Raw genomic sequence first — 144,179 nt, 5'->3', positions numbered from 1 at the left:
GTTCAAGCCCCAGCCGAGGCAGTGTATTGTGTCCTTGAGCAAGGCACTTAACCACACATTGCTCTGCGACAACACCAGTGCCAAGCTGTATCGGCCCTTGCCCTTCCCTTGGACAACATCGGTGTTGTAGAGAGGGGAGACTTGCAACATGGGCAACTTGCCAGTCTTCCATACAACCTTGCCCAGGCCTGCGCCCTGGCGAGTGAAGACTTTCCAGGCGCAGATCCATGGTCTCGCAAGACTAACGAATGCTTTAAAATCACAGGACAATTTACAATTTACGATGACCAATTAACCTACACGGTACATCATTGGAGGAAACCGGAGGACCCAGAGAAAAGCCATGCATTCCATGGGGAGGATGGATGGAGACTCTTTAAAGAACAGCACCAGAACTGAACTCCAATCTCCAGACCACCCTGAGCTGCAATTGCATTGTGCTAACCACTGCACTACCATGTCTCTGGAATGATTACTGGTGTCAGATAGGGTGGTTTGAGTATCTCAGAAACTACTGAATCCTGGGATTTTCACGCACAATCGCCTCTAGAGTTTACAGAGAACGCTGAGTAAAAGGGAAAAAACATCCAATGAGCAGCAGTTCTGTGTGCAAAAACATCTTGTTAATGGGAGAGATCAGAGGAGAATGGCCAGGCTGGTTCAAGCTGACAAGAAGGTGACAGTAACTCTAGTAACCTCACATTGCTACAGTGGTGTGCAGAAATTCTCTGTATGCACAACACATAAAACCTTGAAGTGGATGCATTACAGCAGCAAAAAGCCACACAAGGTCCTACTCATGTACCCTAATAAAATGGCCACCAAGTGTCTAGCTGGACAGGAATGCAGGAGGATCAGATTCTTCCTCCTGAAGGTGGGTAACTTGGTACATGAAAAAGACGATTTAACAGATCATCCTAAACTATAATGGAAGATTTGTTACAAAATGTTTAATTAAAAATGTTGCACCAAATCTACATGTAAACAAGAAAGGGAAGTTAAAGCTATTGTTATAGTCTGCTTCTCCGGGCATCAGTTACTTAAGGTTAAGCTGATGGAAAATCTCCCTCTGTGGATAGAATGTGGGATGGGATGTACAGTATATACTCTAATAGATCTGGTATCTGAGGACAGATGAATTTATTCATCTTCCTGCTGCTGTCTGTAAGGATTTTGTACATTCTCCCCGTGACCGTGTCAGCTTCCTCTGGGTCTCACATCCCAAAGGCATCTGGGTTGGTAGGTTAACTGGACACGTGGGTATATTGGGTGTTGTGGGCTCATTGGGCCAGAAGGGCCCATTACTGTGCTGCATCTCTGAATAAATAAAAATTTAAAAACAACGAATACTAGGAATTCTCAGCACACTGGGCAACATCTGCAGAAAGAGAAAAACAATCAACATTTGATGTCCAAGGCATTTTATCAGAACTGTTCTGACATAGCGTCTCAGACCTTTATATTTCTCACTGCCTCAGTAAAGCAGCCAGCGTAATTCAAAGACCCCACTCACTCCAGACATTCTGCACTCTCCCACTGGGCAGAAGATACAAAAGTACCTACCAGGCACTGTTACCACCCTCTTGGACAGACCTCTTGTATGGTAAAATGGACTCTTGGCCTCACAGTCTACCTTGCTATGATCATGCACTTTATCATTCACCTGCACTGAACTTTTTCAATAGCTCTTACGCTTTATTCTGCATTATTCTAATCTTACCTTTTCTAGCTCAATGCACTGTGTAAATGATTTGATCTGTATGAACAGTGTGCAAGACAGGCATTTCACTCTATCTTGCTATATGTGATAATAATAAACCCATTCCAACATCAAAAACGAAACCAAACGTTGCAGTGTAACAGAAATATGTGGTGAATGGGGCTACCATGGACCAGCTGAGCTCCACTGTAAAAAGTGGTACATAAAATTAAATCAATTGTTCACGTCCTATGAATCCGGGCCTCTTCATACCACATCCATGTGCACATCTCTTTCTCTTCAGTCCATCATTAGCTGAACAGCTCACAGGCAAAGATGAACATTTGCCAAAATTCACTCCTCCCATTTCCCTCTTCTCTGCCAAAACTGCTTAGCATTACATTCGTCTGTCTTCACTCACTTATTGACTCTTTTTGATCTTTGAAATAATTGAAACCCCCTGCTTCCTCAATACTCTACAGGACAATCTAATCTTTTCTTATCCAAAGAAGGGCAGTCACTTTGGTAGAACAGAAGTTCGCTTTTTATACTACATACTGTACTCCTGGGTGGCAGGGTGCAGATAAGTCTCTACCCAAGAGACTTAAGGCACTCCTTCCCTCTGCTCGCCTGCAGGTCACCCTTGGGCAAAGTGTAGCACCTATTTAGCCCCCTCCCACCCCCGATAATGGCTGGGGTCACTCGTTTTGTAAAGACACTGCCCAGAAGAAGGCAATGGCAAAGCACTTCTGTGGAAAAATTTTGCCAAGAACAAAGACCATGATTGCTCACGCCATTTCACACGACTCATAACGACGATGATGATGACTCCTATAAGAAGCAACCTAGGAAATGGCCAAGTATCTTTTAAGGACAGACGCTGAAATCCAGAGTAACAGACACAAGATGCTGAAGGAGATGACCAGGTCAGGCAACATCGATGAAAAGGAATAAAGAGTCAACATTTCAGACTGAGAACCTTTGTCAGACCTTTCATCCTTTAAAGGCAGTCCTTACGTAATTCAATTCTTGCTCTTCATTAAATATCAGCTTATCCCCTGAATGTGTCCTGGACAGAATAATTCTACAAGGTTTCTGGGGGCTGGGGGTGATTTGTCCTCTGAACCTTGAGACTAAAAAGTCTTCGATCAATGGAAGACACAAATTAACAGCGATGATAAATCTGCCTAAGGAACTCAGTGGGTCAAACAGCAGCGGTGAGCTGATATGAATTATGGGCATGCCCTTTCCCAACTCCACCTCCCTCCCACAGATGCTGCCTGACCCAGTGAGTTCCTCCAGGAAATAATTTGTTACTCTAGACACCAGTATCTGCAGTCTCTTGTGTCTACAATTTAAATGCCTGTTTTTCTTAATCAGAGGTACTGAACAAATGGCAGTGCTGTGTGCTGTGTTCTGTGTTGGTGGTTATGAGCTACCTGGACACTTTTAATTCTGGTCTCTTGTATGAACCTGATCTTAGCTGTTCCACTGTTGGTGGTCGTGCGTTCCCTGAATTCTCTGGAACCCTCTCTTCCCTATCTCCTGTTCCTTTTGTAAGCTCTACCTATCAACGCCTTTTTTTAACTGGTTTGTTTCCAGATTCCGGTTGATAACATTCCTGTGAGTCATCTTATGATTTATTACTACATCAAATGCACTACATCAGTGCCACACTGGGATGCAGCAGTATAAGGGTTGAAGTAATCAGTGATCAAGAGTTCAAGTCCTACCATGGAAGGAGGGAATTTAAGTTCGGATATCTAAAAGAAGACCTTTCTTTAAAATCTCTACCATTTGTTACAGAAACCATGAAAATATTGGATTATCATTATGACCCTTACTTACTTACTTACTGCCCCTCATGCGGCTGACATTTAGGGCAGCAATGAAGGTCCTCCATCACTGGCAGTGTTCAGGGCTTCCTTCATCATGTCAGTAACTTACTCTCAGTTTTCACTGCTGTCAGTCACGCAGGTCCTGGGTGGACACTCAGGAATACCATCGCACTCAGATGTAGAAGGATTCTTCTTTGCTGTTTCCATAACAATTTTGTTTTACCAGTCAGGGTTGTTAGCCCTGAGCTGAACCCTTGAACCTGGAGGATCGGTAGACCACTCTTACTCTGGCCCCTGCCCTTTGACCTGTTTGGCATGGGTGACCCTTCCAAGAGCCAAAGATAAAGACCAGGCAACTTAGCTTGCCGGGTCATTGAGGCATGACAAACCACAACAGGGTTGTGGCCCTCTTGGACGATCATTATGACCCATCTGTTCACTTATGTAGATACGTATGCTGGAATCCAGAACAAAAAAAAACAAAATGCTGGAGGAGCTCAGTGGCGGGAAATGGATTGACAATCTTTCAAGTTGAGAACTTTCATCTGGGCTGACAATCCGTCTGGTGTAAGCTTCACTGAAGTGTTTCAACGAACGAAGTCTGCCATCCTTACCCACCCTGGCCTCTCTGTGACTCCAGACCACCAAGTGTGTGACCCTTAAGATCCTGCAAGTTCATGGGAAACAAATGATAGGCAATAATGGTGTTGTCACTGACTACAGCAATCCGTGATGAATAATTCAAGACCTTTTTCTTAAAACCATAAGACATAGGAGCAGAATTAAGTCATTTGGCCCATCAAGTCGGATTCCCTATTACATCACAGTTGATTTATTAACCCTCTCAAACCCTGTCTCCTACCTTCTCCCACAGCCTTTGACACCTTTACAAATCAAAAACCTATCAACCTCCAATTTAAATATACACAATGACTTGGCCTCCACAGCCATCTGCGGTAATGAATTCCACAGATTCCACTCTCCGGTTAAAGAAATTCCTCCTCATCTCTGTTATAAAGGGACATCTTTCTATTCTGAGGTTCGGCTCTCCGGTCCTAGACATTCCATGTCCACCCTATCTAGGCCTTTCAATATTCCACATGTTTCAATGAGATCCTCCTTTGTTCTTCTAAACTCCAGCAAGTACAGGCCCAGGGCCATCAAACACCCCTCATACATTAAACCTTTCAATCCCAGAATCAATCTCGTGAAACTGCTCTAGACCCTTTCCAATCTTAGATCCTTTCTTAGATAAGAGGCCCAAAACTGCTCACAATGCTCCAAGGGTGGTCTGACCAATGCCTTATAAAGCCACAGCATTACATCCTTGCTTTTATATTCTAGATCTTTTGAAATCAATGCCAACATTGCATTTGCCTTCCTCACCACCAATTCAACCTGTAAGATAACCTTCAGGGAATCCTGCACAAGGATTTGCACATCTGATTTCTGAATTTGCTCCCCATTTATAAAATAGTCTTTGCCTTTATTCTTTCTATCAAAGTGCATGAGTTCTTATTATAAATGAAAGTTTCAAGATATTGTTTGAACAGAGTGCACAGGTCATGTAAGTGATTGCACGTAAGATTAATTGAAGACAGAAATGAGCAGAGGTTGATTCAACCAAAGGGCAGTGAATCTTTAGAATCCTTGACCAAGAGGCCTTTGAAGGTTGTCATGGGGAATATTTATTGACACAAGTCAATAGCTTTTAGAATCAAGTGTGACAGGAGCATTATGTTCCACACCACCAGGTTCAGGAACAATTATTACCCTTTAACCACCAGGCCCCTGAACCAGCTTGTACAACTTCACTCATCTCAATGCTGAACACAACCTGTAGACTCACTTTCAAGGACTCTACAACTTTTGTTCTCATATATTATTAATTAATTAATTAATTAATTAATTATTACATTATTATTATGCATTTGCAGTTTGTGTTCTTTTGCTCATTGGTTGGTTGTTTGCCTTTGTTTATGTGCAGTTTTTCATTGATTCTGTTGTCTTTCTTTGCTCTACCGTGAATGCCCGCAAGAAAATGAATCTCAGGGTAGTATATGGTGACATATACATACTTCAATAATGAATTTAACTTTGAAAGGAACACTAAGGTAAACAAGAAACAGCTATAATCTCAACAAATCATAAATTAATAACCAGCTCCTGTTCCTATTTCATGTTCTGAATATTGAGGCATCTAGGGGCTCCTCAGGTTATGGAAGAGTTGATAAATGGAAATCTGACAATGCAAATCCTCCTATAAATGGGTAGCTACAGAAAATGGATGACAGTGTGATGCAGCCCTGAGTGAAAACAGAGCAGAAGATCAGGAAGGGAGGCTCAAAATATTTTGGGCAATGGGTCTTTACTTTGGTTTGGGCAATTTGTTTCTGACTTATGGAGAAATTGGTTCCAAGAGAGCTCTCGGGAACGGAATGCTTACATAATGTGGGGACCTCTTGTACTGCTGGTTTAATGGGAACATGGCTTCTTCCCTTATTACCACACCCAAGACACTGACCATACTGAGGGTTTATGCCATGTTCTTAAAAAGGAACTATAGCCAGGACTCATATGAAATAACACAGCAAATCAACAACAGTTTGACAAAGCAAGTGAAGATTTGGTACATAAGCAATTCTAGTCACGTACACATGCAATTGCTCCACTTCCTTTCTCCAGATGTGAGTGGAGAATTGAGTTCAAGAGCCACGAGTTACATGAGTTGCATCTCTACAGAACCCTGGTTAGACCTCACTTGGAATATTATTTTCATTTCTGCTCACTTCATTAGAGGAAGGATGTGGAAGCTTTAGAGAGGGTGCAGAGGAGGTTTACCAGGATGCTGCCTGGATAAAAAGTATATTTTATGAGGTTAGGTTGAGCGAGCTAGGGTTTTTGTCTTTGTAGTGAAGGAGGATGAGAGGTGAATTGATAGAGGTGTACCAGACAAGAGGAGTATATAGCCAGAGACTTTTTTCCCAGGGTGAAGATGGCGAAAAGAGGGTGTATAATCTTCAGGTGACTGGAGGAAAGCATAGGTGGGATGCCGGAGATAAGTTTTATGCTCAGACAGTGCCTAGTGCATGAAACGTGATAGAGGCAGATACATTAGAGACATTTAAGGCACTGTTAGATAGGCACATGGATGAAAGAAAAGTGGAGGGCTATTGGGCAGGGAAGTGTTAGATTCATCTTGGAGCAGGTTAAAAGATCAGCACAACATTGTGGGTCAAAGAACTGTACTGTACTGCAATATTCTATGTTCTACATTCTCTGAAATTTCAGATTTGTTTTATATTTCTGTACATTAGCAGTAACATGTTGTACTGGGAAACTGGTTGGCCAGAAAAAGCTCTGTTTTGCAACTCAGGAAGCAAGCAGATGGCTTCAGTGTATTGAAGGTGCATAGTGGGAAGTTCAGCTTGATGCAAGGGCCATAACAAAGACAGGGTACAGCACACAACGTCTTATGAAACATTACTGCTGTGTGAAAATTCTTTCCCTGTGTAAAAAGTCCCTATTAAACCTTTCATTCTATGCACAGCCCAGAAAGAATCCACATTATCAACCCACTTCCAAAATAAGTCCATGGGGGAGGAGGTGAATCTTTCCATTGGAAACTACATAAAAAGCTGAGAAATTAGTAAAGATGGCTCATTGTTGGTATTTGGCCGAGTTTTCAGAGTGAGCCCTCCCTAATCTCTCCAAGGATTAAAGCACGTTCAACCTTGTTTTGCAGTGGGGTAAATAAGAGAAATTATCAAACAGTACCTAAGTAAATAATCAAATGTTTCTCACCTTACAGGAACGTAATATAGAAAGTGAAACTAGCGCAGTGAGTATACTAGGTCAGGGCAGCAAAGAGTTGTATGATCCAAATGATTATCGTTTAATTAGCAAAGTGTCCCACTCCTCTTAAACAATAAGCCGTCTGTACTACGCAGCAATGGAACAGGGCCAAGTTTGTCAGACACAACACCATATAGCATGAAATAATTCGCACTGTCCAAAATAGGCCTTGGCTGCCAATTAGAATGGAAGCAGACAGCAACTCACCTCTTGAGAAACAATGGGAATGTCTTATCGTTCTGTAGAGTACTGCTCGAAACCTCTTGCATCCTAGTTTTCTAATTATTGCTGCATTTTACAATGACTAGTAGCATGACACTAAAACAAAACACACTCTGTATTGGCCCACATTTCGATTGTCACAAGCAACGAATTAATTTTGTTTAATAAAATAGCCTTATTCTGGGATTTATTTTTTGGAGGAGGCAGTGGTGCGTTCACTGGCTGAAGGGCGAGTGACCAGAGGACGCGGGTTTAAGGTAATTGGGTCGAAAGAGCCAGCCTTTGTAGTGGGGTTTGGAGGAGAGGATGGAAGCAGGACTTTTATGAACACAAGTACAGTGAGTTCATTCTACCCTGGGCCTAACATACCGATAAACACAAGAGATTCTGCAGTTGCTGGAAATCCAGGGCAACGCTCAGGCACAAAATGCCGGAGGGACACAGCAGTTCCAGTGTCGTCTACGGAGAGGAATAAACAGTCAATGGTTTGGCCCGAGACCCGCCATCAGGACTGGAAAAGAAGGGGAGAAGTACTAATGTATTCATGAAGAAGGCACACCAGCATCCGTGCCTCATTAGGAGTTTGAGGAGATTTTTGGCACATCACCAAAGACTTCAGCAAATTTCTACAGATACACCGCGAGACAGCATTCCGACTGGTTGCAACACCACCTGGCATGCTCGGAAAAGCTACAGTGCTTTGTAGACTCAGCCATCTCCATCACGGGCACAAGCTGCTCCACAAACGAGGACATCTTCAAAAGGCAGTTCCTCAGGAAGACTGCATCCATCATTAAAGACCCTCATCATCTGAGTCATGCCCTCTTCTCACTGTTATCTTCAGGGAGGAGGTTCAGGAGCCTGAAGATGCACACTCAATGTTTTAGGAATAGCTTCTTCCCCTCCACTATCCGATATCTGAATGGTCCATGAACCCATGAACACTACCTCACTATTTTGGTCCCTTTTTACATTATTTATTTATTCCTGTAATTTATAGTAATTCTTAATATATGGCACTGTACTGCTGCCACAAAACAACAAATTTCAGAACACTTCTGAGGGTAATAAGCCTGATTCTGATTCGGATTCAGATTATTGAGATTGAAGACAAGTGAAAAAGTTTCTGCGAGTCGCTAGGATCCGGAATGGATCATTGGAAAGGGCAGTGGAAGCTGATCCAATGGTACATTTCAGATGAAAAGACGTAAATCCTGAGGAAGCACCATTTGTATGTCTGCATATGAATATAGGAACACATGAACTGGGAGCAAAAATTAGCAATTCAAAATTAAAGATTAGCTTGATTTGTCGCATGTACATTGAAACATACAGGGAAATGCATTGATTGCGTCAAATCAAGTTAGAGAGGTTGTGCTGGGGACAGCCCACAAATATCGCCATGTTTACGGTGCCAACATAGCGTGACCACAACTCACTAACCCTAGCCATACATCTTTGGAATGCAGGAGGAAACCAGGATGAGATAGAAATTCCTTACTGAGAACAAACCACAATTGGTGATCACAGGCGCTGCAAAGTGATAGCACTAACTCCTACACGATCGTGCTGCCTTTTCAGCCGATAATTCCTCCTCCGTCATTTGCGGCTGTTCTGACTGCAAGGTCAGCGCTACATTCCCACGTGGCCAAAGCCCGGAGACAGGCAGCCGGAGGACTGTCCATGTGCGGGTGGGTGGGAGGGAGAAAGAAGGCTTGTCTTGATGCTGTTGTCTTGTTGCTTGCCGTGTTCCATGTTGCTCTGCCAAGCATTGTGGGTACGCCATATTGGCGTCAGAATGTGTAGCGACACTTGTGTGGCATCCCTAGGTGGGTTGGTTGTCAACATAAACGACACATTTGTAACAAAACATAAATCTAATCAGAAGGAAAACACAGGGTGAGGAGATGTGTGTGTATTTCATTTCTTACCTTAGTGAGGTGCGCACATTATGATTTGGTGGTGTGATAATAATATGCTATTGATGTACTTTTACATATAAGACCATAAGACCATCAGACAAAGGAGCAGAAGTCGGCCATTCGGCCCATTGAGTCTGCTCCACCATTTTATCATGAGCTGATCCATTCTCCCATTTAGTCCCACTCCCCCGCCTTATCACCATAACCTTTGATGCCCTGGCTACTCAGATACCTATCAATCTCTGCCTTAAATACACCCAATGACTTGGCTTCCACTGCTGCCCGTGGCAACAAATTCCATAGATTCACCACCCTCTGACTAAAAAAATTTCTTCGCACTTCTGTTCTGAATGGGTGCCCTTCAATCCTTAAGTCATGCCCTCTCGTACTAGACTCCCCCATCATGGGAAACAACTTTGCCACATCCACTCTGTCCATGCCTTTCAACATTCGAAATGTTTCTATGAGGACTCCCCTCATTCTTCTAAACTCCAAGGAATATAGTCCAAGAGCAGACAAACGTTCCTCATATGTTAATCCTCTCATTCCCAGATATATAACCCATAATGGATTAAGTAAATGACAAAGAATGTTTAATTAAATAATATATTTACAATATTCCTCAAATATTGCTGAAATATTAAATTGACAACACCCTACCTACTTAGCTATAAACTCCGACTCAATATAAAATGCATCTCAACTTCTATAGATACACATATACATATAGAGTATACTATATAATACAATAGAGACATGCTCAGCATAGCAAATTTTAAATTGTCCCATTCAGGCCGTAAGATTTAATCACTATGGAGGATTTCCTACTGTTGTGGGAAAACATCTTCCCTGACCAGGGTGGGTAGAGGGCATGGTCACTCCGTTTGGCAGGTGAGATTTGTAGCTGTGAAACAATCTCAGGTTCTGGGACCTCCTCAGTGGTAGCTGTGGGAATCTGGGACTTGCAGGAGGAGGAGGAGAAGATGGCGGCGTGACGCAGCGCGCGCAGCCTCTCTGGTAAATGATATCTGTAATCTGTCAAGTAGGGTACCGTGCACAATTCTGATTTGATGGAGACAGACGTGAGAGTATGGAGGAACATCTGGAGAAACTTCTGAAATGCCCGCTTCGCTGCCGCTGTTACTGTGTGGTCTGGAATCTCTGGAGAGGAAGGTCTCGAATCCTCGGCTTTGCTTGTTTTGGCGGCCGGGGCAAGTTCGAAGGTGGTCGGCAGAGGATGACGCTCGGGAGGCAGTATCGGAGGGGCTGGTCGGAGGCTCGAAGTTTTCAGATGGACGGGCTCAGTGTCGGCTGTAGTCGGGTGCTTCCAATGCATCAGCAGTTGTTGGTGCCTGGAAGTTTATGGCAGGGAGTTTCTCCCTTTTGCCCCCTGCTATCGGGGACTCAGAGTCGATCGGGACTTGAGACTTTTTTTTACTGTGCCCATGGTCTGCTCTTCATCAAATTATGGTATTGTTTTGCACTGCTGTAATTATATGCTATAATTATGTGGTTCTGTCAGTGTTAGTCTTTGTTTTGTCCTGTTTTCTGTGATATCACTCTGGAGGAACATTGTATCATTTCTGAATGCATGTATGCATTTCTAAATGACAATGAACGAGGACTGAGTGTTCTCACAATCTAATCTAATCTAATGTTCTGACGTTTCTGGACATGCTGGCATCCCAAACAGTGCGTGGCAAGCTGTTCGATCTGCTGATCTTTCCCTGGTCACTAGCTAATGCTTTCATTTCGACCACACCTAGATGACTGACATGTAGCTCCTCCAACACTTCAGCTCTCAGCTTGGATGGTACAACAACTCTCAATCTCTACATAAGGCAACTCCCGTTAAGGGAAGGTTCATTCCAGCACCGGTGAAGAATGAGGAAACTGAAGTTTCTGCTGCACATTCCGGCCATTTTGGTTGGGCATGTAGACCTGAGTCAGAGTGGGCTCTTTTCTGCTTTCCCTTCGATCATCTCTGCTGTAATAGCGAGACTTTTGATTTGCATTGGGGAGAATGCTTCAAGAAGAGCGTCCTCTTCTGTAAACATTTCAAGTATTTCCTTTTCCAAGGATAAACATGACAATCTACCAGCACTTCCATGATTAGTTGTCTTCTTAAGTTCAATCCTTTAACTGTGTCCTTCAAGAAACAAAACCCACCTCCGCATTTGTGCTGTTGCTGTTGGTGGAACAGCCTTCCATCTGTGGATTGAAAATGGACACCAGTGGCTGAGGATTAGTAGCAAGGGTAAACTCTCTCCCATACTGGTTAACACATTTTGCACCCCACACCATACTCAAGGCCTTTATCAATCTGTGCATAATTTTTCTCTGCAGCGGTCAGGGAACATGATGAAAAGGCAATGGGACATTCACGTCCATCACTCAAAACATGTGACAGTGGCCAGGTTTGGAAGAAACCTGTTATTGTAATTGACAGATCCTAAAAAGGACCACAACTGTGACTTTCCTTTGGCCCTGTGGCATCCACCACTGCTTGAATTTTCTCAGCACACTTGTCTTATAATTAAAGTGCAGGTGCAGATGCTACTGCAAAAATAAGCCTATTATAGTGATAAAGCCCTTGTGTATGATGAGAAACACTTTGGACTCTTCTTCCATCTCCATCCGTAGGTAGGCCTCAGTTAAGTCCACTTTGCTGAAGTGTTTCTCTCCAGAAAGGTTTGTAAAGATATCCTCTATCCTGGGCAGAGAGTATTGATCTACTTCCAGTTCTTGGTTGATTGGAACCTTAAAATCATCACAGTTTCTGATGGACCCATTCTTCTTGGCTACTGGGACCACCAGCATTGTTCATGGGCTCCGCTCAACCTTGGAAAGAATTCCTTCAGCCTCCATGCAATCTAGCTCATGGGCTAATTTAACATGGATGGTATAAGTAAGCAGACAAATTTTATAAAACTTGGGTGTGACCTTTCCATTTAACAATATTTTACACTTTATATGTTTGAGATTTCCAGTGCCATGCTTGAACACTGCTGTGGCATCATCCAGTACCTTTCTTAATTGACTTTCAATTGACTCTATTTCAGGAGATGTGGCATGCAAATGGCAGATAGATCTCTAATTAAATTGTAGCTGTCTCAGCCACTCACACCCCCACAATGCTGGCCGTCCTGTTTTTACCACAAACAAGCTCAATGTGGCTTATTGTTTGTTGTATTTCACTGCTACAAATGTCATTCCCACAGGAGCTAACTTTTCTCCAGTTTAAGTTGGATATCTGCAGGTTCAGTTCAGTATCTTTTAAATGCAATTCAAATTCATTCTATGGAATGACTGAAACAGCCAAGCCAGTGTCCAATTCCATTTTAATTAATTTGCCATTCACTTCTGGTGTAAGCCATATTGCTTGTCTGTTAGTTTTCACATTGTAAATCTCAAAGCTACTCAGTCCTGAGTCACCCATCATTATCAGATTTTTCATCAACAGCATGCAGATTAGTGCTCTTTTAGAAACTGCAACTTGACTTTTATCATTTTCTCTTCCCTGTGCGGTCCATTTATTTCTACCTGCCTGACATGTTCTTTGTATATGTCCTACTTTGTTGCATTTTTGCAAGATTTGCCTTTAAACCTGCATTGGTCTGGTGTATGTGAGCTTCTGCCACAATGGTAACACAATTTGTTTCGCTAGGCGGGTTTTGGTTTAGAACTTGATGTTGCAATTTTGCTCATGCTCACTTTCATCCCTGACTTTCAACTCAATTTTATTCCTGTTTCTATTGATACAGTGATTTCAACTGTTCTTTTAAATGTGAGTTGTGCTTCAGTTTGGAGTTGTTTTTGAATACTTTCTCGTAAGATTCCACAAACTAAATGATCTCTCAGTGCACCATTAAGCCCATCACTGAACTCACAATGTTCAGATAATTTCTTCAATTCAGCCATGTATACTGAAATAGACTCCCCTTCCTTTTGATTCTACTTACAAAGCCTAACATGTTCTATAATCAACAATAGTTTCAATACTAAATGTTCCTGCATTACTTTCATGATATCAGCAAAGCTCATTTCAGCTGGTTTGGTTGGAGCAGCCAAACTTCTCCAAAGCAAACTGCATTACTTTCCACCCAATGCGCTCAGCAAAATTGGCAATCACTTTTCATTGACTATTTCATTTGCTTCAAAATACTGCTTAATTCACTGAGTATAGAATATCCAGTTATCTCTTGTGCAATCGAGCGTTTCTATCTTTCCAATGTAGCCAGCCATTTCTGTTTTTTTTAATTCATGATTATTATCACCCAGTGTTCACTGTTTACGAACCCGTGAATTTCATCCATTTTTTGCCTTTTTTTAAACTCTACCATCTTGATGCGCTTCAACAGATAGGCAGTCATCTCAGGTTCATTTTAAAGCTTACTCATTGCCGCTGTTATATTTATAACTACAGAAATTAATCAAAAGAAAAACATGGGAGAGCCAGGAATAATTCATGTCTAGTTTCATTTTTACTTTAGTGAGACACATACATAGTAATGTGATGACATGATGACATGTGCCATTCACCTACTTTTACATATAACTCATAATGAATTATGTAAGCAACAAAGAATGCTAATCAAACAATATATTTACAGTATTACTCAAACATTATTGAAGTGATAAATACATAACACCTATCCCTACTAATATTTCTTCTCCTTGGTTATCATGAATCTGTCTATCTCCATCTTAAATATATTGAAAACCTCTTCTTCCACCAGCCTTTGAAGAAGAGAATTCCAAAGTCTCATAACTCGCTGGCATAAAAATTCTCTCCTCTCTGCGTTCAATGGACAATGATAAGGAAAATCAGTCAGGTGAAACAACTATATACACAACACACACAAAATGCTGGAGAAAGTCAGCAGGTTAGGCAGCCTTTATGGAGGAGAATAAACAGTCAGCATTTCAGACCAAAACACTATATCATTGCTGGAAAAGAAGGGGGAGGAAGCCAAACAAAGAAGGTGGGGAGAGGTGATAGGAGAAACCACATGAGGAGAATGTGGGTAGGTGGGTGGATGGGGGAGGGGGATGATTTGAGAAGCTGGGATGGGATATGTGGAAGAGGTAAAGGGCTGAAGAAGGAATCTGTTAGGAGAGAATGGTGGACAATGGGAGAAAGGGAAGGAAAAAAGAAATCAAAGGGAGATGATGGTCAGGTGAGGAGAAAAGTAGACGTAAGAGGGGAGCCAGAATGGGGAATGGAAAAAGAGAGAAGGGGGAAGAAACCAATGTTCATGCCATCAGGTTGGAGGCTACCCATCAGATGGAATATAAGGTTTGCTTCTCCAACCTAAGCGCGACCTCGCTGTGGCAGTAGAGGAGGCCACGTCAGAATTTGAATGGAAGGTAGAATTATAATGGGCAGCCATTGGGAAAACATAACTCCTGTGGTGGACAGGGACATACAGACAAATAATTTTAAGCGGTGTACTACATTGAGGCTTGGGTTAAAAGTCTGTTATCCTGGGGTCATTAGCGGAAGTCAAGGCTCTACAGTTGAAGCTTCTGAGTCAGTGTGTCCCTAAGCTTGAGGTCCACATGTGCGAATTTGTGAGTCAACTGGAGACTAAAGGCCCAGAGTCATCCTGTCCTGGGGTGGGAGATCATCTGCCCAGAAGTGAATGTCGTTGCTATTACTAAGGAGAAGGTGCTTGGGAAGCTGAAAGGCCTGAAGGTAGATAAGTCACCCGGACCAGATTTCTGAAAGATACAGCTGAAGAGATTGTGGTGGAATTAGTAATGATCTTTCAAGAATCACTAGATTCTGGAAGTCTGGAAAATTGCAACTGACATCCCACTCTTTAAGAAGGAAGGGAGACAGAAGAAAGGAAATTCCTGCCAAAGTGTTTCGGCCTGAAGTGTCGACTATACTCTTTTCCATAGCCTGACCTGCTGAGTTCCAACAACATTTTGGGTGTGTTGCTTGGATTTCCAGTATCTGCAGATTTTCCCTCGTTTGAAATTGTAGGCCAGTAAGCTTGACCTCAGTAGTTGGAGCCTATTATTAAGAATGACGTTTCGGAGTACTTGGAGACACGTAATAAAGTAGGCCAAAGTCAACATGGTTTCCTTAAGGGGAAATCTTGCCTGACAATTCTGTTGGAATTGTCCTGCCTGTTGGAACTAACAGGCAGGATAGATAGACAAAGGAGAATCAGTGGATGTTGTTTACTTGGATTTTCGGAAAGCTTTTGACAAGGTGCCACACATGAGGCTGCTTAACAAGGTAAGAGCCCATGGTATTACAGGAAAGATACTATCATGGACAGATTAGCAGACTGATTGGGAATAAAGGGGACCTATTCCGTTAGGCTGCAGTGGACGAGTTGTGTTCCAAAGGGGTGGGTGTTGGGACTGATTCTCTTCATGTTGCATGGCGGAATTGATGGTTTACAGATGATACAGTGATAGGTTGAGGGGCACCAATCAGGTAAAGTTGAGGAAGCAGAGAGTCTTCAGAGGACTTGGACAGATAGGGAGAATGGGCAAAGAAGTGGCAGATGGAATATATTGCAGGGAAGTGTTGGCCATGCACTTTAAAATGCACTTCAGAAGCGGGAGGAGAAGACGGTGGCGCGACGCAGTGCACGCGGCCGTTCCGAATGATATCGTATGTGTTAACTAGGGGGCCGTGCACAATCCAGATTTGATGGAGACAGCCGTGAGAAGCACAGAGGAACACCTGGAGAAACTTCTGAAATGCCTGCTTCGCTGCCACTGCTACTGTGCGATTGAGAATCTCCAGAGGGGAAGGCCCCAAATGCTTGGCTTTGCCTATTGCCTGTTGCAGGGGTTGGGGTTGAAGCGCTTGGCAGAGATGGTGCTCGGTGTCGGAGAGCTGGTCGGAGGCTCGGAGTTTTTGGACGGACTTGGATTCAGACTGTGGTCGGATGCTTCCGGGATGCTGCATCGGCAAGTTTGCGGCGCTGGAGGTTCACCGTCTGCGTGAGATGATGGGACTTTGAGACTTTTTACCGTGCCCATGGTCTGTTCTTATCAAATTATGGTATTGCTTTGCACTGTTGTAACTATATGTTATAATTATGTGGTTTTTATCAGTTTTTCAGTCGGTTTGTCATGTGTTTCTGTGATATCATTCTGGAAAATCATTGTATCATTTCTTAATGCATGCATTACTAAATGACAATAAAAGGGGACTGCGTGTCCTCATAATCTAATCTAATCTAATTTAATAGAAGGAATAAAGCATAGTCTATGTTCTAAATAGGGAGAATATTCAAAAGTCAGAGGTGCAAAGGGACTTTGGAGCCCTTGTGCTGGATTTCCTAATGGTTAACTTGTAGGTTGAATCAGTGGTGAGGAAGACAAATGCAATGTTAGCATTCATTTTGAAAAGACTAGAATATAAGAACAAGTATGTAATGCTGAATGTTTATAAGGGATTGGTCAGATCACACATGGAGCATTGAGAGCAGTTTTGGGGCCCTTATCTTAGAAAAGATGTGCTGGTATTGGAGAGGGTCCAGAGGAGATTCACAACAAATAATTCCAGGAATTAAAGGGTTAATATATGAAGTGCATTTGATGGTTTAGAAGAATGAGGGTAGATTTCATTTTAGAAGTTATTTAATATTGAGGACATAGATAGAGTGGATGTGGAGAGGTTGATTCCAATTGTAAGTAAGTTTAGGACCGGAGGGCACTGCCTCAGAATAGAGGGACGTCTACTTAGAAGAGGAGGAATTTCTTCAGCCAAGGGGTGAATCTCTGGAGTTCATTGCCATGGATGGTTGTGGAGGCCAAGTCATTGAGTATGTTTAATGCAGAGGTTGACTTGTTCTTGATTAGTAAGGGCGTCAAAGGTTACGGGGGAAGGCAGGAGAATGGTGTTGAGAGGGATAATAAATCAGCTATGATGGAATGGCAAGGCAGACTTGATGGACTGAATGGCCTAATTCTGCTTCTATGTCGAAGGTCCTGCTGAACCCTGTAGGTACGCTATGTTGTGGCAGCACCTACAGGCTGCCCCCAACACATCCTGAGGTTATGTTTGTCGTTAATGCAAATGATGCACTTCACTGTATGTTTCAATGTACATGTGACAAATAAATTAATCTGATCTGAATCTCAAGCAACACACAAAATGCTGGAGGATCTCAGCAGGTCAGGCAGCATCTATGGAGGGGAATAAATAGTTGATGTTTCAGACTGAGATGCTATACCTATCTTGTCTTCCTGTGGGGTACCATTCCACATTGTTCCTCGTGCACTTGAGGCCAAGAAAGCGCAAAGACCAGTGATCCATCCCACACAGGAGTGGGGGGGGGGCGGGGGGGAGCATGCCAACATGATTCCCAGTGTGGCCGGCTCTGTATTCCACGTGGCCAGGGGCACAAAGAAGTAAGCACAGAAAGCAAAGCCATGCTTACCCACACCCTGTCAATCAGCAACGCAGTTAAAAATTCCAGATAGAATCTCAAACGGCCAGAAATCTAAAACAGAAAACGCTCGGATTCCACAGTTCGGGCTGCAACTGTAAAGATAAAAGTGGCGAAGCTGAATACTTTCTCAGGGCTTAGGATTCAGTTACAGAACTGCTTCAATAAAAGAATAAGAAAAAAGGCATCTAATCTGCAAATCCGTAATAACCGATAGGAAACGAATCTGTAAGAATGCAGGAGCTGGGAAGCGGGGAGGTGGGGGGGGTGGTTGCAAGAGGAGAGGTAATAGAGAAGGTAAAGTTGATAACTAACCAACTCCAATGACCGCTGCTTTATTTAAAAGCCCCTCAAAAAAATGGTCTCAGTGTATTTGCTCTCATTGAGAAACATGAGCTCTACAGCTAGAATGGTGTAGTAAAACTTCAAAAGGCCAATATACTTGTTATACATTTTAATTGAGGTTTACAAGAAGCCAAGGATAAGGAATAGAGCGCCTCATTACCATTAGTGAGACTGGCAGTTACTTTTATTTGCAAGAATGCTGAATTGTGGCATTATGTAATGAATAATAATGTAACCGGAGCACTTGCTATACCCTCTGGTAATCTGACATTAAGGTCTGTCCTCTGATTCCTCTGGTGTGTTCCTGCTGTCACCTAGTGGGATCTTTTAGTACTGCAGGTCTCTCTTTTGTCCTGCACTCAGCTGGTCCACAAAGACCCACCTTCATCAGGTAGATTACAGGATACTTTCAGCTGCTCTACTAAAAGCAGCTGAAAGTGTTTGGCATGCCTGCAGTGACCTGAACTTAACTGCATGCCGCACCTCCCTCACCTGTATGCAAATACAACCTTGATTGCTTTTATCTGCCTGCCAAGTCTGAGTAAAAATTGCAGCACCTTATCATTATTCGGGTAACAAAACACTGATTGTGCTTGCTCTGGGTTAATTTTTAGTGGAAATCTTCTAGCTAAGCTCTGTGAAAGGAATCATTTTTCCCTGGGCTTTGGCATGATCACTGCTTTGAAGAAAAGAAAGACAACTGCCAGCATATGCCTGCCAGGAAGAGAAGGAAAAAGACACACCTTTCAGAACATTTACTATAAAACATTCCATCAGGATGAGCATCCATGAGCTGTAATCAATTGGGCAATGTCTCCCTAATCAACGTGAAGATCCAGTTTCAAATCATGATTCAAATCAGAGGCCCAAAATGGTATAATACAATACAAATTTAGAATAGAAGTTTATTGTCATTACTCAAGGCAACAAGATCAAGTCAAGTCAAGTCACTTTTTATTGTCATTTTGACGATAACTGCTGGTACAGTACACAGTAAAAACGAGACAACGTTTTTCAGGACCATGGTGCTACATGAACAATACAAAAACTACACTGAACTACGTAAAACAACACAAAACTACACTAGACTACAGACCTACCCAGGACTGCATAAAGTGCACAAAACAGTGCAGGCACAACAATAAATAATAAACAAGACAATAGGCACAGTAGAGGTCAGTAGGTTGGTGTCAGTCCAGGCTCTGGGTATTGAGGAGTCTGATGGCTTGGGGAAAGAAACTGTTACATTATCTGGTCGTGAGAGCCCGAATGCTTCGGTGCCTTTTGCCAGATGGCAGGAGGGAGAAGAGTTTGTATGAGGGGTGCATGGAGTCCTTCATAATGCTGTCTGCTTTACGGATGCAGCGTGTGGTGTAAATGTCTGTAATGGCGGGAAGAGAGACCCCAATGATCTTCTCAGCTGACCTCACTATCCACTGCAGGGTCTTGCGATCCGAGATGGTGCAATTTCCGAACCAGGCAGTGATGCAGCTGCTCAGGATACTCTCAATACAACCTCTGCAGAATGTGGTGAGGATGGGGGATGGGAGATGGACTTTTCTCAGCCTTTGCAGAAAGTAGAGACGCTGCTGGGCTTTCTTTGCTATGGAGCTGGTGTTGAGGGACCAGGTGAGATTCTCCGCCAGGTGAACACCAAGAAATTTGGTGCTCTTAACGATCTCAATGGAGGAGTCGTCGATATTCAGCAGAGAGTGGTTGTTCCGTGTCCTCCTGAAGTCAACAACCATCTCTTTTGTTTTGTTCACGTTCAGAGACAGGTTGTTGGCTCTGCACCAGTCCGTTAGCTGCTGCACCTCCTCTCTGTATGCTAACTCATCGTTCTTGCTGATGAGACCCACCACGGTCGTGTCATTGGCGAACTTGATGATGTGGTTCCAGCTGTGTGTTGCAGCACAGCCGTGGGTCAGCAGAGTGAACAGCAGTGGACTGAGCACACAGCCCTGGGGGGGCCCCGTGCTCAGTGTGATGGTGTTGGAGGTGCTGCTTCCAATCCGGACTGACTGAGGTCTCCCAGTCAGGAAGTCTAGAATCCAGTTGCAGAGGGAGGTGTTCAGGCCCAGTAGGCTCAGCTTTCCAATCAGTTTCTGAGGGATGATTGTGTTGAATGCTGAACTGAAGTCTATGAACAGCATTCGAACATACATGTCTTTTTTGTCCAGGTGGGTTAGGGCCAGGTGGAGGGTGATGGCGATGGTGTCGTCTGTTGAACGGTTGGGATGGTACACGAACTGCAGGGGGTCCAGTGAGGGGGCAGCAGGGTCTTGATGTGCCTCATGACCAGCCTCTCGAAACACTTCATGATGATGGATTTGAGTGCTACGGGACGGTAGTCGTCGAGGCAGGACACTAAAGACTTCTTCAGCACAGGGACGATGGTGGCGGCCTTGAAGCACGTAGGAACGACGGCGCTGCTCAGGGAGATGTTGAAGATGTCAGTGAGAATATCCGCTAGCTGGTTTGCACATCCTCTAAGCACTCTGCCAGGAATATTGTCTAATCCAGCAGCCTTCCATGGGTGGTGCTACTCCAGTCCATGCAAAAACACGTATTAGCAATGCATGGGGTACAGCTTAATTTTTTTTTAATTCTCATATTTACATGCAACAATTGACTTTGATAGCCCATAACACTCAAAGGCTGAGGTGTAGCGTTATTCACTCGCATAAGAGCCCCCAGGAAGAAGGTGATTTTCAGTCTTACTGTCTTGGCTATGGTGTTTCTATATCTCCTACCAGCAAGCAGGAGATTGAACAGACAGTGTCTGGGGGGAATGGGTCCTTACTGATGTTACGAGCCAATTGTAGGCAACGAGAGCTGTAGATTGTCTTGAGGTCCCGTAGTCGAGTCCCAGTGATGTGCTGATATCGTTTTGTCCAGGAAATTCATTTTCTTTTACTTCAATAATCTTCATGCCAGCAATAAATACTCACTTCACAACAACAGGAGCTTCGATTCATTCTGCTTTCAGAATGCAATATACGGTTTCAAAATGCTCCCAAAGAGCATGGACCAATTCCATTGTATGCCAGGCGTGTCGATCAGAGGTGTGACAACGGGGCACAAGTCTACAAGGTAAAAGCCTAGGCCATTCCATAGAATCACACAAAACTGCAGAGGGTTTTAATCTCACCCACCTCCATCATGGCATTTAGCCTCCCGAGACTGAGGACATCCTCAAAAGGCTGTGCCTCAAAATGGCAGCATTCATCATTAAGAATCCCTACCACCCAGGACATGCCCTTTTGTCATTACTAGCATGAACACTACCTCACCTTTGCCCTCCCTTTGCACTACTTATATTCCTTCATGTAACTTAATGTAATTTTTTGTATTGCACTGTACTGCTGCCACAAAGCAACACATTCCATGACAAATGTCAGTGATAAACTTGATTCCAAGTATTCTGATGAAGCTCCTTTAGATTGAAGAGTTCACCCTGTTCCTTTTCTCAGATGCCATCTTACCTGCGGAGACACAGGTCCCTGCAGCACAGAAGCAGGTCCATCAGACCAGCTTGTGTGTACCGACAAAGCTTTCAGTCCGAAATAGTCCTATTTGCCTGTGCTTAACTCGTCTCCCTCTAAACCAGGGGTTCCTGACCTTTTTTATGCCATGGACCCCTACCATTAAATGAGGGGGCTTAGACCCCAGATTCGGAACCGCTCCTCTAAACTTTTCCTATCCATATACCTATCCAGATGCCTCATAAATGCTGTTAATGTGTTGTACCTGCCTCAACAACTTTCCCTAGTGGCTCATACTGACCATCTACTGGGGGAAAAAGTTGCCTCTTGGGTTCCTATTAAATCTCTCCCTTTTGTACCTTAAATTTATGCCCTGCAATTCTTGATTCCCCAAGCCTGGGAAAAAGACTGTGCACATTGACCCTATCTATGCCCCTCCCAAATTTATAAACCTCTATAGCATCACCTCTCATTCTCCAATGAAATAGTCCCAACCTGCACAAATGCCCTCTATAACCCAATCTCTCAGATCCCAGCAACATCCTTGTCAATTTCCTCTGCACTCTTTCCAGCTGAATGACATCTTTCCTGCAGCAAGGTGACCAAAACTGAACAGAATATTCCAAATGCCTATTTCCAGTATTTTCGATTTCACTTCAGCTTTGCAGCATCTGCTTGAAGTTTTTTTTAATTTTTAGGATAAACGGGTAACAAGAATGGGGTGAAAAAAAGTTGCTTGTGATTATATCCAAGAGAATGAAGATTTTAATCAAATAAATAACTATGATAAACCTTAAATAAGTCCGTAATTATTATTGCCAATTTCAATTCAGTTGAGCTTCACAGACACTGAAAATCATTACATCCTTCAAGTAATTTTTTTAATCCTCCAAAATTTTATAGTTCTGCTAAATGCTCAGATAAAACTGATGGAGCAATAGACAATAGACAATAGGTGCAGGAGTAGGCCATTCAGCCCTTCGAACCAGCACCGCCATTCTCTGTGATCATGGCTGATCATCCACAATCAGTATCCAGTTCCTGCCTTAACCCCATAACCTTTGATTCCGCTATCTTTAAGAGCTCTATCCATCTCTTTTTTGAAAGCATCCAGAGACTTGGCCTCCACAGCCTTCTGGGGCAGAGCATTCCATATATCCACCACTCTCTGGGTGAAAAAGTTTTTCCTCAACTCCGTTCTAAATGGCCTACCCCTTATTCTTAAACTGTGGCCTCTGGTTCTGGACTCACCCATCAGCAGGAACATGCTTCCTGCCTCCAGCATGTCCAATCCCTTAATAATCTTATGTGTTTCAATAAGATCCCCTCTCAGCCTTCTAAATTCCAGAGTATACAAGCCCAGTCTCTCCAATCTTTCGACATACGACAGTCCTGCCATCCCGGAAATTAACCTTGTGAACCTACGCTGCACTCCCTCAATAGCAAGAATGCTCTTCCTCAAATTTGGAGACCAAAACTGCACACAGTTCTCCAGGTGTGGTCTCACCAGGGCCCTGTACAGCTGCAGAAGGACCTCTTTGCTCTTATACTCAATTCCCCTTGTTAAGCACCCCCAAACTAACACCAATTTTGGATCTAAAAGATTCCATGTCCTAGCACTAAACAATTGTGAGCAATGGATTTATTCTCCTACAGGTGGAGAAAAAGAAAGTTAGTCAGGAGAGGAATTTTTATGAAGATTGCAAAGTACTGGGGTTGAAATAACAGAACTGCACTTCGTCTACAAAGACGGACATGCAAGTTACCATCGTTACGTGTTGCATCAGCCATCATTTTCAATATTGGGTCATTGCTTCCTGTATAGTCACAGAGAGTTCAAAGGGCCATGGGATTTGGAGAACTACTCATATTTTTATTCAGGATCAGTCCACTCCAACTGTTCCATGCTTCCTGTAAATCATTCTCATCGCCCAGTTTCTCAATGCTATTCACTGCCACCTGTACATGCAACGAACTTCTGCCCAACAAGGAAGATGAGGTGCAGAGCTCGAGTCCTGATTTATTAACCCCCTCAACCCCATTCTCCCGCCTTCTTCTCACAATCTTTGGCCCCCTTATCAATCAAGAATCTATCATCCTCCAGTTTAAATGTTCCCAAAGACTTGACCTCCACAGCCATCTGTGGCAATGAATTCCACAGATTTACCACCCCCAGCTAAAGAAATTCCTCCTCATTTCAGTTCTTAAGCAACACCTTTCTATTCTCAGGCTGCGCCTTCTGGTCATAGACATTTGCAGACAAGGTATTGGGTGGCATTGTTCTGCAGAGAAGACACAACATGAAGTCAAAACTATGCCGAAGATGCTGGAAATTCTGAGCAGTACACACAAAATGCTGGAGGAATTATTGCTGTTTGACCTGTTGAGTTCCTTCAGCATGTTGCGTGTGTGTCTGTGTGTGTGTGTGTTGCTCAATACTATGCAGAGTGTATACTTTATAATCTGCAATATACTTTACTTCATTGCCTAAAGTCTTCACCACCAACTGATGACTCATAAAATGCCTACTAATGATAGCCCTCAGCAAACCAAAGGATTGGTAATTAGCAAATGGCCTATTATCATCAAGATGCGGTGAAAAGCTGTTTGCGTGCCATCCAGAACACATTATTGTATACATAAGTATGTCAAAGTAGTACAGAAGTGAAAAAAAGATTCCATTTCCCCCCTGCTGGTTGTCCAGAACCAGGGATCACTCTGTTACAATGAGAACTTGATCATTCAGTCAAATTTAAGAAGGAATTTATTTACTGAGGGGGAGAGAAGACTTTGTATTTTATCACAATGATACTCTTCTATGTGGCATAGTAGTGTAACGGTCAACGTAACACTATTACAGTGCCAGCAATCAGCAAACGGGGTTCAGCTCTCGCCACTGCCTGGAAGGAGCTGGTACGTTCTCCTGGTGCCCGTCTGGGCTTCCTCTGGGTGCTCCAGTTTCCTCCCACATTTCAAAGACGTAGAGTTAGGGCATGCGATGTTAGCACTTAAACGTGGCGACACTTGTGGGCTGCCCAGCACAGTCCTCACTGATTTGATTTGACACAAAATGATGCATTTCCCAGTATGTTTCAATGCACGTGACAAACAAAGCTAATCTCGCTCTCTTTAAAAACAAAGTAGAAATTTAATTACCAAAAGGGTGATAAATCTTTGCAATTCTTTACACCAGAAGTCTTAGTCACTCAGTATATTCAAGAAATTGATAGATAGTCTTTCAGACGTTTATGGGAATCAAGGGGTCAGGGAATAGTGCAAGGAGCTGGCAAGGAGATAAATAAAAAGTTGTGTGTGCTCTCCTAAGCTATGTTTCTCACTCCAAACATGACACTCTTCTGAATCAGTAGACCATAAGACATATGAGCAGAATTATCCATTCGGCCCATCGAATTCTATTTAACCATATAACCATATAACAATTACAGCATAGAAACAGGCCATCTCAGCCTTTCTAGTCCGTGCCGAACTCTTACTCTCGCCTAGTCCCACCGACCTGCACTCAGCCCATAACCCTCCATTCCTTTCCTGTCCATATATCTATCCAATTTCACTTTAAACGACAACATCGAACCTGCCTCAACTACTTCTGCTGGAAGCTCGTTCTGCACAGCTACCACTCTCTGAGTAAAGAAGTTCCCCCTCATGTTACCCCTAAACTTTTGCCCTTTAACTCTTAACTCATGTCTTCTTGTTTGAATCTCCCCCACTCTCAATGGAAAAAGCCTATCCACATCATGGTTGATCCATTCCCCTCTCAACCCCCATTCTCTGTCCTTCTCCCCATGACCTTTCATGGCCTAACTAGTCAAGAACCTCTCAATATCCTCCTTAAAAGCACCCATTGGCCTGGCCTCCAGAGCCACCCTTGACAATGAATTCTACAGACTCGCCACCCTCTGGCTGAAGAATTTCCTCACCTCAGTTCTAAATGGAAGCTCTGATAAAACGATGGTGACCCGCACCATTGAATTTCTGCCATGCTTTTGGTGAAGGTGCTCCCACTCTGCTATGTGGCATGATGATCCTGGATTTTGAGCCAGCAGTTCCGCCATGTCCATCCAAAAGGGAACAGTGTGTGACTTAATCCAGATCTTAGAGTTAATAACGAACACGAGAGGTTCTGCAGACACTGGAAATCCAGAGCAACACACACAAAATGCTGAAGGAACTCAGCAGGTCAGACAGCATCTTTGGAAATGAATAAGTCCTGAAGAAGGATCCCGGCCTGAAACGTCGACTGTTTATTCATATCCGTAGATGCCGCCTGATCTGCTGAATTCCTCCAGCATTTTGTGTGTGTTGTCTTGGAGATAATAGGCGTTCTAATGTACTGCTGGCACAGAGCCCACAGGCAAAGGGATATTGAGCAGCCTTTCCTTGATCCTACCTGTATTTTCTTATCACTTTAACCACCATATTCGTAATGTAGGCATGCTACGTTGATACCAGAGTGTTTGCTGACATTTGCAGGCTGCCCCAGCATGTGTTGTTTGTTAATAAAATGACACATTTCACAGTATGCTTCAATGTACACTCAAATAAATCTGAATGTATTTGTGTAGAGGATCATCAAAGTTTACACTGAACCTATCCTAATGTCTTAATGGCTAGGTAAACCACACTCGGAGTATTATGTTCAATTCTGCTCACCTCATTATAAGAAGGATGTGGAAGCTTTAGAGAGGGCGCAGAGGAGATTTACCAGGATGCTGCCTGGATTAGAGAGCATGTCTTATTACGATAGGTTGAGCGAGCTAGGGCTTTTCTCTTTGGAGCGAAGGAGGATGAGAAGAGGCTTGATGGATGTGTATAAGATGATGAGGCATAGATAGAGTGGACAGCCAGAACCTTTATCCCAGGGTGAAAAAAGCTAATAGAGGACATAATTTTAAAGTATAGGGGCAGAGGGATGGGATTGTCAGAAATAGATTTTTTATATACAATGAGCGGTAGGCACTTGGAATGTGTTACTAGGGGTGGTGGCACAAGCAGATACGTTAGGGACATTTAAGAGGTACATGGATGAATGGAAAGTAAAGGGCTATGTGGGAGAGACAGGTTAGATTGATTTTGAAGTAGGTTAAAAAGTCGGCACAATATCACGGGGTGAGGAGCCTGCACTGTGCTGCACTGTTCTATTTTGTACTCCTATTAGAGCTTTCAGAGGCGGTCTCATGTGATACAGCCTGATTACTCAAACAGCAATTGAATAACGACTAGGAAGTCAATAGGTTTAGTGATGACTTCCCGGGCTGCTCAAACTTCCTAGGTCATCAGAGATAACATCCCTTGTCTTTCTTGGGAATATTTTTTAAATTAGCTTCATTTGTCACATGTACATCAAAGCACAAGGTAAAATGCATCTTTTTTTTGGTGATTGCTCGTCGTTGACAAGAGACCTGTGCGGTAGAGTTTTTAAAGTGGGAAAACCATTGCACTGGGGCAGTTCCACACTGTGCGGCTCCAGTGGTATGAACAAGCATCACAAACTGGGGTAATTTATGTCAAATCAAATCCGTGAGGTTTGTGAAGGGCAGCCCGCAAGTGTCAACATACTTCCAGCACAAGCATAGCATGCCTACAACTCACTAAGCCTAACTGTATGTCTCTGGAATATGGCGGAAAATGGAGTACCCAGGGGAAACCCATGCAGTCACAGGTAGAACATACGAACTCCTTGTAAACAGGAGGGAGGAGAAGATGGCGGCGCGACGCAGCGCACGCAGCCATTCCAAGTGAATATTGATTATGTGTAACTAGGGGCCGTGCACAATCCGGATTTGATGGAGACAGCCGTGAGAAGTGCAGAGGAACATCTGGAGTAATTTCTGAAATGCCTGCTTTGCTGCCACTGCTACTGTGCGATCGAGAATCTCCGGAGACGAAGGCCCCAAATCCTCGGCTTTGCGTATCGCCTGTTGCCGGGGCCGGGGTCAAAATGCTCGGCAGAGATGGTGCTCAGTGCATCGGTGTCAAATAGGTGGTCGGAGGCTCAGAGTTTTTCGGATAGACTCGGAGTCGAACTGTGGTCGGATGCTTCCAGGATGCTGCATCGGCAAGTTGGCGGCGCTGGAGGTTTACTGTCTGCATGAGATGATGGGACTTTCGAGAGACTTTGAGACTTTTACTGTGCCATGGTCTGTTCTTATCAAATTACGATATTGCTTTGCGCTGTTGTAACTATATGTTATAATTATGTGGTTTTTGTTAGTTTTTAAGTCGGTTTGTCATGTGTTTTTCGTGATATCATTCTGGAAAAACATTTTATCATTTCTTAATGCATGCATTACTAAATGCAATAAAAGTGGACTGTGTGTCCTCATAATCATCATCATAAACAGCGTTGGGAATTAAACCCCGATCAGTGATCGCTGGCGCTGGCACTGTAAGGCAATTGCACTAAGCGCTGTGCTACCGTATCGCCCCTGAATAGGCCTGAACCCACAACCTTCTGACTCAGAGGTAACAATGCCACTGGACCACACTGAATAGCTGACTAATATCCAAAAATTCTGCCAATCTGGGTGATAGGGCCAAAGCACTAACCTTTGTTCATTAATAAAGCTGACGATCTTCCATTTGAAATATTACACATAATGGAATTATAACATTTCAATGAAACACATATTTGTGAGATATAAAGAACAGCCAGTTCACAAGCAGCTGAGGATCATAGCAGTAACCCACAAGGACAAAGTGAAATTCAAAGTCACAGGAATCTTCACTATTTCAATAATTCACCAAGAAATAGTGTTTTGGGGCAAATCCAAAACGTTTTATCTTTTAGGTAACTGGCTTGGAACACAAAAGACTACTGACAAATCACACTAAATATATTGCTTTAAAACAAAAAATATTCAAGTAGAACCTTGGTGAGAGCTCTTCAATTTGCAATCGGGTGTTAAAAAGTTAAACACACAAAGTTGCCTTCCGAAAAGATGTGTATCCATAACAAGAGTCAGGTCTTTGAGTTTTAAACTAATTTAAGCATTCAGTTTAAAAACAACTGTTTTCAATGAGCATTCATTTACTGTTAGTCAAATTCTGTGTTGAAGACTGAATCTTAACAGTTTACTCAAACAGGAATGTTCCAAGTTTGATCTCTTTTCCGATTTCAATTTTCTGATGAATGAACTTCCCCTGTATAAACTTGTCTCCCCTGTAGTTTGAACTTCTGCCAATCAATCAATCAATGTAATATTCAGATTATTTTTCCACTCCTGGCTGTGAAGAGAAATTTTCATCTGTAGAATTTGTATCGAAATGGCCACACCAGCTAGCTTTGCACATCAAATCCACCAAATGCATGAGATTGCATGAATCCAGGAGAACTAACTAATAATTTTGGAAAGATGAATTTGAAGGCAGAATACAAGGTTCATGGCAGAATTCTTAGCGGTATAGAAGAACAGAAGTTCCACATTGGTTCCACGGTGGGGTCCACACATCCATAGTTGCCACACAAGTTGGTAGTGTTGCTAAGAAGGCATATGATATGTTGGCCTTCATTAGTTGGGGAATTGAGCTCAAGGTAATGTTGCAGCTCTATAAAATCCTGATTAGACTTAGACCACACTTGGAATATTGTGCTCAGTTCTGGTTGCCTCATTATAGGAAGGATTTGGAAGCTTTAGAGAGTGTGCAGAGGAGATTTCACAGGATTCAGCAGCCTGGGCTATAGGACATGTCCTGTAAAAATACTGTGGGTTGAGAAAGCTAGGGCTTTTCTCTTTGGAGCAAAGGAGGATGAGAGGCGGCTTGACAGAGGTGTACAAGATGATAAGAGGCACAGACACAGTGAATAGGGCATAACTTTAAGATGATTGGAGGAAAGTATGGAGGGGTGTAAGAGCTAACTTCTTTACACAGAGAGTGGTGGGTGCATGGAACATCGTACCGGGGTGGTGATAGAGGCAAAAACATTAGGGCATTTAAAAATCTCTTAGATAGGCAAATGGATGATAGAAGAATGGGGGTCTGTGTAGGACGGAAGGATTCAACTGATCTTACAGTTAAAAGGGGAGTCAAAGGGCCTGTATTGTGCTGTAATACTCCGTGTAATTGGATATACATTTGGTTTAATAACAAGAAGCAGAGAGTGATGATAGAAGTTTGTTTCTCAGACTGGAAGCCTGTGACCGGTGGTCTGCCCCGAGAGTCGATGCTAGGCCTTACTTGTCATCTGTATCAATGATTTGGATGAGAATATACAAGGTATGGTTAATAAGGTTACAGATGACACTAAAATTGGTTCTCAGGATCTTGATCAGCTGGATATGAGGGCTGAGGAAAGGCAATTGGAATTTAATCTGGTTAGGAGGTGTTGCACTTTGCGGGGGCAATTAAGTGTTGGACATTCATTGTGAATGGTAGAGGCCTGGGCAATGCTGTAGATCAGAGGGACACAGGAGTACAAGTACATGGTTCTCTGAAGGTTGTGCCACAGCTAAACTGGGTGCTGAAGAAGGCCTTTAGCACACTAGCTTTCATGAGTATAGAAGCAGGATTGGTATTTTTGCAGCTGGACAAGACAATTGAATATTGTGTTCAGTTTTGGTCATCCTGCTTTAGGAAAGGTGTCTTTAAGCTGTGATGAATGCAGGGGAGATTTCTGAGGATGTTGCCAGGTCTCAAAGGACTGAGCATAGACAGAGATTGAGCAGGTTGAGACCTTATTCACTGGAACTTTGGAGAATGAGGGGTGATCTTACAAAGTTGTATAACATCATGTGGGGCGTACAGGGGATCAATGCACACAGTTTTTTTTTTCCAAAGGTTGTGGAATCAAGGACTAGAGGACAAAGTTTTAGAGTGAGAGAGGAAAAATTTGATAGGAACCCGAGAGGGCAACTTTTTCACCCAGAGGGTGGTCAGTATACAGAATGAGCTGCCAGAGGAAGTGGTTGAGGCAGGTGCATTAACAACATTTTTTAAAAACTTGGACCGTTAAATGGATGGGTAAGGTTATGATCTAAACACAGTCAAACTGACCTAGCTTAGAAGGGTGTTCTAGTTGACATGGACCATTTGGGCCAACGGGCTGTCTACCTCCTTAACATTAATTCAGTCACGTGGGTTCTTCCTCAGAGGCCATTGTGTAGAAAAAGGAGATTACCATCAAAAAATGTTTCAAGGAACAGAGGAAAACAGAAGTAAGACATTAGGCAAAAGATACAAGAGAACTGTGCTAAAAAAGATACACCAAGAGGTAACCCACTCCCTCGTGGGTACGGCCCTCCCCACCATTAAGCACATCTACAAGGAGCATTGTTGCAGGAAAGCAGCATCCATCATCAAGGACCTCCACCATCCATGCCATGCTCCCTTCTTGCTGCTGCCAACAGGAAAGAGGTAGATGTTCAGGAAGGACAACTGTTCAGAAGGTTAAACAGGTTCAGGAACAGTTATTACCCCTCAACCATCAGGCTCTTGAAGCAGAGGGATAACTTCACTCACCCCAAAACTGAACTGATTCCAGAACCCATGGGCTCACTTTCAAGGACTCTACAATCTCATGTTCTCGATGTCTATTGTTTATTTATTTATCATTGCTATTTTTTCTTTTTTCTATTTGTACAGTTGTCTTTTGCACATTGGTTGTTTGTCTTTGTGCAGTTTTTCATTGATTCTATTGTGTGTCTTTGTATTTACTGTGAATGCCATCAAGAAAATAAATATCAGGGCTGTATACGATGACATATATGTAAAGGCATCCGTTAGTCTTGCGAGACCATGGATCTGTGCCTGGAAAGTCTTCACTCTCCAGGGCACAGGCCTGGGCAAGGTTGTATGGAAGACCAGCAGTTGCCCATGCTGCAAGTCTCCCCTCTCCACGACACCGATGTTGTCCAAGGGAAGGGCATTAGGACCCATACAGCTTGGCACCAGTGTCGCCGCAGAGCACTGTGTGATTAAGTGCCTTGCTCAAGGACACAACACACATAGCCTCGGCTGGGGCTTGAACTCACGACCTTCAGATCACTAGTCGAATGCCTTAACCACTTGGCCACGTGCCCACTGACGTATATGTACTTTGATAATAAATTTACTTTGAACCTTGAACTCTATGTTATGATGTTCACTGCAAGTGAGATGGCAGAAATAGAATCAACCAGAGCTTTCAAAGTGAAGTGGACAGACACTTGAGAGAGAATAATTTACAATACAACAGGGAAAAAAATGGGCAGGCAAAACAAACGGGATTGTTCTTCTACAAGCTAACCGACTCAGTGGGCCATCCTAGATAGAGTGGACGTGGAGAGGATGTTTTTTATGGTGGGGGAGTCAAAGACCAGAGGGCACAGCCACAGAATACAAGGATGTCCCATAAGAACAGAGCTGAGGAAGAATTTCCTTAGCCAGTAGGTGGTGAATTTGTGGAATTCATTGCCACAGATGGCTGTGAAGGCCAAGTCAATGGGTATATTTAAAGTGGGGGTCAGCAGGTTCTTGATTAGTAAGGGCAAAGGTTAAAGAGGAAAAGGAAAGACAATGGAGTTTAAAGGACAATGAATCAGCTAAGATGGAATGGCTGAGCAGACTGGATGGGCTGAATGGCCATCTACTCCTGTGTCAAAAAAAATCAAGTCCATGGTCTTACATTTGAAATAAGATCAATACTTCAAATGATCTGATTTTTGAAGTTTGAGAACAGAAGTGGAAAAGTTGTGTTGAGACCAAGATTAATTCAGCCCTGAGCTTCTGATGCTGCCTGTGTGAAGTTTGCATGCTCTCCTTATGAACACATAGGCTTCCTCCATATGCTTCTGTTTCCACATGCTGGTTGGTAGGTGACCTGGACACTGTAAATATGCCTTTGCATAGGAGAATCAGGCTGGATTTGATGAAAATCCAAAAGAGTGGATTATAGGGAAATAGGGTTGCACTGAGGGACAGCACATTATCCTGGTGGGCTGAACAGCCTCCTTCTAGGTTATAAGAATTTGTGAAATACATTCCCTTAAACCTCAGTACTGTACTTGAAGTCTCAATGGCCTATGGTCCTAATGTCTCCCACCACCCACCCCAGCACCTAGGATATTTTCTAATACAAACCATGATTCTCTTGTAAGAATGAGGAAGCACACAATGCTTTAGAGGCGATATGGTAGTGTAGCAGCTAGCATAACGCTTTTATAGCACTAATGACCCAGGTTCAATTCCTGCCACCATCTTTAAAGAGTTTATATGTTCTCCCTTGGACTGCATGGGCTTCCTCTCGATGTTCTAATTGGGCAAAGAGGGTTTGTTAGCTGGAAGGGCTTGCTACCATGCTGTTTCTCTAAATAAGGCCTGATCTTCAGACAATGTCACCTTGGAACTTTGCAGCATCAAGCCCTCGCACTGAACATACGCTGCCCTATCACAATCAACACAAGTAACATATCCTTCCTCTGTAACAGAGCTTCTGGACATGGACTATTTTAGTAAGACCAGAGTTTGTGAAATTGATATTCCAATGCAGAGCTGAAGAGCATCTCACCCTAACTGTAGAATTTCAAGCCCATGTGCCTGCAAAAAAGACCTGCCTGCATTTTAATAGTGCCTTTCAGGATGTCCCAAATGGACTCACAGCCAATGGAGTAGTTTCACCATGCAGTCATTGTTTGAAAGTCGGCGACCCAATAACTAACTTACACAGAAATAATAACAGCATTTAAAAGATATTTGGCTGGGTAAGTGGATTAGAGACTCTATGAGAAGCACCAGCCATTACGATAATAATCACGTAATCCATTTTTTAGTGATAATACTTGAGGAACGAATATCAGGCAATGGATTTAACCCCACTTCTTGTCAAAGTTGTGCACAGAATCTTTTACAAAAACATAGAACATTGAACAAAGCAGCACAATAGAGGCCCTTTAGCCCACAATGTTGTGCTGACATTCTATCCTCCTTTAAGATCAATCTAACCTTTTCCTTCCACAAAGCCCTCCAATTTTCTATCATCTATGTGCCTAACTAAGAGTGTCTTAAATGTCCCTTATGTATCTGCCTCTACCAGCACCCCTGGCAATGCGATCCACACACTCACCTCTCTTAGTGGAAAAAAAATTACCTCTAAGATCCACCTTATAGTTTCCTCCAATTACTTTAAAATTATGCCCCTTCTAATTACCTGCTTGCTCACCATGCCCCTTCTTCACTCCCAAGGGTCCTATAACTCATGTTCTCAGTATTTATTTAGTTAGTTAGTTGTCTATTTTGCATAGTTTGTCTTCCTGTACGTATTGGTTGTTTATCGCTCTTTGTGTGTAATTTTTTTATTGCTCCGTTGTATTTCTTTGTCCTGCTGTGAACAGTTGCAGGAAAATGAATCTCAGGGTGGGTGGGAAAACGTACCATTTGTGGTAAAGAGCATGGTGATATGTACGTATTTTGATAATGAATTTACTTCGAAGTTTTCTGCCCTGGGTAGGAAAGTCTCCAGCTGTCCACTCGATCTCCGCTTCTGAACGTGAACCGGCAGAGAGCCAAGGGCGAACGCCTCAGCCAGACTGCAGACCCTCCAGCATTCCTGTGCTCCCTCTCCGCTGCACTGCAATGCCACACTGGATTTTTTTTTGTGCGCTGGGGAGGAGTGGAACTTGAACCCGAAGCTTGCCACCTCAGAGGCAAAAAAATACCGCCGAGGATAACATCCCCCCCCCCGCCTTTACAGTTTAACAGCTTTAGTCCCGCCAATGCTCAGATCAGCTAAAAGCCCAGATCTCTATTAAGCTGCAAACACACCTGCACAGCAGGTGTACAAAAGTCACCTGACTGAGTTATGGATTAACAGCCGGGTCTCAAGGCAGTGATAACCTGCTTCAAAAAAAACACTGGGGCAGGTGCTCCCTCTCCAGAAGAAGCCAGAAGCATTGAATGAAGTTCCGATGACAAAAAGAGTTTTCATTAAGTGAAACCTGATTAGAGCAGGGCAAGATCGCTTCCTGTGCAAGGTGGCACTGTCTAAAGCGCGGCTCATCTGGTTTATTATGCCCTTCTGTTAGTCACTTTGATCTAACTTCCATTGTTTGCCATCGGCACCTTTGCTCAAAGAAGCTGAGAACCTCGCTCCGCCAAGCAGAAAGATTTAGAAGGGTTTTTGATACGAGCTCCGCAGACCAAGGGTGCCAATTAGCCAGGGCACATTACAAAGTGTGTTCAAATGCTCATTTTAATTCTCACATGAAAAAGCAGCGTGGGGTTCCTGTGGTGCACTGAATACCTCATTCACTTATCAAATTCATACACGGCCTTTGTCTTAATGATCAGATGAGCAGGGTCCATATGGTATAGAAATTACTAGTTAAGAACCTCAGGTTACTTTTTGTATTCAGGTCACTTTCGCTCAGTCAGAGTATATTCTCTTTACCACTTCTGTTTTTCCACCCAGCTCGAAAGTGCGCAGCGGCTCCAGGAATCGTCGGCTGCGTTCTTTGTCTGGCTCTGCATTCGAAAATGCGCTCTTTGTGTGAGGAGCGAGCGGGGGTGGACAAAGCCGGCACCAGGGTGGGGGGAAGTGGCACTGGTTTGCCAGGGTCGGACACGGCGGCTGTGAGGTGGCGTGGGTCACGTGGCCGGGACTCGGGCGCAGACAGCGCAGTGTGCACAGCTGCACCCTCGGACAGCCCCATCAGTAAGCAACAGGTGAAGAGATAGGGAGGACGCTGATAACCAGGCAACAACCCCGCTGTAGGAAACGAGTCCACTAAATGTTTTTGCTTAGACTGGCACAAAGTCATCAAAAGGCTGCCTTCAGTACGCTTGTAAATTCTTTAATGCGCTATTAACTCCCAATGCTGAATACACCTTTTTTTTAAAAAAATGGGTTAATTAGTTTATGCTTATTTTTTAAGAAAAAAGTTTGTTCCAAAACACATTAGTTTCACCTTTACCATTCACCAGGTTACAAATTAACCAGTCTTTGAATAACGAGCTGTATTAAGCAAACATTGCATTCCCTTGAGTAGCTGGCTGGCTAATTCAGATTGGAAGCCATCTTGGATAATAAAAAATGGCCGGGTAAAATCTAAACAGGCTGGCCAAAGATGGTAGTAAAAGGTTAATCATTTTATCTTGTACTGTAAATAGTTAATATTGCAAAAAAAATATTAATTTTATGGGTCAGCAACATGTTAACTACAAAGTAAAAGTGACCCATCTGGAACACTGCAGAATGACGAGTTCACATGGATCTTAACTGAGGCTTACAGATGGCCTCCCCCAAGTGAAAATCTCATTAATTAACAGAGTAAGTGCAAGCAATAACCCTGGGGTTATCCATTGATAATTAGTGTTGGAAATCTTCATTCAGACGAGTGTCTTGGGTGTGCATGTGAATTATAGAGTCAAAGATAGCACATTCACCTCATCAGGTCCACACTGGTCAATAAAAGATTTACTCAGTCTTTTCCCATGCTGTGGACTAAGATTTAAATATAGCAAGCACTTATACATTTACCACCCTTTCAGGCAGAGAGTCCCAGATCCCGACCGCCCTAGGATGAAGGAAATTTTCCTCCTCTACCTTTCTTCCTTCTGTCACTGTTTCAGTTCCCTTCACCACCAGCTCCTTGATCCTATCGCCAAGGGAGATGACCCCTGAAAATTGTATACACTTCAATCTTGACTCCCCTCATTTCCAAATTTCCAACATGCTACTCTAATTCACAGAGTCACCATGTGAGAGAGAACTACAGCACGGAAACAGCCATCTAGTCCATGCTGCCTAGTCCCAGCCACCTGCTCCCTGACCATACCCCTCTCATCCATGTGCCTATTAAAACTTTTCTTAAATGCTGCAATTAAACCCACATCCAGCACTTCCATAGGCAGCTCATTCCACACTCACACCTCTGAATGAAGAAAATCCCCCTCAGATTCCTTCTAAATATCTCACCTTTCATCAGAAACCCATGACCTCTAGCTCCAACCTCAAGGGGAAAAGCATGCATATATTTACCTATCTATACCCTTCATAATTTTGTATATCTCCATAAGACCTCCCTTCTTTCTCCTGAATTCCATGGAGTAAAGCCCTCACCTATTCACCCTTTCCTATACCAATCTTCCTTCCTTGGACTCACTTTACACCGCACGCTGTCGGAGCAGTGCTGCCAGGATAATCAAGAGCACGACCCACCCAGCCAACAGACTTTTCGTCCCTCTTCCCTCCGGGAGAAGGCTCAGGAGCTTGAAAACTCATATGGCCAGATTTGGGAACAGCTTCTTTCCGACTGTGATAAGACTGCTAAACGGATCCTGGCACGGACCTGGGCCGTACCCTCCAAATATCCGGACCTGCCTCTCGGGTTTTTCTCTGCAGTACCTTACTTTCCCTTTTCTATTTTCTTTTTATGATTTATAATTTAAATTTTTAATATTTACTATCGATTTGTACTCCAGGGAGCGTGAAGCACAGAATCAAATATCACTATGCTGATTGTATGTTCTAGTATCAATTGTTGGGCGACAATAAAGTACAAAGTAGAACTCAGGTCCTCAAGCCCCAGTAACGTTCTTCATAACTAACATGTTTTAGTCTTAGCAACATCGTTGTAAACCTTTGCTCTCTCTCTCACTGGCCTTTCCACCCTTCCTATAGTGCATGCGATATTCAGTGGAACAATTAGTGTTAGAACTGTACAGCACAGAATCAGACCCTTCAGCCTACAATATCCGCAGTAAACATGATGTCAAATGAAATTAAATTGCTTCTGGAAGGAAGGCAGGAGGTACAAGAGGTACAGGACTAGAACTACTAGACTGGGTTACAGCTTCTTCCCTCAGGGCGTGAGTCTAATGAATTCCCTGCACTCACCGGGTTTTTGTCACTAGGACAATGAGCTGTTTACGGTTTATGTATGCTGCATAACACATGCAATTTTGAATTATATTTTTATTAACTTCCAGTACTGTGCATAAATCTTAGGCATGTATATAGATAAAGTGTCTTTGCCATCCAATTTCTGAATGGACGTTGAACCCATGATCACTACCTCACTACCATTTTTATTTCTATTTTTGCACTACTTATTTAACATATATACACACACACTTACTGCAATTCATTTTTTGCTATTATTATGTATTTTATTGTGCTGCGGCTGCAACGACAACAAATTTTACAATGTATGCCGGTGATAGTAAACCTGATTCTGATTCTGTATTCGTCAACATGGAGCGGAGAGCGAGTTTGTAAATCCGGCAGGAACAAAGGATGTTGGGAATGGTGAGGGCGGAGCACCGTGCGAAGGATTTGGGACAAGAGGCAGAGGAGTGCCAGGGGTGGTGATTGGCACGGTGCAGACACATGCATCCCTGAGACACCAGATTCCAAATAATTGGTTTGTTGATCATTACAGAATGTCTTTCTCGCTCTGGTGTTTCCCACTCCCTCCCTCCCTTCCCCTTTTCCCAACCATGATTCCCCTCTCCCTGCCCCCTTCCCACTCCCTATTCACAATAGAGACCCATATCAGAATCAGGTTTATCATCGTTCATATGTCATCAAATTAAGTTTTTTTGTAGCAGCAAAGTTCAATACACAAAATTAATACAGCAGAGCGCAAAAGTCTTAAGCTCCCTAGCTATATATATGTGCCTAAGACCTTTGCACAGTACTGTTTTAATGGTAATATTTTGTTTTATGTGGCATGTGTGCTATATGTTTTGTAGGTGCACCATGACCTAGAGGAACATTGTTCCATTAGTCTGTATATATGTACAGTCAGGTGGCAATAAACTTGAAATTGAACATCTGCCTGCACATGATCTTTATCCCTCCATTCCATTCATATAGAAGGGGCATAATTTTAATGAGTTGAGAGGAAACTGTAGGGGTGATGTCAGAGTTAAGATTTTTACATAGCGAGCTGTAGGTGCATAGAACGCACTTCTAGAGTTGGTGATAGAGGCAGAAACATTATGGGCATTTAAGAGACTCTTAGATAGGTACATGGATGAAGGAAAAATCGGGGGCTATGTGAGAAGGAAGGCTTGGGTCAATTGTTGAATAGGTTATAGGGTCAGCACAACATCATGAGTTGAAGGGCCGGTACTGTGCTGCACTCTTCTATGTTCTGCCATTAGGTTCTGAACTCCCTACCGTATCGCATTCAAAGTGTCACCGGTTAATCTGATCTGCACCTTACATTATTTAATTTATACGCTTTACTTTGTTAATTTATGCATAATTCATCTGTAGATTTTATCCTTACTTTCCTAAGTTATTGTGTGCTATATGTGTATTTATGTGTCCTTAAGGTTGTCATAGCCCGGGGGTTGGTAATGGGAACAAGCTCCCAATACCTATTAAATACTCCCAAAGGCATGTGCCCCAAATGGCCTCACAACCAAGTCCAGCCCCTGGCCTTCACACGTGGCTTAGCTACTATGTCCAGCGGAACTGTCTCTACTGAGGGGCAAAAGTGGGTTACTGGCACCTTAAAACCATTTGTTTCAGGCAGATAGGGCTCATCAGCTGTGGTTGGCAGTTCGTCTAGGAGAAGGAAAACTCTGATCTCAAACCTCTGCTGCCCTGCGGCTATACCCACTCATGGGGAAGGCTTCAGGAGTAAACCCCAAGGGAAAACTCTAGAGCTGGAGTCCCTGAGGCAGTCCTGCACTGAGGTCAATGCTGACTGGCAGCTCCTGCAACACTGCTGGTACCTAACCGTATCAGTCTCTGCCGTTCCTTTGGGTTCCTCATGGAGAGGGGGAGCTTCCTACATGGGCAACAGCTTGCCCTCCATATCGTACTGCCCCAGGCTTGTTTACCTGGACAGCAAGGACGTGACATTCATGGTTAACTCTGACCGACGGAGGCCTCACACTCACACGTGTACTAATGTGCTTTACAGCCTGCCTCCAGGGAGATGTTGTCTTGTATGACAATATACATGTATTTAGTTAAATGACAATAAACGACTTGACGTCTACATTAGTGGGTCTATCAAAAAGTCTCTTAAATGCCACCATCATATCTTGTTCCACCACTATTCTTTGCAGCCTATTCCAGGCACCTACCTCTCTCTGTATAAAACACTTGCCCTGTACATCTCCGTTTAACTTTCTCCCTGCCAACTTCAATGCATGATCTCCGGTATTTGACATTTCTGCCCTAGTTTGCACTTGACCAGATTACAGTTCTAGGACAAACTATTCCCTATGTAGCGTCTTGGCTGATAAAGGATAGCTTTCCATGTGACTTTTTAACCACCTACTCTCTTTTCCTTAAGTATCTGTGGACATAAATCCATTAGGTGGGGGGGGGGGCGGTAGAGGATCCCATTTAAACCTATGGAATATTGAAAGGCCTAGATAGTGTGGAGGTGCAGAAGATGTTTCCAATAGTTGGGGAGTCTAGTACCAGAGGGCATAGCCTCAGAGTAGAACAGAGATGAGAAGGAATATTTTTCAGCCAGAGTATAGTGAAACTATGGAATTCATTGCCACAGTTGACTGTAGAGGCCAAGCAGAAATAGACAATAGATGCAGGAGTAGGCTATTCAGCCCTTCGAGCCAGCACCACCATTCACTGTGATCATGGCTGATCATCCACAATCAGTACCCCGTTCCTACCTTCTCCCCATATCCCTTGACTCCACTATCTTTAAGAGCTCTATCTAACAATTGGATGTATTTAAAGTGGAGGTTGATAGGTACTTAATTAGCAAGGGTAACAAAGGTTACAGGGTGAAGACAGAAGAATGGGATTGAGAGGGCATTACGGGTTCAGTTCCCACTGTTGTCTGTAAGGAGTTTATACATTCTCTCCGTGGCCATGTGGTCTTCCTCCGCATGCTTGTGTGAAGTCAGGTTTGTGAGTTCAGTGAGTGGGGACAGAAGACACTCACTACCGGTAAGTAGGTTAATTGTTGATTTACAGGACAAGACAGACACTAAGTATTCAGACAGTGGCAAATACTTAACTAAAGTGTGCACCCGTGCCCCTTCTACTGCAGCACACTGCCACTGTTTACCATTTCCGTGACAGCAGCTGCTACCTTGTCCATAGTGACCCAGAAGGCAAAAGCAGTCATGTGATACTGTGCGATAGATTTAAACTCCGCTGATGGCATGACATTATCATGTAGGCTTTCAAAAGTAAAACAGTGGAGGCGTTTTATGTTCAGGAAAATCCATAGCAACTCATTTATTGAAAACCAAAAAACCGAGCCCAAAGCATGGTAAAACTCTTTATGTAATTACCTCAACACGTCAGACCAGCCTCTTAAAGTGAATCCCAACCCCTTGTTGGTGGTTGCGAATTCTGAACGTTTCCGCCAATTCATTAGTCTTTAAAAATTAAAGGCATCCGTTAGTCTTGCGAGACCATGGAAAGTCTTCACTCTCCAGGGTGCAGGCCTGGGCAAGGTTGTATGGAAGACCAGCAGTTGCCTATGCTGCAAGTCTCTCCTCTCCACAACACCAATGTTGTCTAAGGGAAGGGCATTAGGACCCATACAGCTTGGCACCAGTGCCGTCACAGAGCAATGTGTGGTTAAGCGCCTTGCTCAAGGACACAACACATTCCCTCGGCTGGGGCTCGAACTCAAGACCTTCAGGTAGCTAGTCCAATGCCTTAACCACTTGGCCACGTGCCCACACAATTAGTCTACAAGCAGCTATATGACAGGTAGTGGCAGGGACTGCCACTTACATGGACTACTTACATGGACTACTCCTACAAGGCAGTGGTTTCAATGAGCGGGTAAGTTTGACACTTACTGCTACAGTGCTCCTGTTTCCTCCCAACTTCCAAAGACGTGGATTAACAGGTTATTCGGTCACATAGGCGTAAATAGGTAGCACTGGCTTGTTGGACCAGAAGGGCCTGTTACCATGCTGTTTTTCTAAATAAACAAATGTTGGATCATTCTGAAGAGTGCTGTGCCTCTCATCCCCATTCCAGAACAAAATGTTTGTATTGTATTGAAACATTCCAATTTAAGCTGCCATCCACCTACACCGCACTACTACAATGGTGCGTAATGATCCAATCTGGAAGATGATTCACAAGCTGCTATTCAGCCTGAAAGGGGGAATCGTGGAGCTGGGAACATATGAACTAGGAGTTCCTTTGGGAAAAGAGATGTTCCATTTTCAGGTTCCTGAAGCAGAGGGGATAACTTCACTCACCTCAACCCTGCACACAACCTATGGACTCACTTTCAAGGAATCATGTTCTCAATATTATTTATTACTTACTATAAATTTTTGTATTTGCACACTTGGCCTTCTTTTGCACATTGTTTGTCCATCATTTGTGTGCAGTCTTTCATTGATTCTATTGTGTTTCTTTATATTTGCTGTGAATGTTAGGCTCCCAAAAGAGCAACAGCCGGACTAATTTACCTAGAAAGTCTCCTTTCATCTTAAATCACTTCAACAGCACTAACGTTATCTCTTCATATTCCATATGGATTACAGACGTTGCGAGACTATAAGACAAAAGAGTAGTTTGAAGCCATTCAGCCCATCGAGTCTGATCCATCATTCCATCATGGCTGATTTATTCTCAACCCCATTCTCCTGCCTTCTCCCCAAAACATTTGATGCCTTCCTAGTCAAGAACCTATCAACTTCTGCTTTAAATGTAGCCAGTGAATTGGCCTCCACACACATCTGTGGCAATGAGTTCCACAGATTACCACCCGCTGGCTGAAGAAATTCCTCCTCATCCCTGTTCTAAAGAGATATCCTGGTATTCAGAAGTTATGCCCTCTGGTCCTAGACTCCCCCACTATGGGAAACATACTCTCAATCTAGGTCTTTCAATATTCCATAGGTTTCAATGTGATTCCCCCACTGCCCCCCTCATTCTTCTAAACTCCAACAAGTGCAGGCACAGAGCCATCAAACACAAGCTTAAGCGCAGACAGAAAACGAACCAACTGAAAATTAAACCATTTCAAGTAAAGTTTCCATAAACCCGAAGGACATTCATTAATCAAAACAACCCACAAATGAGCACAAATATGAACTTAAATCCACAAAACCCACTGTAAATCTAACCCAGTTGGTTCCCACAGTGCATATTTTGAAATAATTGCAATCATTCAGACTTTTGTGCTTGATGCATATTGAAACAAGAAAGCCCCAGTGAGAAGAGCAAATGTCGTTGCTTGTTTTTCCCCGACAATATTTACAAATGTAATATTTTGAAGTAGGTGCTTTGCTAAAAGCTCACCTCCCTCTGCCCCAGTCTTGCAATGAAATGTACAGGAATAATGCCATCTAGTGCTAACCTGGTGTATGTGCAGAAACAAATCTATATTACTGTACTGAAATAAGAACATTACGGGTATGACAATAGGCTGTTCAACTACTTCCTACTGCTCAGCCTTTCAAAAAATTTCATGTCTGATCATTCAGCTCAGCATCATTTCCCTCATGACTACCAAACTCAAGCTCCAACTCTTACAATCAGTACCTCTGCTGATAAGGGCCAGCACACCAAAAGCCTTCCTCACTACCACTGAGAGGATAGTGGAGGTGGCACTTGCCTTCGTATGCTGAGGCACTTTTTGGGTACAAAATATTGGTCAGGCTGCACTTGGAGTATTGTTTATGAGAGAGACATTGGATAGTCTGGGTCTGTCTTCCAATGGAGTGAAGGAGGCAGAGAGGTGATATGAATGAGGTACTGCCTGTTTCCCTCAATAGCGGTGTCTAAAACAAGAGGGGATAGGGTTAAGGTGAAAGGGTGAAGGTTTAAAAGGGAATTTGAGGGGTTTTTCCATTGATTCTATTGTATTTCACTCAGAAGGTCGTGAGTGTGGAATGAGCTGCCAGAGCAGTGGTGCGGGCAAGCTCGATTTCAACATTTAAGAGAAGTTTGGGTAGGCACGTGGAGAGTAAGGGTATGGGGGACTATGGGTTTGGAGGCTTGCGTGCCTCAGTGATCTGGAGAGCTGTGTTGGCTGGAGTAAGGGCTTTATGTTTTGGCTCTTGGTCAGGTCACCTATGCTAAACAGGTAAAAGGGTGGAGGCCAGACTAAGAGTGGTCTACCAGTCCTCCTGGTTCAGCAGTTCAGCTCAAGGCCAACAACCCTGCATGGTAAGAAAAAATTGTTACGGAAACAGCAATGAAGAATCCTTCTACGTCTGAGTAAGACGGTATTCCTGAGTCTCAATCCAGGGCTTGCATGACTGGCAGCAGTGAGACCCGAGAGGAAGCGACTAACACAATGAAGAAAGCCCTGACCACCTGAGATGGATGACCTTCATTACTGCCTTAGACACCAGCAGTGTAATGGGCAGGAAGTAGTAAGTAGGAGGGCTATGGTCCCAGTGCAGGTCAATGAGAGTAGGCAGTTTAAATGGGTCAGCACAGAATGGATGGCCTGAAGGGCCTGTTTCTGTGCTGTACTTTTCTACAACTCCATTTCTTTGTTCTACTGTGAATGCCCACAGAAAGGTGAATCGCAGGGTAGAATATGATTATATACGTACTTGGATAATAAATTTACTTTGAACTTTGTTCTGGTCCAAATACTGTAGGAAATTTAATAACATTCAAGAGTGCAGGAAAAGATTCACAAGTCTGTTACCGAGACTCAAGTTATAGAGAGACATTGGATAGTCTGAGTCTGTCTTCCATTGGAGTGAAGGAGGCAGAGAGGTGATATGAATGAGGTACTGCCTGTTTCCCTCAATAGCGGAGTCTAAAACAAGAGGGGATAGGGTTAAGATGAAAGGGAGGAGGTTTAAAAGGGAATCTGAGGGGTAAATATTTCACCCAAAGATTAGTTAGTATCTGGAATGAGCTGTCAGCAGAGGTGGTGAAGACAGGATCAGCATCATTTAAGGAGCACCAAGACAAGCAGTCAAATAAGGTACAGAATGAAGGCATATAGAATTGGTACAGAAAAGCATAATGGTTGGCATCAAAGTGGTGGGCCATGCATTATAGGTGTGACTTTAATATACTTTGATTGTGGAGGAACAGAGGGACTATGGATCCTGAAAAGTGACAGAACAGGGAGATAAAGTGATTCAGGTATACAGCCAAGGAACACGAAGGAGGTCAATGCTGGAATTGCATAAAGCCTTGGATGGAAAGACATCCAAGGGAGCGAAGGATATTTACAAGGATGATGCCTTGACTTGTCAACGATAGCAATCAGAACCAGACTTGTGTTCACATGAACAGGCAGCTCATGGAAGTTAATGTTACATATACAAAATTTTGTGGGTGGCAGGGTGGAGATGCGTCTCCACCAAAGGAGGTGAAAGGCACTCCTCCCTATGCTACCCCAAACAGGGTCACATGAAGCCATGGGACAGGTGGTGGATGGCCAAGTGAGCAGCTAATATGGATAAAGCAGTGGCTAATTGGCAGGAGGCAAAGAGAGGGAATAAAGAGAGCCTTTTCTGGTTGGCCTCTGGTGACTAGTGGTCTTCCACAGGGGTTTGCGTTGGAACCAATTTTTTTTACATTTAATGTCAATGACTTGGATGAGGGAATTGATGGCTTTGTTGCAGTTTGTGGATGATACGAAGATAGGTGGAGGGGCACGTAGTTTTGAGGAAGTAGAGAGGCTACAGAAGGACTTCAATTAGGTTATGGGCAAAGAAGTGGCAGATGGAATATAGTCTTGGGAAGAGTATGGTCATGCACTTGGTGGACGAAATAATGGGGTAGACTATTTTCTAAATGGGGAGAAAATTCAAAAATCTAAGGAGCAAAGAAACTTGTAAGTCCTTGTACAGAATTCCTTAAGGTTAATTTGCAGGTTGAGTCTGTGGTGAGGAAGGCAAATGCAACGTTAGCATTCATTTCAAGGATGTAACGTTGAGACTTTATAAAGAACTAGTGAGGCCTCAGTTGGAGTATTGTAAGCAGGTTTGGGCTCCATATCTTATGACACTGGAGAGGGTTCAAAGGAAATTCACAAAAATAGTTCCAAGATTGAACAGCTTGTCATATGAAGACCATTTGATGGCTCTGGGCCTGTATTCATTAGAATTCAGAAGAATGGGGGGCATCCTAATTGAAACCTATCAAATGTTGAAAGGTTTTGATAGAGTGGATGTGGAGAGGATGTTTCCTATAGTGGGAGAGTCTAAGACCAGAGGACACAGCCTGAGAATAGAGGGGTGTCCTTTTAGAACAACGATGAGGAGGAATTTCTTTAGTCAGGGTGTGGTGATTCTGTGGAATTCATTGCCTAAGGCAGCTGTGGAGAAGTCTTTAGGTATATATAAAGGCAGAGGTAGATAGATTCTTGATTGGTCAGGGCATGAAACAATACAGGAAGGTGGTAGCAGAGTGGGGCTGAGGGGAAAATTGGATCAGCCATGATGAAATGGCAGAACAGACTCAATGAGCCAAATGGCCTAATTCTAGTCCAATTTCTTATGTCTCAGTCTTTTATCATAAGTCCTAGTTGTGCATCCACTGACACCAAGCAGACAATCTCTGGAGTATTGATAATGGCTGGTGTGACCAGTCTTGTAAAGACACTGCCCAGAAAGTGGCAATGGCAAAGCACATCTGTAGAAAAATTGGCCAAGAATAATCATTGTCGTCGACCCTGATCACTCACGTCATACACCACCAATGATAAAATTCATGCAGGCCAATACCCACTTTCTTTCCAGCAATTTCAAAAGGCAAGTGGTTGTGATTTAAAGTGGTTGGCAAAAGAGCTGGAGGAAAAGATAGAGGATGGTGCAGGTCTGGAACGCGGCCCAAAATGGTGGTCAGCGGAGAAGCCCTCATCACATTGAAAAGCTATGACCTGAAGGACTGTAGGCCTGGTGTTGGGAAGAAGAAACTACACAGAACAGCTTTTTATTGACTGATCTGGATAAAATAGATTCAAGAGATCAGCTACGAATTAAATGGAGTTTTAGAACAGAACATTAACGTGGAAATTATCTGCAAGGAATTGTCTTCAGCTAAACACCAGACTAATTTATCACAAACCCATGTTGCCTGAGGAAATTTGGGCAATTTGAAGCTGCTCATTTAAGTCTCAATAGGAATGACGTAACACACAAAGTAGCCATTTGCACTGCATGCATGCTGGGTCTTTGAAGGTTCAGGTTTTGCAATGATCTTGTACCTGCCCAAGTACTTATCCAGTTCAGATCTCAGATATTTAACTAAAGCTTTTACTGAAGCAAAGCACAATGGTGTTTAGGAGCTGACATCTCATTGGGCACCACAGTAGCATAACTGACAGCATGGTGCTATCACAGCTCAGGTTGTCAGAGTTCAGAGTTCAATTCCAGCATCCTCTATAAGCAGATTTGTACATTCCTTCTCGTGTGCACGTGCGTTTCCTCTAGGTGCTCCAGTTTCTTCCCACAGTCCAAAAATGTACTAGTTGGCAAGTTAAGGGAGGAGAGAGAAGCAGCGCGCCGCGCATGGGCAGCCCGCCGGTGAAAAATGATATCGTATCTGTTAAATAGGGGCCGTGGAAAATTCTGATTTGATGGAGATGGACGTGAAAGCACAGAGGAACATCTGGAAAAATTTCTGAAATGTTCGTTCGCTGCTTTCGTTACTGCGCATCAGGAATCTTTCAGAGAGAAGGCCTCAAAATCCCTGGCTTTGCATGCTGTTGGTGACCGAGATGGAGGTCGAATCCTTCGGATAGAGATGGCGCTCAGTACTCGGTGTTGGAGAGCTGATCAGAGCTCGAAGTTTTCGGATGACTCAGAGTCGGACCGTGGTCGGGTATGGCAGGGAGAGTTTTTCTTCCTTCTACCATCTGCGTGAGATGTGGGACATTTGAAAGACCTCGAACTTTTAGTGTGCTCATGGACTTCTTCAAGTTATGGTATTGTTGCACTGTTGTAACTATATGTTATAATTATGTGGTTTTGTTAGTTTTTTCAGTCTTGGTCTGTCCTGTGTTTTGTGATATCACACCGGAGGAAATATTGTATCATTTCTTAATGCATGCATTACTAAATGACAATAAAAGAGGACTGCATGTCTTCATAATCTAATTGGTTATTGCAAAACTAATTCAATAGATCCTCTGTCCTCAAAAGTGCTGCATCACACTCCCAATGTGCCCTGAACATGTGGAAATTTTTGGGGAGTAACTTCCCACAGGATATCCTGCCTGCAGGTGCCATGTATCTACTTTCTGTCTGTATTGTACTTTGTGTTACACATTTATGATGGGTAATTTGTCACATGGGTTGGGGTGTAGTAGAAGCAAATGAGTATAGTTACAAATTCATACTTTGTCTTTAACTCAATTTATTCTGAACTAGAACCAGAGAGGCAGCCGGAATGATTTTTTTTGTTGATTGCTCTTGGAATGCTAAGCTTGTTTATTTCCCACTAGATTGCTATTATATCATTATTACGCCGCTTATTTCATTATAGCACTAGTTTTAGTTCCATTTGTTTTTTATTGCTACAAGATTGTTCGTCTTTGCTGATTTCTTAACAAAGAATTAAATGTACTCTTTCAAGCTTTATTGTTGTGTCATAGTGCTGTCCTCATGCTTAGTCTCCGAGCGGTTTTTGGGGGCGGGGCGGGGGTTGACATCGTAAAGTAGCAATTGGCACTAACACACAAACTCGAGATCAAATAAGAAAAATAGTTGCCTTTAATTCATATCATACAAAACAGGTTATTTGTCCTCTGACCAAGTTTAACTAGCAGTCATTTCAAGTATTGTGTACAAGCGTTATCCATATTTTGCAAGTCCTAAAGAACATTTCCAAAATGACAGAATATCTCCATTATAAACAACTTCCCCACTGCAGCGCTTTAGTTCAGATGAAGCCACAAATAGTGAAAAATACCAAGACCTATGAAACAAGTAACAAGTATGGAGAGGACAAGGTAGATTTATGCACTGAAGATTTATCAGCTGCATTTGGTTCCCCCAACGTTTTCCCATTGTTTTACAGTCATTCTTTTCTGAAACCGCTGAACAAAGTATTGACAGCATTTAAAATGGACTGGAAAAAAGTGTTTAAAAATCTCAAATATTTGATAAAAAGAATTATGTGCATTTACAAACCATATGCAATACTATGGGAAATTGAGGGTCATCGTTAATAGTTGAAACAACTTTGTTTGCTCGTTTAGTTCTAGAGACAATTGTTAAAGGTCAGCAATTCGTACAACACCCAAACCAGGTGAGAGCGAGGCACTTGCACAAAGCCCAGAAACAAAGTCACATTCCAAAAAGTGTTCTTGTGCTGCAGAGAGAAGACTACATGGGTCCCTTGGGTAAATGGAGGTGTGGGTGCTGTCGCAGTCTCTCCAACAACGCTTCCTCAGTTGGCTCCTCCAAATCATCCCTAATATTTTTTAAAAATTTGGAATTAGATGAGATTACCAGAAGTCACAAAAACATTGGTGACATTTGTGATACAAAAAACATAGGAACATTTAAACTCTTAGTCCAATGGCTGAGAGAAAAATGGAGGGCAATGTAGGTAGGAACTGTTAGATTGATCATAGAGCAGGCTATAAGATCAGCACAATATTGTGGACCATAGAGCCTGTACTGTGTTGTATTATGTTCTAAATAAAACCAAGGTGAATACTGGTGCTTTCCAAAAGCAATCCATCTCTTTTTCTTGTTACAAATGACAAATACCATCTCCCAACTCTTTGAGAAAAATCGAGATCTCAATGAATTATCCAGAGGAGAACCTAAACAAGTGTCCTTAATTGAGGGATGGGAAAGAACATTAGGATGTTCGCCTCTGAAGCACAATCTCCATATCTTCATTTTCAATTCTACTTGCTGGAAATAACAATACTGTTATCCTCTGTATTTACTCGCAACACCCAAATTCAGGCCTTTAGAAAATCTGAGGATGCTATCCAAAAATTATGACCTCCAGATCGCCTTGCATCTCCATTTTGCAAATCAGTTATAAATTAAATAATAATTTGTTTTGAGTTGTTGTGCTAAAGTGGACAAATTGACATTATGCTTGCATTTGCCAACTCGCTTCATCTTTCTACATTTCCCTGAGGCCTACTCACGTATTCTTTACAATTTACTTTCCTATCTATTAATGCGCTGTGGAAAAAAATAGCAAATACACTTCTGGCTTTCACCCAAGTCATTGATTTAAGTAGTAAAAGATTTTGGGCCTCAGTACCGGTACAGCACTGATTACATATTATCAAACCCATCTTAAAATAAAGCCCAGGTGAGTGAAACTGGCAGTCAGGCTGAGTTACATGCATGCAATCAACAGCTAAAGCCATCTCATAGGTAATAGATCAAAGTGTGCAGTCTGACCACATTTGGCTGAAAATGGTAAACAGAAACTGGGAGGAAACATCTCCAAGGCCATCCCTGTCCTTCAAGTGACCACGAAATTCAAGGTGGAAGCATTCACAATTATATTCAAGCAGAAATGCTCCAGATTTCACCCGAGATCTCAAACTTAACAGAAGCCAGTCTTCACCAAATTCATTTCAGTCCACGTAAAAATCAGAACTGGCCAGGAGAATGGTTCCCTTGTTGGATTTATTGGAGGCCATAGTTTCATGAAAAGGGGTCAGCCATTCGGGACCAAAATAACTCTGATGGTAAATGTTTGGAGCTCCCTGTCCCAGAGAGCTGCAGGAGCTGAGACCAACAGACATTTTAGCTACAACAGAATCAAAAGGGATTGGGCAGGGAATTGGTTGTGAGCCCAAAGATTGGGTCGGCCTCCACCTTACTGAAGGAGGACGACAAAAATTCTAAAAGATCCACAGGAAATGGGAAGGTACTCACCTGAACATATCCTGCACACTCATCTGATACTCAGATTCCTGATCTGAGACAGACAGATGATAGCTCCGATCCCATTTATGAATGAAGTTCTGTGTCAAGCAGAAGGGTATGTCATGTGATACATTCCATTAAAAAATACCATGTTAAAAATCTTCATAAAGATATAGAATGTACTGTAGTTCAAACATTCTAATATAGAGTTAATGCCACGTTCAGTTAAAATCGGACCTCCTTGTCAGTGCAAACTAGCAGCAGAGTCGCCACCAACTGTGTTCAATTCCTGCTTACAGAAAGTTCACATCAAGGCTAACTAAGTGCTTTGCATTCTGATGGTCTTCCAGTCATGGAGCATGTACTTGGACAAGGATGCAGGGTCACTGAAGAACCTGCACATCAAGTGAAAGGGCAAATCAACACAGATTTAACTAAGGTTTAATTGTATACAATCGCAAAGACAATTCTTCATTCCCAGACGTGCTTGCATTTTCAATTCCTACTTTGGGTCAGGAAATCAGCTTTTAATCCAAAGCCTTAATTTTAAAAAATGATCCCCTTCAAGTGGAACTTTGTCAACAGACAGGAGTTATTGCAGTAAGTAGTTTTGCTTTTTTTTTTTGAATTATACTTACCTCAAGAATCAAAGCCACAAAGAGGTTAACCCAAATAACAGAGGAAACCAGCCACCAAGCTACAAAATAGAGCTTGGACCACCTGCAAGATGAAAAGGCAAAGACCTTAGAAATTAAACAAGATGCCATCCATTATTAAAGTGTTCTTGCTGAATGGAATAAATCGCTAACCCAAAGACACACAGAAAAATGTACACAAAATTTAAACAAATAGCTGCTGCTTTACATTGCTTGGTTTTTGTCAATGATACTAAGTCACAAAATTACACAGTCAAATACAATCAAGACAAAATCTCCACTTCATTTCACATTCAATTTTAACTACAGTGGAGTCCTGTCAATTGGGCCATCGGTGAAGTGGGATAGCCATTATTTGGGATAACTCTTGGAGAACTAAAACTAATTCAGAAAATAGCCAGGATACCCTTCCTTTATCTGGGACACTATGCCTCTTAATTGGGACAGAAGACTGTTGCTGAACAGTTTCTAACTAGCGTCAGTCACTGGCATTTGTGTGGCTCTTACACACTACACAGTGCTCAGAGTGAACAATTTTAAATAGCATCAGTTGCTTGTGTTTGCCTTCAAAAATCAGTGATTTTCATCAATGATATTGGCCAGAAATAAGCAGGAAAACAAAACAAATTCAGAACTGTTTTGCTCACCGCAGTTTCAAGCATTCAGACTTGGAGATGCCAGAAACAGCCAGGAGTGAATATGAAATGACTTCACTACTACAAGGTAATCATCTTGAATGTTAACAATGAAAATGAAGATCTGAAGGATGCAATCATCTAAATCATTGTATGAAGACAGTCCATTACCTGCACTAGGTGTCTGTGCTGATTTTGCTCATTTACAGTTAAAAGTAGTATACACTGGATGAATTTCTCTCTGGGTAACTATTAAGAACGAATAAGCAGTTTTATAGTACTATAGTAGTTTTGCTAGTGTTCCAATTTGTTCTGTATTTCATTTAAATACTTAATTGTTACTCAGTTAAATGGTAGTTTGTCTATTTTATACCTTTTTAGCCATTTTGATGAAATTTCAGCTAATTGGGGTAGCTACATAATTGGGCCAAAATGTACCCAGTGTACCAAGATGTGTCCCAATTAACCAGAATCCACTGTTTCACAAGGAACTCGGCTACAGTTCTCGTGGCAAAAGGTTCATACAGTTCCCGTTCCACTACATGAACTCAGCACCACCCTGAACAATGTTAACTTAAACTCATTCTTCACAACAGTAATTGGATGGTAAACTAACTACAAAACTTCCAGAATTGCAACTGATTATCCAAAATAACACAATGGCAAATGAGAAAGGGGGAGTCCACGGACGATAATTTAAAAAAAATTCCAGAGCAACGCTCACAAAACACTGGAGGAACTCAGCAGGTCAGGCAGCTTCTATGGAGGGGAATAAACAGTCAACATTTTGGGCATCTACTGTATCCAGTGCTGCCAGTGTGGCCTCCTGTAAATCGGTGAGACCCAACGTAGACTGGGAGACCGCTTCACTGAGCACCTATGCTATGTCTGCCAGAAAAAGCAGGATCTCCCCGTGGCTACTTATTTTAATTCCACTTCCCATCCCCTTGTCAGTCTGTGGCCTCAATGAAGGCACACTCAGGATGGAGGAGCAACAGCTTATATTCCGTCTGGGTAGCCCTCAACCTGATGGGATGAACATCAACTTCTTTAACTTCTAGTAATGCCCCCTCCCCCTTCACCATTCCCTCTCTTACCTCATCTCCCTACCTGCCTATCACCTCCCTCTGGTGCTCCTCCCCAATTTTCTTCCTTCCAAGGCCTTCTCCTATCCGATACTCCTTCTCCAGCCCTGTATCTCTTTCACTGATCAACTTCCTAGCTCTGTACTTCACCTCTCCCATCCACACCATCACCACCACGCCCACCTCCGATTTCACCTTCTTTCTTCCTCTCCTCCCACCACCTTCTAATTCTGACTGATATTTTTCTCCAGTCCCGATGAAGGATCTCAGCTCGAAACATCGATTATACTCTTTTGCAAAAATGCTGCCTGGCCTGCTGAGTTCCTCAGCATTTTGTGTGTTTTGCAAATGAGTTATCCTAAGTTACGTGAAAAGGCTAAAATTAGGCTATTCAAAAATCAAATTGACATAATTTTATGAAAGGAAAGTGCCAGAATAAAATGTTTTTTTTGTAGATGCAATCAGCAAAATGGATTACAGCGGGAACTGTAGCAATGGGATTCCTAAAGGCATTTGATAAAAAGGTGGAAAATATTAAACTTATTCCACAAATCAAGAGCTTATGACATTCAGGGTTATGACACTGGGGTGGCATGATAGCACAGTGGTTAGCACAACGTTTTTTTAAGTACAGGTGACCCAGGTTCAATTCCCACCACTACCTCTAAGGCACATTCTCCCCGTGATCTCGTGGGTTTCCACCCACATCCAAAGATGTACTGGTTGATAGGTTAATTGGTCATTGCAAATTGTCCCTAGATTAGGCTATCGTTAAACCAGGGGTTGCTGCGCGGCGGGGCTAAAAAGGGCCAGAAGGGCCTATTCCACGCTGTATCAAGAAATAAATTAAAATAACTAGCAAAGATTGTCTAATTACTAAAACAGTCAGGATTAATGGGTCATTTTGCAGGTTGCCAACTTCAGACTAATAGGATGCCACAGGGATCAGAGCTGGAATGTCAACTGTTTACAAGGTGCATTCAGTGACAGGGTTGAAGAGAGAGGGAATTGTGGCCAAACCTGCCACTAACAGGTGTGAAAGCAACCAAAACAGAATGCTGGAAACACTCAGCACGTTGGGCAGCATCTGTGGGAGTAATATCAGTTAATCTTTCAAGTCCAGGACTTAGTTAGAATTAGAAAGAGAAACACAAGTTAGCTTTCAGCAGATAGGGAAAAGTTTAAAAAACAAAAGGCAGTATCTCTAGTTATTATAGGAAAGTTGCTGGTAAACGCAGCAGGCCAGGCAGCATCTCTAGGAAGAGGTACAGTCAACGTTTCGGGCCGAGACCCTTCATCAGGACTAACTGAAAGAAGAGATAGTAAGAGATTTGAAAGTGGGAGGGGGAGGGGGAGATCTGAAATGATTGGAGAAGACAGAAGGGGGAGGGATGGAGCCAAGAACTGGACAGTTGATTGGCAAAAGGGATATGAGAGGATCATGGAACGGGAGGCCTAGGGAGAAAGAAAGGGGGTGGGGGGGGTCGACTGTACCCCTTCCTAGAGATGCTGCCTGACCTGCTGCATTCACCAGCAACTTTTTTGTGTGTTGCTTGAAATTCCAGCATCTGCAGATTTCCTCGTGTTTGCATCTCCAATTATTGATCATCTCCACACCTTGCGCCACATAGGTCGGCAACCTCGCCATCTCTTTAGCATTTAATCTGTTTTTTTTTTTTACGGTGGTGAGTTACTAGCTCAACATTTAACCGAGCACGGATGGAAAACTTGCAAGGAGCTGGCCGGAATCGATGCATTTAAGTGGCTAGCATGTAGCACATGACAGACTATATAAAAACGCAAGAAAGCAAGAAGGAGGGCAATTTGCAAGGGATATAACTAGGTTAAGCGAAAGGCCAAAAGAATAATTGTCAGAGTAATGTATGCAGAATTACAGGATGAAAGGAAAGAATAAAGAGCCATCATATATAAAACACAAATTTAGTATACAAGTTCAACACTGAGGCAATTTTACATTACATTACGGGACCAGTTCAAATCGCATAGATAGTCAGTAAATTGACCAGGAATAAAGAGCTGGTATCAGTACAGAGGGCATTAAAAGTACCTAATATTCATTATTCATCTCTTCGGCTTGTCTCTTGTGACCGCAAAAGAAACATGGTAAATTTTCAACCGGGACAAAACATGCCAAACCCAATCGCCCATACCAAGGCAAATTTAGAGGTCCTGTGCCTGAATAGGAACCACTTTTATAGTCAAGTCTAGCACTAAACTGTCAACCATCTGCACAGAAGTATCTTCAATTGAACTCCCAAACTTTCGTGGCTGAGGACCTGCCCCACTATGAGACAGGTACCTCAAGTGCTGAAATAACACACAAGTGCTCAGCTACCAACTATAAATTCCCCAGGTCATACATTGTGACAGAGAGCGCTTGGTAAATGCACTCCTTGCGCACGCACACACAACCTTGTCATTCTGCTGTCATTGCGCTAAGTGCGCACACTTCAATGTCTTATCCCAATATATTCTCATAATGGGTCCTAATGGGATGAATTGATGGTGCATTTCCCCCGTACACGGCAGAGTATTCTACTTCTTTGGTAATGGGATATGCAAATGTGTATATGTTGTTTGCATGCTGTATTTAAGGAGGATACATCTGTTTAATTTGTAATATGGCTGTAACTACATTGTGGGGTGCATCAGATTCTAATTCATGTGTAGTCTTAAATTCACTTTGCAGGTAATTGAAGATGATATGTCCTGTCGCCCTAATAAACAGGGATCATCACTCAGTAGCAGAGAGATTGGAGCTGCTAGGAGTTCACACCGGACAAAAATAGTATACAGCTATAATAGTGGCCAAAGGACCTAGGGTAATGGATGAACTGAAGGAAATTTATATTAGGCAGGAAATGGTGTTGGATAGACTGTTGGGTCTGAAGGCTGATAGGTCCCCAGGACCTGATGGTCTGCATCCCAGGGTACTTAAGGAGGTGGCTTTAGAAATCGTGGACACATTGGTAATCATTTTCCAATGTTCTATAGATTCAGGATCAGTTCCTGTGGATTGGAGGGTGGCTAATGTTGTCCCTCTCTTCAAGAAGGGAGGAAGAGAGAAAACAGGGAATTATAGACCGGTTAGTCTGATGTCGGTGGTGGGAAAGATGCTGGAGTCAATTATAAAAGATGAAATTACGACACATCTGGATAGCAGTAACAGGATCGGTCTGAGTCAGCATGGATTTACGAAGGGGAAATCATGCTCGACTAATCTTCTGGAATTTTTTGAGGATGTAACTGTGAAAATGGACAAGGGAAAGCCAGTGGATGTAGTGTACCTGGACTTTCAGAAAGCCTTTGATAAAGTCCCACATAGGAGATCAGTGGGCAAAATTAGAGCACATGGTATTGGGGGCAGAGTACTGACATGGATTGAAAATTGGCTGGCTGACAGAAAACAAAGAGTAGCGATTAATGAGTTCCTTTCGGAATGGCAGGCAGTGACCAGTGGGGTACCGCAGGGTTCAGTGCTGGGACTGCAGCTGTTTACAATATGTATTAATGATTTAGATGAGGGAATTAAAAGTAACATTAGCAAATTTGCCAATGACACAAAGCTGGGTGGCCGTGTGACATGTGAGGAGGATGTTATGAGAATGCAGGGTGACTTGGACTGGCTGGGTGAGTGGGCAGATGCAGTTTAATGTGGATAAATGTGAGGTTATCCACTTTGGTGGTAAGATCGGGAAGGCAGATTATTATCTAAATGGAGTCAAGTTAGGAAAAGGGGAAGTACAACGAGATCTAGGTGTTTTTGTACATCAGTCACTGAAAGCAAGCATGCAAGTACAGCAGGCAGTGAAGAAAGCTAACGGCATGCTGGCCTTCATAACAAGGGGAATTGAGTATAAGAGCAAAGAGGTCCTTCTGCAGCTGTACAGGGCCCTGGTGAGACCACACCTGGAGTACTGTGTGTAGTTTTGGTCTCCAAATTTGAGGAAGAGCATTCTTGCTATTGAGGGAGTGCAGCCTAGGTTCACAAGGTTAATTCCTGGGATAGCAGGACTGTCATATGTCAAAAGATTGGAGCGACTGGGCTTGTATATTTAGAAGGCTGAGAGGGGATCTTATTGAAACATTTAAGATTATTAAGGGATTGGACACGCTGGAGGCAGGAAGCATGTTCCCGCTGATGGGTGAATCCAGAACCAGAGGCCACAGTTTAAGAATAAGGGGTAGGCTATTTAGAACGGAGTTGAGGAAAAACTTTTTCACCCAGAGAGTGGTGGATGTATGGAATGCTCTGCCCCAGAAGGCTGTGGAGGCCAAGTCTCTGGATGCTTTCAAGAAAGAGATAGAACCATAGAACAGTACAGCACAATACAGGCCCTTCAGCCCACAATGTTGTGCCGACCCTCAAACCCTGCCTCCCATATAAGCCCCCACCTTAAATTCCTCCATGTACCTGTCTAGTAGTCTCTTAAACTTCACTAGTGTATCTGCCTCCACCACTGACTCAGGCAATGCATTCCACGCACCAACCACTCTCTGAGTAAAAAACGTTCCTCTAATATCCCCCTTGAACTTCTTACCCCTTACCTTAAAGCCATGTCCTCTTGTATTGAGCAGTGGTGCCCTGGGGAAGAGGCTCTGGCTATCCACGCTATCTATTCCTCTTATTATCTTGTACACCTCTATCATGTCTCCTCTCATCCTCCTCCTCTCCAAAGAGTAAAGCCCTAGCTCCCCTAATCTCTGATCAAAATCTATACTCTCTAAACCAGGCAGCATCCTGGTAAATCTCCTCTGTACCCTTTCCAATGCTTCCACATCCTTCCTATAGTGAGGCGACCAGAACTGGACACAGTACTTCAAGTACTGATGGATAGAGCTCTTAAAGATAGCAGAATCAAAGGTTATGGGGATAAGGCAGGAACTAGGTACTGATTGTGGATGATCAGCCATGATCACAGTGAATGGCGGTGTTGGCTCAAAGGGCCGAATGGCCTACTCCTGCACCTACTGTCTATTGTCTACTATTGTGTTCTCTGGTATATATCTTCTAGTAAATATTGGCAGCTTTCTTTTTGCTATTTTCACAAATTTTTGTAAGTTTGATTTTTGACGCACTTAATAAACATCCTTCTGCAATAGTGCTAAGCGAATCCACCCGGTCATAACCCACATATCTAACACACACCATCCTAAACAAACAGAGGCAGTGTCACAGCATGGAAGTAGATCATTAATACTACCATATCCACAGTTTCATTGCCAAATTCTTTGTCTAAATTCTAACAGTACATTAGATACATATTCCCCACAAGGTTGGGAGGTTCAATACTTAGTCTATATCCCAAGAAAGAATAAAAGTTAAGCTACAAAGTCTGCCCTATCTGACACAAGTTCATAAGTCATTGCAATCGTTTGCTATTCAAAAGCCATTCATCCTCTGTATTTCCTGTCATTGCTTAATTTGGCCACATGGTGGCGCTTCATGACAACATGCAAATATAGTTCAGCAAGAAATACAGCAAGCCTTGCCAATACCAATGGTGCCAGTCAATAATACAAAGAAAAAAATATAAGCAAAATAGAGACAAAAAAAACTGATTGGAAGTCATTAGCCAAACAACCCAGATATTAGTCGTGTTTTAACGCTGACAACTCGAGAAAAATACATAATTCAAGGGACAATCAAATCCAATGAGTTTCCCCTACATGCAGAAAATAAAATACACAAAGTTTGGTTAAACACTTCCTTGAAAGCCTGGAGACAGAAGGGGCAACCATCAGTTGAAAACATGCCATTTTTACCTCAATAGGCAAAATGGCCTAATTCTGAACACAAAATACTCTGCAGATGCTGGGGTTAAAGCAACACTCACAACACGCTGGAGGAACTCAGCAGGTCGGGCAGCATCCATGGAAACAATCAGTCAACGTTTCGGGCCGGAACCCTTCATCAGGACTGAAGAGGGAAGGGGCAGAGGTGGGGGGAGGGTGGGAAGGAGATTTCTCAAGCTTATTGGAGGTATTCAAAAACTTTAGATTTTGACACATTAAGAAGCCTTTGCCTCTCAAAGTCCAACCCAACATCCCCATCGTGAGAGATGGAAACGGGCAAAGCTAGCTTACAGAGCTATGGTGAAGCTGTATAGGTCAATCCGCTATACAGTGGATACAAGGAATTACAGAAATACTGATGAACTTCAACCATATCATTGACTTTGAATGAAGGTCATTAATGGCCTAAGGCCCCAAGGAGGAAACATTTAATCATGTGCATGGGCCTATTAACAAAAGGTAGCAAGCTGCTTTGATATATGTTATGAGAAAGAAAAGGTGAAGTAACCATTCATGATCAATTTCATCAGAATCTTGAAAACCAACACAGTCAAAGGAACACACACACACACACACACACATAATGCTGGAGGAACTCAGCAGGTCAGGTTGCATCTCTGCAGAATAAACAGAAAACATTTTGGAAATCAAAGTCACTTTTTTTTTAAAACCATACAATATAGTTCCACTTTCCACACATGATAACGCAGTAACAACTTCTGTACCATACCCCACACACGGGTTAAACTCCACTCTCTCACCGTTGGCAATAAGAACAGGCCAAAATCAATATTTTAATATAAACAGCAGCAACAAACAAAAACCTGGAGCAACCCAGTGGGTCAGGGAATGTACTCACGGGTTTACATATCTTGAAAAGACATCGAGGAAAACCTGCCAGTTGTTCACCACCATTACATCCCATAAGGTAACCAAAGCAGCCTGTTGTAAACAGAAACCAATTACAGCCATTCATTCCTGAAAGCATCTAATACATACAGTTGGCGGTTATTATCAGGAGCCAAGCTTCATGGCAGAAACTTCAGCCATTTTTGACACAGAATGTGACAACTTACAGCAAAGTCATTGAAATTGTTGGGCCAATAATTCAGTTGTTCATAGGTGCCACACTGACGTGTTAGGTTCTCTGGGGTGTCTTCATTAAAACTAAAAGCAAAGAGCACAAATAGCACCAGCCTCAATTTCTGACATTAAAAAGCAATATTTTCACATCCGATTAAAAGAGTTGTTTGTGATATACAAAGTTAGTGAATGAGAGTCCAAGCAAAATACAGAGCAGAAAGGAACAATGCTTTCTCAATGCAATACAAAATCATTTTCATTTGTATATTTGAGGGCCCTGTAACCTCGTCATTCACTCATACCAATCTTAGCTGCATTTCCCTTTCCAAATCACTCTGTTAAGAGTAGCTGAACTATACAAACTGGGATGAATAGACAGAGGTAACAGGCCTCAGACTTATGACTGAGGGATACGTTCCCATCCTGATCACCAGTTGCTGTTCTCAACTGGAAGTAGCTGTGCGTGGCCATTACCTGAACATAGTAACACAAGAAAATAGCAGGAGCTGGTCACTAGGATCCACAAGCCAGACCCTCCATTCAACATCACAAACTGTGACTGGATATACAAGACCACAAGACATTGTCCTAATTCTGCTCCTTTGGCCCAATGCATCTACTCTGGCACTTGATCATGGCTGATCCATTTCCCTCTCAACCTCATTCTCCTGCCTTTTCCCCATAACCTTTCATACCTTGACATCCAGATTCTATCAACCTCCACTTTAAATATACCCAATGACTTGGCCTCCAAAGCTGCCTGTGGCAATAAATTCAACAGATTCACCACGTTCTAGCTAAAGAAATTCCTCCCCATCTCTGTTTTATCTGGATGTTCCTCTGTTCTGAGGTTGTACCCTCTGGTCCTAGACTCCCCCACTACAGGAAACATCCTCTCCACATACACTATCTCAGCCTTTCGACATTCAGTAGGATTCAATGAGATATCCCCAACTCCTGCCCCATTCTTTGAAATTCCACTGAGTACAGTCCCAGAGCCATCAAACGCTCCTCAAATGAGGAGTTTTTCATTCCTGGAATCATTTTCATGAACCTTCTTTGAACTCTCTCCAATGTCAGCAACATGAACCAACATGTCGAGGAACCGACTAGAGAGCAGGCTATTCCGGACTGGGTTTTGAGCAATGAGGAAGGGTTAATTAGCAATCTTGTCGTGAGAGGTCCCTTGGGTAAGAGTGACCATAATATGGTGGAATTCTTCATTAAGATGGAGAGTGACATAGTTAATTCAGAAACAAAGGTTCTGAACTTAAAGAGGGGTAACTTTGAAGGTATGAGATGTGAATTAGCTAAGATAGACTGGCAAATGACACTTAAAGGATTGACGGTGGATATGCAATGGCAAGCATTTAAAGGTTGCATGGATGAACTGCAACAAATGTTCATCCCTGTTTGGCAAAAGAATAAATCAAGGAAGGTAGTGGACCCGTGGCTGACAAGAGAAATTAGGGATAGTATCAATTCCAAAGAAGCAGCATACAAATTAGCCAGAGAAAGTGGCTCACCTGAGGACTGGGAGAAATTCAGAGTTCAGCAGAGGAGGACAAAGGGCTTAATTAGGAAGGGGAAAAAAGATTATGAGAGAAAACTGGCAGGCAACATAAAAACGGACTGTAAAAGCTTTTATAGATATGTAAAAAGGAAAAGACTGGTAAAGACAAATGTAGGTCCCCTGCAGGCAGAAACAGGTGAGTTGATTATGGGGAGCAAGGACATGGCAGACCAATTGAATAATTACTTTGGTTCTGTCTTCACTAAGGAGGACATAAATAATCTTCCAGAAATAGTAGGGGACAGAGGGTCCAGTGAGATGGAGGAACTGAGCGAAATACATGTTAGTAGGGAAGTGGTGTTAGGTAAATTGAAGGGATTGAAGGCAGATAAATCCCCAGGGCCAAATGGTCTGCATCCCAGAGTGCTTAAGGAAGTAGCCCAAGAAATAGTGGATGCATTAGTGATAATTTTTCAAAACTCGTTAGATTCTGGACTAGTTCCTGAGGATTGGAGAGTGGCTAATGTAACTCCACTTTTTAAAAAAGGAGGGAGAGAGAAACCGGGGAATTATAGACCGGTTAGCCTAACTTCGGTGGTGGGGAAACTGCTGGAGTCAGTTATCAAGGATGTGATAACAGCACATTTGGAAAGTGGTGAAATGATCGGACAAAGTCAGCATGGTTTTGTGAAAGGAAAATCATGTCTGACGAATCTCATAGAATTTTTTGAGGATGTAACTAGTAAAGTGGATAGGGGAGAACCAGTGGATGTGGTATATTTGGATTTTCAGAAGGCTTTTGCCAAGGTACCACACAGGAGATTAGTGTGCAAACTTAAAGCACACGGTATTGGGGGTAAGGTATTGGTGTGGGTGGAGAGTTGGTTAGCAGACAGGAAGCAAAGAGTGGGAATAAACAGGACCTTTTCAGAATGGCAGGCAGTGACTAGTGGGGTACCGCAAGGCTCAGTGCTGGGACCCCAGTTGTTTACAATATATATTAATGACTTGGATGAGGGAATTAAATGCAGCATCTCCAAGTTTGCGGATGACACGAAGCTGGGTGGCAGTGTTAGCTGTGAGGAGGATGCTAAGAGGATGCAGGGTGACTTGGATAGGTTGGGTGAGTGGGCAAATTCATGGCAGATGCAATTTAATGTGGATAAATGTGAAGTTATCCACTTTGGTGGCAAAAATAGGGAAACAGATTATTATCTGAATGGTGGCCGATTAGGAAAAGGGGAGGTGCAACGTGACCTGGGTGTCATTATACACCAGTCATTGAAAGTGGGCATGCAGGTACAGCAGGCGGTGAAAAAGGCGAATGGTATGCTGGCATTTATAGCGAGAGGATTTGAGTACAGGAGCAGGGAGGTACTACTGCAGTTGTACAAGGCCTTGGTGAGACCGCACCTGGAGTATTGTGTGCAGTTTTGGTCCCCTAATCTGAGGAAAGACATCCTTGCCATAGACAGAGTACAGAGAAGGTTCACCAGATTGATTCCTGGGATGGCAGGACTTTCATATGAAGAAAGACTGGATGAACTGGGCTTGTACTCGTTGGAATTTAGAAGATTGAGGGGGGATCTGATTGAAACGTATAAGATCCTAAAGGGATTGGACAGGCTAGATGCAGGAAGATTGTTCCCGATGTTGGGGAAGTCCAGAATGAGGGGTCACAGTTTGAGGATAGAGGGGAAGCCTTTTAGGACCGAGATTAGGAAAAACTTCTTCACACAGAGAGTGGTGAATCTGTGGAATTCTCTGCCACAGGAAACAGTTGAGGCCAGTTCATTGGCTATATTTAAGAGGGAGTTAGATATGGCCCTTGTGGCTACGGGGATCAGGGGGTATGAAGGGAAGGCTGGGGCGGTGTTCTGAGTTGGATGATCAGCCATGATCATAATAAATGGTGGTGCAGGCTCGAAGGGCCGAATGGCCTACTCCTGCACCTATTTTCTATGTTTCTATGTTTCTATGTAAACAAGGGGCCCAAAACTGCTCATAATACTCCATGTGAGGCCTCACCAGTGCCTCGGCATTACATCTTTGTTTTTATACTCTAGTCCTCTCAAAATGTATGCTCACAGTGCATTTGCCTTCCTCAACACCAACTCAACCTGCAAACTAACCTTTACGGAAACCTGCACAAGGCCTCCCAAGCCCCTTTTAGACCTCGGATTTTTGAATTTTCTCACCACTTAGAAAACTGACCACACATTTATTCCTTCTACCAAAGCGCATGACCATGCACTTCCCAACACTGCGCTCACTTCTGTAACAGCTTGTCGACCCACTTGCTAACTTTTTATGCACTATAACGCCTAGATCCCTCTCAACTCCATTGATTTGCAGATAATTTGCCTTTTGGTTACCAAGGTACAGGACTTCATACTTCCCCATGCTGAACTCCTTTTGCCAGGTTTTCACAACTCATATCCCAACTGCACTACAAGCTCACTCAAGAGTCAAGTTTATTGGTCGTGCATACATCAAAACAGAGAAGTGCATCACTTGTGTTCACAGCCAACACCCCAAGAGTGTGCTGGGAGTAGCCTGTAAGTGTCCCTCACATCTTGGTCCCCAACATAATATGCCCACAATGCTCAGAACAACAACACAGATCACAGTAAAACAAGCTGCATACTTCTCTCCAACTCAGAAACATACACAATCCTCTAACCCCGAGACAGGCAGTCTTCTTCAGCCTCCATCAGCTTCAAACATGCAGGCAGTGGGCCTTTGAGTACCCCAGCAGACTCGCAGAGATTTACAGACCCAGGCTCCGGCCAAACAACTTCAGGACTTCCAATCTGATCCTCTGCAACGAGCACAGGACCCATCGATCACCAGGCCTTGATCTCTGGATTTGCCGATGACGGAGCCCTGGACACCAGGCATCAAACGCCGATCTCACCAGTTTGTGAACCCGGGGCGGGGTCCATTGAACCTTGTTCTTCCTGCCCAGATGGAACTCCCACTCCAGAACCCACAGACTTCTCACTGAGCCCCCAACCTTCATCCACACTGGCTTGTCAGCCAACTTCTGGACGAACATCCCACCCATCTGCAGACAACCCAAGTCCCACGTAACCACCCTTTGAATACAGACTGGAGACTTAACACACCTATCTGTCCTTTAGTTCCCTGACGTTCCTGTGCCCAGGTCATTCACAGTAAACTTGCTTAGGCTATGAAGAGGACAAATCAGACCCAAAGTGCATTGTCCACTTCCAAAATAGTGGACACATGACAAAAGTAATTTATTATTTATTTCGGGCTTTGGGGTTCTGCTATTTCTATCATTCATTCTCTGAGGTTTCTAATTTTGTGGCTATCTCTGTGAAGAGCAAGAATTTCAGGTTGTATTTTGTATACACTCTCTGATATTAAGTTGAACCATTTGAATATATACTTTCACCAACAGTTTAAGACCCACTAAAAAACATAAGGATTTGTACTCAGAATCAAACTTACCTTGAATTTGTAAAGTTATGGGGAACTGGTATTTTGTCTTTAAAAATTACGACACCAACAATTGCAAACACATAATATGCAACCTGCAACAGAAAGACAATAGCACTTGGAACAATGAGTGTTAAGCCTTGTAGAAATTAGAGAACATAAAAAGGGAAATGCTGTATTCCGTGAAGTGACAGCTGTATTTGGCAACATACACAAAATGCTGGAGGAACTCAGCAGGCCAGGCAGCATTTATGGAAAAGAGTAAACAGTTGATGTTTTGGGCCGAGACCCTTCATCAGGACTGGAAAAAAAAGATGAAAAGTCAGAGCAAGAAGGTGGGGGAAGGGGAGGAAGTAGTACAGGGTGGTAGGTGATGGGTGAAACCAGGAGAGGGGGAGGGGTGAAGTAAAGAGCTGGGAAGTTGATTAGTGAAAGAGATAAAGGGTTTGAGAAGGGGGAATCTGATAGGAGAGGGTAGAAGACCATGGAAGGGAAGGGGGAGGAGCACACCACAAGCATCTGTATTGACAGTCACTTCCCATGACAAAGCACAGATGCCTAGCTCCATAAAGATGCATTGCACCAGCTCTCCAAAATATCTTCAGCCCCAACCCTATGACCCACACTTCCCCCAAATTGGTTGTGAAAATAGAGAATCCCACATATTACTCAGTAGTTTCATAATGCGATGGGAAGTATAATTATTGGAAATTTGCATGCTCCAGCCCAATAGGCATCTGGGCTCCAAAACAGGGGTTCCTAACCTTTCATATGCCGTGGACCAATAGCATTAAGTAAAGGCTCCATGGAACCCCTGCTCTAGAGCTTGAAGCAAGCCTACACAATTTATTGATTCAAAAAGATCGCACTGATTGCTTGAACCACAAGGCTGGGAGAAATACCTCAGAAATGTGGATGTTTAAAAATGCGTCTCCACAGCTGAGATATTATTGCAGAGAAAAGGAGAAATGAGAAAACTTACAAATTGTAATTGTCAAAAATAATGCAAGCAAAATTACCCAAGATAAAACAAACACTTCAATAAAGATTTCGCTGAGCAGAGGTTTCCCAACCCTGGGGTCTACGGAGCCCTCGGTTATTGGTAAGAGTCCAGAACATAAAAATGGTTGGGAACCCCTTCCCAGTCCAGAGCAAGGGAGGCAGAATAAGAAATGTTTTCGCATTAGCCTGAAAACGGAAACTAAAGTCAGCCACCCCATATCGCCATTCAAACTTAAACAGAAGAGATTCTGCAGACAACACACATCAAAGTTGCTGGTGAACGCAGCAGGCCAGGCAGCATCTGTAGGAAGAGGTGCAGTCGATGTTTCAGGCCGAGACCCTTTGTCAGGACTAACTGAAGGAAGAGTGAGTAAGGGATTTGAAAGTTGGAGGGGGAGGGGGAGATCCAAGATGATAGGAGAAGACAGGAGGGGGAGGGATAGAGCCAAGAGCTGGACAGGTGATTGGCAAAGGGGGTACGAGAGGATCATGGGACAGGAGGCCCAGGGAGAAAGAAAAGGGGGGGGGGGAACCCAGAGGATGGGCAAGGGGTATAGTCAGAGGGACAGAGAGAGAAAAAGGAGAGTGAGAGGAAGAATGTGTGTATAAAAATAAATAACAGATAGGGTACGAGGGGGAGGTGGGGCATTAGCGGAAGTTAGAGAAGTCAATGTTCATGCCATCAGGTTGGAGGCTACCCAGACGGAATATAAGGTGTTGTTCCTCCAACCTGAGTGTGGCTTCATCTTTACAATTGAGCAGGCCGTGGATAGACATGTCAGAATGGGAATGGGATGTGGAATTAAAATGTGTGGCCACTGGGAGATCCTGCTTTCTCTGGCAGACAGAGTGTAAGTGTTCAGCAAAGCGGTCTCCCAGTCTGCATTGGGTCTCGCCAATATATAGAAGGCCAATATATAGATTCTGCAGATGCTGGAAATCCACAGCAACACACACACAAAACGGTGGAGAAACTCAACAGGTCTGGCAATATCTATAGAAATGAATAAACAGTTGACATCTTGGGCCGAGACCCTTCACTGGGACTGGAAGAAGCCAATATAAAAAAGTGGGGAGAGGGGAAGAAGTACAAGTGGCAGGTGATAGGTGTGACCAGGTAAGAAGAAGGTAGATGGGTGGGGGGAGGGGGGGATGAAGTAAGAAGCTGTGGGGTGACAGGTGGAAATGGTAAAGAGCTGAAGGCGAAGGAATCTGACAGGAGAGGAGAATGGATCATTGGAAAATGGGAAGGAGGAGGGAAGTGATGGGCAGGTAAGGAGAAATGAAAAGTTAAGAGGACAGCCAGTAAGGGTAATGGAAAAAGAGAGAAGGAAGCAGAGGAGAAACTACCAGAAGTTAGAGAAATCTGTGTTTATGCCATCGGGTTAGCGACTACACTGATAGAAGATGAAGTTGCACTCTCCTCAAACCAGACAGTGCCCATTAAAACTATTTCACAAGCATGCTTGAGATTTTAAAACTATCCCATTCCTTAACAATTTAAAATGCATTGTCTTCTTAACAATGGGTAACAGTGTTAAATTAAAATTTCAATACTTACCACAAGAATTCCAGCAAAAGCTCTCAGATTCTTCATCATATCAAGAAGACTACTAGCCACTAATGCCGTCAACTACAAAATACAAACAGTAAATACCTGAAAATATGCCAGCATGCAAATCAGGCAACTTGTACAGAATGGACATCACAATGTAAAGCGCACATTTCTAGATTCAAAAGTCTTCAGGAACAAATCGCGTTCAATTATTGTCAATTGGGATAGTCTACAGCAGTGGTCCCCAACCTCCGGGCCGCGAAGAATGCAGCAGTGCAGCGGTGGCCGGAACACACCCAGCACATCTTTAAGAAAAAAGCTGAAATAAACAAGCTAATTAATTAGGTGCCGCCTGGCACGCAAGTGTCAGCCCAGATCAGAGGCGATGCAATCGGCAACCGCCTCTGATCTGGGCCAATATATACGTGCCGCACGGCACCTAATTAATTAACTTGTTTATTTCGGCTTTTTTCTTAAAGATGTGCTGGGTGCGTTCCGGCCACAACTGCATCCTTCACGGCAATGTATCAGTCCACGGCCCGGAGGTTGGGGACCACTGGTCTACAGAAACACGTTACACTCATGAAAATGGGAGTATACCTCCACTTGGATTTTCTCATCAAACACAAGGCCATGAAAATACCTAGCAAAAAATGTCTACAAATAAAGATAGCTTTATTTGCCATACTTCCATTGAAACATACAGTAAAATGTGTTGTTTTTGTGTCAATGACTAACACAGTCTGAGAATGTGCTGAGGGCAGCCAAGTATTGCTACATAACATGCCCACATCATCTTTGGAATGTGGGAGGAAACTAGAGCACCTGAAGGAAATCCACATGGATATGGGAAAAATGCATAAACTCATTAAAAAAAGCGACAGAAATCAAACCCCAATCTATGCTACTGAGCCGCCTTGACACCCTAAAATGACCCACTACCATTCTAAACTACGTACAATAGTTGAACAAAAAGTCAAAATCTATTTGCAATCATACTTTCCATGTTCAGAAACAAATGCATTTTGAGAATTTATATTTGACATTAAGTTACTCTGTTGAGATTTCCTGTTGAGTTGCTGTCATGGAAACTTTGGAATTCTGAAAACAAAGTTCTAACATTATAAACTAATAAGGATAGAAAAGCTTTTGGCAGGCCATACTATCTCAACCCAACATCTGCACTAACCGCATGACAAAACCACAGCCAATAGTGGATGACAAAGTACAGGATTCCTTTTGAAATATAGTAAATAATCACTGACGCAAGAATCCACAACTTCCCCCCACCAGGGTAGACAATGGAAAAGACTCAAGGAAACCCCTCTTCAGACTGCAGGAAAATTTTCCAGCATAATCAAGCATATTGATGCACTTTACCAATAAATCCAATCACTTCAGGCATTTCTATTAAACTGCACAGCTGATCAAAGTTAAGACAAACTGGGAAACACCTAACTCTTTCATACAGAGAATGCAATATTACATCTTGTTATGGATAACTTCACAATTTCACATTGAAACAGACATGCAGTTCAGACATGAAATCTAATTTATTAAAAATACTCAAGATTTAGAGAAAATGTACATTTCAATGGAATCCTCCGAATATCCGGGCCTGCCTCTCGGTTTTTTTGCACTACCTTACTTTCCCTTTTCTATTTATGATTTATAATTTAAATTTTTAATATTTACTATCGATATGTACTCCAGGGAGCATGAAGAGCAGAATCAAATATCACTGTGATGATTGTACACTCTAGTATCAATTGTTTGGCAACAATAAAGTATAATAATTGAACTGATTGTGTAATGAAACCTCCATCTTACAAACACCTACTCCCCTTTCAAAAACAAAAGTACAATGCAGTCAGCATATCATAATCTAAAAATTACCTTGATGTTGGGTATTATCCGAAGGAATCGGAAAACTACGAGCATGTTCGCCAGTCGAACAGTCTCCCAAAGAGTGAGCAATCCATGCAAATCTGGATTCCTGGAGGGATGAGATGTTTTAAAGATCAATTATTTCTTACAAACTATAGACAGCTGTGGCAAAAAGGCATTCATGTGAGGCACATCCAACTAATAAAACTTTTATAGCACCTGCAATGGAACATCTGAAGTTTCATTTGATACTTCTGTAGCCCCCCCCGGCCAGCCTCAGGGTCGCTTGGCTCACTGTCGTCTAGGGAGACAGCCCTCGGCCCCACCAAACTGGGTAATAGTTTGTGCGGATGCTGTGTGATGTACCCCGCCCCGCCCAAATAACAGACAATACACCAGATACAATTAAATTATTTACAGTTTATAGATATTATTGGAACTATATAATTAATAGAGAATAAAATATAAAAGGAAAATAAAAGGCGCCACACTTATCAAAGTTCAATCTCTTCGTGCACAAAAAAGTTGGAGCTCAAGACCCTTCTTCTTCTTCCTTCGACTCCTCGACCACCTCGACTGGCCGCCTGGGACCAATAACGGTGGTCGACCAGATGCTCTACACGAGTCCGTCTCCTCTCCTCGCCGAACGCCCTCCTCGGGGTCCGACCCCGTTAGTGGACTCACAGCACCTGGTCCATCCTCAGTCTTTCTCTCCTGCCTTCTGCCTCAAAACCCCGTGCATACAAATCTTCCAGATACACCAAAGTCATATCAACTATCCTAATTGGTTCGTAACATCCTCTTATCACCCCCTAACCCACAAGCTGCTAGCGCAAAGCTTTCTCAGTGTTTAACATAACAAAGCATTCCCGATTATAACATAACAAAGAAACCATTTTAATTAGCCTCCGCAGTAACATAAAAGACAAAACCCCCTTACACTTCAAAGCACATTTATACGAGATCTAGATCTACTTTCTTAAATCACATTTTAAAATCAGTTCTGAAATTAGTTATTAGTGTAGGAAGTGAGGCAGAATACATACAAGTATGTTTGCATGTAGATGTTGTAGGAGCCATGTATCTATTTTCTGTCTTTATTTTGTTTTGTTGTGGGTTTCCTATGGCTACTTGTCTTGTGTGTTGGGGTGTGGTAGAAGCAAATGAGTACAGTTACATATTCACACTTTGCTTAGCTGTTGTTTACATAGAACATAGAATAGTACAGCACAGTACAGGCCCTTCGGCCCACAATGTTGTGCTGACCCTCAAACCCTGCCTCCCATATAAGCCCCACCTTAAATTCCTCCATATACCTGTCTAGTAGTCTCTTAAATTTCACTAGTGTATCTGCCTCCACCACTGACTCAGGCAGTGCATTCCACACACCAAACTCTCTCTGAGTAAAAAACCTTCCTCTAATATCCCCCTTCAACTTCCCACCCCTTACCTTAAGGCCATGTCCTCTTGTATTAAGCAGTGGTGCCCTGGGGAAGAGGCGCTGGCTATCCACTCTATCTATTCCTCTTATTATCTTGTATACCTCTATCATGTCTCCTCTCATCCTCCTCCTCTCCAAAGAGTAAAGCTCCCTTAATCTCTGATCATAATCCATTACATCGCAACTCTTAAACTCCATCCCTCGACTTATGAAAGTTAACACCCCATAAGCTTTCTTAACTACCCTATCCACCTGTGAGGCAACTTTCAGGGATCTGTGGACATGCACCCCCAGATCCCTCTGCTCCTCCACACTACCAAGTATCCTGCCATTTACTTTGTACTCAGCCTTGGAGATTGTCCTTCCAAAGTGTACCACCTCACACTTCTCCGGGTTGAACTCCATCTGCCACTTCTCAGCCCACTTCTGCATCATATCAATGTCTCTCTGCAATCTTTGACAATCCTCTACACTATCTACAACACCACCAACCTTTGTGTCGTCTGCAAACTTGCCAACCCACCCTTCTACCCCCACATCCAGGTCATTAATAAAAATCATGAAAAGTAGAGGCCCCAGACCAGATCCTTGTGGGACACCACTAGTCACAATCCTCCAATCTGAATGTACTCCCTCCACCACGACACTCTGCCTTCCGCAAGCAAGCCAATTCTGAATCCATCTGGCCAAACTTCCCTGGATCCCATGCCTTCTGACTTTCTGAATAAGGCTACCGTGTGGAACCTTGTCAAATGCCTTACTAAAGTCCATATAGATCACATCCACTGCACTTCCCTCATCTATATGCCTGGTCACCTCCTCAAAGAACTCTATCAGCCTTGTTAGACATGATCTGCCCTTCACAAAGGCATGCTGACTGTCCCTGATCAGACCATGTTTCTCTAAATGCCCAGTCTAGTTTGGTTAGAGACAACTGGGAATGATTATTTTATTGCTCGCTGCTAATTTTGTTCAACCTCTAACTAATTTGAACGCTTAGTTGCACTAACGTCACAGTTATGCTATTCGACTGTTATTTATGCTATTCAACTGCTTATTATCACTAATATCATTATTAGACCGCTAATTAGACCATTATATCACTAATTTAGTTTTGTTAAGTTTTTCTTTAAATAATCGCTGTAAGATCATTCGTCTTTGCTGGTTTCGTAATAAAAGATCAAATGTACTTTTTTTAATTTGGAAATTTGTTATTTTTAAGTGCGTCATACAGTCACAATTACCTGGCTTAGTCTCTCAGCGGTTCTTGTTTGTATTCAAGTAACCTCTACACGTGAAAAATAAATCTGAATCTTAAGTGTCACCATGCATTCCCCAATCTTTTAGACCTCAACCAAAACTTAATATGCAAGCAACTTTGCAGTGTGGAGTGAAGAGTTAAAATGTGCATGTGAAAAAGCTAGAAGTTGAAATTTCAAAAGGCCAGTGTTGTTGTTCTCTCACCTACAGATCAATATGCCCATTTGACTTTTTAAGCAGTACTTCATGTCTTTTGAATATTCATCGTGCAAAGAATCTGATAGGATGTAATTTTTTATGCAAGTTTACACTTCACAAGTTTCACAATTCTGGTGAAAGCAAAGTAGAATAGTCTTTTGGGTTTTGAAAAGATGAGAAAACATACATACTATTAAAGCCATGAGTGCCATCAGTAGAGAAAGCCATTTTTTAAAAAAATATATTTCTCTCATATCAGGAGGTAAAAAGAACATCCATTTATTGTCCTTTAGTTCTACTTTGAATGATCAAGCTACATATTACTTATTAAAAAATGTGCTCTTACGAGAATACTAACTGCCCAGAGAATGATCTGAAGTGTAGACAAATTGTGTACAGTAGTGTGCAGAAGTCTTAAGACACCCTGGTTATATGTACCCATGACTTCTGCACAGTACTGTAGTAATCTTATTTATTGCACTGTACTGCAGCTGCAAAAAAAAAAAACTAATTTCTTGATATACATGAGTGATGACAAACCGGATTCTGATATGGGTCTTCATTGTGGACTGAGAGTCGGAAGGAGGCAGGGAGAGGGGAATTTTGGTTGGGAAAAGGGGAAGGGAGAGGCAAGAGAGCGGGAAGCCTCACAGAGACATTCTGCAATGGTCAATAAACCTATTTAGAATCAAATGGCCTTGACTGGCGTCCCAGGGTTGGGTGTGTCTGCTCTCGTGCCACCCGCCCCCCCCCCCCATTCCTGGTGCTCCTTCTCTGCCACCGGTCCCACACCTCTCCCGTGACACTCCATTCTAACCATTCTCAACATCCTTTGCTCCCGCCAAATTTATAAACGCTCCCCACTCCACGTTGACAGTACTGCGCAAAAGCCTTAGGCACCCTAGCTACATACATGTGCCCAAGACTTTTGCACAGTACTGTCAACGTGGAGCTGAGAGCGAGTTTGTAAATCTAGCAGGAGCAGAGTATTGTACATTCTTGATCTTTTATTGATGCAGCACAGTACCAGGCCCTTCCAATCCAATGAACCTGTGCCACGTAATTACACCCATGTGACTAATTAACATACTAACCTTTAAATCTTTCCAACATGGGAAGAAACAGTTATAAAATACACCTTCTGGTGCTACTTGGACAAGTCTTCAGTGATGAACCCGGGGTCTTAGGGTGTTTCGGGTCTTTAATCATCAGACACCCTCGCCCAGTCGACCCAGCCGGGGGTGATCAGCCCCCGACTTGTGCCCAAGTGGCGCACTAATCCATGGATCTCCCCCACTCCAGAGGAAACCCACGTGGTCACAGGGAGAATGTACAAACTCCTGACATATAGTAGACGGATTGAACCCGGGTCGCTGGGGTTTTAATAGTGTTATGTTAACTAGTACTTGCTGCCCCGAAACATGATTTAATAGTTATTAATTGATAATAAATTCAAAGCGTACCAACCGGGATGAGGAAAGCCATATTGTACAAGAGATGACAGCTGTAGAATCTACATACGAGAGGAAAAAAAAGATCAAAAATCATTCATGGTCACACTGTTCAGCATTTAGAAATTGTTCTTCTCATTCACCTTTACCCCAGACAGCAAATGAGCAGTACTTCAAACAGGCAAATTAAATTGTCAGTCGACACTCAGCCAAAGAATACGTCAGAGCAGGTTTAGGAAAAGAGACTCGAGGGAGTGGCCGGCAAAAGTCTCAAAATTATTCCAACACCGTGCACTGCAAATACTTAAATCATTGACACGACTCCCAGTGTTAATGATAACACCATTAACAAGCACACATCTCATTATGTGCATATAGAACCCGACTTTCAAGCTGTTCAGTAAATTGCTGCAACAATTTTCTCAAGAGCTCTTGCACAACTAGTGTAAAACTGGCAAAACAACTTGAGCAAGTCTCTCTCTGCAGAATAATACAGACACGGTATTAAACTCTTACAAGCTAATCTATTAAGTGCTGAGGCGGGTCATGAATTTAATAGCTTTTATTTTATATGGCAATACAGTGCAGTGTCAGCTCCTCCGACCCTACGAGCAACCCCCGACAAACCCGATCAACCACACCCCAATCACGGGACAATTTACAATGGCCGATTAACCTACCCAGTAGGTTTTTGAAAGGTGAGAGTAAACCAGAGAACCCGGTGAAAACCCACACATTCCAGGGGGAGGACGTACAAATACTCCTTACAGAATGGCACCGGAATTGAACTCCGGAAAGTTCTGAGCCGCAATAGTGTCGCACTAACTGCTATGCTACCGTGGTGCCCATCTTGTAAGCTTAAGAATCTTCAAGTACTCATTCATGTACTAAATTCATGAACAGCCAAGAGCACATATATATTCTGCCCATTGAGAGCAAAGAAGTACACTTACCATTAGAATGAGAGTTAGCAACCCATCAAATAAATTGCTTTTGTACGAACAATAACCCTTAATGCCAAGAGCAAAGATTTTCAATGCCATTTCCAACAGATAATACAGGACAAAGGAACCATTCACAACCTGAGAAAAAGCCCCAAGATAACAAGTTTTATTTTCTTTCAGTCATTTAAAAGATTGAAAGGATATGAAAAAAAAATCTGCTCATTTTCCAAAGTAAATGTGTTTAAGACTTACCCCGGAAAAGAACTCATCACGCTTTGAAATTGGCTTCTCTGCATCAAGTACCAATGCGACCTATTAAAACATGGCAAGTCAGTTACCAGAATTTTCATGACTTGCATGTCATCTTACACTGCTACATTTCTACTCCTGCATTTAAGGACTTTCCTCGTGTCCTTTGGCTGAACAAGGAACTGCAGTCCAAGTGCACTATTTCTTTTTTGCAACAGTTATAGTGGCTGATGACCAGCATACAATAGATCATCGACATAGACTGACAAAAGTTACTGAGTTCCTCACAAAAAACTAGTTAGCAAAACGGAAACGTATGGAGCTAGAGGATTAAAAGTAATGTGGGAGCAAAGTACAGTATCTATTTGTCTATATTGTATTTTGTGTTGCACATTTATTAGAGGTAATTTGTCACATAGGTTGGAGCATGGTAGAAGTGCTTTGTCTTTAGGTCATTTTTTTTTGTCAGTTTAGAGTAGGAAGGCAGCCAGGAATGATCTTGTATTGTTGACTGCATCCTTTATCATTTAAATATGTTTAACACTTGGCTTAAGTACATTTGAAAATGCTTCGACTGCTTATTGAGTGAGATCACTAAGTTTTAGTTTCAGTAGTTTTATCGTTCAGTTCAGTGTGTTTTGCTGGCTCCTTAATAAAGGATTGAATGTACTTTCTTCAGCTTAGAACTTTGGGGAGGCACAGTGACATAAGCATTCTTCGATTTAAAGAAATTACTTTGAAATTTGATTTGCTGGAATGCCCACTTTTTCTTAGAATTCCACAGAAGTAAGGTGTAGCTACTTACAAGTATGCAAATCAAGTGCACCACAACCATTAGGTTCCCGAAATAATCAGTGTAGTAGTGACTTAGCAGAGTCTGTGCTTTCTGCAGGAACGGTGATCGATATTCTGGCTTTAATGGGTGCTGAAAGGAAGAAATGCATTAATATCAATTTTTGATCACCCAAAATTAAATTGCAAAAATTGTCATAGAGTGATTTGCAACAGTTTTGTTAAATCCAGATCATGAGATCACTCAATTTCTGATAAAAGGTTTATAATTAAACAAAAAACTCAATTGACGAGGGTATTCCCAAGACCACACTTTCATGTACTAGAAATCAATGAGTTGTGATTGCAAACCTATAGAAACTGAAACAATAGCATCTCCATTAAGATAATTCTGTGCGAGCAAGGCAAGTTAAATGATAGAAACAATATTAATTTTAGAGGAATTTTCTGAACAAGCAATATTTCATTAGGAGTTTGAGGAGATTTGGCATGTCACCTAAAACAGTTGCAAATTTCTACAGAAATAATACCATGGAGAGCATTCTGACTGGCTGCATCATCGTCTGGTTGGGAGAGAGGCAACTGCACAGGATCAAAGTAAGGTAAAATTAAGCTGCTCCATCATGGGTACTACACTCCATACCATCCAGGACGTTTTTAAGGAGCAATGCCTCAGAAAAGCGGCATCCATCATCAAGGATCCCCACCACCCAGAATATGGTCTATGTTCATTGCTACCATCAGGAAAGAGTTACAGAAACCTATACTGCTGTTGTAAAATTAACAAATTTCACAGCATATGCCGGTGCTATTGAACCCGACTCTGAAATACTAATTCAAAAAATATATACTGATGAATATTTCACTGTCTAGAACACAAGAAATTGCAAAAATTCCAAGCTAATTACAGATTCAGGGTTAATACAGGGAGGGGAGGAGAAGATGGCTGCGCAACGCAGAGCGCGCAGCCGCTCCAAAATGATATCGTATTTGTAAGTAGGTACTGTGCACAATCCTGATTTGATGGAGACAGACGTGAGAAGCAGGGAGGAACATCTGGAGAAACTTCTGAAATGCCCGCTTCGCTGCCACTGTGCGATCGAGAATCTCCGGAGGGGAAGGCCCCAAATCCTCGGCTTTGCCTGTTGCCGGGGCCGGGGTTGAAGCGCTCAGCAGAGATGGTGCTCGGTGTCGGAGGCTCGAAGTTTTTGGACAGAACAAGAGTCGGCTGTGGTGGGGTGCTTCCAGGGTGCTGCATCGGCACGCTTGCGGCGCTGGAAGCTCATGGCAGGGAGAGTTTTTCTTCCTTCTACCGTCTGCATGAGATGATGGGACTTTTGAGAGACTTGGAGACTTTTTTTTTTTTTACCGTGCCCATGATCTGTTCTTTATCAAATTACGTTATTGCTTTGCACTGTTGTAACTATATATTACAATTATGTGTTTTTGGTCAGTTTTTTTTTTAGTCTTGGTTTGTCTTGTGTTTCTGTGATATCATTCGGAGGAACATTGTATCATTTCTTAATGCATGCATTACTAAATGACAATAAAAGAGGACTGCATGTCCTCAATCTAATCTAAACTAACATTAATAAATCTACACAGTCATTCTCAAAAATTGTGCTCTTTGAGGTAAAGGGGATATTAGGAAGGATGGCAGATAAGCAACAAGAGGCAGAGCAGTATACAAAGTGAGAGGTAAGTAGACACTAACAAGAGAAAAATCTGCAGGTGCTGGAAATCCAAAGCAACGCAGACAAAATGCTGCAGGAACTCAGCAGGCCAGGCAGCATCTAGGAAAAACGTACAGTCAACGTTTCAGGCCGACATTTTGTGTGTGTGTTACTCGGTGACCAGACACAGGTCAGTTTGAGAGGCCTTTCTAAATTATGAGCAAGTATGATCTTTTCATCCACTAAATCTCATGACTATGCAGTCGTTACAGTGTAGGAAAATTAAAACAAGGATTCATGCAGAGCTCAATTCCCACTGAAGCCCAAAGCTACTGCTGCTCAAGTTCTATCAAACACACAAATGTCCCACCCAACACAAAACAGGACTAAAAAGATTTCCAGCACTGAGCTGGGTATTAAGTTCAAGTCATGATCAAGAATCCTACAAGAAGATGTGGCCATCACTGAGACCTGGCTAAAGGATGCATGTCTCTGGGAGCTGAACGTCCAAGGATACACGGTGTATCGGAAGGATAGGAAGGTAGGCAGAGGGGGAGGCGTGGCTTTATTGGTAAGAAATGATATTAAATCATTAGAAAGAGCTGATATAGGATCGGAAGGTACAGAATCTCTATGGGTTGAGCTAAGAAATCGCAGGGGTAAAAGGATCCTGATGGCAGTTATTTATAGGCCTCCAAACAGCTGCAGGGATGTGGACTACAAATTACAACTGGAAATAGAAAAGGCTTGTCAGAAGGGCAGTGTTATTATAATCGTGGGGGATTTTAACATGCGAGTAGATTGGGAAAATCAGGTCAGCACTGGATCTCAAGAGAGAGAATTTGTAGAATGTCTGCGAGATGGCTTTTTAGAACAGTTTGTTGTTGAGCCTACTAGGGGATTGGCTGTACTGGATTGAGTACTGTGTAATGAACCGGAGGTGATTAGAGAGACTGAGGTGAAGGAACCCTAAGGGGACAGTGATCATAACATGATTGAGTTCACTGTGAAATTAGAAAAAGAGAAGCCGAAATCTGATGTGTCGGTATTTCAGTGGAGTAAAGGAAATTACAGTGGCATGAGAGAGGAACTGGCCAAAGTTGACTGGAAAGAGACACTGGCGGGAAAGACAGCAGAGCAGCAGTGGCTGGAGTTTATGCGAGAAATGAGGAATGTGCAAGACAGGTATATTCCAAAAAAGAAGAAATTTTCGAGTGGAAAAAGGATGCAACCGTGGTTGACAAGAGAAGTCAAAGCCAAAGTTAAAGCAAAAGAGAGGGCATACAAGGAAGCAAAAATTAGTGGGAAGACAGAGGATTGGGAAGTTTTTAAAACCTTACAAAAGGAAATCAAGAAGGTCGTTAAGAGAGAAAAGATTAACTATGAAAGGAAGCTAGCAAATAATATCGAAGAGGATACTAAAAGCTTTTTCAAGTATATAAAGAGTAAAAGACAGGTGAGAGTAGATATAGGACTGATCGAAAATGATGCTGGAGAAATTGTAATGGGAGATGAGGAGATGGCAGAGGAACTGAACAAGTATTTTGCATCAGTCTTCACTGAGGAAGACATCAGCAGTATACCGGACATTCAAGGGTGGCAGGGAAGAGAAGTGTGCGCAGTCACAATTACGACAGAGGAAGTACTCAGGAAGCTGAATAGGCTAAAGGTTGATAAACCTCCTGGACCAGGTGGAATGTACCCTCGTGTTCTGAAGGAAGTAGCTGTGGAGATTGCGGAGGCACTAGCGATGATCTTTCAAAAGTCGATAGGTTCCGGCATGGTTCCGGAGGACTGGAAGATTGCATATGTCACTCCGCTATTTAAGGGGGCAAGGAAGCAAAAAGGAAATTATAGACCTGTTAGCTTGACATCCGTGGTTGGGAAGTTGTTGGAGTCGATTGTCAAGGATGAGGTTACAGAGTACCTGGAGGCATATGACAAGATAGGCAGAACTCAGCATGGATTCCTTAAAGGAAAATCCTGCCTGACAAACCTATTACAATTTTTTGAGGAAATTATCAGTAGGCTAGACAAGGGAGATGCAGTGGATGTTGTATATTTGGATTTTCAGAAGGCCTTTGACAAGGTGCCACACATGAGGCTACTTAACAAGATAAGAGCCCATGGAATTACGGGAAAATTACATACGTGGATAGAGCGTTGGCTGATTGGCAGGAAACAGAGAGTGGGAATAAAGGGATCCTATTCTGGTTGGCTGCTGGTTACCAGTGGTGTTCCGCAGGGATCAGTGTTGGGGCCGCTTCTTTTTACATTGTACATCAACGATTTGGATTATGGAATAGATGGCTTTGTGGCTAAGTTTGCTGACGATACGAAGATAGGTGGAGGGGCCGGTAGTGCTGAGGAAACGGAGAGTCTGCAGAGAGACTTGGATAGATTGGAAGAATGGGCAGAGAAGTGGCAAATGAAGTACAATGTTGGAAAGTGTATGGTTATGCACTTTTGGCAGAAAAAATAAACGGGCAGACTATTATTTAAATGGGGAAAGAATTCAAAGTTCTGAGATGCAACGGGACTTGGGAGTCCTCGTACAGGATACCCTTAAAGTTAACCTCCAGGTTGAGTCAGTAGTGAGGAAGGCGAATGCAATGTTGGCATTCATTTCTAGAGGAATAGAGTATAGGAGCAGGGATGTGACGTTGAGGCTCTATAAGATGCTGGTGAGACCTCACTTGGAGTACTGTGGGCAGTTTTGGTCTCCTTATTTAAGAAAGGATGTGCTGACGTTGGAGAGGGTACAGAGAAGATTCACTAGAATGATTCCGGGAATGAGTGGGTTAACATATGAGGAACGTTTGTCTGCTCTTGGACTGTATTCCTTGGAGCTTAGAAGAATGAGGGGAGACCTCATAGAAACATTTCGAATGTTAAAAGGCATGGACAGAGTGGATGTGGCAAAGTTGTTTCCCATGATGGGGGAGTCTAGTACGAGAGGGCATGACTTAAGGATTGAAGGGCGCCCTTTCAGAACAGAAATGCGAAGAAATTTTTTTTAGTCAGAGGGTGGTGAATCTATGGAATTTGTTGCCACGGGCAGCAGTGGAGGCCAAGTCATTGGGTACATTTAAGGCAGAGATTGATAGGTATCTGAGTAGCCAGGGCATCAAAGGTTATGGTGAGAAGGCAGGGGAGTGGGACTAAATAGGAGAAAATGGATCAGCTCATGATAAAATGGCGGAGCAGACTCAATGGGCCAAATGGCCTACTTCTGCTCCTTTGTCTTATGGTCTAAGATTGCAATTTTGTCATGGCTTGGAGGCTTGTATGCCTCAAAACCCAGGAGAACTGTGTTGGCTGGAGTCAGGGCCTTGTGCTTTGGCTCTTGGTAGGGTTACTAATGCCAAACAGGTCAAAGGGCAGAGGTCAGACTAAGAGAGGTCCACCGGTCCTCCAAGTTTGGGGGTTCAGCTCAGGGCTAACAACCCTGACTGGTAAAATAAAATTGGTACAGAGGCAGCAGTAAAGGATCCTTCTAAATCTGAGTGGATATTCAGGGAACAACCAGAGATGGAGGATATTCATGGCTGCTTTAAACACCAGCAGTGACAAACATACACACACACACACACACACACACACACACACACACAATCAAGAATGGCAAAATTATGTTCAGTTTCCTTCCTCTCTTCCTCCATCCCATCATGGAGAAGGTGCAGAAGAGGTTTACCCTAATCCTGACTAGAATTTCTGTCAGGATCAATAAAGTATGACTATGACTATGATCAGAGAGCATGTATTACGAGGAGAGTTTGGACAAACACTACACCAGCAGAGATTTGAAAGTTCATAAAATAATGTGAGGCATAGATACCTCTTTCCCAGATTAAAATGTATAGTACTAGAGGACACAGAGAGGGAAAAGTACAAAGGAGAGAGGCTTTTTTTTTAAATACACAGAGTGATAGGAACCTGCTATGAACTGCCAAGGGTGATGGTAGAGGCAGATAAAAAAAGCAGCATTTAAGCAGCTCTTAGTTGGGCACATGCATATGCAGAGAAGGGAGGGATCGGTCCCGGGCCTGGCCTAACATATTAATGCTGGTACGAAGAAGGTACCACAGCGGCCCTATTTCATGATGAGTTTGAGGAGATTTGGTATGTCACCAAAGACACTTGCAAATTTCCACAGATGCGGTGGAAAGCATTCAAACTGGCTGCATCATTGTCTGGTATGGGGGGGCGGGGGGGGCACTGCACAAGATCAAAATAAGCTGCAGAAAGTTGTAAACTCAAATGGTTCAATAGGCACTAGCTTCCCCAGAGTCCAGAGCATCCTCAAAAAGGCAGCATCCATCATTAAGGACCTCCGTCACCCAGGACATGCCCTCTTCTCATTGCTGCTGTCGAGGTGGAGGCACAGGAGCCTAAAGACACACACTCAACGATTCAGGAGCAGCTTCTTCCCCTCTGCCGCCAGAATTCTGAGTGGTCATTAAACGCACAAACACTACCTCACTACTTCTGTTTTCTCTTCTTGCTCTGCTTATTTAAAAAAATACACACACACACATTGTAATGCTGTATCGTAGTTTTTATTCTGTATTGCAATCTGTGGCTTCCTTCAGCAGGCCGTTAAAGTTTATCTTGTGGTCATTACGCATGCAATGTTCAGCTACCGCCGATTTCTCCAGGTAACAGGTTTACAGGATTCCCTGGGTGTGCAGAGCAGCGTTTATCAGCCAGATTGGGTACGGTGGAAACCCGCATCGAGGACCAGAGGAGGTTTAACAATTTACCCAGAGAAATTGGCGGTAGCAGAATTCTGCATATGCAATGGCCATATGACTGACTTTGATGGCACAAAACTACTGTGCCGCGCCAATGGCTTTTGAGACACCCTGGTGAAGCAAGCCACTGAAGTAAGACAAGAGAATTATGAGGGGGATAGATAGAGTTGACGTGGATAGGCTTGTTCCTTTGAGAGTGGGGGAGATTCAAACAAGAGGACATGAGTTGAGAGTTAAGGGGCAAAAGTTTAGGGCTAACACGGGGGGGGGAACTTCTTTACTCAGACAGTGGTAGCTGTGTGGAACGAGCTTCCAGTAGAAGTGGTTGAGTCAGGTTCGGTTTTGTCATTGAAAGTAAAATTGGATAGGTATATGGACAGGAAAGGAATGGAGGGTTATGGGCTGAGTGCAGGTAGATGGGACTAAGTGAGAGTAAGCGTTCGGCACGGACTAGGAGGGCCGAGATGGCCTGTTTCTGTGCTGTAATTGTTATTTGGTTATATAAGATGAAGGTCTCGCTCTAACGACTGGAATACAATTTTAAACAAGGTGGGACAGCGGAAACCTGATTGGTTGAGAACTAACCAATCACGAGGGACGCATGATGGGAGTTGAGTATACAGTATATACCACCGGACTGGACTGTCTATGCATCATCCCTGATGAAGATGGTGGAGTCTGTCATCAAAACATCAGTTAATACTGACACCTGGACTATAATGGAAACCCAAGAGTTTATGTATCGCATACGCCAGGAAAACATGAGATCCTTTTTCAAAAACTCAGTACACAGAAAGAACATCTCATCTGATACCCAAGATCAGTCAATCCCAAACCTAAATTGACAAGGAATTAAGATTCACAAGAAATTCTACAGATGCTGGAAATCCAAAGCAACACACACACAAAATGCTCGAGTAACTCAGCAGGTCAGGCAGCATCAATGGAAATGAACAAACAGTCAATGTTATCAGACCAAAGCCCTTCTTCAGGACTGGAAAGGAAGGGGGAAGAAGCCAGAATAAAATGGTGGGGAGAGGGGAAGGAGAACAGCTAGAAGGTGATAATGAAGCCAGCAAGGTAGGAAAGGTAAAGGGCTGGAGAGGAAGGAATCTGATTGAAGAGAGTGGACCGTAGGAGAAAGGGAAGGAGGAGGGGACCCAGAGGAAGGTGATAGGCAGGTGAGAAGTAGTAAGAGGCCAGAGTGGTGAATAGAAGAAGAGGAAAGTGGTGGGAATTTTTTTTTTTTTTTTAAACTGGAATGAAAAATTGATATCATTCCATCATTTGGAGGCTAGCCAGACCGAATACAAGGTGTTGCTCCTCCACACTGAGAGTGGTCTCATTGTGACACAAGAGGCAGCCATGCACCAACATGTCAGAACTGAATGGAAATCAGAATTAAAGTGTTGGGTGTCTTCAGTCTCCTAATTGTTGCGCCCAACACCTCCCAGATTTTCATATCATTTCTTCTCTCCCACCCCCCCACCACCACATTCCCCTTCCCCTATCATTTGCCTGACTTGCCAAGCTCCTCCGGCATTTTGTGCTGCGTGGTTGTGTTGAAAGAATTAATTCCACTTGATCACAAACCTCTTTCATGGTTTCCTTCTGCAATTCATCAAAGAGGAGTCGAAACTGCTCTGCTGTAACACAGTCATGAGTGAACGCCTTGACTTGCTATAAAAGTACAAATGATTGCAGCAATTACAAATTGGCAAACAGACACTGTCACCGATTACATTCTTGTGAAAAAGAGGCTTCAAAGCAGAACTATTCAATAAGCTCTAATATAAATAAGTGCACTGTATTCGCATTCCAACTGCTGCCATTATCATACTTCAAGTGATTAAAAAAATTTACAAATATTGGCAAGCTGCCAGAATTGCAGATGAACCCATCACCCCCAAGCTGGGGTGGCCATGGTAACAGTACTTGGCATAACATCTTACAGTATCAGCAACCCATGTTCAATTCCCGCCACTGTCTGTAAGAAGTATGTACGTTCTCCCCATGGCCGCCTGGGTTTTCTCTGGGTGCTCTACCTTCCTCCCACAGTCCAATGATGTACCTGTTGGCAAGTTAATTGGTCGTTGTAAATTGTCCTGTGATTTGCTCGGGTTAAATCCGGAGGTTGTTGGGCGGCACAGCTTGAAGGGCCGAAGGGCCTACTCCATGCTGTATCCCAACAAATAAATAAAACCCATGCCCAAACTTGCTTGAGATTTTCCCCCAATAACCCTTAAACCCGGCATAAAATACCCTACGCACATGGCCTCTTTTCAGCCAACAAGCTAAGCAGGCAGTAACAAGAGAAGAATTCTTGGATGGCAGCCGATATCAATTTGAGCAGCTGAAAAAGCATTTCACTCTGAGTCAGGTGATTTCAGCCGAGTTCCAGACATTCTATTTGGACCTATTTGGTCACATTTGCCAACAATTTCTGCTCTTGATCGATCCGCCTCCTCAGATGTAATGAAGCAAGAGAAAATTACAATTCAGGTGAGAACTCAAAGAACATTTCCGTTATACATTCAGTGGGTGGCCTCTTTATTAGGTACACCTGCTCATTAATGCAAATATCTAATCAGTCAATCAGCTGGCAGCAACTCTATGCATAAAAGCATGCAGACATGGTCAAGAGGTTCCAAACATCAAATGGGGCAGAAATGCAATTTGAGTGACTGGGAACCATTCATTGGTGCCAGACGGGGTAGTTTGAGTGTCTCAGAAACTGCTGATCTCCTGGGATTTTCACGCACAACAATTTTTAGAATTTTTTTTTAATCCAGTGAACTGCAGTTTCGTGGGCAAAGACACCTTGTTAATGAGAGAGGTGAGAGGAAAATAGCCAGACTTGTTCAAGCTGACAAAAACTCAAATAATGTTACAACAGTGGTGTGCAGAAAAGCATCTCTGAATGCACAACATGTTGAAGCTTGAAGTGGATAGGCTACAGCAGCAGAAGACCGTACCCGGTTCCACTCCTGTACCTAACAAAGTGGCTACTGTGTATATTCTCAGAGTGATGCCCCCCTTTTTCTTACCAAGGAGTGTCTCACATACTCAAGGAAACTTCATTCACCTTAATAATTTCTTGCTTGTGCATCGGAGACATGGTTACTTTTTGCAGGACTTGGAGCACAGTGTTGGTGCTTACCGTCATTCTGCTAATGAAAGTTAAGAGAACATTTAAAATCACCTCATTGCAGCCAAAGCTCATTTGCAACCCTTCCACAGTGGGGAAAATCCCAAATCTCCGGCACCATAATGCACTTAAAGAGAATCAGTTTTCACGTCAACCTTCCTTACCCTTGGGTTCAATCTCAGCCTTGATGGAAATTCTTCGGACTCAACCACTGTGATATCCTGATGTGCCATGCAATCCTTCACTATCCGAACCAAATCCCATCCAGATCTGCCATATCCCAGACCACACGATCCCACTCAGCTGGCATTTGCTTCCCGACTTCCCATGACAACCCTTGAGGTTGAGGGTTTTAAAACCCAATCCTATTGCTTACTTGCTCATCACCAACTTCCTCCAATCACACAGTTCTACAAATGTTTAGTTCATCAGATATTTGATATAACAAGATAGCTGATTATTAAGTTCATAAATCTACCAGTAAATTGCTAAAGACAGGAAAAAAAGTCATTGTAGACACTACCCACCCCACAAACTGCCTTTTCCAAATGATCCTTCCTAAAGAGTGCTATAGAGCTATTAAAACAAAAACTTCATGCCATGTTAGAAGTTTCTTCCCCCAGGCTGTTAATTTGATCAACCACTCTAGTTAGCCCCCACCCCACCCCCTCCTGTATCTACTACCCCACCACAGCACTGTAAATACAGGTTTCCCCGCCATCCGAAGGTAGAGCGTTTCTATGAAACGGTTCGTAAGCCAAAATGTCGTAAAGCGAAGAAGCAATTACCATTTATATGGGAAAATTCTGTGAGCATTCGCAGATCCAAAAATAACCTACCAAATCATGCCAAGTAACACATAAAACCTAAAATAACAGTAACATATAGTAAAAGCAGGAATGATATGATAAATACACAGCCTATATAAAGTAGAAATACTTCTCCACAATCATTACTGAACTGTCCTCTGGAGCGAAAATCTCACGCAAGCGCTGTCGGCAAAAACGCGCAAGCGCTCTCCAGTAATCTTTAAGCTATGAAGCTGCCAAATCATACCAAATAACATGTAAAAATATACAGCCGATATAAAGTAGAAATAATGTATGCACAGTGTAGTATCACTTACGGGAATCGGGACAGCGCCAAGCACACTGATGATGGTGTGTTAGACTGAGTCGGAGTTTGGGTGGTGCAGTGGCCCCCCACCCTCCAGGCCTCTGAGCGATACGTTGCCGCAAAGAACGCAGTGGTCCAGCGGTAGCCGGGAGGCACACAGCACATCTTTAAGAAAAAAGCCAAAACAAACATGCTAATTAATTAGGTGCCACCTGTAATTGTCGGCCCAGATCAGTGCTGATTTCCGATTGCGTCATCTCTGATCTGGGCCGACAATTACGTGTCGGCGGCACCAAATTAATTAGCATGTTTATTTCAGCTTTTTTCTTAAAGATGTGCTGTGTGCCTCCCGGCTACCTTTGCATTCTCTGCGAATCGGTACCTGTCCATGGCCTGGGAGTTGGGGTGGTGGGACACTGAGGTGTCATCTCGTCGCCTGTTTCCATTAGAGCAGGCAGCTCATCTTCTCCTATGACTGCCCGCCTCGATGTTGAAGGTCGAGGTTCGTCATCTGCTGTGACTGATGCAGAAGGCTTGCTTGACTGCTGAGCCTCGCGCATTTTTCTATCATACAGTTCTTTAATAAGGACTCAAACCATCCTGCAGATATCCCCTAAACCGACGTACCCTTTCAAAATTAAAGTCGTACTTTATCATTACTCATTTGGTTTCGATTGTCATCCTTTTTTCTTCCAATTGCATCAGCTCTTCATCTGTCAGTTCTTGGTGATGGGATGCCAAAACCTCTTCAACATCATCTTCATCAACTTCCACAAGCCAAACTCACATTGTCCTTACTTCGTTCACCATGATCAAAATGCTTAATTATGTCTAGTTTTACCGTAAGTGTAACACCTTTACGAGCTCTCTAAGGCTTTTCCGATACCATAGAACTCATCTTGCAAACGTCTGCTCACAGGCTCGTGTTTAAGCAATGCCAGCGAGAATCCGGGGGAGAGCGGCTGCTCGGGGCGCGCTGCCTTTTATTGCGCGCTGATTTTTTCGCGTGCTGATTTTTTATCACGCGCTGAATTTTTTTTTCGTAACAGTGAAAACACCTTCTGAAAGCGAAAACAGGGTACTAATGTAGGTCTTTCGTAACAGTGAGGTTTCCTAAAGCGAACGTTCGAAGAGCGGGGGACACCTGTACTTTAAACTACTTTTTATAACTGATTATATTGTAAATACATGCTGAGATTCACGCATTTATGCACATTTTATTCCATATCCATATGATCAGAGATTAAGGGAGCTAGGGTTTTACTCTTTGGAGAGAAGGAGGATGAGAGGAGACATGATAGAGGTGTACAAGATATTAAGGGGAATAGATAGAGTGGATAGCCAGTGCCTCTTCCCCAGGGCACCACTGCTCAATACAAGAGGACATGGCTTTAAGGTAAGGGGTGGGAAGTTCAAGGCGGATATTAGAGGAAGGTTTTTTTACTCAGAGAGTGGTTGGTGCGTGGAATGCATTGCCTGAGTCAGTCGTGGAGGCAGATACACTAGTGAAGTTTAAGAGACTACTAGACAGGTATATGGAGGAATTTAAGGTGGGGGCTTATATGGGAGGCAGGGTTTGAGGGTCGGCACAACATTGTGGGCCGAAGGGCCTTTACTGTGCTGTACTAGTCTATATTCTATATAAATATCTGTCCTTTAACCACTAACTTCAGTAATTTTATTAACTTATATATAATTATTCATTTTTATACAATTCTTTGTTCATTATAATTGTTGAATGTTGTTCCGGTTACATGTTATGCCCTGATCAACACACCACAGCAAATTCCTAATACGTGTAAATATACATGGCAAATAAAGTTGATCCTTGACATCATGAATTAATATACAAGAGAATAAAATGCAGAAAGCAAATCCACGTTAGACAAAGGAATATTTCAACCTCAGGTTTAGATGACACTTCCACACAAGCCTTACAAATTTAGTAACTTACAGAGAATTCCTTCGTCCAGATTTGGCTGAGCGACCACAACAAAGCACCTCAAATGCACCACGAATGCCCAGACATCTTCGGACAACAGATGTCTGAATTGAACTCTACAGAAAGACGAAATAAACTATGAACACAAACCTTAAAGGGAAATTTATTTATTGACATATCGTGTGGAACACCTTCCGCACTCCTTCCAGCCCTTCAAGCTGTGCTGCCCAGCAACCCCCAATTTAACACTAGCCTAATCATGGGACAATTTACAGTGACCAATTAACTAGTATGTCTTTGGACTGAGGGAGGAAACCCATGCAGTCTCAGGGAGAATGTACAAGCTCCTTACAAGTGGTGGCAGGAATTGAACCCCCTTTCACTGGTACTGTGAAGTATTATGCTAACCACTACACGACCATGCCGCCCCAATCTGCAAAGATTTAATTAGAATGCATGGGGTCATGCCAAAGGAAATAATAGACATGCTCACACTGGGAAGGAGCCCTAGCATGCTTAACTTCACATTGTTCAATCAAAATCTAATTAAATAATAATGCTGGAAATAATCAGTTTAAGCAACAAACATTTCAGAGTAATAACTTCATCTCAATAAAAATTACAAAATTGAGGCAAATGTTTATTAAATGTCTCAATTTCTTGGATGTTTTTCAGAATAACTGGTTAACCTGTACAGTAACCATGATTGACATTACTTTTTTTAAAAAACTGCTCATTATCCCGAACAGATTTTTCTCCTGTTAAGAGAAAGCCTTCTATTAGAGTTCTTTGAATTGTTTACTTTAATTTTAACCTGTATCTTTATGAACCCCGGGAGCTAAGTATCCAAACTTCACGAATCCAATAATCAGAGTCATAGAGCACAGAAGCAAACCCTTCAGCCCATCTACTTCATGCCAAATCTTATCAGATCTATTCTCAATAGGAGACATGTCCATTAGAATGATTCATGTTTTACTTTGTTTCACATTTTAAAATGAGAAGATTTTTAATATGTTTGACTTGCTTGCTTAATTAGGCCAAGTTGACCCACTTAAGCAACATCCCTATAAAATGAATTTAGAAAAGAGTAAAATGGCTGAACAAGAAATTGGGGGCATGCTGACAAACGGTATCATTAGGCCCTCAACATCAGACTGGGTGTCGCCCTGCGTTATTGTGCCGAAACCTGACGGCAGCATGAGATTCTGTACTGATTACAGGAAAGTTAATGCAGTGACCAAGACAGGTGCTTATCCTATTCCGAGAGTGGATGACTGTATTGATAAGGTGGGAAAGGCTAAATACCTTACAAAGATGATTCTGATTATGAAGACACACAGTACCCTTTTGTCATTTAGTAATGCATGCATTAAGAAATGATAATAGATAGATACATAGATAGATAGACATACTTTATTGATCCCGAGGGAAATCAGGCTTCGTTACAGTTGCACCAACCAAGAATAGAGTATAAATATAGCAATATAAAACCATAAATAATTAAAGAATATGTAAATTATGCCAGATAGAAAATAAGTCCAGGACCGGCCTATTGGCTCAGGGTGTCTGACCCTCCAAGGGAGGAGTTGTAAAGTTTGATGGCCACAGGCAGGAATGACTTCCTATGACGCTCTGTGTTGCATCTCGGTGGAATGAGTCTCTGGCTGAATGTACTCCTGTGCCCACCCAGTACATTATGTAGCGGATGGGAGACATTGTCCAAGATGGCATGCAACTTGAACGCATCCTCTTTTCAGACACCACCGTCAGAGAGTCCAGTTCCATCCCCACAACATCACTGCCCTTATGAATGAGTTTGTTGATTCTGTTGGTGTCTGCTACCCTCAGCCTGCTGCCCCAGCACACAACAGCAAACATGATAGCACTGGCCACCACAGACTCGTAGAACATCTTCAGCATCATCCGGCAGATGTTAAAGGACCTCAATCTCCTCAAGAAATAGACACGGCTCTGACCCTTCTTGTAGGCAGCCTCAGTGTTCTTTGACCAGTCCAGTTTATTGTCAATTCCTATCCCCAGGTATTTGTAATCCTCCACCATGTCCACACTGACCCCCGGATGAAAACGGGGGTCACCGGTGCCTTAGCCCTCCTCAGGTCCACCACCCGCTCCTTAGTCTTTTTCACATTAAGCTGCAGATAATGCTGCTCACACCATGTGACAAAGTTTCCTACCGTAGCCCTGTACTCAGCCTCATCTCCCTTGCTGATGCATCCAACTATGGCAGAGTCATCAGAAAACTTCTGAAGATGGCAAGACTCTGTGCAGTAGTTGAAGTCCAACGTGTAGATGGTGAAGAGAAAGGGAGACAAGACAGTCCCCTGTGGACCCCCAGTGCTGCAGACCACTGTCTGACACACAGTGTTGCAAGCACACATTGTGTGGTCTGCCAGTCAGGTAATCAAGAATCCATGACACCAGGAAAGCATCCACCTGCATCACTGTCAGCTTCTCCTCCAGCAGAACAGGGCGGATGGTGTTGAATGCACTGGAGAAGTCAAAAAACATGACCCTCACAGTGCTCGCTGGTTTGTCCAAGTGGGCGTATACACGGTTCAGCAGGTAGATGATGGCATCCTCAACTCCTGGAAAATGTTTTTCCAGAATGATATCACGAAAACACATGACAAACCAACTTAAAAACTAACAAAAACCACATAATTATAACATATAGATACAACAGTGCAAAGCAATACCATAATTTGATAAGAACAGACCATGGCACAGTAAAAATCTCAAAGTCTCTCCGAAGTCCCATCATCTCACGCAGACGGTAAATCTCCAGCGCCGCCAATTTGCCGGTGCAGCATCCTGGAAGCATCCAACCACAGTCCGACTCAGAGTCCGCCCGAAAAACTCCGAACCTCCGACCCCCCTCTTCGACACCGAGCACCATCTCTGCCGAGCGCTTCAACCCTGGCCCCAGCAACAGGCAATACGCAAAGCCAAGGATTTGGGGCCTTCGTCTCCAGAGATTCTCGATCGCACAGTAGCAGCGGCAGCGAAGCAGGCATTTCAGAAGTTACTCCAGATGTTCCTCTGCGCTTCTCAAGGCTGGCTCCATCAAATCCGGATTGTGCACGGCCCCTAGTTATACATAATCAATATTCATTCGGAATAGCCGCACGCGCTGTGTCGCGCCGCCATCTTCTCCTCCCTCCGCACCTGTTAAAAGGGTACTGGTGTGTTCCCTTGACAGAAAGGGCTAGAGAAATCTCTGCGTTTGTCACACCATCTGGACTGTATGAGTATAATGTTTTACCCTTTGGAATGAAAAACGCTCCAGGTACGCTCCAAAGGATGATTGATTCTGTGATTCAAATTATGAATGTTGTACAACTGCAAGGCAAATCAATAACTAAAAGCAATAACAAGAACTATTTATAGCAATATTGTACACTCATCCCACACCATTTTTTTAAAGAAGCATCTTCACAACATAATCTTCAGTACACATTTAATAATCAAAACATTTCCCCAATAGGTCAAGTATTGTGATAAAGGCAGATACCAGAATAACTCATCAGTAACATGAAAATCCCAACTACACATCTCTTAAAACTTCAGAGGAGATGAGATGTTTGCAAGTTCTTCTTAGCAGCAGCATTTGGGACACATTCTGATTAATTTTTTTTTAAAACAGGATAATTTATGTCTAAGATATTACATACTACACTGCCACAGTTTATAAGGCAGAAGGAAGATTGAATGCACACTTAAATACTTGTTCAAATAAGACTGGTGTCATCAAATTAACTTATCCGCATAATCCCTGGAAAAAAAAGTCATCAAATAATCAATGTGATAAATCTTTTCCAACAAACAAGAGAGGGAAATTAAAACGGTCTCTTTTTAATTCCACCAAAAGATCCCGGGGGAAAAAGCCTTAAGGAATACCTAACTTTGTGTACCAATCCTAGATTCATTAATACTGAAACCAAATGACCGCCAGGAGATTTATGGAGTGCCACCTCATTCCAGAGCCTCTTGCCCTTGGGAATTCTTCTGAATGTAATTGTTAATGAAAAGCATTCACAGGAATACTTACAAGTAAATATCCGCGAAATTGATTATAAATAATAGCCGTCAGTAAGTTCATTAGCAAGTAGGTTCCTGAGGAAGCACAGAAAAAGCAGCATCTCAATTTTGTGAAAGACCAGATTAATTTTCTAGAAGCTATCAGGCTACATTTTAAACACAAGAAACAAACATTTCATTTGGAAAGCTGTATAAATGTATATAAACATGAGAAAACCTGAAGATGCTGGAAATCCAAAGCCACACGTACAAAATACTGGAAGGACTCAGCGGGCCAGGTAGCACCAATAAGTATTTAAGTGTATCTAGATGCTTTCATAATGTCCAGAATAAGACCATAAGATTTAGGAGCAGAATTCGGCCATTCAGCCCAATGAATCTGATCCATTACCTAATTATGACTGATTGTCAAGTTTGATCTGGGAATGGGCCGAAATTCAGACTGAAGTGTTAACTGACTTGAAATAAAATTCTAGTGCTAAATCTGTATACCTATGTTGAAATGTGGGTATGCAATTCAACTATATACACTTAAAGCAACATACACATAGTGCTGGAAGAGCTCAGCAGGCCAGGCAACATCTATAGAAAAGAGTAATTAGTCAATGTTTTGGACCAAGACCTTTCAAGAGGCCTGTGGGTCTCAGCCTGAACGGTCGACTGTTCACCCTTTTCCATTGGTGCTACCTGGCCCGCTGAGTCCTTCCAGTATTTTGTACATGTGGCTTTGGATTTCCAGCATCTTCAGGTTTTCTCATGTTTATATACATTTATACAGCTTTCCAAATGAAAGTAACTCAAGTTTCTTTGCAAATTAAAATTCCACAACCAGGGATTTTTCCAAGAAAGGAGATAGCGAGTGGCAAAAAGAAGAGCCCGAGAGCAAAGTCAGTCAATAATATAAGAGTCAAGGGTGTGAGAAGATAGATTGAAAGGCTTGAAGGCAGACAGGTCTCCAGTAAAAATAACCATCCGTTTGGTATGCCGTTAACATCAAGAGTTCACAAACTGTTGAATGGAGTTTCTTTCGCCACCTCCACGCTATTCATATAGGTATAACCAATCTCAGGTCTTCTAAAGACATTTTGTTGTATTTGTATGCATGGAAATTGTAAATCAAAGCACAAAACTTACCAATAATGCTAAAAGTAATGAAGAAAAGTGCATAAAGTCTGTTTCTTGAATAGGCTGGCATCATCACTAAGAGGAATAAAAGCATTACATAATTCAGTACAGGGTAACTAGCATACAGTTTTTAAAAGCAAATTGTTAATTTTTGCAGTCAAGAAAGACCAAGTCAAATTCTAGCGCTTACGCTGGCCAACTGTTTCATAAGCATACTGATAGGAAACATAGATATGGAGATAATGGTAATCAGAAGCATGATAACCCCAGGAAGCAGTGAACTATAACCTTTGGTTAATTCCGTTCACCAATAAGAACAAGGGGTTAGGAACTATGTCTTCAGTGTCCTTGGACTGGGAGGGCAAAAACATCACTTCAGTATTAGTGCTATCAATCTGTTCGCCATTGGATACATCTAGAATCTGGTGCTAGAATAACCCCTTCCATTTATAAATATCAAAAACCATGTCCAACCTCCCACTGAAAAAAATAACCACTGAACTTTACCACCACACAAACCAGAACCTAATTTGCTTAGTGCGTGTTTTTTTTAAAAAGTGGAGGGAGGGGGAGGAATTGAGTTGCAGCAAACAATAACTACAGAAACATTATGAACTTGTCCAACCACCATTGTTCGGTCATTTTTATGATAAAAAGAATATCAGACACAGATCTGTACACAACAGGAATTCTGCAGATGCTGGAAATTCAAGCAACACACATCAAAGGTGCTGGTGAACGCAGCAGGCCAGGCAGCATCTCTTGGAAGAGGTACAGTCAACGTCTCAGGCCCAGACAGTTATTTGTAACCTTTGAACCTATGAATCTTTATTTGATTTTGAGAAAAGATGGGGCTGATTTGCTCGTTATTATCATTTGAGTTAATTGATATAATTTTTCCATGATCTAATTGTAAATTTTTTTAGTATATTTTCTTCTCTTGCTGGTGGTTTGATGTTTATTTTTAGAAGCTTTTTGTATGACGCATGACTGCGGGGTTGTACACCTAATGGGTTCTTTTTTTTTCCTCTCACTTTTCTGTTTAAAGGTTTTTTTTGTTATCACAAAATTTTTTTTCAATCTTTAAGATGATGTTTTTTTTGAGGCATTGTAAGTGTTGTTACTTCAATGTACTCATGTTATTTTTCCTGTATAATATAACAATAAAAAGATTTGAAAAGGAAGAAATAACACATACAAACACTACATAATACAACTACTATATACACATAAACAGCAGAGTAAATTTTAAATTATCCGATTCAGGCCTAAAGGTTTAATCACTGCGAAGGATTTCTTACCTCTTGTGGGATAGCATCTTTCCTGACAAGGGAGGTCTCTCCATTTGGCAGGCAAGACTTGTGGCTGTGAAACAAACAAGAGAAAATCTGCAGATGCTTGAAATCCGAGCAACACACACAAAATGCTGGAGGAACTCAGCAGGCCAGGCAGCATCCAAGAACAAGAGTAAACAGTCGACGCTTTGGGCTGAGACCTTACAGCAGGAGCAGAGAAAAAAAGATGAAGAGTAGAATTAAAGGTTGGGGAAGGGGAAGGAGAAATACAAGGTGATAGGTGAAACCTGGAGGGGTGGGGGGGGGGAAGTAAAGAGCTGGGAAGTTAATTGGTGAAAGAGATTCAGGCTGGAGAAGGGGGAGTCCGATAGGAGAGGGCAGAAGGCCATGGAAAAAAGGGGGGAGGAGCATCAGAGGGAGGTGATGAGCAGGCAAGGAGGTAAGGTGAGAGAGGGTAGAGATTGTCAACTGTACTTTTTTCCAGGGGTGCTGCCTGACCTGCTGAGTTACTCCAGCATTCTGTGTGTGTTGCTTGGATTTTCAGCATCTGCAGATCTTCTCTTTTTTGTGATTGGATCACTACACTGCGAAGTGTCTTCCAGGATGCCTACCCTGAAGAAGTTTAAGTCTTCCCTTTGGCAGGAGTTCAGTGAAACCCTTTCTCACTGCTCTCCCTGTGATCTCTGCAGCCCTCCAACTCGCCGACCACATGCTTACCCAGACCCATTACCACAGCCCTGTATCCTTCCTAGGAATATGTCTTCATAGCCAGCTTGCACCACATTTTTTCCCTCATTCCCTTTTCCCTCTCTCATCTTATCTCCTTGCCTGCCCACCGCCTCCCTCTGGTACTCCTCCACGATTTTCTTTCCTCCATGGCCTTCTGTTATCTCCTAATAGATAATTGCCCCTTTTCCAACCCTGTATCTCATTCACCAATCAACTTCCCAGCTCTTTACTTCAACACCCCCCCCCATCTTTTAATTCTACTCATCTTTTTTCCCCAGTCCTGCTGAAGGGTCTTGGCTTGAAGCGTCGACCGTACTCTTTTCCATAAATGCTGCCTGGCCTGCTGAGATCCTCCAGCATTTTGTGTGTGTGGCTGTGAAACAATCTCAGTTTCTGCGGCCTCTTCCGTGGTGATTGTAGGACTTAGAACTCCTTCCTGTAGTCTCAGGGTTGACAGCTCTGGACACTTTTCTTCTCTAACAATTGACTTGGCTCTCCTCATCTGATCAATGTGTCCTCTCCAGAAGACATCGGACGCAATCCCCTTTGTGTAGGAGAGTGGTTCAGTTCTGACCTTCATCTTTCCAAGTACTCACTTTTGATCACCTGTTCACCCTCACCAAGACCGTTTGTCCATGAGTGAAACATCGAACCTCCTTGTTTGAGCCTTAAGTTTATCTCGGCAGTTGATCCTGCATACTCTTGAACAGCACAATTGGTGAAATGCTGGTTGTTGAATGTGCTGTATTGTGATATGCAAGGAGGAAGCTGGAGAGCTTCTGATTCAGAGTTAGTGTACTGTCTTCTGCTGACATTGTTCACTGTCCAGTCTTTAGACTCTGGGCAAACATTCCCACCAAACCACTTGTAGCAGGGTGGTCTGGTGCAGATGTAGTATGTTGTTGTAATGTGAGCATTATTAAAAGATAATACTAATTAGGATAATGGAGGGGGGTTTACTTCCGTTCTTTATACTTCCGGTGTGCTTTGTGTATATTGTGCGCCCGCCATGCCGTACGGGTTGTGAAAGCCTCTGTATATACATAACGGTTTTGAAGTTCGACATAAAGTTGTTTCTTTGGGCATGAAGTTGTCAAGTGTGCCCTTTTCAAAGGAGAAGTTACTACATATTTCTGACGATGAGGTGAACTGGTTTTGTGAACGTATCGGCACGTTTTTCGAACGGGAGGTTCGCGTTTCAGATGGCTATGTTTGGAACCATCAGTGAATTTCTGGAAGGAAACGAGGACTGGCCCGAGCATGAGGAAAGGCTGGGGCACTTTTTTCGGTGCTAATGGAATTACTGAGGAGGCTAAGAAGTGCTCTATTCTCCTGAGTATGTGTGGGGCAAAGACTTACAAACTAATAAGGAATTTAGCCGCACCGCAGAAACCGGGGGACATTCCATATGACAAACTGGTCAAGCTCATGGGGAACCACTACAATCCAGAACCTTCTGTGATAGTCCAACAGTGTAAGTTTCACAGCCGTTTCAGGAAGCCAGGTCAGTCTGTGGCCAATTTCGTGGCCAAGCTTCGGCAGCTGTCAGAGCATTGTGATTTTGGAGTGGTGTTGAATGACATGCTCCATGATAGATAGGTATGCAGCATTAATAATGACGGCATGCAACACCACCTGTTAGGGGAAACCCCACCACTGACTTTCAAGAAAGCCTTAGAGATTGCCCAAGGCATGGAGATGGCTGCTAATAATGTCAAGGATATCCAGAAAGGACATGGGGGGGTCGCAGTCGGCAGCAGTGCACCAAGTCAGGAGGGAGACTGGTAAACAGGCAAAGCGGGTGGAATGTTTCCGGTGTGGAGCGACGCACTACGCAAATGATTGCAAATTCAAAGACACTCTGCCATGCTTGTAGCAAAAAGGAACTTTTAGCTAAAAAGTGCAGAAGTTCAAAGGGTAAGATTAAGCCTGGGCAGGGGAAAGCTCAACAGGCTCAGGCAGCCACACACCATCTAGAAGAAGCAGATGAAGAGGCAGCATGTGCCTACGATATGTTTGCACTGGAAACAGATGAGGAACCACCTGAACCATATTATGCCACAGTCACTGTCAGGGGAGAGGACATTAAGTTTGAGATTGATTCAGGGCCTACTGCATTGGTCATTAGTGAGGAGACCTACAGGAGGACATGGGGGTCCAAGCTGCCTCCCATTAGACCGTCAAAGCTCAAACTTAGGACCTATACGGGTCAGCCCATACCTCATTTAGGGGTGATATATGTGACATTTCAGCCGGGAGTCAGAAGGCTGAAGCCAGGCTAGTGATAGCTAAGGGCAGGGGGCCCAGTCTTTTGGGTCACAATTGGCTTTGCAAAATCCGGCTAAGCTGGCATGAAATTAAGTATGCACACACGACGGAAGACATTCTGCAGCGGTACAGTGATGTTTTCAGGGTTTGAGCTAGGAACACTGAAGGGCGTAAGAGTGAAACTCCATGTCGACCCTGAGGCTACACCACGTTTTTAAGCCCAGGTCGGTGCCCTATGCCATGAAAGGCAAAGTCGAGGAGGAGCTGGAACATTTACAGAGGCTAGGCATTATTCAGCCTGTCCAGTTTTCAAGGTGGGCAGCTCCCATTGTTCCAGTTTTGAAGGTAGACAAAACGGTGGGGATATGTGGGGATTTTAAGCTTACAAGGAATCAGGTCTCTAGGCTGGAGGAGTATCCATTGCCACGGGTGGATGACCTGTTTGCGACCCTGTCAGGGGGTAAGCTGTTCACAAAGCTGGACATGAGCCACGCCTACCAACAGCTGCTGCTCGATGAGGATTCCAAGGAGTACGTCACAATTAATACGCACAGGGGATTATTCAAGTACAATCGCCTGGTGTTTGGAGTGGCGTCCAGCCCTGCCATTTTCCAAAGGACAATGGACACTTTGCTGCAGGAGATTCCACATGTAGCAGTGTACCTTGATGATATTTTGATCACAGGGGCTACGGAGGTGGAGCACCTGGCTAATTTAGAACGGGTGCTGAAGAGGTTCTCAGACGCAGGGCTGCGGTTGAAACGCAGAACATGTGTGTTCCTGGCATCGAGTGTGACTTACCTGGGACACGAGATCACAGCTGAGGGGCTTTGCCCTGTGGAGGACAAAGTGAGAGCTATTAAGGAAGCCCCAAGCCCTAAGACTGTCACGGAACTCAGATCATTTTTGGGCACGGTGAATTATTATGTCAAATTTCTTCCTGACCTCTCAAGGGTTTTGACCCCACTGTATAAGCTGCTTCACAATGACACTAAGTGGCAGTGGGGTGAAGAGCAGGAGAAAGTTTTCAAGGAAGTGAAAGAACTCCTCCAAAGCTTTCAAGGAAGTGAAAGAATTCCTCCACTCAGTGAAGCTGCTTGTTCACTATGACCCAGACGAGAAGATCACCCTTGCATGCAATGCCTTGCCCTATGGAGTCGGGGCAGTTCTCTCACATGTAATGGAGGACCGTTCAGAGAAGCCTATTGGTTTTGTTTCACATACCCTGACAGCTGCTGAGAAGGGATATTCACAGCTAGACAAAGGAGGTCTGTCCATTGTTTTTGCGGTCAAACGCTTTCATCAGTACCCTTATGGACGCGCATTTACAATTTATACAGACCATAAACCACTGATGAGCCTGTTCAGTGAGACTACATGCATCCCACCACTAGCCTCAGCCAGGATACAGCATTGGGCTCTTATATTCTCAGCCTACCGGTACACTATAGTGTACAGAGCGGGTGGGAATAATGCAAATGTTGATGCACTGAATCGACTACCTATACCTGAGACACCTGTTACTACACACGTGCCTCCAGAGACTGTGTTTTCATTGAAGAGGCTGTCAGAGACACCCGTAAAGGCAACCGAGATCAGGCAGTGGACAGAGAAGGACCCAGTCCTGTCCCAAGTCAAGACTTTTCTTTTACAAGGTTGGCCCAGAGTCATAAAAGGAGAGGAACTGAGGCCTTATGCCAAACGCAAGACAGGACTCAGTCTGCAGGATGGCTGCATTTTCTGGGGGGGGGGGCGAGGGTCATCGTGCCTCCCCCTGGCCATTCACAGATTGTGGAGGAAATTCATGAGACTCATCCAGGAGTGTCTCAAATGAAAAGCCTTGCAGGATTGTACGTTTGGTGGTTAAGAATGGATCAGGATCTGGAGAACAAGGTAAAATCATGCACGCAATGTCAGACTAATCAGAATGTGCCACCACCAGCTCCTTTGCATCCATGGGAGTGGCCGGACCACCCGTGGTCTAGGCTACATTTGGACTTTGCTGGCCCTTTTATGGGACAGATGTTTCTTGTCATGGTAGATGCACATTTTAAATGGATCGAAGCTCACATCATGAGCAACATCACAGCCCCCTCAACCATAGGCAAACTCAGGCAAGTGTTTGCAGTCCACGGGTTACCTGACACACTTGTCACTGATAATCGCCCGACGTTCACTAGTGAACTGTTCAGTGAGTTCACGCAACAGAATGGCATTCATCACATTCAGACGGCCCCTTTCCACCCAGCCTCAAATAGTTTGGCTGAGCTGGCTGTTCAGACAGTGAAAGAAGGCCTGAAGCGGATGACAGGGGACTCTCTTAGCATTCAGCTTTCACATTTCCTGTTTAAATACTGCCTCACACCACAGACTACGACTGCCCGCACTCCAGCAGAGATGCTGATGGGGCGTAGGCTCAAGTCAAGATAGGACCTGCTGCGCCCAGACATGAAGGCAAAAGTGAGACAGACTACTGTGGAAGCATGTCCACCAGTGACTTTGCCAGAGGGCGAGATGCTGGCAGAGGGGTCAGGGTCCCCTGAGGAGGATGGACACATAGACCCCTCTCATGCCCCCAACACCAGACCCACCCAAAACACCATCACCAGCGGTGTTTGCTGGGTCACCAGGGGTAGTGCGCAGATCACAGCGCACTCATAAACCTCCTGACAGACTGAATCTTTGACGGGACAGTTCTTTTTTTGTTGCTGTTAGATTGAATGTTGAATCTGTCACATTTTCCAGATGTTTTGTATTGGTAAACTGTTGCGGAGATACTAGTATAAGTTTTCAGGGGTACCCAAGTTAATAACACCACTGTTTTTATTTCCTAGTTTTTTACATTTGGGGATGTTGGATTTTAAAGGGGGAGAAGTGTTGTAATGTGAGCGTAATTAAAAGTAAGTTAATACTAGTTAGGATAAAGGGGGGGTTTACTTCTGTTCTTTTTACTTCTGGTTTGTTTTGCATATAGTGTGCCCGCCATGCCGTACGGGTTGTGAAAGCCTCTGTGTATACATAGCAGTTTCGAAGTTCAAGATAAAGTTGTTTCTTTGGGCATGAAGTTGTCAAGTGTGCCTTTTTCAAAGTACAAGTTACTACATATGTCTTATTCTATTCGTCTTCAGGAATGACTGAAACCATTCCGCAACAAACTGTCGTCCATTGTCACTAACTAAGTGTTCTGGAACACCAGTCCTTAAGAAGAGGCTTCTCAAAACATCAGTGTGAGAGGCTGTTGAGGAGGCTATTGGGAACACTTCTGGCCACTTTGTAGCTGCATCCAATACTACCAAGTAATTGGTGCTCACGAATGGTCTGGCAAAATCCACAGCCAGGGCAATGCAGGGACGGAGAGGTGTTGCTCTTGGCATCTTCTGGGCATGTTGGCATCCCAAACTGTGCAAGGTGAGTTGCTCAATCTGCCGATCTATCCCAGGCCACCAGACAAAGCTTCGGCCCAATGCTTTCATTTTGACCCAGCCTAGATGCAACTCCTCCAACACTTTCGGAAGTTTTCAGATGACCATGCCATAGTTGGATGCATCAACAAGGGAGATAAGGCTAAGTACAGGGCTACGGTAGGAAACTTTGTCACATGGTGTGAGCAGAATTATCTGCAGCTTAATGTGAAAAAGATGAAGGAGCTGGTGGTAGACCTGAGGAGAGCTAAGGTACCGGTGACCCCTGTTTCCATCCAGGGGGTCAGTGTGGACATGGTGGAGGATTACAAGTACCTGGGGATATGAATTGACAATAAACTGGACTGGTCAAAGAACAGTGAGGCTGTCTACAAGAAGGGTCAGAGCCGTCTCCATTTCCTGAGGAGACTGAGGTCCTTTAACATCTGCCAGATGATGCTGAGAATGTTCTACGAGTCTGTGGTGGCCAGTGCGATCATGTTTGCTGTTGTATGCTGGGGCAGCAGGCTGAGAGTAGCAGACACCAACAAAATCAACAAACCCACTCGTAAGGCCAGTGATGTTGTGGGGATGGAACTGGACTCTCTCACGGCGGTGTCTGAAAAGAGGATACTGTCTAAGTTGCATGCCATCTTGTCAATGTCTCCCATCCACTACATAATGTACTGGGTGGGCACAGGAGTACATTCAGCCAGAGACTCATTCCACCGAGATGCAACACAGAGCGTCATAGGAAGTCATTCCTGCCTGTGGCCATCAAACTTTACAACTCCTCCCTTGGAGGGTCAGACACCCTGAGCCAATAGGCTGGTCCTGGACTTATTTCCTGGCATAATTTACATATTACTATTTAACTATTTATGGTTCTATTACTATCTATTATTTATGGTGCAACTGTAACGAAAACCAATTTCGCCCGGGATCAATAAAGTATGACTATGACTATACTTCTCCCCACATAAGAGCAAGTTCATCCTGGCCCTGGTAAGCACTGGGGAACTGAGATTTCTGCTCCACATTCCAGCTATTTTGCATTGCCATGGAGACCTGAGACAGTCTTTTCTGGTTTCCCTTTAGATTATCTCTGCTGTAATAGGGAGACTTTCGATTTGCATCAAGGAAGTCAAGGGAGAGTCCTCTTTTTTAAATTTTCCCCCCCAGTATTTCCTCTTCCAAAGGTAAATAGGACAATCCATTAGCACTTCAATGGTTAGTCCTCTTGAATTCGATCCTGTAATTGTGGCCTCCAAGAAACAGAGCCCATCTCTGCATTCTCAGGAAACTTGCATGGTTGGACGCCCACACAGACAAAAGGAAAATGAGCAAGCTCCTTACAGGTAAAAACAGGACTGAACCTGGTCCTCTAGTGCTACAATGTTGACTCAAAATGAGTACCGGTGGTTGATGATCAGCAATGAGGGTAAACACTCTCCAAACCAGATGCTGGATGAAACAAGGCACAATCTGCAGGGGGAAGGGAACTTCCACTTCCTTCACTCATAACATGTGACAGGACTGTACCAACACCACAAGTTGAAGCATCACAGACAAGCCTCATTGAGTAATGTGGACTGCAATGTGCAAATACAATGTTTGATGTCACCACTTCCTACGTCCTTTGGAAAGCCACCGCACTCTGCTTTGTCCAATGCCATTACCCCACTCTGTAGTAATATGTAGTAAATCCTCCCTGGAGGGAGGAGAGATGGCGGCATGACGGCAGCGCACACGGCCACTTCGGTGGTGATGTCTGTTATCTGTCAATTAGGGGACCGTGCACAATCCTAATTTGATGGAGACAGATGTGAGAGCACAGCAGAACATCTGGAAAACTTCTGAAATGTCTGCTTTGCTACCACTGCTGCTGTGTGGTAACCGGAATCTCTGGAGCTGAAGGCCTCGAAATCCTCGGCTTTGCGTGTTTCAGCGGCCGGGGAGAGGTCGAAGGCGCTCAGGAGGCTGTATCGGAGAGGCTGCTCGGAAGCTCGGAGTTTTCGGACGGATGGACTCAGGGTCGGCTGCTTCCAAGGTATCAGCAAGTTGACGGTGCCTGGAGGTTTATGGCGGGGAGTTTCTCCCTTTTTCGATCGACTCGGGACTTTGAGACTTTTTTTTTTACTGTGCCTATGGACTGTTCTTTATCAAATTATGGTATTGCTTTGCACTGCTGTAACTATATGTTATAATTATGTGATCTTGTGTTAGTCCTCTTTTATTGTCATTTAGAAATGCATACATGCATTAAGAAATGATACAATGTTTCTCCGGAGTGATATCACAGAAAACATTACAGACCAAAGACTGAGTGCACTCATAATCTAATATGGAGCATAGTAGCCAGGTTTGGCAAAAATCTGTTACAGTAATTGGCAATCCTAAAAAGGACCATAACCATGACGTGTCCTGTGGCCTTGGGACATCAACCACTGTTTGAACTTACTCAGCACACGTGCATAATCCTTGTGCCTTGTAGCACCTGGTCCATAGCTTCCTTACAGAGTGCAAGTGCAGATGCTACTCCAAAAATAAGCCTATTTGATAAAACCTTTTGAGAGTGTTTATGGTGAGAAACACTATGGACTCCTCTTCCATCTCCATTGGCAAATAGACCTCAATGAAATCCACTTTGCTGAAGTGTTTCCCTCCAAAATGATGTGCAAATACATCCTCTATCCTGGGCAGAGGGTATTGATCTACTTTTAATCCTGGGTTGATGGTGACCTTAAAATCATGACAGATCCTCACAGACCCATTCGTCATCGCTACTGGGACCATTGGCATTGCCCATGGGCTTCACACAACCTTGGAAAGAATTCTTTCAGCCTCCATGCAACCTAGCTCACTGGCTACCTGATCATGGATGGTACGAGGAATTGGAGGGGCTTTGTAAAACTTGGGTGTGGCATTTTTATTTAACACTATTTGAACCTTAATACGTTTGAGCTTGCCGCCCTTGAGCACTGCTGCGGCACCGTCGGCACCTTTTGTAATTCACTTTCGGTTGACTCTATTGCAGGGGACGTGGCATGAATCTCCAGCCCATCAATAATGGCCCTCCTGTTTGTAACCACATACAAGCCCAAAGCAGTTTGTTGGTTATTGTCTTTCACTGCTACAAATATCGTTCACAGAGAAGTTACTTTTTCAATAGTTCAAGGTTTCAGATACAGACTTCAGTTCAGTATCTTTGAAATGCCACTCAAACTCATTTTGTGGATTGACCGAAACAGGCAAGCCTGTGTCCGATTCCATTTTAATTAATTTGCTGTTCACTTCTGGTGTAAGCCATATTGCTTTCTCTTGTTAGCTTTCGCCAACCAGGCTCTTGAACCAGAAGTGATAACTTCACTAACCCCATCACTGAACTGTTTCCACAAACTATGGACTCACTTTCAAGGTTGTTTCGTCTCATGTTCTCAATATTTACTGCTTTTTTTTTTCTTTAGTATTTGCATAGTTAACTTTTGCATATTGGTTGTTTGTCCATCCTAATGGGTGTAGTCTTTCATTGCTTCTACATCGTCGTACCTCTGGAACTGGCATAGCATGCCCACAACTTACTAACCCACACATCTTTGGAATCTGGGAAGAAATGGGAGCCTCCCAGGAAACTTACACGGTTGGACGCCCACACAGACAGAAGGAAAATGAGCAAGTTCCTTACAGGTAAAAGCAGGATTGAACCCAGTCCTCTAGCGCTACAAAGCGTTACGCTAGCTGCTACACTACCCTGCTGCCCCATCCCAGATGAAGCATATTTCCCATTAAGCAATTATAAGCATGATACAGCAATTATATTTGGCAATAAATAAAACCTCAACTTACCATCAGGATTATTGGCTGTTGTTAGCAGCACTAATAATGAGGTCACAGAATCTGGCCAATTCCTAAAATAGGTCTTCCACTCATTGTCCTCTTTCTTGTTCCAAATGTTGTTTTAGAAAGAAAATGCAATTGTAAATATTCTTAACCAATGATTATGCCTTTGAACTTGCAATGATATTTAATATGCATATATAAAATAAAACAGCTTGATCACACAAAGGACCATCTAAGGACAAGGACAATTAATTGGTTTTTAAAAAAAAAAACAACAGGGACATAAATGGCTCTGAGAGCTGATAAATTTACAGGGCCTGTTAACTTCCATCCCCAGACACAGCTGAGGAAATATTCCATACGTTAGTTTATAATCTCCCAGAACTTTGAGATACAGCGTGGAATAGGCCCTTCCGCCCCTTCGAGCCACACCGCCCAGCAATCTCCCGATTTTAACCTAGCCTACTTATGGGGCAATTTACAATGACCAATCAACCACTCAATCTTCGGACTGTGGGAGGAAATGGGAGCACTTGGAGGAAACCCACGCGTTGACACGGAGAACGTACAAACGCCATATAGGCAGCAGTGGGAATTGAACCTGGATCGTTGGTACTGTAATGCACTGTGCTAACCACTACGTTACCGTGCCATCCATCATGCGGGTGCAAAAAACAGCAGAGCCATAGTTGATTCATCGGTCATTGTATCAAGAAGATTCGAGTGCAACAGCAAGAAGGTGCTGCTGCATTTACACAGGGTCTTGTTGAGGAGTACAACACACAATTTTGGTCTCTAACACAAAAAAGGATATTGTACAAGGGGTGTGCAACAAATAATTTTGGGTCTGCAGGAGGAGCAATTAAGTGGCCTAGGACTGTATTCACTAAAGAATAACAGGGAATCTTATAAAGACATACAAAACTTCGACAGTGCCAGACAGACTGGATGTGGGAAGAATGTTTCTCCCAGCTAGAGCGTTGAAAGTGAAGAGTCACAAAGCAAAAGATTTAGGGCTGAGATGAGAAAAAAACATCTCGCTCAAGGTGGTGAACTTGGATAATTCACTGTGACTGAGGGATGCGGAGGCAAATGACTTCAGGACAAACATGGATATAGGGAAGAGAGCAGAAATATGATACTGACAGAGAATGTAGAGTGGTCAGTCTTGAATCTGATGGTAAGGTTGAAGGGGAATCTTGCCACGTAGTCTTTGACATTGTTTCAAACAAAACATTTTTCTTACCACCCTATTTATATCTATCCTCTAATTCCCTGACCTATGAGTTTTTTTGTTTTACTTGTGTCCAAACAACTTGGCCTCAACATTCTCTACACAACGCCATCATCTCATTGGGATAAAGCAACCACAGAAAATCATCTCGTCATGAGCCCAAAAGGAGGAAAGGGAGGACAATGATTCTGACAAGCAAGAGAGTCTACCATTTGCTGGAATATTCCAATCTTCAGCGCTTTGGGAAAGAAACGTCACAGGTCTTACCTTGTGTTTTCAACGCTCTTTCCAAGTTTGGATGTGGATTGAATCAAGGAAGACTGACTGAAACCTCAGGTCTCAGATTGTCCTTAATGTGGACCCAAAGGCAGGAAATAAAGCTCCAAGTGCAAAAAACAGGGCAGGGCAATGAATCTGCTTCAGTTACAAGACAAACAAGATTGGGACCAAAGAAGCAAGGACAATACTATGGCAAACCTGCTCAGGGAAAGTCTGAATTCTATCAACAGGCAGGGGACTCCGGTGCATAAAAATAAGAACAGTCAGGATGGGAAAGTGTTTCTTCCCCCAGGCCATTAGCTCCTGAACTCCCTGTCATATTGTATTTGAAGTGTCACTGGTCAATCTATTCTGCATCTTACATTATTTAATTTATGCACTTTACGTTGTTATTTATGTGATTCATCTATAGATTTTATCCTTGCCTTCATAAGTTATCATGTGTAATGGGCATTAAGTGTATGACTGTGCTTTACACACTGGTTTGGAGAAATGTTGTCATATATAAAACAATAATCTTGACTTTGCTCACAAATAGAACCACAATCATTGTTTAAAAACACAAACACGAGGAATTCTGCAGATGCTGGAAATTCAAGCAACACACATCAAAGTTGCTGGTGAACGCAGCAGGCCAGGCAGCATCTATAGGAAGAGGTACAGTCGACGTTTCAGGCCAAGACCCTTCGTCAGGACTAAGTGAAAGAAGAGCTAGTAAGAGATTTGAAAGTGGGAGGGGGAGGGGGAGATCCAAAATGATAGGAGAAGACAGGAGGGAGAGGGATGGAGCCAAGAGCTGGACAAGTGATTAGCAAAAGGGTTATGAGAGGATCATGGGACAGCAGGCCCAGGGAGAAGGAAAAGGGGGAGGAGGGGGAACCCAGAGGATGGGCAAGGGGTATAGTCAGAGGGACAGAGGGAGAAAAAGGAGCGAGAGAAAGAATGTGTATATAAATAAATAACAGATGGGGTACGAGGGGGAGGTGGGGCATTAGCAGAAGTTAGAGAAGGCAATGTTTATGCCATCAGGTTGGAGGCTACCCAGACGGAATATAAGGTGTTGTTCCTCCAACCTGAGTGTGGCTTCATCTTTACAGTAGAGGAGGCCGTGGATAGACATGTCAGAATGGGAATGGGATGTGGAATTAAAATGTGTGGCCACTGGGAGATCTATCCACGGCCTCCTCTACTGTAAAGATGAAGCCACACTCAGGTTGGAGAAACAACACCTTATATTCCGTTTGGGTAGCCCCCAACCTGATGGCATGAACACTGCCTTTTCTAACTTCCATTAATGCCCCACCTCCCCCTCGTACCCCCTCCGTTATTTATATACACACATTCTTGCTCTCACTCTCCTTTTTCTCCCTCTGTCCCTCTGACTATACCCCTTGCTCATCCTCTGGGTTCCCCCCCTCCCCCTTTTCCTTCTCCCTAGGCCTCCTGTCCCATGATCCTCTCATATCCCTTTTGCCAATCACCTGTCCCGCTCTTGGCTCCATCCCTCCCACTCCTGTCTTCTCCGATCTTTTGGATCTCCCCCTCCCCCTCTCAAATCTCGTACTAGCTCTTCCTTCAGTTAGTCCTGACGAAGGGTCTCGGCCTGAAACGTCGACTGCACCTCTTCCTAGAGATGCTGCCTGGCCTGCTGTGTTCACCAGTAACTTTGATGTGTGTTGCACAAGCATTGTTCTCTCCCCTCTGGTCTCCTATAATGATGTTTTGCAATTATTAGAACAACTGTAAATACTTCAGAAGTACAGATTACTACCCTTTCCTCTGTGGATATATCAAGGCACAAAAAATGACGACTGACTCTGCATCATGATTACATAGTTAGTGGATTATTTTAGATGTTATTTATTTATTGCGATTATTTCTTTTCTTCATTTATTTTGTTGCCTCGTATATCATTTTTATTCCATACACTTGGAAGAAATATTAATTGTTGAAAAATAACAGTCAATTTGTTAAAACTATAATAGCTAGGATGCAAGAATGTATCATATATTCTTATTTGGTTTGTTGACCATGATTTTGTTTAAACATTAAAAATGTTGCAGAAAATGCAGCAACATGCAGGTTAAGTTGGTGGTGAGGAAAGAAAATGCAATGTTCGCATCCATTTCAGAAGGACGAGAGTATAAGAGGAAGGATGTCATGCTCAGGTGTTATAAGGCATTGTTCATACCACACCTGGAGTATTGTGAGCAGTTTTGAGCTCTTCATCTTAGAAAAGATGTGGTGGCATTGTGGGTCTAGAAGTTGTTCACAAGAATGATTCTGGGAATGAAAGGGTTAACAAATGAAGTACATTTGATGGCTCTGGGCCTGTACTCACTGGAGTTTAGAAGAATGACAGGGGCAGATCTCACTGAAATCTATCAAATATTGAAAGGCCTAGATAAAGTGGATGTGGAGAGGATGTATCCTATAGTGGGTGAGTCTAGGGCCAGAGGTAACAGCCTCAGAATAGAAATCTAGATTTAGAATAGAGAGGAGTAGGAATTTCTTTAGCCTGAGAGTGGTAAATACAAACCCCATTTCCAGTAAAGTTGGGATATTTTCCAAAATGCAATAAAAACAAAAATCTGTGATATGTTAACTCATGTGAACCTTTATCTAACTGAGAAAAGTACAAAAGGTTTTCAATAGTTTTACTGACCAACTTAATTGTATTTTGTAAACATACACAAATTTAGAATTTTGATGGCTGCAACACACTCAACAAAAGTTGGGACAGAGGCATGTTTACCATTGTGTTACATCACCTTTCCTTTTAATAACACTCTTTAATCGTTTTGGAACTGAGGATACTAATTGCAGTAGATTTGTAATTGCAAATTTTGTCCATTCTTGTTTGATATAAGACTTCAGCTGCTCAACAGTCCGTGGTCTCTGTTGTCTGATTCTCCTCTTCGTGATGCGCCATACATTTTCCAATAGGAGATAGATCTGGACTGGCAGCAGGCCAGTCAAGCACACGCACTCTGTGCCTACAAGCCACGCTATAGTAGCCCGTGCAGAATGTGGTCTGGCATTGTCCTGCTGAAATAAGCATGGACGTCCTGGGAAGAGACGTCGCCTTGATGGCAACATATGTCTCTCTAAAATCCTAATATACACCTCAGAGTCAATGGCACCTTCATATATATGCAACTCACCCATGCCGTGGGCACTGATGCACCCCCATACCATCAAAGATGCTAGCTTTTGCACCTTTCACTGATAGCAATCTGGATGGTCGTTTTCATCTTTGGCACGGAGAACTCAACACCCATTTTTTCCGAAAACTAGCTGAAATGTGGACTCATCTGACCACAGCACACGGTTTCACAGTCTTTCGGTCCATCTGAGATGAGCTCAGGCCCAGAGAACTCGCCGACGTTTCTGCATAGAGTTGATGTATGACTTCCTCCTTGCATAACACAGTTTCAAGTTGCAATTCTGGATGCAGCGACGAACTGTGTTGAGTGACAATGGTTTTCCGAAGTACTCCTGAGCCCAGGTGGCTATAATTGTCACAGTAGCATAACAGTTTCTTAGGCAGTGCCGTCTGAGGGCTCGAAGATCACGCGCATTCAACAGTGGTTTCCGACCTTGCCCTTTACGCACTGAGATGTCTCTGAATTCTCTGAATCTTTTCACAATATTATGTATTGTAGATGTTGAAAGACCTAAATTCTCCGCAATCTTGCGTTGAGAAATGTTTCTTTTGAACTGACTAATAATTCTCTCATGAATTTTGGCGAAGGGGTGAGCCACGACCCATCCTTGCTTGCAAAGACTGAGCCTTTGATGGACACTACTTTTATACCCAGTCATGATACCTCACCTGCTACCAATTAGCCTGTTTAATGTGGAGTCTTCCAAACCGGTGTTACTTGAATATTCTGTGCACTTTTCAATCTTATTTTAAATCTGTCCCAACTTTTGTTGAGTGTGTTGCAGCCATCAAATTCTAAATTTGTGTACATTTACAAAATGTAATTAAGTTGGCCAGTAAAACTATTGAAAGTCTTTTCTTTGTACTTTTGTCAGTTAAATAAAGGTTCACGTGAATTAACATATCACAGATTTTTGTTTTTATTGCATTTTGGAAAATATCCCAACTTTTCTGGAAATGGGGTTTGTATGTGGAATTCATTGCTACAGACAACTGTGGAGGCCAAGTTATATTTATAGGCTCCTGATTAGACAGGGTGTCAAAGGCTATGGGGAGAAGGCAGGAGGAAGGGGTTGAGAGGGATAATAAACCTGCCGTGGTGGAATGGCAAAGCAGACTCGATGAGCCGAATGGCCTAATTCTGCTCCTATGTCTTAAAATGTTCCAGATAATATTGATAACTTAAAATGAATTGGCAGCCTCTCTCTGACAAAGAAAACAAATACAAGAGCTTAAAAATGTAGACATAACAAAATAACCTCAAGGTCACAGGTTAGGGGTGAAAGGTGAAACACTTACGGAGATCTTCATTCAGAGGGTAAGGACAGTGTGGAAAGAGGTGCCAGCAGAACTGGTGGATGCAGGCTTGATTGCAACATCTAAAGGAAGCTTGGATAATTATATTGATGAGAGGGGTACGGGGGTATGGAGGGCTGTGGTCTAGGTGCGGGTCAATGGGACTACACAGAGAGAAAATAAAGTGCAGCACAGACTAGGCGGATATTTTTTGCCCCTGTATTGCTCTATGATTCTATGACATTAAAGAAAAAGGAAGCAATAGGAGTTCCTAATTTAGCTCCTTTGATTATGAAAATTCCACCCCTTCCCCTTTTCACTTCCTTCCCCCCTTCCCTCCATCCCCCCTCCCATCCCAATGTAAGGAGGACTGAATACTAGTCACACATTAGCACTAACACTCAGTCACAGAGCGGTCACAAAATGGTGAGAATATACTGAGTCACGGTGAACAAAATGAGAAGTGAAACCGCTCGAGTTATGTGAACACAACTGACATTTAAAGATTTCCATTGTTAAACAATTCATCAAAATAACTTATAATTGTGGAATTCAGTTCACCTGGCCTCGGGCAAACAGCAACATGGCAATCATTGTGAACAGCAGCAGGTGCAAGGCCAAAAGCAGCATGACACTGGAGAAGTACAACACAAACATAATTAACTTTTCATTACAGTTTTAATCTTTATGCTCCTCCCTACATACGACCATAGTTTGAGACAAATAAATTAAATGCCCAGGGAGCTCTGATAGCTGTGAAGATCTACTCTTTGGGTACATTTAAAGCAGAGGTTGATAGGCTCTTGATTAGTAAGGATGTCAAAGGTTACAGAGAGGAGTCGTCAGATGAATGGGGCTGTTGTTGGGATAATAAATCAGCCATAGTCAAATGGCGGAGCAGACTCAAGAACTAAATGTGCTAATTCCACGCCCATGATCTGAGCTTGACTGTCGACTTTTAAACCAACTTGCATATGGAAAATAACTTCAGCTACCAAAATAAAACAAAAAGTCAAATTTGTTACAAAATGTCTTGCAAGATTTTAGAACACAGAACAGTTCAGGTCCTTTGCCCACAATGTTGTGCCAACTGAATTTGGCTAATGAAACCCTAAATCCCTTCTGCCTGCACATGGTCCATATCCCTCCATTTTCTGCACATTCACGAGCACATCTAGAAGCTTCTTAAATACTTCCATTATATTCCCTTCCTCCACCACCACTAGCAGTGAGTTCCGGGTAACCACCACCGAGTAAAAACAACAAACTTGCCCCAAACATCTCCTTTAAACTTTAGGCGTCTTACTTTAAATGCATACCCCTCTTGAATGAGACATTTCAACCCCAGAAAAATGCTACCAGCTGTCAATCTATCCCTCAATTTTATCAAATACTTTGAGGTATCCCCTTGGCCTCTGCTGCTCCAAAGAAACCACCCTAGTTTGTCAAACCCTTCCTTAAAGGATATGTACTCTAATCCAGGCAACATCCCGGTAAAATTCTTCTGCATCCTTTGCGAAGCCTCCACATTGTTAACCTGAATTTCTAATCTGAAAATCACCCACTAAAACTGGCAATCATGTGTGCATGGGACATGGTTGCTAAGCTTTGCAGCAAGTACTTTAAATACCAAATAACCCAATGCACCCGAATTGAACTCAAGTACACTGGACAACAAAGATTTTGCTTCCTGAATACCTTTGGATGTATCTTGTGAATTTTGGGGTGTTGATCATGAAAATCACCATGAAATTTCCCCATCATGCACTTTTAAAAAACATATTTTTTTTTAAAAATTGCCTATATTTGTTTCTTCAAATTGTAATTCAAGTCAATTAAAATGTTAACAACAGGAATTCTGCAGATGCTGGAAATTCAAGCAACACACATCAAAGTTGCTGGTGAATGCAGCAGGCCAGGCAGCACCTGTAGGAAGAGGTACAGTCGACGTTTCAGGCCGAGACCCTTCGTCAGGACTAACTGAAGGAAGAGTGAGTAAGGGATTTGAAAGTTGGATGGGGAGGGGGAGATCCAAAATGATAGGAGAAGACAGGAGGGGGAGGGATAGAGCCAAGAGCTGGACAGGTGATAGGCAAAAGGGGATACGAGAGGATCATGGGACAGGAGGTCCGGGAAGAAAGACGGGGGGGGGGGGGGGGGGACCCAGAGGATGGGCAAGAGGTATATTCAGAGGGACAGAGGGAGAAAAAGGAGAGTGAGAGAAAGAATGTGTGCATAAAAATAAGTAACAGATGGGGTACGAGGGGGAGGTGGGGCCTTAGCGGAAGTTAGAGAAGTTGATGTTCATGCCATCAGGTTGGAGGCTACCCAGACGGAATATAAGATGTTGTTCCTCCAACCTGAGTGTAGCTTCATCTTTACAGTAGAGGAGACCGTGGATAGACATGTCAGAATGGGAATGGGATGTGGAATTAAAATGTGTGGCCACTGGGAGATCCTGTTTTCTCTGGCGGACAGAGCGTAGATGTTCAGCAAAGCGGTCTCCCAGTACCTCGTACCCCATCTGTTACTCATTTTTATGCACACATTCTTTCTCTCACTCTCCTTTTTCTCCCTCTGTCCCTCTGAATATACAGCTTGCCCATCCTCTGGGTCCCCCCCCCTTGTCTTTCTTCCCGGACCTCCTGTCCCATGATCCTCTCGTATCCCCTTTTGCCTATCACCTGTCCAGCTCTTGGCTCTATCCCTCCCCCTCCTGTCTTCTCCTATCATTTTGGATCTCCCCCTCCCGCTCCAACTTTCAAATCCCTTACTCGCTCTTCCTTCAGTTAGTCCTGACAAAGGGTCTCGGCCTGAAACGTCGACTGCACCTCTTCCTACAGATGCTGCCTGGCCTGCTGCGTTCACCAGCAACTTTGATGTGTGTCAATTAAAATGTTGCCCACAATAGAAGCTGAGAATCTTCTATCATATCCAGGTATGCTTAGACAGGGTGGATGCTACATAGCAGGCCAGGTTTTAGAAAGGCTATAAATTTCTGTGAAGGATTTCAATATTTGAGACAGCTGTTTCTCAGAATAACTGATACCAAGTCTAAGGAAGGTATTTTTGTTGGTCCACAAATCAAACCGATCAATGACAGGCAATTCGAAGAACCTCTAGTGGAACCAGACCGGAAAAAAAAAAAAAATCGCACAGAAGGCATTCAAGGATGTTGCTGAAAATTTTCTTGCGACTAGAGAGCAACAAACTACCACTTTGTACATACAGCTGGTTGGCAACATGCTTTGAGCATACAAAACCATGAAGACATGTCACAAAAGATTAATTTTCTTCATTCCCATTAAGACTTCTTCCCTGCAAATCTTGGTGCTGTTAGTGAAAAGTTTCACTGGGACATTGTGGTCATGGAGAAACAGTGTCAGGGCAACTGGAATCCATCAATGCTGGCTGATTATTGTTGGACACTTCAGCGAGAAGCCTCAAACACTAAGTACAAATGAAAATCATCAACAAAGCATTTTTAGCTTAGTTGAACTATTGCAAAGCGTCAGCACTGTTATGCGATTAAAGTTAATTTCTTGTTTCTCCAAATTCTTACACGATACAAGTAGTCTGAAATTATATTTGTGTTCAGCTTCAACCTATCATAAACAAAAAAGATTTGATGAAGCAACATTTTCAAAAAATCTTTTTGTCCAGTGTTATTAAATATCTATCAACTACTACAAAGGCCCACACCCAGATAACCATTTCTACTTGTATAAAGTTTTACGTGGATTTACAGTTTCTTATATTAAATGCACAATGGAGGAAATGCAAGTTTAAAGTAGTTTGGCAGGTCTCACCTGGCGATCTGTGGCAATGTTCGTCGCAAGCATTTTAAAGTCTTTTTCATCATCGATGAGTTCTGGAGGAGGAAGAAGGGCCGCAAAATTCTCCTTACCCTGACCTTCTGTAAATGGGGAAAAAGAATAATGTACAGATTCATGAACAACACAGACTGGGGGCATTTAACATAACACTTTACAGCGACCCAGGCTCAAATCCCACCACTCTCTGTAAGGAGTTTGTACATTCTTCTCGTGACCGTGTGGGTTTCCTCGACCTGCTACTACATGAACTTGGGCAAGCTCAAACATGTGGTGAAAACAGAGGTAACTGCACACACTGGAGAACATGGTTTTCTGCCAGCAGAGCAAAGTGTCAAAGGTCAGTGACGATGCAGAGGTACAAAGGAAACTCAAACAATATAGCACCTATAAAGCCAGTTAAAATGCAAAAAGACTGTCAAGGGTTAACCACCATCACTTAGCATACAATTTATAAGACCTTCTTTCACAATCTTAGGATGTTAGAAATTACGTGACCATCTTGTAATTCTTACATATATTCACTTATAGCACAAAAGCAGAGTTACACACAGTAACACACACAAGATACTGGAGGAACTCAGCAGGCCAGACAGCATCTGTGGAAAAGAGTACTGTTGACGTTTCAGTCCAGGACTGTTGTAATGTGAGCGTAATTAAATGTAAGTTAATACTAATTAGGATATCGGGGGGGGGGGGGGGGTCTACTTCCGTTTGTTGTTCGTCCGGTGGCCCTCGTGTACATAGTGTCCCCGCCATGCCATACGGGTTGTGAAACCCTCTGTATATACGTAACGTTTTGAAGTTCGAGATGAAGTTGTTTCTTTGGCATGAAGTTGTCGAGTGTGCCTTTTTCAAAGTAGAAGTTACTACATATTTTTGGTGATGAGGTGAACTGGTTTTGTGAACGTATCGGCACATTTTTTCGAACGGGAGCTATCGCGTTCAGTATGGCTATGTTTGGAACTATCTGCGAATTCCAGGAAGAAGCCGAGGACTGGCCGGAGTATGAGGAAAGGTTGGGATACTTTTCTGTGCTAATGGAATTACGGAGGAGGCCAAGAAGTGCTCTATTCTCCTGAGTGTGTGTGGGGCAAAGACTTACAAGCTAGTAAGGAATTTAGCCGCACCGCGGAAACCGGGGGAAGTTCCATTTGACGAACCAGTGAAAATCGTGGGGAACCATTTCAATCCAAAACCTTCTGTGATAGTCCAACGGTGCAAGTTTCACAGCGGTTTCAGGAAGCCAGGTCAGTCGGTGGCTTTGCGGTGTTGGAAGACATGCTCCGTGATAGATTGGTATGCAGCATTAATAATGCCAACATACAACGCCGCCTGTTAGGGGAAACACCACCGCTGACTTTCAAGAAAGAGATTGCCCAAGGCATGGAGATGGCTGCTAATAATGTCAAGGATATCGGGTCACAGTCAGCGAAAGTGCACCAAGTCAGGAGGGAGACTGGTAAACAGACAAAACGGTGAGGATATGTGGGGATTATAAGCTTACGGTGAATCAGGTCTCTAGGCTGGAGGAGTACCCATTGCCACGGGTGGATGACCTGTCTGTGACCCTGTCAGGGGGTAAGCTGTTCACAAAGCTGGACATGAACCACGCCTACCAACAGCTGCTGCTCGATGAGGATTCCAAGGAGTACATCACAATTAATACGCACAGGGGATTATTCAAGTACAATCGCCTGGTGTTTGGAGTGGCGTCCAGCCCTGCCATTTTCCAAAGGACAAAGGACACTTTGCTGCAGGGGATTCCACACGTAGCAGCGTACCTTGATGATATTTTGATCACGGAGGCGGAGCATCTGGCTAATTTAGAACAGGTGCTGAAGAGGCTCTCAGACGCAGGGCTGCAATTGAAACGCGGAGAATGTGTGTTCCTGGCATCGAGTGTGACTCACCTGGGACACAAGATCACAGCTGAGGGGCTTTGCCCTGTGGAGAACAAAGTGAGAGCTATTAAGGACGCCCCAAGCCCTAAGACCGTCATGGAACTCAGATCATTTTTGGGCATAGTGAATTATTATGTCAAGTTTCTTCCTGACCTCTCAAGGGTTTTGACCCCACTGTATAAGCTGCTTCACAATGACATTAAGTGCCAGTGGGGTGAAGGGCAGGAGAAAGCCTTCAAGGAAGTGAAAGAACTCCTCCACTCAGCGAAGCTGCTTGTTCACTATGACCCAGACAAGGAGATCACCCTTGCATACGGTGCCTCACCCTATGGAGTCAGGCCAGTTCTCTCGCATGTAATGGAGGACCGTTCAGAGAAGCCTATTGATTTTGCTTCACATAGCCTGACAGCTGCAGAGAGGGGATATTCACAGCTAGACAAGGAAGGTCTGGCCATTGTTTTTGCAGTCAAACGCTTTCATCAGTACCTTTATGGACGCGCATTTACAATTTATACGGACCACAAACCGCTGATGAGCCTGTTCAGTGAGACTAGAGGCATCCCACCACTAGCCTCAGCCAGGATACAGCGTTGGGCTCTTACATTGTCAGCCTATCAGTACACTATAGTGGGAATAATGCAAATGCTGATGCACTGAGTCGACTACCTTTACCTGAGACACCTGTTACTACACATGTGCCTCCAGAGACCGTGTTTACATTGGAGAGGTTGTCAGACACACCTGTAAAGGTGACCTAGTTCAAGCAGTGGACAGAGAGGGACCCAGTCCTGTCCCAAGTCAAGACTTTTCTTTTACAAGGTTGGCCCAGAGTCGTGGAAAGAGAGGAACTGAGGCCTTATGCTAAACGCAAGACAGAACTCAGTCTGCAGGATGGCTGCATTTTCTGAGGGGTGAGGGTCATTGTGCCTCTCCCTGGCCGTTCACAGATTGTGGAGAAAATTCATGAGGCTCACCCAGGAGTGTCTCGAATGAAAAGCCTTGCAAGATTCTATGTTTGGTGGCCAGGAATGTATCAAGATCTGGAGAACAAGTTAAATCATGCACACAATGTCAGACTAATCAGAATATGCCACCACCAGCTCCTTTGCATCCATGGGAGTGGCCGGACCACCCGTGGTCTAGGCTACATTTGGACTTTGCTGGCCATTTTATGGGGCAGATGTTTCTTGTCATGGTAGATGTGCATTCTAAATGGATCGAACCTCACATCATGAGCAACATCACAGCCCCCTCAACCACAGACAAACTCAGGCAAGTGTTTGCAGTCCACGAGTTGCCTGACACTCTGGTCACTGATAATGGCTCAACGTTCACTAGTGAACTGTTCAGTGAGTTCATGCAGCAGAATGGCATTCATCACATTCGGATGGCTCCTTTCCACCCAGCCTCAAATGGTTTGGCTGAGCTGGCTGTTCAGACAGTGAAGGCAGGCCTGAAGCGGATGACAGGGGACTCCCTTAGATTCATCTTTCACGTTTCCTGTTTAAATACCGCCTCACACCACAGACTACGACTGCCTGCACTCCAGCAGAGATGCTGATGGGGCATAGGCACGTCAAGATTGGGCCTGCTGCGCTCGGACATGAAGATGAAAGTGGAGAGAAAGCAGGAAAAGCAGAAGGAGGGACATGATCAACATGTGCGAGAGACGCAGTTAAAACCGGATGACAATGTCTATGTGAGAAACAATCAGCAATGGCTGCCTGGGGTTATTCTTAAGCAGAGTGGTCCTGTCTTCTATTTTGTTAAGCTGACTGATGGGCGTGTTTTCCGCAGACATCAGGACCATGTGCGTCTGCATCATGATACCGGCTCAGAGGCAGACAGTTCCATGGAGTTTCCATTGGTGAGACAGGCTATGGTGGAAGCATGTCCACCAGTGACTTTGCCAGAGGGCGAGACGCTGGCAGAGGAGTCGGGGTCCCCTGAGGAGGATGGACATTCTCACACAGCAACACAGACCCCTGTCATGCCCCCAAAACCAGATCCACCCAAAACATCCTCACCAGCGGTGCCTGCTGGGTCACCGGGGTAGTGCGCAGATCAGAGCACTCTCGTAAACCTCCTGACAGACTGAATCTTTGATGGGACAGTTTATTTTGCGCTGTTAGATTGAATGTTGAATCTGTCACATTTTCCAGATGTTTTGTATTGGTAAACTGTTGCTAAGGTACTAGTATAAGTTTACAGGGGTACACAAGTTAATAACACCACTTTTTTTTATTTCCTAGTTTTTTACATTTGGGGATGTTGGATTTTAAAGGGGGAGAAGTGTTGTAATGTGAGCGTAATTAAAAGTAAGTTAATACTAATTAGGATATCGGGGGGGGGGGGGGTCTACTTCTGTTTGTTGTTCGTCCGGTGGCCCTCGTGTACATAATGTTCCCGCCATGCCGTACGGGTTGTGAAACCCTCTGTATATATGTAACGTTTTGAAGTTCGAGATGAAGTTGTTTCTTTGGCATGAAGTTGTCGAGTAAGCCTTTTTCAAAGTAGAAGTTACCACAAAGACTCTTCAGCAAGACACAGTAAGCTCATACAAACAGCAATGCCATAAAGAGAGCAAAACCCATTGATGTGTAGCAGAGATTTTTAAAAAAGAAAACAATTCCTCCAGCTGGAAAACCTATGAGATGGTGGAAAGCATGTCTGAACAAACCAATTCGAAGTGAAGAGCACCACAGAGTTTGGTTTCGATGGCTTGTCTGACTTTAAGTGTCAGTGACCACCACATTGTGGCCACTTCCTTGACAGGGGTCAGCCAGCAATTTTCTTTTATTGAAGACAAAACTCACTCATAACACCGGCTACTAACACAAAAGAGTTTTAAAAAAATTAGGCTAATTTGATGTCACAGGATTTGAAGCACTTCTCTATAGAGGTGGGACTAAACAGAACCATCCGACACAACAGCTCTCTGCATCCAATCTACTTGCAAACACACATCTTACCTCCTCACAAAAGAAGCACAGGGAGATGGTCCAATCTACAGCAGAAGCAGCTAGTACAAGGATGTAGGCAATCAGCCATTTTGATTTCTGAAATTCCTCCCATCCAATTAAATAACTCTGCATTAAAAAAAATTAAATACATGTTAAAAAAAATTTCCAGAGATAAGACACATACTAACAGAAACAATCACAAAGAAAGGTACGTTCAGAAGTCCCAAATCGCCCAGAGAACTGAACAATTCACGGCACCAATGCTATTTCAGGGCAGCATGGTAGCATAGTGGTTAGCACAATGCTTTACAGTACAGGCCACCCAGGTTCAAGTTTAGCAACGCTTGTAAGAAGTTCGTACGTTCTCTCCGTGACCATGGGGGTTTCCTCCAATGCTCTGGTTTCATTCTACAGCCCAAAGATATGCTGGTTGCTAGGTTAATTGGTCATTGTAAATTGTCCCCGTGATTAGGCCAGAATTAAATCAGGGTTGCTAGGCAGCGTGGGTCGAAAGGTTGAAAGGGCCTATTCCACTTTGTAGTGAAATAAATAAATAAATAATAGAACTCAAGATGCAAGTACACTTGAACACAAAACAGGCACAGAAAAGTCAGTCAGCAGAAGCTTATTTGATTTCTTTGGGAGATCTTTCCTCCATATCTTCCAGCCTCATGCAGTTTAAATGATCGTGCTACGCTGGCGCCGTAAGTATGATAACACTTGCGGACTGTTAAGCACAATCCTCCTGATTTGGTTTCATGCAAATAATGCATTTCATTATGTTTCAATGTACACATGACAAATAGATATAATCTCTTACTTACACAGCACCTCCTGGCCAAGGTCAATAAGCAGGACTGTTCAGACATACACATCTTTCAACCTGCCCTTACCCCAATGAACAGATTCATTCTTACCTCAGTACTATCCTTGCTCTCTCGCCCAGTCCTGTCCCACTTCCAGCTGGGCCCACCTGATGCCCTTTGCCACCTTCACAATTTCTAGCTCTCAGGTCCCAAATGCCTCGTCTTTATCAAGGCACCTCCAATGCCTTTTGCCACCTTGATCATTTCTAGTTTTCTGATCCCAACTCACTTTTATCAAGGTCCTAGTACACAATCCCCCTACAACTCCATTCCACAAAAAGACTTGGTGAGGATATGTTGTTGAGACTTGTTACAAGCAACACAATGTCACTTAAGTGACCAGAAGCATGTTACAATTTAGCCAACAACTTTCAGAATGTCCTCCAAGACCACAACCTTGTCATAGGGTATGGAGGCTTGCATGCCTCAAAGACACAGAAACCTCTGTTAGCCGGCATCAGGGCTTTTATGCCTTGGCTCTTGGTAGGGTCACCCATGCCAAACAGGTCAAAGGGTAGAGGCCAGACTAAGTGCAGTTCACCAGTCCTCCAGGTGTGGGTGTTCAGCTCGAGGCTAACAAACCTGACTGGTCCAAATAAATCAATCAATCAATAAATAAATAAATCAATAGTTATGGAAACAGCAATGAAGAATCTTTCTACATCTATGTCCAGTGGTACAGGCACAGACAGAGGAGAATTTTCATTGCTGCCGTAAATACCAGCAGTAACAAACTTTCAGAATGTTGAATCCTATTGAAATAACTGAAATATAAAATTGATTTTTATAATTTTTCAGTTATTGGCCTTAATTTGAGTCATCTTAGAATAGAATTTTAAATGCCAGTTACAATAACTAATATTTGAGACAAACGACATAGGAGCCAATTTAAGCAACACACACAAAAGTTGCTGGTGAACACAGCAGGCCAGGCAGCATCTCTAGGAAGAGGTGCAGTCAACGTTTCAGGCCGAGACCTTTCGTCAGGACTAACGAAGGGTCTCGGCCTGAAACGTCGACTGCACCTCTTCCTAGAGATGCTGCCTGGCCTGCTGTGTTCACCAGCAACTCTTATGTGTGTTGCTTGAATTTCCAGCATCTGCAGAATTCCTGTTGTTAAGGAGCCAATTTAAGCCATTTGACCCACTGAGTCTACTCCGCCATTCTACCACGGTTGATTTATTATCCTCTTCAAGCCCATTCTCCTGCCTGGAATTTATGGGATATTCAAGATGTTTAATGGGGTTAAATTGGTTAAAGCATATTGAAATGAAACAAGCTTCAAGAAGGATAAATATTGCTGCAAGGTTTTATCCTTGGCCTAGAGACTCTCAAAATATGTTTGGAATACTTGAAAATCCAACAACTTGGATGGACATTGAAAGATCAAAATGGCCAATGATCAGTGCCTTACCTTTGTTATTACATCTACTATAAATACAATAAGACAAAATGCTTCAATCCCTTCAGTCAGTCCACATGGAGGCTCCCAAAGTACACGACAAAATCGGACATCTGATGTAACACTCAAAGATGAAGGTTTCTCAAAGAAGGCTAAAATCAAAATCACAAATATAGCAGCATAAAGAAACCTGTGGAAAAGAAAAATAATTAGTATTGTCCACAACACAGTAAATCTAAAAACAAAGTCAGCCTATAGCCGTCTTCAAGACGCTCAAAATATTCCTTTAAGAGATCAAAATACAGTAGTAACCAACTACAACAATCACATGTATACCAAGAATGTAGGTTCAAACACTTCTATTTTACATATGCAAGTTCAAGGCAAAAGAAAAATTTAGTCTCCACACAGTTGTAACTTTCAAAAAACAGTTCCCACATGAGACAACAGGAGTCTCCCCAACTATAAAATTAAAACACTGATGCAAGTTCAGCAACCCAAGGTTGTCCAACCTTTCTTTGTAGCTCATACCCTCTACTCAAGGCAGCATCCCTGGTAACTGGATTCAGGGTGAACTGCTAGCTTAGCTTGGCCATAGAAGACCAGGTAGAGGTAGAAGACCATTTTTCTGGCTGGAGATCCATAACTAATGGTGCTCTGCAAGGATCAGGCTGAGACATCTGTTGTTTGTGATATGCGTGAATGATTGTGATGAAAATGTAGAAAGGTGCTTAGCAAGTGTAGAGTCTATCAATGTGTGGTATTTCGATCTGTATTGTAAGCAAGCAAATCTCAAGATTGTGTAACTTATACTTTGGGTAATAAATGAACCTTGAATCTTGCATTTTGTGTTGTGCATTTTTTAAGTAGCTAGTTACGTGGGTTGGGTGTGGTAGAAGCAGTTTAGTTACATATTCATGCTTTACCCTTGGGAGCCAGTCTAGTTTGGGTAGAGTTAGAGATAGCCGGGAATTATAACTTTTTTGCTGACCACTTAATTACATTTAAGAAAGTTTAAACACACTTATAATCGGTTGAATACGATTAAATATGTTTGAATATTCTTTCCTACATTTAAGACCACCTAGTTTAAGTACATTTAATATGCCAAGACTGTTTATTTTGTTTTATCACAAGTTTTAGGTTCATTTTATCGCTTCAAGATCGTTTGTTTTGCTAGTCACTAAATAAAAGATCGAGCGTATTCTTCAACTTTGGAACCTTATTATTGGTTCGGAGAGCACATCATACAATCAGCCCACCACTGCCCCACCACGCTTAGTCTCCAAGTGGTGCTCAAGTTGCCGCCACAGCAGGTTTGTGGATGACACCAAGATTGGTGGAGTGGTAGACAGTGTAAAAGTCTACCAAATAATACAGCAGGAGACAGGTCAGTGACAGACATGGAAAGTGAGGTTCAATTCTAAGAAATGTGAGGTGTTGCAATTTAGGTTAAATGAAAGGATGAAGTATACTATTTATGGTACACCCCTTAACAGCGTCAAGGTACAGGGATCCAAGTACATAATTCACCTGAAGTAGCTGTGCAAGTGGATAAGCTGGCAAGGAAGACACAAGGTGGGAGTGAAGCACATGGAATGCTTGCCTTCATTTGGTAGGGGTGTTGAATCCAAGAGAAAGGAAGTTATGCTGCAGCCATATATAGCTTAAGTCAGACCACACTTGGAGTATCGCCTGCAGTTCTGGTCACCTCATTATAGGAAGGATGTGGACAGCGTACAGAAGCAGTTTACCAAGATGCAGGCTGAATTAGAGGGTATAAGCGACAGTGAAAGGTTGGAGAAACTTGGGTTGTTTTCCATGGTATGTCAAAGGAAGTTTATTTTAAAAATTATGAGTGGCATAGATAAGTTCCAACTGTCAATCCTTACCCAGGGTAGAGATGTCCATCACCAGAGAACATACTTTCAAGGTTGGGGTGTTGGGGGTGGGGGGTCAATTTAAGGACATCATGAGGGCAAGTATTTTCTTAAAAACAGAGAGCAGTAGATGCCTGGAATAGTAGTGGTATCAGGAGCAATACTGCAGTCAGCCATTCTAGTGGAGTTTGAGGCTTATTAGATTGACATGTGATTATGAAGGGATTGGAGCAATATGGATGTTACACAGGAGGAAATTTAGTATAAATTGGCATCAAGACTGGCACAACGTTGGGGGCCAAATGACCTATCCAGTGCTGTACTGTTCTATTCTCCATATGTTCCAAGCCTAAGCCTATCACAGGCTAAACACGCCCAGCAGACGAGAGAAATTACCTCACCACAACTAGCATGAGGCATACCTATTATCTATTGAAGATATTTCTCCCCAATCAGAATTGTAAATCTGCCAAAAATAATCACAGATTTGACCCCGGGTTTATCACTGAAGACGTGTCCAAGTAGCACCAGAAAGTGTATTCTACAACTAGAGTTCACATTGAGATTTGAACAATGTTCTGCAACAACATTACAGTAAGTGGTGCTTACAGGACTAGTTTTACAACAGTGACTTGCAGAAATGCAGATCCTATTACGAAAACAAGATTGCCACTTCCAGCTATGCAAATCATAGCCCTGTGCTTCAGCAAATCTCTGGATAAATGTTAATTCCACCTGCCTGCAGAATGGTGCTTTAAGCATTGAATACCCAATGAATTTCCCATCCTCTCCGCAACCAAAAGAATAATACAATTACTAGCCTTTACTCCATATCCCTTTACAACCTATTCGTGTGAATTTTCTAACAATCTAATGTGACAAGTCAAACATTTTCTGAATATTTCAAAGCACATCATTCACTTCAGCCAAAAAACAATTCACTCACTTAAATTCTAAACATAATCTAATCTAAAAAAAACACCAAAATCGATAAACATGCAAATATATTTGAAAATTGTCAAACATCACAACAGCCAACTTTTAAAAAAAATTGCAAAGACTAATGAAAGGCTCATCTAGTACTGGACTCACCCCTGACACAGCTTTGAGTAGTACCATTGATAAAGTTGCAGAGATCGGGAATCTACACGATGATTTATGGTACGATACTGAAAGCAAGATGAAAAGACTAAATGAGACAAAGAACAAATTCAATGAATAGCTGCCAGTTTCAGGTTAGTTTATAAAAAAATTTTTAAAAGCATTTGGGCATTAGAATGTAAAATAAACTATTCAAAGGACAGCACAAATTAATATTCCTCCAAATTAATAGATCCAGAAGGAATGTTTCTTGTTCACAAATGGGGCTAGCATAAATTTTAGCAACATACATGTTGATCAAAAACTATTGTACTGTAATTTAATCAAATTAATTATGCATGTATTTCAATAATGCAGAAGAGGAAAATGCTTTGGGGAAATTGTGTTAAGAATATACTGTCCTCTGCTTGGAGGTCAGACATCCCACCTCTCCCGGAAGTTCCGGGAGTCTCCAGCATACAAATAGTGGCTCCCTAATGCCCGCAAATTATATACAATGTCCAGGAAATTAATTTTTTTGAGAGCGTGAGCACAAGAGAGACCATGAGAGAGCGCAAGAGCAACCACGAGAGCGACCATGACAGAGCGACAAGAACTCGAGAGCGAGCGCGACCACGAGAGCGAGAGAGAGAAAGCGAGCACGAGAGAGACCACGAGAGCGAGCAAGACCACGAGAGAGCGAGAGAAAGCAAGCACGAGAGAGACCACGAGAGCGAGAGAGCGAGAGCGCGCGAGAGAGCAAGAGCGCGCACGCGCGCCATGGCAGAGTGTTCCAAAAAAAGAAAATATAAAAAATATGTCACCCCAGGCTACACTAAAGTGTACCCCTGCCTAATAGGGGTCAAAAATAATGACAGTGTTGCTCGCTGCACTGTTTGCAACAGTGACTTTTCTATTGCCCATGGTGGGTTAAGACTGTAAAAGACATGTTGAGGTGAGTTTAACAGGTGTCATTCGTTCATTAGCATAGCTAACGTTATTTAAACTAGCTGGCTAGCTGCTAAGGAGCTACTCTACTGCAGACATCCCACCTCTCCTGGAAGTTCCAGGAGTCTCCCGCAAATTGATGGTGCTACCTCCCTGAAATGAGTTTTTGCAGGGTGGGATGTCTGGGAGGTAGACTTAAAATATTTCAGGAAGTTCAAGCTATTCCCAATAATGCATTAAACTGGCTTTAGAAAACAAGTTTAAGTAGAATCTGTACAATTTGGAAGAAATATCAATGTAGACAGCTTTGAAAACTTCTACAAACTTGGAATTGACAGAATGCAAGCTGCAGCTTCTGGCACAACTCCTTTCAGTATTCGGGAAGCCCTCCAATACAATTACATTTTCAGGGATAAAATAAGGCACTGCCGACTAGTGCACTCAATGTCATACGTTATAATGGAGCCATTTATTTTACTATTGCGACCAAATAACTTCTAAAGATCTTGGATCCCTTTGCAGCACCGCAAAGTAATTAAGAAAAATAAATCACCTTCCTGAAGGTTGCTGAGCAATGGAATGTAGAAAGAATTTTCTGACAGAATTAGAAAAGTTTTGGGTAAAAACAGTAGAGTCAGTTCACGTGATGCTATTACAGCTAGAGGCATCAGAGTTCAGAGTTCAATTCCCATATCATCTGTAAGGAGTTTGTATGTCACCCCCATGAATTTCCTCCAAGTGTTCCAGTTCCCTCCACAATGCAAAGACACACTGGTTAGAAGGTTAATCGGTGATTATAAATTGTCTCCTGATAAGGCTAGGGCTAAATCAGTAGGTTGCTAGCAGTGTGGATCAAAGGCCTAGATGGGCCTATTCTGCACTGTACAGTGGCACGCAAAAGTTTGGGCACCCCGGTCAAAATTCCTGTTATTATAAATAGCTAAGCGAGTAAAAGATGACCTGATTTCCAAAAGGCATAAAGTTAAAGATGACACATTTCTTTAATATTTTAAGCAAGATTACCTCTTTTATTTCCATCTTTTACAGTTTCAAAATAACAAAAAAGAAAAGGGCCCGAAGCAAAAGTTTGGGCACCCTGCATGGTCAGTACTTAGTAACACCCCCTTTGGCAAGTATCACAGCTTGTAAATGCTTTCTGTAGCCAGCCAAGAGTCTTTCAATTCTTGTTTGGGAGATTTTCACCCATTCTTCCTTGCAAAAGGCTTCTAGTTCTGTGAGATCCTTCGCCGTTTTGCATGCACTGTTCTTTTGAGGTCTATCCACAGATTCTCGATGATGTTTAGGTCGGGGGACTGTGAGGGCCATGGCAAAACCTTCAGCTTGCGCCTCTTGAGGTAGTCCATTGTGGATTTTGAGGTGTGTTTAGGATCATCCTGTTGTAGAAGCCACCCTCTTTTCATCTTCAGCTTTTTTTTTATATACAGATGGTGTGATGTTCGCTTCCAGAATTTGTTTGTATTTAATTGAATTCATTCTTCCCTCTACCAGTGAAATGTTCCCCATGCCACTGGCTGCAACACAAGCCCAAAGCATGATCGATCCATCCCCGTGCTTAACAGTTGGAGAGGTGGTCTTTTCATGAAATTCTGCACCCTACTTTCTCCAAACATACCTTTGCTCATTGCAGCCAAAAAGTTCTATTTTAACTTCATCAGTCCACAGGACTTGTTTCCAAAATGCATCAGGCTTGTTCAGATGTTCCTTTGCAAACTTCTGACGCTGAATTTTGTGGTGAGGACGCAGAAAAGGTTTTCTTCTGATGACTCTTCCATGAAGGTCACATTTGTGCAGGTGTCGCTGCACAATAGAACAGTGCACCACCACTCCAGAGTCTGCTAAATCTTCCTGAAGGTCTTTTGCAGTCAAATGGAGTTTTTGATTTGCCTTTCTAGCAATCCTACGAGCAGTTCTCTCGAAAAGTTTTCATGGTCCTCCAGACCTCAACTTGACCTCCACCGTTCCTGTTAACTGCTATTTCTTAATTACATTATGAACTGAGGAAACGGCTACCTGAGAACACTTTGCAACCTTCTTATAGCCTTCTCCTGCTTTGTGGGCATCAATTATTTTGATTTCCAGGGTGCTAGGCAGTTGCTTGAGGAGCCCATGGCTGCTGATTGTTGGGATGAGGTCTGAGGAGTCAAGGTATTTATAAAGCTTTGAAATTTGCATAACCTAGCCTTTCCTAACAATGATTGTGAACAAGCCGTAGCCCTAACAAGCTAATTAAGGTCTGAGACCTTGTTAAAAGTTATCTGAGAGCTCAAATCTCTTGGGGTGCCCAAACCTTTGCATGGTGCTCCTTTCCTTTTTTCCCGTCTAAAATTGTACAAAACAAAAATAATACACTAATCTTGCTTAAAATGTTGAAAAGAATATTTCATCTTTAACTTTATGACTTTTGAAAATCAGTTCCTCTTCTACTCACTTAACTATTCACAGTAACAGAAATTTTCACCGGGGTGCCCAAACTTTTGCATGCCATTGTATCTCTAAATAAATACATAAATCTGCAGTCTTGTGTCTCGATGTCACCGCTGTTATTCTGGTTTTGCATGCCAGGTTGATCAATGAGAGCCAGAAATACACTCAGTGGTCACTTTATTAGTACTGGAGTGGAACCTGGTGTTGTCTTCTGTTACCGTAGCCCATCCACGTCAAGGTTCGACGTGTTCTGCATTCGAAGATGCTCTTCCGCGCACCACTATTATAACGCATGTATATTTGAATTACTGCTGCCTTCCTGTCAGCTTGAACCAGTCTGACCATTCTCCTCGGACTTCTCTCATTAACAAGACATTTTCGCCCAAGGAACTGCCAGTCAATGGATTTTTTTTGTTTTTCCACACCATTCTCTGTAAACTATAAACTGTTGTGCGTGACAATTCCACCAGATCAGCAGTTCCTGAAATACTCAAACCAGCCCAACAGGTACCAACAATTATTCCAGTCTGCTGTTCCTCTTCACGGAATGAGTCAAAGTCATTTAAGTCACATTTCTCCCCCATTCTGGTGTTTGGTCTGAACAACAACTGAATCTCTTGACCACGTTTGCATGCTTTTATGCATTGAGTTGCTGCTACATGACTGACTGATCAGATATTTGTACTAACAAGCAGGTGTACCGGTGTACCTAATAAAGTGGCCACTGAGTGTCTGCTCAGCAATTTTACTCATTTCGTGAAGAGCAGGGTGGCAATTTGGAGCTAATTCAGCCTTCGATCAAAACAAAGTTGTTCTTTTTCATTTCTAAAATGTAACATTTTTATCCAATAAAGAGCTTTTAATTTTTTTCTTTGAAAATTGTTTCCTCCTGGAGTGGGTTTAACCAGTTCTCAGCACTGCCAATAGATTTATAAATGGAAGTTTTCCACCCAAGAAGCACTGAGAGCTCAGGCGTTTACAGACAGAAAAGCAGTGTGCAGTGATGGTCTCAGGAAACTCCATGACAACACAAGGAGGAAAGTGTAGAGTTACACATACAAAATACTGGAGGAACTCAGCAAGTCAGGCAGCATCCATAGAAAGGAAACAAGCCGACATTTCAGGCAAGACCCATCATCAGGACTGGAAAGTAAGAAGCCAGAATAAGGTGGCGGGTGAAGAGGAAGGAGTACGTGGTAGAAGGTGATAGGTGAAGCTAGGTGAGGAGGTAGGTGGGTGGGGTGAATTGAGAAGTTGGGAGGTGATAGTCAGAAGTAAAAGAAATCTGATGAGAGAGGAGAGTGGACCATGAGAGAAAAGGAAAGAGGAAAGAACTCCAGAGAAAGGCGATAGGCAGATGAGAAGAGAAGGGGTAAGAGGGGAGTAAGAATAGGGAATAGAAAGAGAGAGAAGGGGGAAGGGGGAGAAATTAACAGAAGCTAGAGAAATCAATGTTCCTGCTATCCATCTGGAGGCTACCCAGATGGAGTATCGGGTGTGGCTCATCCAACCAAGAGTGACCTCATCTTGGCAGTAGACTAACATGCCAGAATGGGAATGGGCAGTGAAACTGAAATGGTTGGCCACCGGGAAATCCTGCTTGTGGCGGATGGCGTGAAGGTACTCAACAAAGAGGTCCCCCAGTCTACGTCGGGTCTTACTTATGTAGAGAACCGAGTTATTTCATTTTAAAACCATCAGCCAGCGATCCATGTTCAACTCAGATACCACTTTATTTGTAACTGAATGCATGATCAGAATCAATAAATCCCACAGGATAATTCGCAGAGCGTCTGCCACAAATTCATGCTCTCATGTCATCACTACACAAACAACTCCACTTTTCATTGGCTTTAGGATATTAGAGAGATACTGATAATACAAGTGAGTACATTCCTCTTCTCTTGTGCTCCATCAATTGTTTGCATAGTGCCCCCAGCTGCCTAATGTGCACTCCTGCAACTGTTCTACAAAATAGTACTTCCAGAATGCACAGAAAAATTCTTCATTACAATACCACTGACACCCATTTCCTTTTTGACAATCTAGTTGATTAGATATCTCACATGCCCGCTTCCACAAGCATTGGGTCGGTAGTCATTAATTCACTGAAACTGAATAATCTGCAAAAGCCAGGCTACAATTTAACCATTTCCTTTACCCTAAAATTTTGTTCCATGATCAGTGATTTAAATTAAAGCCAAAATAATACTGACAGAAACCAAAATATTTGTTGCTATAAGTGATATTCACTTCCTCTGCAAAAAAAAAATTGCTGGCATATTTTATTTTTCATTCAAATTAAATGAGATAGGACGTTTTAATTTAGTTCTGAAGCCTACAAGATTGGTAGGGAGAACATATTTCTATTCTCATAGAACATATAAATGAGGAATAGTCAAATCAACCCTTAGAGCCTGCTCCTCCAGTTAACAAGATGGCAGCTTATTTGACATAACCTAACCGCCAACTCGAAAACAAGAAAGATCAGGGAATGGAACTAACAGAACTCCTCTAGAGACCAGAGCTGACTTGGGGAAATGTGCTGCATTCTGTCTGTGAAACCTTAGCCATTATTTCTTGCATTTGAAAATAAATCTTAAAGTAATCCCTTGTCTTGCAACAAGTAATCCCTGCCTTCAAAACATTTAACACTGAACAGATTATTTGAAACATACCTGTATTGCATCCTCAATAAACACAGCAGCTTGTTGAATGTAGAGGTCATCTGTCAATTTAATTTTAAAAATTAAAGTTGAGGTCTTGCAGCCATGAAAAACAGGTCAACTCAATCATCAAAGAAGGAACTAATTTTAGCTCAGTGACTTTTTTCACCTTCAGTCTCCTAAAAAAACATAGTTCCAAAAACAAAAGACCAAACAAAGAAAAAAAATTCAATCTGCTGTACAGTGCACATTAATACCAATTCCAGCCAACAGGTCCATCAGAAAACCTCAATATTAAAGTTGTCGTATACTGTAGAAAAGCCATTTCCTGCAACAGATTTTCCAAAATCAGTAAATAACATTTTTAAAAATAAGTTTCAACAGGATTATATTACAGCATTTTCAAGAAAATGCTCAGTGTGGAATTAAATGGGATGATCCATCAAAAAACTGTTTACTCTGAACACCTCCTTCAATGTTGGAGAATTCTACAATTTCATGAGTGTTGAGACAATCAGTTGATAATTCTGCCACACAGCCTTACCTAGTAACCTCTCATCTAGGAGACACTACCAAACCCTTACTCTACCTAAGCCTTAGAGTTGTCGGATCTTCATAGGTACCTGGAAGATGATTTTGGCTAGGCTTATCGTCAGATGTTGAACTCTCAATGATGTTGTGCACAAGAGTAAAAAAGGCCATTTGACATTGTTAAAAGTTAATACTTAATAGATTTAACAAACACCTTGGACAAAGAGACTCTTCAGCAACCTGTCATAAGGCCTATAGTGGATGTGGAGAGGATATCTCCAATAATGGGAGAATCTCAGATCAGAGGACACAGCACTACAAGGATGTCCCTTAAAAAGAGAAATGAGGCATTTCTTTAGCCACAGGGTGGTGAATCTGTAGAATTCATTGCCACTGATGGCTGTGGAGCCAAGTCATTGGGTACATTTAAAGCAGAGGTTGATAGTTTCTTGATTAGTGAGGGTGCCAAAGGTTACAAGGGGAAGGGAGGAGAACAGGGTTGAAAGGGAAAATTAATCAGCCATGACTAAACGGCAGAGAAGACTCAATGGGCTGAATGGCCTAATTTGCTCTTATGGTTTAACTTCAAATGTAAGCAACAAAGAATATGATGACACAAACTAATCTGCAGATGCTGGGATCAAAGCAACACTCACAACATGCTGGAGGAACGCCCGAAACGTCGACTCATCGTTTCCACGGATGCTACCCGACCTACTGAGCGTGTTGTGAAAGAATATTATGAAGCACTGCTCAAGTTACATCACAACTAAAGCTGCAGAAATAACTATTTTATGGGGCTCATATGTTGTCACTTCACAGAGCAGTATTATAGATCAGACCCTGATATTATTGAATTAAGGAAAGAAATTATCACTTCAGCCTGTTACAGGTCTACTCATTTTCCTGCCCCGCACATCACCCTGAGGTGTTTCCTATCTCAAGTGTTGCAGCACGTTCTGAAATTGCCGATGGAGTCTTATTCAAATAAGTACATCATTCAAAACCAAAAGTGCTTCAAGACTTCGACAGATGCACCGGTCTAAGTATTCTGAGTGATAACATACAAAAGAAAATCTGCAGATGCTGAAAATCAAAGCAACACACCCAAGATGCTGGAGGAACTCAGCAGGCCAGGCAGCATCTATGGAAAAAAGTACAGTTGGCATTTCATGTCTTGGCCTAAAACTTTAACTGTATTTTTTTCCTCCCATAGATGCTGCCTAGCCTGCCGAGTTCCTCCAGCATTTTGTGTGTGTTGCTGACTGGTAACATGATGATTTATTACAGTACATACAATGCACAGTAGCACCAGAGTCATGGACACAAACCAGCCCATCACGGGGACAGAGCTCCTCACTTCCGATCGTATCGACAGGAGGTGTTGGCTGGAGATGGCAGCAGCCATCACCCCCACCATACGGGTCTTGCCCCATTTTTGCTGCCACCTTTAGACGGAAGGTGCAGAAGCCTAAAGTCCCACACCACTAGGTTCTGGAACAGCTACTTTCCAACAAACACCAGTTTATCGATCAACCTGCACAACTGTAACCTGAAACTCCAGAGATTCTGTAGGTGCTGGAAATCCAGATCAACGCACACTAACTGCAAGAGGAACTCAACAGTTCCGTCAGCATCTCAGGAGAGGAATAAGCAGTTCATGTTTTGGGCTGGCACCCCTTCATCAGAACTGGAGAGGAAAGAGGAAGAAATCAGAATAAGAATTTGGGGAGAGGAGTACACGCTGGCAGCTGATAGGCAACACACACACACACACAAAATGCTGGAGGAACTCAGCAGGCCAGGTAGCATCTATGGAAAAGGTTGACATTTCAGCCTGAGACTCTTCAGAACAGGTGAGAGGAAAGGTGTGGGGGTCGGGGGTGGGAAAGAGGGATGAAGTAGACGCGTGGGAAGGAATAGGTTGGAGGAGATAAAGGACTGAATAGGAATCTGATAGTAGAGGACAGTGAACCATGGGAGAAAGGTACCAGAAGGAGGTGATGGGCAGGTGAGGAGAAGGGACAAGAGGGGAGCCAGGGAATGGGAAAGATAGGGGAACGGAGAGAAAGTGTCCGAAGTGCGGGAAATCAATATTCATACCAGCAGGTTGTTTCGCACTTCACCACCACCCCGCCACCGGCCTGGTTCCACCTATCACAAGCTTGTACGCCTTCCCCTCCCCCACCCATAATTCCGGATTCGTTCCAGTCCTGATGAAGGGTCTCCGCCCAAACGCGACCATTTATTCCTCTCCACAGATGCAGCCTGACTGGAGTCTCTCTTCCCCCACCCACCCACCCCAGCGCTCTGTGTGCGTGATCCCAACGTGACCTCAGTAATGCCACACTCCAGAACACCATCACGGACTTGTCTTTGGCTTTGCACGGAAGCTCTTGTTCTTGCCGGGTCTTTCCCCTTTCTCTCCCTTCACTGACATATACAATTCATATCCCGTGTGTTTCCTAAACCCCGGTGCCTGTGACGCTGCTGAGAGTTTCTCACTGTACAATAAACTCGACTTGACTTTGAAATCCTGTACTAATGTTTCGATTGCTGCCTGCACCTCGCAAGCACAATCATATGTTTACGACAGTAAAAGTCAACCAAGCCGGCCGCTCAATTACCTATTTATGCAGAGACATGCAAACGGAGTTTAAGATGCAGAAGCATATTGGGATTGGATGTGGGATGGATGTTGGGGTGGGAGGGGAGATATGTTTCTAATTCGGGGGTCCCCACACATGGAGCGCACACTCCCTGGGCTCTCCCCAGCCACCCACCCCGCTACCGTACCGAGCTGCCCATTGTTACTGCTGCTGCAGCTCCGGGAACCCGAGGAATCCGACCGGCGACTCTCCTCGTCCACGCCGTACGACGAGCTGCTACCGCCACGGAGGAGCGACTCGGTCTCCATGAAGACTTGTCGCACAACAGAAAGGTCTAGTCCAAACCGGCCGGATGGTAGTCACTTAAATCCACGCCCGCATAAGTTTTTCCTTTTAAAATAAAATTGTTCTGAAGTTGAAAAGTTCGCTAACAGATCACTAACATGTGTCACCCCTCCTCTCCAAGTTCGGGCTTCGCTCTCAACTCAGAGGCTCCACCGTTCGAACTCGGACGAAGTTAAAGCCAAACTTTCCCCCCCCAACTCGGCATTTTAACTCGCGGGCGAGACCAGGCAAGTGGTGCGCATGCGTGCCGAGTTTTGGCACTCTGGGAAATAAAGGCAGTGTTTGCTCAGCCTTGAACTCGAATCTCCGGAAAGTCTCCGGCTTTAGACGACAATTCCCAGTGGACAGTTCGCTAGCCTTTCCGCAAGACCTGAAGCGAAATAACACCTAGTTAAAGGTAATTCCCATTTCTTCTAAACTGTGATTTAGAATGCCACTCCTATCCGCCGTAATCCAGCGATGTTATACCTATATATAAAATATAGTCCCGATTCCAATAGAATTTATTCATTTGAAAAGCGCTGAGGTACATTCACTGAAGCAGATGAGAAAGAACTACTTGAGATGAACTCGATGTCCCAATGAACCTCGTTCGTAGTAGACCAGAAGATATAAGAGCAGAAATAGGCCGTTCGGCCCATCGAGTCTGCTCCGCCATTCAATCATGGGCTGATCCAATTCTTCCAGTCATCCCCACTCCCCTGCTTTCACCCCATACCTTTTGATGCCCTGGCTAAACAATACCCTATCTATCTCTGCCTTAAATACACCCAATGATTTGGCCTTCAGAGACGCTCGTGGCAACAAATTCCACAGATTTACCACCCTTTGACTAAAGTAATTTCTCCGCATCTCTGTTCTAAAAGGACGACATTCAATCCTGAAGTCGTGCCCTCTTGTCCTAGAATCCCCTACCATGGGAAATAACTTTGCCTTATCCCGTAGTTTTTCCCGCTTGGGAGCGCAATAACATCAGCGCCAGACTCCGGAAAAAAAGTTCCCGAGTTCGATTCCAAGTCGGGCTGAGCGTTGAGCTAGCGACTCGGCCTCGTAAAAGCAAGAATAGCTTGCTACGGAAACACCGTCATGACGGTGCCCCGATAACTTCACTGCCGAGTTAAGGGCTATTCTTCTTCTTTATCTGGTAGTTGCACTTTGTTTATATGCCTGCACACACTTTCCAGTAACACACTATTCAGCATTCTAGTTTCCTCTGCAATTTCTCCGTAACTGTAACATAATGTTTATTCTATATTCCGTTTACCTCTGCGTGACTTCAGTGCATAGAACGGTCTGCCTGGCTGACACGTCCAAAAAACGCGTTTCACTGGACCTCAGTACATACAACAATACATATTTAAAATAATCCGAGAATTATCCAAGCTCCCACACCACCTGGTTCAGGAAGAGTTATTACCTTTCAACCAGGCTCCCGAACCAGCGTGGATAACTTCATTCACCTCAGTACTGAAAGGATTCTACAACCTTGACTCACTTTCGAGGCCTCCTCAACTCATGTTCTCAATATTATTGATTACATTTCGGATTTTTTGTATTTGCGTAGTTGTAGTCGTTTGCACATTGGCTGATTGTCCGTTTAGCTTGTGTGCTGTTTTTCATTGATACTACCGTGGTTCTTTGTATCATCTATGAATGCCCACAAGAAAGCAAGTCTCATGATGGCATACGGTGACATATAGGTACTTTGCTAATAGATTTAGTTTGAACTTTGAGCATATCTACCCTATTCATCTCTCTGTGTGACCGCTGGACACGGCCTGATACAAGTTCTATACAGAAGTTAGTATGGAACTGGCTATCAGGGTCACTACAGAACTCATGGGCAGGAATCCCAAAAACTCCGACAATTCACACAAAATAAACTTTAATTACAGAATTACTATTTAAATGGACATTGAAACCTTGCAAACTACCTCACTTTTAAAAATATATTATTTCAGTTTTTGCACGATTTTTAATCTATTAATCTATTTATCTGCTGGTGAACGCAACCAATGTGTGTTGCTTGAATTTCCAGCATCTGCAGAATCCCTGTTGTTTGCGTTTTTAAAATTCACTACTGCGAAGCCTCTGCCGGTGATGCCTACACCGAAGAAGTTTAGATCCTCGCTTCGACGGGAGTTCAGTGAAACCATCTCTCACTGCTCCCCATCTGTAATTTCTTCGGCTCTTCAACTTTTCGCTCCATCCCTCCCCCTCCTGTCTTCTCCTACCATTCTGGATCTCCCCCTCCCACTTTTAAATCTCTTACTAACTCTTCCTTCAGTTAGTCCTGACGAAGGGTCTCGGCCTGAAACGTCGACTGTACCTCTTCCTAGAGATGCTGCCTGGCCTGCTGCGTTCACCAGCAACTTTGATGAGTGTTGCTATTTTACTACCTTCCTTCTTCATAATTGGATTCGGTATCTGTATGAGCATCGGCGTCAGTGTTTACTTGGACAGACAGCTCTGATCCCTAAAACAATTATAAATGAGGACAGCAAAGAGCAGAATTCAGTGGAAGGGGAGAAATAGAGATACAGGTTTTTGCTTAAAACCTTGACCAAGTTGAGAAACTGGCTAGAACCACTATTCTAAGCTCTCGTGACTGTCCTGCCCTGCTGCTCGTTAGTCACGACAGTCCACCTGTTATGAGTCACGTGTCTGTTTTATGTCTTGGTGTTCTGTTATTTAGGGCCATTCTTCTTCCGAGGATCATCACCGTATCATGGAGGAGAGGAATCGGAGTTTCTGAAGTTCGAATCAGTGACATATGTCGTGAAATTTGTTGTTATACTGCAGCAGAACGACCGCTCTCCGCTGAACATCGACGACTCCTCCGTTGAGATCGTTAAGAGTATCAAATTTCTTGGTGTCACCTGGCGGAGAATCTCACCTGGTCCCTCAACACCAGCTCCATAGCAAAGAAAGCCCAGCAGCGTCTCTACCTTCTGCGAAGGCTGAGAAAAGTCCATCTCCCACCCCCCCATCCTCACCACATTCTGCAGAGGTTGTATTGAGAGCATCCTGAGCAGCTGCATCACTGCCTGGTTCGGAAATTGCACCATCTCGGATCGCAAGACCCTGCAACGGATAGTGAGCTCTGCTGAGAAGATCATCGGGGTCTCTCTTCCCGCCATTACAGACATTTACACCACACGCTGCATCCATAAAGCAGACAGCATTATGAAGGACCCCACGCACGCCTCATACAAACTCTTCTCCCTCCTGCCATCTGGAAAAAGGCACCAAAGCATTCGGGCTGTCACGACCAGACGATGTAACAGTTTCTTCCCCCAAGTCATCAGACTCCTCAATACCCAGAGCCTGGACTGACACCAACCTACTGCCCTCTACTGTGCCTATTGTCTTGTTTATTATTTATTGTAATGCCTGCACTGTTTTGTGCACCTTATGCAGTCCTGGGTAGGTCTGTAGTCTAGTGTAGTTTTGCGTTGTTTTACGTAGTTCGGTGTAGTTTTTGTATTGTTTCATGTAGCACCATGGTCCTGGAAAACGTTGTCTCGTTTTTACTGTGTACTGTGCCAGCAGTTATGGTCGAAATGACAGTAAAAAGTGACTTGACTTTACTTGAATAATAAGAACTGCGAATTACAGCGGTCAACCGTGGTGGCAAATTCGAGGCTGAGATGTCAGACAAAGAGCAATCGAAGTAAGATCTCGTTGATGGAGCTGACAGATGATGACACAACACAACGGCCGTGACGGCAGAGGAAGGCTGCCGCTGTGAAGGGTCCCCAGCCATCTTGCGCTCATTGGCACCGGACCCTGACCCCGATCTGTCAAGGACCGCGTGGTGGCTGCCCAAGGTTAATCAATGTCACACACCGACGTTCCGCATTAAGGGAATCCACGCTAACGTGGTGATCGGCTAGTGATGAAAGGGGCAGGATTCCTACACTGCACCAGAGTATGTGGATCCCGGATCAGCCTCTACAGCCACCAGAAAACCCTCCAAGGGACGACGCTTGAGGAGAACATCAGACTCGGCTCGTGTGTTCGCACTACTACTACTACGAGCACTCACTCTACACCAATAAACGGCACGATCCTGGAACTCAAATGAGAATTTTTATCACCGACATTTGACAGGAAATTTGTAGTTTTGCGTACAGTACTGTGCAAAAGTCTCAGGCACACATATGGCTAGGGTGCCTAAGACTTTGACCGGAGAGCGAGTTTGTAGATCCAGTGGGAACAAAGGGTGTTGGGGGTGGCGAGGTTGGAGAGCCGCGGGAGGGGTGTGGGACACAGGTCAGCTAAAGTCAGAATGGGCTGAGTGTAGGGCGGCGCAGATGCAGACACACCCAGCCCTGAGACACCAGGCAAAATCGTTGGATTTCAATCAACTGGTTTATTGGTCATCACAGAATGTCTCTCTGATGCTTCCCGCTCCCTCCCCTCTCCCCAACCACGAGTCCCCTCTTCCTGCCCCCTTCTCACTCTCGGCCCAAGTTAGATACTGTAGATGTGTATAAGACTTTTGCACAGTACTGTAGTAATTTTATGTATTGCACTGAACTGCTACCGCAAAAAAGAGACACATTTCATGACATATGTGAGTTATGATAAACCTGATTCTGATATGGGTACAGTACTGTATACTGCGTGGCTCCAAGACATAAAATCAACACAATACAAAATAAATAAACAGTGTAAAGTAGCCGCTGTCATATCACTCCTATTAAGAGAAAATCAAAATATTACAGTTTCCATTTGACTGTCCCCTTCATTCCCGCTTTCTATAGTAACGTAGGAAATAAAGCGAGCGACTTCCAGTATACATGCAGCAAACTCTCTCGAGCATAATGCATGAACAATAGGATATATTGAGGGGAAAATATTACCCATGACACCTGAAATAATCTGTTCTCCTTTAAAAGACCAACTGTGATGGGGGGGGGGGGTGATCTCATTTAACCTCTCACCTGTTGTTTCTTCCCACGCCCTGTGGCGCATCGAGCGGAATCCCTGCAGCTTCGTTAGCATTTTATCTGCTTTGCTCGTTGGACACTCAACCAGTGTGCAAGGACCCAGCCGGATTCGAACCCGGGACCACCCTCTTCGAAGTCCGGTGCTGATGCCACCAGATCACCGTCTGGCCAACTTCTCGCCTGGAAGGGGGCATATCCAACAATTAACTTCACTGTTCTGAAGTGAACTTCAACTTGGAACGTTCTACAGTATCTCAGTCAGCATGCTGTCCGCCCGGCCATGGCTGACATTGAAAAACACGACCACATCATTGTGACATCTTTGGAGGAAAATGCAAATGTACAGTAGGTGGCCCGTTTACATAAATTAAGGAGATAGCCAGACACACACAAATACGCCCGTGGTTTTATAGCATTCAAACAGTATTCAAATAAATGCTGCAGTTCACGCTTACAGTTTGCATTATTTCAAACACACCATTACTAGAAGCATTTCCGATGGCATTGATGTTAAAAAAAATACATGTGCTCTTCATGACATTGTAATTATTTGTCATTTGATTTTTAATTTTGTAACAGCAGAGGAAAAACAGGACTTCTTGACAAAAAAAATCACGTTAGCCATTGAATTGGAGAATGGGTGGGATAGTGCTGACACTTAATCTAAGTATGTTGTTGTCTGTTGGTGGATCCAGGTTCCACATATTCGTGTGCAGTGTGGGCAAGAGTAAACGGTGGTTCTGGTGAGTGAATGGGTGGGGTAAAATGACTCACAGTCATCTATTTAACAATGCCAGTTTGCTCAGAGTCTATAGAAAAAACATCATGTCCTAATAAAAGATAATTTAAGTAGTATGTGCATAAATTCAATCTCCATTAAGCTTGATTGACAATGCAATTATGTCAAACATATTGCAACGGAACCATGGAATTATGTCCTACTGCTTCCATTTCTCACCTGGCCAGAACATTTCTGCATGTAGTCAGTAGGAAATGGGCTCTAAAGCAAACTATGGTAGGAGCAAAGTGGTAGTTATCTCCAGGGATAGAGAAAAAAAACAGCATACAAGGTCGTCCCTTCTCTATACAAATGTAGCTTAACGAGCTGAGTATTTCCACAGTATTTCTGTTTTAGTGTCAGATAACATGAAAGATTAAAAGATACAGGTTGTCTACGGGTGTAAACAATACTTATTTATTCAAAGACAACCTGAAGCCACTTGATAAAGTTCCATTCCAATTTAAAGCACATGGAATTGTAGAATAATATTAGAGTACCGTTTACAGCCGCCCAGGAGAGAAGCGTCGAGTCGGAGGTCTCCACCGGAGTGCCGGGGGCGAAGTGACGCAGTATCTAAACTGGAGTCAGTGCTGCCCCCTGGTGTTCGCTCTGCAGAAGACAAGTGTATTGTGTTCAACTACAGACTGCTGCAACATTCATGAACTCAAGGTCTTGGACTTTTTCTGAGTGACCATATTTTACAGATATCTTATACAGAATGTGTTTGCTATCTTGTGTACTATATGTGCCTTGTGCTGTGTATGGCTGTTGCTACTGTGTTTTGCGCCATAGCCCTGGAGTATTGCTGTTTCGTTTGGCTGTATTCATGGGTATTCACTTTTGGATGAATGACAATTAAACTTGAATTAACTAATTAAAATGAAAATAATTATTAAAATAGTCATATTGGAAGAAAGTAATGTCTGATCGTCTTCTACGATGGAGCCTTGAATATTCTCTGCACAGTTTTATGACCTGGAGTGAATTACAGGGTGACATATGGTTAAGTTTGCAGAAGATACAAGGAACTGAAGATACTGAAATCTGGAACAATGAACAACCTGCTGGAGGAAGTTAGTAGGTTAAGTAACATCTATAGAGGTGAAGTTTCATGTCATAACCCTACATCAACACTGAGAACTCAGAGGAAAGATAGCCTGTATAAAGGGATGAGGGGAAGGGTTTGTGACATAGGCAGGTAGGTGATAGGAGAAACTGGTGAGTTGGGGATAATAGACAGCTGGATCTAAGTGGGAGAGGTGGAGGGTTAGTTTGTAGGCAAGTGATGGTGGAAAAAGGGCAGGTGGAGGCAGGGGAGAGGGAAGGAAGAGACAGAGGTTGTAAGGTGATGGGAAAAACTGGATAAAGGAGGGACTGTAAGCGCCTGGAACCAGATGTAGAAGGGGATAGGTAGAGGATGGATAGGTGTGTGGGTGGTGGGCAGATGGAAACAGAACGAGAGAGAACTTAGGTGGACTGTGAGCACAGGGGCCCGAAATTGAAACATTCAAGTCCACCTTCTGAGCTTCTCTAGTCTACGTTCAAGGCCTTTTCCGGGTCTCAAGCCTACAACTCAATGGTTCATACCATTGGATTGTAGGCTACCCAAGTAGAATAGAATATGAGGGATTGATCTAGTTTGCATGTGTCCGCACCAAGGTGGAGGATAAGCAGGTTACAGTGGGAACGGGAAGGGGAGTCGAAGAGGCATGACCAGAAAGAAATCAAGTATGCAGAAACAGTAACATTGCAGGAAGATTAAGTGGTACAGAAAAGAGACATAATGCAGGTCCTTCCGAGATTCCGAACACCCGATTAACTTGACAGCCCGTATATGTGAACAAGCATTCGGGGAGACCAGTGGCGTGGACGTGGGTGGATTTGCTGGCTGCAGTGGGGCTTCAAGAACTTATGTCGGGCAATTCCACGTGCGTTTCCTTCCTTCTTCTCCAACCCTCCCTTGAGCCTGATATTGAGGGCTAGACCGAGAGAAGCCGAGTTGGGAGAGCTGGGAAGTCTCGCTGAGTCAGTGTAAGCGACCGGCGGCCGCGCCTGCACACGCCTTCCACCCCCATTACCGCTTTTCTGCGATCCATCCCCACATTGTTGTTCACTTCTAGCCCCAACCAATTTCCCGTGTTTTGAACAGCTTTCAAGAACGGAATCGTCAACGGCCCGTATCACAGAGTAGCTAAAACAGCCGGAGTGACTGAGTTGAACCGTGACAGGTACATTTCAAAACAGAATGAAGACATCCATTCTGGCAATCGGTCAACTGTGATTTCAACTGGAAAAAGATGAGCTCTGTAAATCTACAGAGTTTAGGAACCTTTATATATTGACAGTAAAACACAATTATGCAAACATTTTAATATATTTATATACAGTTTAACATCTACTCTGTATCGTGCTTCCGCATGTTTCATTGCACAGAAATAATTTAAAATAAGGCACTATTCTTGTTCAATAGATTTTTTGTGTTTTGGTCCTTCAGACATATTCCTTAAACAATGACCAAAAGTATATTACAGAAAACACACATCAAAGTTGCTGGTGAACACAACAGACCAGGCAGCATCTCTAGGAAGAGGTACAGTCGACGTTTCGGGCCGAGACCCCTCGCCAGGACTAACTGAAGGAAGAGCTAGTAAGAGCTAACGCCTTCGTGCTGGGAATTTCTTCCTGAGGAACTATCCAGAGGTTGACAACCTTGACTCCTCGCAACAGCCCCGAGGCCAGCGCACAAGCGCATTTGTATGTGCGCAGGATGGAGACATAAACACGGCTCGGTGGTTGGGGAAGCAACGAGCAGGGAAGGAGTCAGTACATGCTTTAATTGTGCCTCATAATCGCAAAGGAAGGAAACCCGCGCCCCGCCAATAGTGGATAGTGTCCAGAACAGGTTTTAATGTGCTAAGTAATAGATTACACAATTTAGGTTAGATCCCTCGAACATGTATTTTAAGTAACTTGCTTGGGGCTATTAAGAATTGATAAGGCAAAGAGAAACATTTTCTCTTTATGTGGACAGAACTGTGGGTAGCGCAATGGTTAGCATTGCCCTTTACAGCGACAGCAATCACAGTCCGGGTTCAATGACCGCTGACGTCCGTAGGGGCTTTGTACTTTGCACAGGCTACCTCCAGGTGATCCTCTCACATGTCAGAAACCTTAAGTTAGTCAGTTGTATACTATGCGCTGTAGATTTAATATTTCTGTAATATTGTAAATATGTTGCTTGTTTAAAATGATTCGTGCTATAGGTAAATATACGTCCATGGTATGCGTCAGCACGCTGTATGTCATGTGTGCGCGCCACGCTTAAAGTTAAAAGTGAACTTTAAATAATCACCGGCTCCGAGGTGTTTTGTTTTGCTTTCAATTAGTTTTAATGTTTTGGGGGTTACAAGACATAACACTATGCTGTTGCCGAAAGCACGGCGATACCTGTGGGCTGCCCCGAGCACAATCCTTGGACTACACATCAAAGTTGCTGGTGAACGCAGCAGGCCAGGCAGCATCTCTAGGAAGAGGTGCAGTCGACGTTTCAGGCCGAGACCTTGGACTACGTTGGCCGATGATGCAAATGAAGCATGCCACTGTATGAGAATCGGGTTTTCAGTCACCGGCATATGTCACGAAATTTGTTGTTATGGCAGCAGCACATTGCAATACATAATAATAAAACCTGTGAATTAGTTAAATGAATAGTGGAAAAATGTAGATAAAAAGTCATGAGGTAGTGTTCATGGGTTCAATGTCCTTTCGGAAATCGGATGGGAGAGGGCAAGAAGTGTGTGCCTTCAGGATTCTGTACTCCCTCCCTGATGGCAACAGTGAGAACAAGTCATGGCCTGGGTGATAGGGGTCTTTGATGATGGGCGCCCCGTTAGTGTGGCTTCACTCCTTAAAGATGTCCTGGATACTGCAGAGGTTAATGCCAGTGACTGAGTTGGCCAGTTTACAATTCTATCGCTTATTTAAATCCTGTGGAGTTGCCCCCCCCCCACCCTAGACAAAATGTAGCCAGTTCGAAGGCTCTGCATAGCACATCTGTAGAAAACTGTACGTTTCGATATTTCAAAACAGGAGA

The 144,179-nt window shown here is 43.2% G+C and overlaps 1 protein-coding gene across 2 annotated transcripts; it reads right to left on the bottom strand.

Annotated features, from left to right (window-relative positions):
- Positions 1–48,379: 48,379 nt before the first annotated feature.
- Positions 48,380–134,556, bottom strand: tpcn2 (two pore segment channel 2). 2 transcript variants are annotated; one of them, XM_072272767.1, is made up of 25 exons: positions 134,193–134,556; positions 130,878–130,927; positions 124,819–124,895; positions 121,859–122,036; positions 119,588–119,704; positions 114,688–114,794; positions 111,440–111,512; positions 104,910–105,003; positions 93,380–93,445; positions 92,256–92,320; positions 88,196–88,299; positions 85,063–85,147; positions 83,571–83,657; positions 75,564–75,683; positions 74,762–74,821; positions 74,519–74,647; positions 73,578–73,627; positions 69,225–69,324; positions 67,335–67,406; positions 64,784–64,866; positions 59,787–59,877; positions 59,570–59,652; positions 51,156–51,237; positions 50,527–50,615; positions 48,380–49,084 (listed from the first exon to the last, which is right to left on the bottom strand). In XM_072272767.1, exons 1-25 carry the CDS (start codon positions 134,311–134,313, stop codon positions 48,997–48,999), a joined length of 2,271 nt encoding a protein of 756 aa, XP_072128868.1. In that variant the 5' UTR covers positions 134,314–134,556; the 3' UTR covers positions 48,380–48,996. The 2 variants fall into 2 exon arrangements, with proteins under 2 accessions (XP_072128868.1, XP_072128869.1); XM_072272768.1 differs by lacking the exon at positions 124,819–124,895 and having other exon boundaries at positions 134,193–134,302.
- Between the last annotated feature and the right edge of the window lie 9,623 nt (positions 134,557–144,179).

Source organism: Mobula birostris, chromosome 11 (assembly GCF_030028105.1).
Source record: "Mobula birostris isolate sMobBir1 chromosome 11, sMobBir1.hap1, whole genome shotgun sequence".
Classification (NCBI taxonomy): Eukaryota; Metazoa; Chordata; class Chondrichthyes; order Myliobatiformes; family Myliobatidae; genus Mobula; species Mobula birostris.
Note: the sequence above shows the minus strand (reverse complement) of the source record. Positions and strands in the feature narration are given on the sequence as shown.

What these genes read in the sequence shown, in the direction of transcription:
- tpcn2 (XM_072272767.1), bottom strand. Translation starts at nt 134,313, where the DNA reads ATGGAGACCGAGTCGCTCCTCCGTGGCGGTAGCAGCTCGTCGTACGGC. An exon ending in TAGTAGATGTAATAACAAAG is followed by an intron (nt 119,705 to 121,858) that starts GTAAGGCACTGA and finishes TTTTTAATGCAG; the next exon opens with AGTTATTTAATTGGATGGGA. An exon ending in ACAAGCAAGAAATTATTAAG is followed by an intron (nt 83,658 to 85,062) that starts GTGAATGAAGTT and finishes GTACTTTTATAG; the next exon opens with CAAGTCAAGGCGTTCACTCA.